The 144,179-nt window shown below is 43.4% G+C and overlaps 1 protein-coding gene across 1 annotated transcript; it reads left to right on the forward strand.

Moving 5' to 3' along the window:
- The first annotated feature begins 49,955 nt into the window (after positions 1–49,955).
- Positions 49,956–118,450, forward strand: LOC143767977 (uncharacterized). The gene is made up of 10 exons (XM_077256567.1): positions 49,956–50,059; positions 62,586–62,767; positions 64,137–64,288; positions 64,418–64,606; positions 64,689–64,812; positions 64,896–64,993; positions 65,192–65,282; positions 72,861–74,587; positions 113,162–113,166; positions 116,614–118,450. Exons 3-10 carry the CDS (start codon positions 64,211–64,213, stop codon positions 118,250–118,252), a joined length of 3,951 nt encoding a protein of 1,316 aa, XP_077112682.1. The 5' UTR covers positions 49,956–50,059; positions 62,586–62,767; positions 64,137–64,210; the 3' UTR covers positions 118,253–118,450.
- The last annotated feature ends 25,729 nt before the right edge of the window (positions 118,451–144,179 follow it).

Raw genomic sequence — 144,179 nt, forward strand, 5'->3', positions numbered from 1 at the left:
TGGTGTTGTCCTCAACTGAATAAAGCTGAGCTTCTACCTTCTGCCTCTTACTAACTGCTGTTTTTTTAAAAAATTGGCTGTTCCGGCCTACTAAAGGTGTCTGTCTGCCCCTGCCTGGTGTTGTCCTCAACTGAATAAAGCTGAGCTTCAACCTTCAGTTCCAAATTACCATTTTTAAAAATGCCATTGGCTGTTCCGGCCTACTAAAGGTGTCTGTCTGCCCCTGCCTGGTGTTGTCCTCAACTGAATAAAGCTGAGCTTCAACCTTCAGTTCCAAATTACCATTTTTAAAAATGCAATTGGCTGTTCCGGCCTACTAAAGGTGTCTGTCTGCCCCTGCCTGGTGTTGTCCTCAACTGAATAAAGCTGAGCTTCAACCTTCTGTTCCAAATTACCATTTTTAAAAATGCAATTGGCTGTTCCGGCCTACTAAAGGTGTCTGTCTGCCCCTGCCTGGTGTTGTCCTCAACTGAATAAAGCTGAGCTTCTACCTTCTGCCTCTTACTAACTGCTGTTTTTTTAAAAAATTGGCTGTTCCGGCCTACTAAAGGTGTCTGTCTGCCCCTGCCTGGTGTTGTCCTCAACTGAATAAAGCTGAGCTTCAACCTTCAGTTCCAAATTACCATTTTTAAAAATGCCATTGGCTGTTCCGGCCTACTAAAGGTGTCTGTCTGCCCCTGCCTGGTGTTGTCCTCAACTGAATAAAGCTGAGCTTCAACCTTCAGTTCCAAATTACCATTTTTAAAAATGCCATTGGCTGTTCCGGCCTACTAAAGGTGTCTGTCTGCCCCTGCCTGGTGTTGTCCTCAACTGAATAAAGCTGAGCTTCAACCTTCAGTTCCAAATTACCATTTTTAAAAATGCCATTGGCTGTTCCGGCCTACTAAAGGTGTCTGTCTGCCCCTGCCTGGTGTTGTCCTCAACTGAATAAAGCTGAGCTTCTACCTTCTGCCTCTTACTAACTGCTGTTTTTTTAAAAAATTGGCTGTTCCGGCCTACTAAAGGTGTCTGTCTGCCCCTGCCTGGTGTTGTCCTCAACTGAATAAAGCTGAGCTTCAACCTTCTGTTCCAAATTACCATTTTTAAAAATGCAATTGGCTGTTCCGGCCTACTAAAGGTGAATGTCTGCCCCTGCCTGGTGTTGTCCTCAACTGAATAAAGCTGAGCTTCAACCTTCAGTTCCAAATTACCTTTTTTAAAAATGCAATTGGCTGTTCCGGCCTACTAAAGGTGTCTGTCTGCCCCTGCCTGGTGTTGTCCTCAACTGAATAAAGCTGAGCTTCAACCTTCTGTTCCAAATTACCATTTTTAAAAATGCAATTGGCTGTTCCGGCCTACTAAAGGTGTCTGTCTGCCCCTGCCTGGTGTTGTCCTCAACTGAATAAAGCTGAGCTTCAACCTTCTGTTCCAAATTACCATTTTTAAAAATGCAATTGGCTGTTCCGGCCTACTAAAGGTGAATGTCTGCCCCTGCCTGGTGTTGTCCTCAACTGAATAAAGCTGAGCTTCAACCTTCTGTTCCAAATTACCATTTTTAAAAATGCAATTGGCTGTTCCGGCCTACTAAAGGTGAATGTCTGCCCCTGCCTGGTGTTGTCCTCAACTGAATAAAGCTGAGCTTCTACCTTCTGCCTCTTACTAACTGCTGTTTTTTTAAAAAATTGGCTGTTCCGGCCTACTAAAGGTGTCTGTCTGCCCCTGCCTGGTGTTGTCCTCAACTGAATAAAGCTGAGCTTCAACCTTCAGTTCCAAATTACCATTTTTAAAAATGCCATTGGCTGTTCCGGCCTACTAAAGGTGTCTGTCTGCCCCTGCCTGGTGTTGTCCTCAACTGAATAAAGCTGAGCTTCAACCTTCAGTTCCAAATTACCATTTTTAAAAATGCCATTGGCTGTTCCGGCCTACTAAAGGTGTCTGTCTGCCCCTGCCTGGTGTTGTCCTCAACTGAATAAAGCTGAGCTTCAACCTTCTGTTCCAAATTACCATTTTTAAAAATGCAATTGGCTGTTCCGGCCTACTAAAGGTGAATGTCTGCCCCTGCCTGGTGTTGTCCTCAACTGAATAAAGCTGAGCTTCAACCTTCAGTTCCAAATTACCATTTTTAAAAATGCAATTGGCTGTTCCGGCCTACTAAAGGTGTCTGTCTGCCCCTGCCTGGTGTTGTCCTCAACTGAATAAAGCTGAGCTTCAACCTTCTGTTCCAAATTACCATTTTTAAAAATGCAATTGGCTGTTCCGGCCTACTAAAGGTGTCTGTCTGCCCCTGCCTGGTGTTGTCCTCAACTGAATAAAGCTGAGCTTCTACCTTCTGCCTCTTACTAACTGCTGTTTTTTTTAAAAATTGGCTGTTCCGGCCTGCTAAAGGTGTCTGTCTGCCCCTGCCTGGTGTTGTCCTCAACTGAATAAAGCTGAGCTTCAACCTTCAGTTCCAAATTACCATTTTTAAAAATGCAATTGGCTGTTCCGGCCTACTAAAGGTGTCTGTCTGCCCCTGCCTGGTGTTGTCCTCAACTGAATAAAGCTGAGCTTCAACCTTCTGTTCCAAATTACCATTTTTAAAAATGCAATTGGCTGTTCCGGCCTACTAAAGGTGTCTGTCTGCCCCTGCCTGGTGTTGTCCTCAACTGAATAAAGCTGAGCTTCTACCTTCTGCCTCTTACTAACTGCTGTTTTTTAAAAAAATTGGCTGTTCCGGCCTACTAAAGGTGTCTGTCTGCCCCTGCCTGGTGTTGTCCTCAACTGAATAAAGCTGAGCTTCAACCTTCAGTTCCAAATTACCATTTTTAAAAATGCCATTGGCTGTTCCGGCCTACTAAAGGTGTCTGTCTGCCCCTGCCTGGTGTTGTCCTCAACTGAATAAAGCTGAGCTTCAACCTTCTGTTCCAAATTACCATTTTTAAAAATGCAATTGGCTGTTCCGGCCTACTAAAGGTGTCTGTCTGCCCCTGCCTGGTGTTGTCCTCAACTGAATAAAGCTGAGCTTCTACCTTCTGCCTCTTACTAACTGCTGTTTTTTTAAAAAATTGGCTGTTCCGGCCTACTAAAGGTGTCTGTCTGCCCCTGCCTGGTGTTGTCCTCAACTGAATAAAGCTGAGCTTCAACCTTCTGTTCCAAATTACCATTTCTAAAAATGCCATTGGCTGTTCCGGCCTACTAACGGTGTCTGTCTGCCCCTGCCTGGTGTTGTCCTCAACTGAATAAAGCTGAGCTTCAACCTTCTGTTCCAAATTACCATTTTTAAAAATGCAATTGGCTGTTCCGGCCTACTAAAGGTGTCTGTCTGCCCCTGCCTGGTGTTGTCCTCAACTGAATAAAGCTGAGCTTCTACCTTCTGCCTCTTACTAACTGCTGTTTTTTTAAAAAATTGGCTGTTCCGGCCTACTAAAGGTGTCTGTCTGCCCCTGCCTGGTGTTGTCCTCAACTGAATAAAGCTGAGCTTCAACCTTCAGTTCCAAATTACCATTTTTAAAAATGCAATTGGCTGTTCCGGCCTACTAAAGGTGTCTGTCTGCCCCTGCCTGGTGTTGTCCTCAACTGAATAAAGCTGAGCTTCAACCTTCTGTTCCAAATTACCATTTCTAAAAATGCCATTGGCTGTTCCGGCCTACTAACGGTGTCTGTCTGCCCCTGCCTGGTGTTGTCCTCAACTGAATAAAGCTGAGCTTCAACCTTCAGTTCCAAATTACCATTTTTAAAAATGCAATTGGCTGTTCCGGCCTACTAAAGGTGTCTGTCTGCCCCTGCCTGGTGTTGTCCTCAACTGAACAAAGCTGAGCTTCCACATTCTGGCTTTCGCCCTATACTATCAGATATTAAACTGCATTTTGGCCTACTAGTGTGGTTATGCCCTTGAAACAGTGTCTGCTGCTCTTGGGTTTGCTACTCCACTGAACAAAGCAATGCCGCCTGTTTAGTCCTGTTACCAATTTTGAACTGCATTTAGCCTACTTTATTCTTTGGCCCTATATCTGTTTCCTCCTCATCCTGCCCATTGCCCAGCCACTGCTAGATGAGTCTGCTGGTACATTGACCTAGACCACTACATTCCCCTTATACTCTACACAGCCAGAATCTGACCCTGCTGAAAGTAAGGTTCCCCTTCCCGCATGTTATACCACCTTACACAGGGACAGAGAGGAAGGTGCAGATGAAAGTGCAGGTTCCTTCATCAGGTGGGGGGGCATACTCGTTGGCGACGTCACTGGCACAGGGCCCCTCAGAGTACGCAAAAGTGTCGCTGCTGGTGGGAGGCGCCCCCGCCATGCAAACACACATCGCTGTACTTTGAGGGGCCCTGTGCCAGTGCCAATGCGAACGAGTGGGCCCCCCCTGCTTGCTCAGGATCACAGCACTTGCAACGTTGAAATACTTACCTTTCCCTGCAACACCGCCGTGACGTAGTCCGCATTTCCTGGGCCCACGAAAAACTTGAAGCGGCCCTACTCCCCCCACAACTTTTGCCAAATGACCCCCAATTCCCTATGCCCAACTATTATTATAAAGTTAATTAAGATTGACAAGCTTCAGAAACAAGAATGGATGTTTTTGGCATTAAAATGGGCACTGTAGGTGTTTTCCTGGCCTCCACTCACTGCCGACTATGCTTCCCCATTGACTTGCATTGGGTTTCGTGTTTCGGTCGATCCCCGACTTTTAGCGATAATCGGCCGACTGCACTCGACTCGACTCTGGACAAAATCGGGTTTCACAAAACCCGACTCGATCTTAAAAAAATGAAAGTCGCTCAACTCTAGTTATTAGTGGTTCAAATAGATAGAAAATAATATACACATTTTCTTATGCCTATACTTAAGTTTTGGAAAGTTTCTAGGCATCCCCAGTTGTATTTCTATGGCCAATATTGGTCAATGGTTCGGGACTTAATTGTAATTTCAGATGACTGTAAGCATTGTACGATATGCATTATACTTCATCGTCCAAGGGTGGCCTGCAAATAAAAATATAAACACTCTGGAAGGGAATAGTATCCTATATCAAAATTTAACATGGAGTCTTTATGGCATCACTTAAATTCCTTTCATGGAACATTAGGTGGCTGGAAATGCCAGAAAATGGAATATGGTATTTCCCAGGTACGTAAATCGCAGGCAGAGATAATATGCCTTCAGAAAACCCACTTAACACCAGACTCTATATCCAAAATGAATAAACCTTGGATACAATGGCAAAAACATGCCACACACACTTCCTGTTCTAGAGGGGTAGTCAATTTGTGCGTAAGTCACTGATATGATTGGTTCAATTGGTAAATAAAGACCTGGAGGGTAGATTTATTTTTATATACTGTAAGGAGCAAATTGCCGTGTAATCAATGGGAGGTATGTGTCACAGGGATGGCTGCTCCCTGTGATCTAACACGGAGTATTTTTCTTTAGTGCACATGAGCACTAAGATGTCGTTTAGTGCTCCTTGGACCGGGTGGCGGATATGAGAGATAGGCGGGTCTGGATACCCACATACCTGACCTGTGGGTATGGTTACAGGCTACATAATGAAGGCTGTTTGCACATGGTCTGTGTCTTGGGAGATAGAAGGCCTCCTGTGTGTGTGGCTCCAGACCGAGTCTGCCTGCTGGACATTACACCAGCCTGTGTGCCCACAGGCCTGAGGGATCAGAGAGCCTGGCTAAGGACATTTTGTGTTGTTTTGCCTGCTCTGAAGGCAGTTTACCTTTTGTTGTGCTTAGGGGTTCATGGAGCAAATAAACCCGAATGGATTTTCTTTTAAAGAAACGCACCTCCTGTCTTCCTCCTGCTGCATCTGAGTAGCTACGATCCCTACAATTGCTGCTACACTGCGGGCATCGGTCCAGGAGGTACCTGGGAGGATTTCAGCAGGTGCTTGCTTTGGATCGGTGGGTCCATGAACTCCAGGCAGCTTGTTGTGGATTGGCGGGTCCATGAACTCCGGGCGGCTTGCTGTGGATTGGCGGGTCCATGAAATCTGCAGAGCAGAACCTGGCAGAGCTGTGCAGAGAGGTGCAGAGCCTTGTGGAACCATGCAGAGAGGTGCAGAGCCTTGCAGAGCAGTGCAGAGAGGTGCAGAGCTTTACAGAGCAGTGCAGAACCTCGCTTTACGGAGCCGTGCAGAGCCTTGCGGAGCAGTGCAGAGCCTTGTGGAGCCGGATTGTGTGGAACTGTTGGGGCAGATAGACTGCCGTGCACAGGGGTGGGGGGCCTGAGAGGTCCATGGAGATTCCACGGCGGAAGGATGGTTGCCCGAATAGTGGTGGAGTCCCAAAAGCGGTGGTAACCCCAAAAGGGTGGAGTCCCAAAAGGGTGTGGTGACTAAAAGGGGGTGGTGGAGTACCAAAAGGGGGTGGTGGCCCAAAAGGGCAACGGCGTATACACCGAGGGACTGTTGGTGGGATCAGTGTTCGAACATGGATTATGTACTGACTTTCCATCTGAAAAGATGTTGCAGAGCTGTACTGTGGAAGTGAATGTAGAGTGTGTGACTGGAATTCTGGACCCAAGGAGCCCGCTGACCCTGGTGAGCACCACACTCCCTATCTATCTGGTCCCCGGAGGGAAGATGGATGTCTACTGCATCCAAAGGGTCCCTATGGATTATTCGGTGTCCAGGGTAATCATTGAGACACTCACGATTCTTACTCCCATAGTCCTGTATTTAGCCATGGCTAAATTCACTTCAACATAAGATATGAACGCATTTTCAAATGGTGGGTGCCACAAGAAAAAAAGAAGTGAGAGAGAATGTACCAATAAAATCAATAAATTTATTCAGAACTTATTCTAAAAGTGTGTAACACATAGTATAAATAAAACAAAGACAAAGGAGAACGGAAACCTCCAATGACCAGGGGAGGCAAACCACAGCACTATAGCACAATCAGAGAAAGCTAGATGAATGTATCACAAGGCTATATTTGTATCCAAGGTGCATAAAGCTTATGAGATTTAGGCACTGAAAAAGTGCACAGCACACAGAGCAATGTATAGGGTGATAGTATGTTGTGGAGAGTGCATATAATAAGCCAGCCAGATATGCCCAGTGTATTGGCATCAACGTGCTATAAAACACTTGGGGAGTGAAGATATCACTATATATAGTGGTTGGACGTATAATTGCAGCAGATCCTAATTTGTAAGCAGGGTAATTTACCTGGGGTTGTAGATGACAGAGGTCTGTGTGCCCAGATCGTGGTGGTGTGGGGGCCTCCCGTGCCCAACAAGCGCCGTTTCACAGTTAGCTTCTTCCAAATGGGGCGTGGATAGTTTGGGGGATATCAGCGGTGTTTTTATAGTATGGCTCGGGAAAGGGGGAGGTCCGGGAGGTCATTGGTGGCGCACGTCAGCAGTGCCGTCCCCCCTTGCTGCCAAGGGGACTTCCGGATCGGCGCACCATGACACGCAGTGGAACGCACTGCAGTCATGTGTGTCGGCGCCTCCAGAAGTCAGAGGGGGCGTTCCGGACCTGCGCGTGCGCAATAGACCTACGGACCTGGGACGAAAATAGGCAGTGTGTAGGCAGTGATAGACGGGCTGCCGCATATGAGGGAGGAGACTGGTGTTGTGAATTTTGATTCTGGGCTCCCCCGGTGGCTACTGGTGGAATTGAACTGGTGTCTTCATCTTCTCTGTTCACCTGTTCCCATCAAGATGTGGGAGTCGCTATATAACCTTGCTGCTCTGTTAGTTGCTTGCCGGTCAACAATGTTATCAGAAGCCTCTCTGTGCTTGTTCCTGCTCCTAGACAACTACTAGATAAGTTGGACTCTTGTCCATGTTTGTTTTTGCATTTTTGTTCCAGTTCACAGCTGTAGTTTCGTTACTGTGTCTGGAAAGCTCTTGTGAACAGGAATTGCCACTCTGGTGTTATGAGTTAATGCCAGAGTTTTAAAGTAATTTCTGGATGGTGTTTTGATAGGGTTTTCAGCTGACCATGAAAGTGTCCTTTCTGTCTTCTGCTATGTAGTAAGTGGACCTCAAATTTGCTAAACCTATTTTCTTACTACGTTTGTTATTTCATCTTAACTCACCGCCAATACATGTGGGGGGCCTCTGTCTCCTTTCGGGGTATTTCTCTAGAGGTGAGCTAGGACTAATATTTTCCTCTGCTAGCATTATTTAGTCCTCCGGCTGGTGCTGGGCATCTAGAATCAACGTAGGCATGCTACCCGGCCACTGCTAGTTGTGCGTTAGGTTTAGTTCATGGTCAGCTCAGTTCCCATCTTCCAAGAGCTAGTTCCTATATATGCTGATGCTATGTTCTCTTGCCATTGAGATCATGACAGTTTGACCGGCCACTAAAGGGTTAAAATCCTTGGCTGAGAAAGGAGAGAAATAAGTAGTCTGCTGAAATTTTTTTTTTTTTTTCTCTCCTTCTAATCTTTGAATGGCTCTGTGTCCACCTGTTTGTAATGGATCTTCAGAGTGTAACTGCAGGTTTGAATAATCTCGCCACGAAGGTACAAAATTTGCAAGATTTTGTTTGTCATGCACCTGTATCTGAGCCGAGAATTCCTTTGCCGGAATTTTTCTCGGGGAATAGATCTGGGTTTCAGAATTTTCGAAATAATTGCAAATTATTTTTGTCCCTGAAATCTCGCTCTGCCGGAGACCCTGCACAGCAGGTCAGGATTGTGATTTCCTTGCTCCGGGGCGACCCTCAAGACTGGGCTTTTTCATTGACACCAGGGGATCCTGCGTTGCTCAATGTGGATGCGTTTTTTCTGGCCTTGGGGTTCTGTTGTGAATTTGGATTCTGGGCTCCCCCGGTGGCTACTGGTGGAATCGAACTTGTGACATCATCTTCCCTGTTCACCTGTTCTGATTAGATCTGGGTGTCGCTATATAACCTGGCTTCTCTGTTAGATGCTTGCCGGTCAACAATGTTATCAGAAGCCTCTCTGTGCTTGTTCCTGCTCCCAGACATCTACTAGATAAGTTGGACATTCGTCCATGTTTTGTTTTTGTATTTTGGTTCCAGTTCACAGCTGCAGTTTCGTTACTGTGTCTGGAAAGCTCTTGTTGATCAGGAATTGCCACTCTGGTATTATGAGTTAATGCCAGAGTCCTAAAGTAATTTCTGGATGTGTTTTGTTAGGGTTTTCTACTGACCATGAAAGTATGCTTTCTGTCTTCTGCTATCTAGAAAGCGGACCTCAAATTTGCTAAAACTATTTTCCTGCTGCGTTTGTTGTTTCATCTCATATCACCGCCAATATATGTGGGGGGCCTCTGTCTCCTTTTTGGGCATTTCTCTAGAGGTGAGTCAGGTCTTATATTTCCCTCTGCTAGCATTATTTAGTTCTCCGGCCGGCGCTGGGCATATAGGGATAAAAAGTAGGACATGCTACCTGGCTACTTCTAGATGATGCGGTAGGTTTAGTTCATGGTCAGTATAGTTACATCTTCCAAGAGCTTGTTCCTATTGAGGCTTATGCTAGTTCTCTGGCCATGGAGATCATGACAGTTTGACCGGCCCACTAAAGGGTTAAAATCCTTGGCTGAGAAAGGAGAGAAATAAGAAGTCTGCTGAAAATTTTTTTTTTTTTTTTTTTTTTTTTTTTCTCTAGTAGTTAGTGTGCTCTTAATTGGATCACTTGCCAGTCTGTCTATGCTGCAGTCTTTCTTTTTTTTCTCTCTCCTTCTAATCTTTGAATGGCTCTATGTTCACCTGTCTATAATGGATCTACAGAGTGTAACTGCAGGTTTGAATAATCTCGCCACGAAAGTACAAAGTTTGCAAGATTTTGTTGTTCATGCTCCGGTATCAGAGCCGAGAATTCCTTTGCCGGAATTCTTCTCAGGGAATAGATCTAGCTTTCAGAATTTTAGAAATAATTGTAAGTTATTTTTGTCCCTGAAATCTCGTTCTGCTGGAGACCCTGCACAGCAGGTTGGGATTGTGATTTCCTTGCTCCGCGGCGACCCTCAAGATTGGGCTTTTGCATTGGCACCAGGGGATCCTGCGTTGCGCAATGTGGATGCGTTTTTTCTGGCCTTGGGCTTGCTGTATGAGGAACCTCATTTGGAACTTCAGGCAGAAAAAACTTTGATGTCCCTATCGCAGGGGCAAGATGAAGCTGAAATTTACTGCCAAAAATTCCGTAAATGGTCTGTGCTTACTCAGTGGAATGAGTGTGCCTTGGCGGCTACTTTCAGAGAGGGTCTTTCTGATGCCATTAAGGATGTTATGGTGGGGTTCTCTGTGCCTGCAAGTCTGAATGAGTCCATGACAATGGCCATTCAGATCGATAGGCGTCTGCGGGAGCGCAAACCAGTGCACCATCTGGCGGTGTCCACTGAGAAGACGCCAGAAAACATGCAGTGTGATAGAATTCTGTCCAGAAGCGAGCGGCAGAATTTTAGACGGAAAAATGGGTTGTGTTTCTATTGTGGGGATTCTACTCATGTTATATCAGCATGCTTTAAGCGTACTAAAAAGCTTGATAAATCCGTTCCCATTGGCACTTTACAGTCTAAATTTATTTTGTCTGTGACCCTGATTTGCTCTTTGTCATCTATTACTACGGACGCCTATATCGACTCTGGCGCCGCTTTGAGTCTTATGGATTGGTCCTTTGCCAATCGTTGTGGGTATGATTTAGAGCCTTTGGAGACTCTTATTCCTCTGAAGGGGATTGACTCCACCCCATTGGCTAATAATAAACCACAATACTGGACACAAGTGACTATGTGTATTAATCCGGATCACCAGGAGACTATTCGTTTTCTGGTGCTGTATAATCTACATGATGATTTGGTGCTGGGATTGCCATGGCTGCAGTCTCACAACCCAGTCCTTGACTGGAGAGCTATGTCTGTGTTGAGCTGGGGATGTAAGGGGACTCATGGGGACGTACCTTTGGTGTCCATTTCATCATCTATTCCCTCTGAAATCCCTGAGTTCCTGTCTGATTATCGTGACGTCTTTGAAGAACCCAAGCTGGGTTCACTACCTCCGCACCGTGAGTGCGATTGTGCTATAGATTTAATTCCGGGTAGTAAATACCCAAAGGGTCGTTTATTTAATCTGTCTGTGCCTGAACATACTGCTATGCGAGAATATATAAAGGAGTCCTTGGAAAAGGGACATATTCGTCCATCGTCATCTCCCTTAGGAGCCGGTTTTTTCTTTGTGTCAAAAAAAGACGGCTCTTTGAGACCATGTATTGATTATCGGCTTTTGAATAAAATCACGGTTAAATATCAATACCCATTGCCGTTGCTGACTGATTTGTTTGCTCGCATAAAGGGGGCCAAGTGGTTCTCTAAGATTGATCTCCGTGGGGCGTATAATTTGGTGCGGATCAGGCAGGGGGATGAGTGGAAAACCGCATTTAATACGCCCGAGGGCCACTTTGAGTATTTGGTGATGCCTTTTGGTCTTTCTAATGCCCCTTCAGTCTTCCAGTCCTTTATGCATGATATTTTCCGCGATTTTTTGGATAAATTTATGATAGTGTATCTGGATGATATTCTGATTTTTTCGGATGATTGGGACTCTCATGTCCGGCAAGTTAAGAGGGTTTTTCAGGTTTTGCGGTCTAATTCTCTGTGTGTCAAGGGTTCTAAGTGCGTTTTTGGGGTTCAGAGAATTTCCTTTTTGGGATATATTTTTTCTCCCTCTTCCATTGAGATGGATCCTGTCAAGGTTCAAGCTATTTGTGATTGGACGCAGCCCTCTTCTCTTAAAAGTCTTCAGAAATTTTTGGGCTTTGCCAACTTTTATCGTCGATTTATTTCTGGTTTTTCGGATGTCGTTAAGCCATTGACCGATTTGACTAGACAGGGTGCTGATGTTGCTAATTGGTCCCCTGATGCTGTGGAGGCCTTTCAGGAGCTTAAGCGCCGTTTTTCTTCTGCCCCTGTGTTGCGTCAGCCTGATGTGACTCTTCCTTTTCAGGTTGAGGTCGACGCTTCTGAGATCGGGGCTGGGGCAGTGTTGTCGCAGAAAAGTTCTGACTGCGCCGTGATGAGGCCTTGTGCCTTCTTTTCCCGTAAATTTTCGCCCGCTGAGCGGAATTACGATGTTGGGAATCGGGAGCTTTTGGCCATGAAGTGGGCGTTTGAGGAGTGGCGCCATTGGCTCGAGGGGGCCAGACATCAGGTGGTGGTATTGACTGACCACAAAAATTTGATCTATCTTGAGACCGCCAGGCGCCTGAATCCTAGACAGGCGCGCTGGTCATTATTTTTCTCTCGGTTTAATTTTGTGGTATCGTACCTACCGGGTTCTAAGAATGTTAAGGCGGATGCCCTTTCTAGGAGTTTTGAGCCTGATTCACCCGGCAACTCTGACCCCACAGGTATTCTTAAGGAGGGAGTTATCTTGTCAGCCGTTTCTCCAGACCTGCGGCGGGCCTTGCAGGAGTTTCAGGCGGATAGACCGGATCGTTGTCCGCCTGATAGGTTGTTTGTTCCTGATGATTGGACCAGTAGAGTCATCTCTGAGGTACATTCTTCTGCATTGGCAGGTCATCCTGGAATTTTTGGTACCAGGGATTTGGTGGCAAGATCCTTCTGGTGGCCTTCCCTGTCACGAGATGTGCGAGGCTTTGTGCAGTCTTGTGACGTTTGTGCTCGGGCCAAGCCTTGTTGTTCTCGGGCTAGTGGATTATTGTTGCCCTTGCCTATTCCTAAGAGGCCTTGGACACACATCTCGATGGATTTTATTTCGGATCTTCCTGTTTCTCAGAAGATGTCTGTCATCTGGGTGGTGTGTGACCGTTTTTCTAAGATGGTCCATTTGGTTCCCCTGCCCAAATTGCCTTCTTCTTCCGAGTTGGTGCCCCTGTTTTTTCAAAATGTTGTTCGTTTGCATGGTATTCCTGAGAATATCGTTTCTGACAGAGGAACCCAATTTGTGTCTAGATTTTGGCGGGCATTCTGTGCTAGGATGGGCATAGATTTGTCTTTTTCGTCTGCTTTTCACCCTCAGACTAATGGCCAGACCGAGCGGACTAATCAGACCCTGGAGACATATCTGAGGTGTTTTGTGTCTGCTGACCAGGATGATTGGGTTGCTTTTTTGCCATTGGCGGAGTTCGCCCTCAATAATCGGGCCAGCTCTGCCACTTTGGTGTCCCCGTTTTTCTGTAATTCGGGGTTCCACCCTCGATTTTCCTCCGGTCAGATGGAATCCTCGGATTGTCCTGGAGTGGATGCGGTGGTGGAGAGATTGCATCATATCTGGGGGCAGGTGATGGACAATTTAAAGTTGTCCCAGGAGAAGACTCAGCTTTTTGCCAACCGTCACCGTCGTGTTGGTCCTCGGCTTTGTGTTGGAGATTTGGTGTGGTTGTCTTCTCGTTTTGTCCCTATGAGGGTCTCATCTCCTAAGTTTAAGCCTCGGTTCATCGGTCCGTATAAAATATTGGAGATTCTTAACCCTGTTTCCTTCCGTTTGGACCTCCCTGCATCCTTTTCTATTCATAACGTTTTTCATCGGTCGTTATTGCGCAGGTATGAGGCACCGGTTGTGCCTTCCGTTGAGCCTCCTGCTCCGGTGTTGGTTGAGGGTGAGTTGGAGTACGTTGTGGAAAAAATCCTAGACTCCCGTGTTTCCAGACGGAGACTCCAGTATCTGGTCAAGTGGAAGGGATACGGCCAGGAGGACAATTCTTGGGTCACTGCATCTGATGTTCATGCCTCTGATCTGGTTCGTGCCTTTCATAGGGCCCATCCTGATCGCCCTGGTGGTTCTGGTGAGGGTTCGGTGCCCCCTCCTTGAGGGGGGGGTACTGTTGTGAATTTGGATTCTGGGCTCCCCCGGTGGCTACTGGTGGAATCGAACTTGTGACATCATCTTCCCTGTTCACCTGTTCTGATTAGATCTGGGTGTCGCTATATAACCTGGCTTCTCTGTTAGATGCTTGCCGGTCAACAATGTTATCAGAAGCCTCTCTGTGCTTGTTCCTGCTCCCAGACATCTACTAGATAAGTTGGACATTCGTCCATGTTTTGTTTTTGTATTTTGGTTCCAGTTCACAGCTGCAGTTTCGTTACTGTGTCTGGAAAGCTCTTGTTGATCAGGAATTGCCACTCTGGTATTATGAGTTAATGCCAGAGTCCTAAAGTAATTTCTGGATGTGTTTTGTTAGGGTTTTCTACTGACCATGAAAGTATGCTTTCTGTCTTCTGCTATCTAGAAAGCGGACCTCAAATTTGCTAAAACTATTTTCCTGCTGCGTTTGTTGTTTCATCTCATATCACCGCCAATATATGTGGGGGGCCTCTGTCTCCTTTTTGGGCATTTCTCTAGAGGTGAGTCAGGTCTTATATTTCCCTCTGCTAGCATTATTTAGTTCTCCGGCCGGCGCTGGGCATATAGGGATAAAAAGTAGGACATGCTACCTGGCTACTTCTAGATGATGCGGTAGGTTTAGTTCATGGTCAGTATAGTTACATCTTCCAAGAGCTTGTTCCTATTGAGGCTTATGCTAGTTCTCTGGCCATGGAGATCATGACAGGGTTGCTTTATGACGAACCTCATTTGGAGCTTCAGGCAGAAAAAACTTTGATGTCCCTATCTCAGGGGCAAGATGAAGCGGAAATTTACTGCCAAAGATTCCGTAAATGGTCTGTGCTTACTCAGTGGAATGAGTGCGCCCTGGCGGCGACTTTCAGAGAGGGTCTCTCTGATGCCATTAAGGATGTTATGGTGGGGTTCCCTGTGCCTGCGGGTCTGAATGAGTCCATGACAATGGCTATTCAGATCGATAGGCGTTTGCGGGAGCGCAAACCAGTGCACCATCTGGCGGTGTCCACTGAGAAGTCGCCAGAGAGTATGCAGTGTGATAGAATTCTGTCCCGAAGCGAGCGGCAGAATTTTAGGCGGAAAAATGGGTTGTGTTTCTATTGTGGTGATTCTACTCATGTTATATCAGCATGCTCTAAGCGCACTAAAAAGCTTGGTAAATCTGTTTCCATTTGCACCTTACCGTCTAAGTTTATTCTATCTGTGACCCTGATTTGCTCTTTGTCATCTATTACCACGGACGCCTATGTCGACTCTGGCGCCGCTTTGAGTCTTATGGATTGGTCCTTTGCCAAACGCTGTGGGTATGATTTAGAGCCTTTGGAGACTCCTATTCCTCTGAAGGGGATTGACTCCACCCCATTGGCTAATAATAAACCACAATACTGGACACAAGTAACTATGCGTATTAATCCGGATCACCAGGAGATTATTCGCTTTCTGGTGCTGTATAATCTACATGATGATTTGGTGCTAGGATTGCCTTGGCTGCAATCTCACAACCCAGTCCTCGACTGGAGAGCTATGTCTGTGTTGAGCTGGGGATGTAAGGGGGCTCATGGGGATGTACCTGTGGTTTCCATTTCATCATCTATTCCCTCTGAAATTCCTGAGTTCCTGTCTGACTATCGTGACGTCTTTGAAGAATCCAAGCTTGGTTCGTTACCTCCGCACCGAGAGTGCGATTGTGCCATAGATTTAATCCCGGGTAGTAAATACCCAAAGGGTCGTTTATTTAATTTGTCTGTGCCTGAACATGCTGCTATGCGAGAATATATAAAGGAGTCCTTGGAAAAGGGACATATTCGTCCATCGTCATCTCCCTTAGGAGCCGGGTTTTTCTTTGTGTCAAAAAAAGACGGCTCTTTGAGACCATGTATTGATTATCGGCTTTTGAATAAAATCACTGTTAAATATCAATACCCATTGCCGTTGCTGACTGATTTGTTTGCTCGCATAAAGGGGGCCAAGTGGTTCTCTAAGATTGACCTTCGTGGGGCGTATAATTTGGTGCGAATCAGGCAGGGGGATGAGTGGAAAACCGCATTTAATACGCCCGAGGGCCACTTTGAGTATTTAGTGATGCCTTTTGGTCTTTCTAATGCTCCGTCAGTTTTCCAGTCCTTTATGCATGATATTTTTCGTGATTATTTGGATAAATTTATGATTGTGTATCTGGATGATATTCTGATTTTTTCGGATGACTGGGACTCTCATGTCCAGCAAGTCAGGAGGGTTTTTCAGGTTTTGCGGTCTAATTCTTTGTGTGTGAAGGGTTCTAAGTGTGTTTTTGGGGTACAGAGGATTTCCTTTTTGGGATATATTTTTTCCCCCTCTTCCATTGAAATGGATCCTGTCAAGGTTCAAGCTATTTGTGATTGGACGCAGCCCTCTTCTCTTAAGAGTCTTCAGAAATTTTTGGGCTTTGCTAACTTTTATCGTCGATTTATTGCTGGTTTTTCGGATATTGCTAAGCCATTGACCGATTTGACTAAGAAGGGTGCTGATGTTGCTGATTGGTCCCCTGATGCTGTGGAGGCCTTTCGGGAGCTTAAGCGCCGTTTTTCCTCTGCCCCTGTGTTGCGTCAGCCTGATGTTGCTCTACCTTTTCAGGTTGAGGTCGACGCTTCTGAGATCGGAGCTGGGGCAGTGTTGTCGCAGAAAAGTTCTGACTGCTCCGTAATGAGGCCTTGTGCCTTCTTTTCCCGTAAATTTTCGCCCGCTGAGCGGAATTATGATGTTGGGAATCGGGAGCTTTTGGCCATGAAGTGGGCTTTTGAGGAGTGGCGCCATTGGCTTGAGGGGGCCAGACATCAGGTGGTGGTATTGACTGACCACAAAAATTTGATTTATCTTGAGACCGCCAGGCGCCTGAATCCTAGACAGGCGCGCTGGTCATTATTTTTCTCTCGGTTTAATTTTGTGGTGTCATACCTACCGGGTTCTAAGAATGTTAAGGCGGATGCCCTTTCTAGGAGTTTTGAGCCTGACTCGCCTGGTAACTCTGAGCCCACAGGTATCCTTAAGGATGGAGTGGTATTGTCAGCCGTTTCTCCAGACCTGCGGCGGGCCTTGCAGGAGTTTCAGGCGGATAGACCTGATCGTTGCCCACCTGATAAACTGTTTGTTCCTGATGATTGGACCAGTAGAGTCATCTCTGAGGTTCATTCTTCTGCGTTGGCAGGTCATCCTGGCATTTTTGGTACCAGGGATTTGGTGGCAAGGTCCTTCTGGTGGCCTTCCCTGTCACGAGATGTGCGAGGCTTTGTGCAGTCTTGTGACGTTTGTGCTCGGGCCAAGCCTTGTTGTTCTCGGGCTAGTGGATTATTGTTGCCCTTGCCTATTCCTAAGAGGCCTTGGACGCACATCTCGATGGATGTTATTTCAGATCTGCCTGTTTCTCAGAAGATGTCTGTCATCTGGGTGGTGTGTGACCGTTTCTCTAAGATGGTCCATTTGGTTCCTCTGCCCAAGTTGCCTTCTTCTTCCGAGTTGGTTCCTCTGTTTTTTCAAAATGTTGTTCGTTTGCATGGTATTCCTGAGAATATCGTTTCTGACAGAGGGACCCAATTCGTGTCTAGATTTTGGCGGGCATTCTGTGCTAGGATGGGCATAGATTTATCTTTTTCGTCCGCTTTCCATCCTCAGACGAATGGCCAGACCGAGCGGATTAATCAGACCCTGGAGACATATCTGAGGTGTTTTGTGTCTGCTGACCAGGATGATTGGGTTGCTTTTTTGCCATTGGCGGAGTTCGCTCTCAATAATCGGGCCAGCTCTGCCACTTTGGTGTCCCCGTTTTTCTGTAATTCGGGGTTTCATCCTCGATTTTCCTCTGGTCAGGTGGAATCTTCGGATTGTCCTGGAGTGGATGCTGTGGTGGAGAGATTGCATCAGATCTGGGGGCAGGTGGTGGACAATTTGAGGTTGTCCCAGGAGAAGACTCAGCTTTTTGCCAACCGCCACCGTCGTGTTGGTCCTCGGCTTTGTGTTGGGGATTTGGTGTGGTTGTCTTCTCGTTTTGTCCCTATGAGGGTCTCTTCTCCTAAGTTTAAGCCTCGGTTCATCGGCCCGTATAAGATATTGGAGATTCTTAACCCTGTTTCCTTCCGTTTGGACCTCCCTGCATCCTTTTCTATTCATAACGTTTTTCATCGGTCATTATTGCGCAGGTATGAGGTACCGGTTGTGCCTTCCGTTGAGCCTCCTGCTCCGGTGTTGGTTGAGGGTGAGTGGGAGTACGTTGTGGAGAAAATCTTAGACTCTCGTGTTTCCAGACGGAGACTCCAGTATCTGGTCAAGTGGAAGGGATACGGCCAGGAGGATAATTCTTGGGTGAATGCATCTGATGTTCATGCCTCTGATCTGGTTCGTGCCTTTCATAGGGCCCATCCTGATCGCCCTGGTGGTTCTGGTGAGGGTTCGGTGCCACCTCCTTGAGGGGGGGGGTACTGTTGTGAATTTTGATTCTGGGCTCCCCCGGTGGCTACTGGTGGAATTGAACTGGTGTCTTCATCTTCTCTGTTCACCTGTTCCCATCAAGATGTGGGAGTCGCTATATAACCTTGCTGCTCTGTTAGTTGCTTGCCGGTCAACAATGTTATCAGAAGCCTCTCTGTGCTTGTTCCTGCTCCTAGACAACTACTAGATAAGTTGGACTCTTGTCCATGTTTGTTTTTGCATTTTTGTTCCAGTTCACAGCTGTAGTTTCGTTACTGTGTCTGGAAAGCTCTTGTGAACAGGAATTGCCACTCTGGTGTTATGAGTTAATGCCAGAGTTTTAAAGTAATTTCTGGATGGTGTTTTGATAGGGTTTTCAGCTGACCATGAAAGTGTCCTTTCTGTCTTCTGCTATGTAGTAAGTGGACCTCAAATTTGCTAAACCTATTTTCTTACTACGTTTGTTATTTCATCTTAACTCACCGCCAATACATGTGGGGGGCCTCTGTCTCCTTTCGGGGTATTTCTCTAGAGGTGAGCTAGGACTAATATTTTCCTCTGCTAGCATTATTTAGTCCTCCGGCTGGTGCTGGGCATCTAGAATCAACGTAGGCATGCTACCCGGCCACTGCTAGTTGTGCGTTAGGTTTAGTTCATGGTCAGCTCAGTTCCCATCTTCCAAGAGCTAGTTCCTATATATGCTGATGCTATGTTCTCTTGCCATTGAGATCATGACAGACTGGGCTGGGCTAAGGCAGAATGGAACTTATTTTATACTGCACCATTGTTGTAAGGATGGAACCTCCGGATCGTAGTAACATAGTATATAGATATATAATAACGGAGGGTTTTTACCATGGGGATAAAAAGCGATGTAAGCTGATTTTATAATGTCTAGTTTGATGGACGTGGAGGAAGTGAAAGTTGAAAAGTGTGTCATGAGTGGACCTAGCAATATGTCTGTGTGTGCACCCAGAAAACTATATGTGTGAATGCTGAAATGGGGAGGGTGGAAGTGTTGGTGAGTTGCCACGGGAAATGGCCACACCATAGCCCATGGAAAGGAAAATTAAAGGTGGGCAAGTGTGTGCCTATTATAAACGTGTGCTCAAAGTGTCAGGAGTGAAGTGGACAAAGTGACAGCACAACGGGGTGATGCTGGTAAAACTACAATTACAGGAATAAATAATTACATTACAAAAATAAAAAATCAGAAAAAAGATGGTGTAGAAAAAACCACCTGTAGGTGTAAAACCACCTGTAGGTTGTAAAGAAGGTGTTTTAACAAAATAAAAATTCATATGTATATATATCAGTATATCACCACTCAGGTCTCAAGGTCCCCATTCCTGTCATATAAAGTCCAGGAGTTATTCATCAAGAAGTCCATAAAAATAGAAAAATGTTCTTATTCATGCAAGACCCAGATTGATGAAGTCCCCATCATAGCCAGGGTCCATTCCAAAAAAGGGGAGGAACTATGAAGATATCCAGCATGTTATGAAGTACGTTGTACGGGTCATCTTCCAGACTCAGGGGCAGCGCCGTCATGGAGCATATGTAAGCCAATGGGGAACGTCAGTGTATATAAATCTATAATAGATGAAAACAGTTAAGTAAAACCATATATAACAATTAAAAAGCAAGGAAAGACATGAAGAATAAAAACACCTTAAAAACAATCCATAAAGGAGAGCAGTTACAAAAAAGAAATGAAACCTAAGTTTTCATTAACGCCGAGAGGGGTGACCATATCCAGGCGGTATATCCACTTACTTTCTAATTGCGCCAAGGATTTGGCCAGATCCCCCCCACGTGTACCTAGGTTGATTTGATCGATGGCTTTGAAAAGGAAGCTTTTAGGATTACAATTATGGTGAATTTTGAAATGCCGAGGTATTGTTTTTAAAAGAGACAAATCTGTGATTGTTTTGGCTTTTTCGATATCGCGGATGTGTTCCCGAACACGGATTTTCATTTCTCGTGTAGTTAGTCCGATGTATGTAAGTTTGCACGAACATGTGGCATGGTAGATTACTCCCTGAGAAGAGCAGGTGAGATGTTTTCTTATTTCAAAATGTTTTGAGCCATCAAAATTACTGAAAGTGAAAGCTTTTCTCATGTTAAGACATGCTTTGCATCCTCCACAAGGGAAGAAACCATTTTTAAGAGGCCAGGTTGTGGATGTGCTGGTTGGGTCATAATGGCTATGTACAAGTAAATCCCTTAGATTACGACTTCTCTTAGCTACCATGGAGGGAGAAGGGGGAAGAATTTTTCGTAGTATTGGATCCGTCATAAGAATATTCCAATGTTTATGGAAGGCTGATTTTATTTCCTTCCAACAATTGTTGTAAGTCGAGATGTATCTCACCTGATTGCTATTATCCCAAGGTTTTTTGAAAGAGTGCAGAAGTTGATCCCTAGGGGTGTTTTTTGCTTTTCTATATCCATTTTTTATGCTCCGTTTGCTGTATCCATGATTTAGGAATCTCTTGGTAAGATCAGCAGCCTGATCCTCAAAATTTGAGGTTTCGGAGCATATTCTTTTAGCTCTAAGAAATTGGCCCACTGGTATGCCTTTTATGGTGGCAGGTGAATGTGACGAGGTGGCATGTAGTAAAGAGTTTGTGGCTGTAGGTTTTCTATATAAGTTGGTATTAATTATGCCATCCACGGAGACCTTTATATTGATGTCTAAAAATTCTAGCTCTCTTCCATATTTATATGTTAACAGAATGTTTGATTTATTGTTGTTGAGTTTGGCCATTAATGTGTGAATATCTTCCGTGGTTCCCTCCCATACAAACCATACTTCATCGATGTATCTCATCCAGTCCTGTACACCCCGTATTTCGGGGATGGTGTCACCCTGGAAGATTTCCCTTTCCCATGCTCCTAAAAAAAGGTTTGCATATGAGGGGGCACATGAGGCCCCCATGGCTGTACCCTGTGTCTGGAAATAAATATTTTTGTTAAAAATGAAAATGTTGTGCGTAAGGACAAATTCCAAAAGGGTCAAAATTAATTGGCTTAATTCTGGATCCAGATTACTGGTTTTCAAATACCATGCTACCGCTTTGAGGCCATCCTCGTGTCTAATAGAGGTATACAAGGCCTCTACGTCGGCCGTCACCATAAGCATATGAGTTTCCAGACAAAGATTGTTTAGTTTTTGGAGGGCCGAAAACACCGCTGATATCCCCCAAACTATCCACTCCCCATTTGGAAGAAGCTAACTGTGAAACGGCGCTTGTTGGGCGCGGGAGGCCCCCACACCACCACAATCTGGGCACACAGACCTCTGTCATCTACAACCCCAGGTAAATTACCCTGCTTACAAATTAGGATCTGCTGCAATTATACGTCCAACCACTATATATAGTGATATCTTCACTCCCCAAGTGTTTTATAGCACGTTGATGCCAATACACTGGGCATATCTGGCTGGCTTATTATATGCACTCTCCACAACATACTATCACCCTATACATTGCTCTGGGTGCTGTGCACTTTTTCAGTGCCTAAATCTCATAAGCTTTATGCACCTTGGATACAAATATAGCCTTGTGATACATTCATCTAGCTTTCTCTGATTGTGCTATAGTGCTGTGGTTTGCCTCCCCTGGTCATTGGAGGTTTCCGTTCCCCTTTGTCTTTGTTTAATTTATACTATGTGTTACACACTTTTAGAATAAGTTCTGAATAAATGTATTGATTTTATTGGTACATTCTCTCTCACTTCTTTTTTTCTTGTGGCACCCACCATTTGAAAATGCGTTCATAACTCACGATTCTTAACAGCCATGACGTCCCTGTAGTCCTGGGCTTGCCGTACCCTATTGTAATCGGACAGGACTTTGAATTGTTTTGAATTGTTTTGAATTGTTGGGAGGAAAGGGGAGCGTCTGATTGCTTAGAGGGGAGCCGGAATGACTTTAAAGGAGCTCCACCACAGCAGGCGACTAAAAGGGTTCCTGTTAATGTGATGCATAAAAAGGAGGAGGTAGCACCCCCTAAGGTCTATGTCCCAGAGTTAGGGGAGACCAGGGAAAAGTGTGGGTCTGACCAATTTGGGGACTTAGTACACAAACCAAAAGACAACATATAATAAATAGAGTGCATCCACCAAATACTATACGACCTATAAATATGATGCACGACTCAATATATATAGAAAATAATGATTTTATTAGAGAAAAATAATATCAAAAAAATTTTTTTGCAGGGGATAACAAACAAGGTAGATAAAATACAGGGTATCACAGGATATCTGTAGAGTACCACAATATAAAAAAATAACAATTGTATAGATAATTATATTACAAGATTTATTGTTATGTGGACAATACAGCCAATATAATTTCTCATGTTAGAAAACCACATTGAATAATCTCAGACCTCTGATAGGGTAATGGCATATAGGGTGAAATAGATAAATAAATATATAAATAATATCACCCTTGAATAAAATGTCTATCATAAGTATAGGAAAAAACTCCTAAAAAGTGTCATAATGCCATAATCATGTGAGATAAAGTGGAATAACAACCAGTATGAGAGCCTGTGAGAGCCTGGACCTGCCCGACGCGCGTTTCGCCTGAGCTTTGATGAGGGAATGAATGACCGGAGGTAAAGAGCAGCGTTTTAACTGAGAGGGAACCAATAGTGAAGCGGACGTGATCAGTACAGCTGTGGCTTGAACATGTGACGTACCATGCATGGTAACGCTGGAGACTGCATCCTCCCACCAGACGCGTCTCCATAGAGTGCATCACATGGGTGAAGCCGACGCCGGCGTGCGCTCCAGCTTGAACCTCAAGGAAAAATCGGAAGTGACATGTGATATGTAAATGACAGTGATGTGATGTATACAAGTAATGCAAACGGAGCGCACAGAATAAGAGTGGCACAAAGAGGAGGGAGGGTTCTATTCAAGGTGTAAGTATTATATAAACCGTGTCCTGTGATAGGAATCTTACAGATACATCAAAAATAATACCAGAATAAAATTGACAATACAAAGGTAATGATTACAAATAAATCCATTACTATAAAATGATAATATACACACAACAAAAGGGTCAAAGTGACAGTGCATAGGGATTTACAAAATAGCAAGAAAGGTGCCATCTAAGGTATAAATAAGTAATGAAACAAAATAAAACTAATAAATATCAAGGTACAAATACAATATTAAAGTAGATAACACAGGTCAACAAAAAAATTTTTTTTTCTGGTGTCCAAAATATTTTAATGAATTTGGGGTATTTTTGGGGTGCTGATTCTGAATATGCTATCAGTTTTGCCAGATTGGCTCAAGTTTTTGACATTTTTGGTATCTTATTTATAGCACTTGTTGGTAAATGCGACGCATCATCTCATTAATTTCTTTGGATTAGTACTTGAACTGAGCAGTTCTCAATATAGTTTTGTGTTAATTAGTGTTCTAAAAGTTTGTTCATAGCTTGATTTTTGCACTAACTTTATGTTGTTGTCTGTTTTCCAGTGAAAAGCATGAACTCATCAAGAAGAAGTTGTCTTAACGATCCAGACTCATTCTGTTACATTTGTGGTGAATACACACTGCCAAAACATAGAAGAAACATAACAGACTTCGTAAAAAAAGTGTATTTTGCCTATTTTGGGGTTATGCTTGGGGACCAAGACAAGTTTTGGGCACCACACATAGTGTGCAAAGCATGTATCGAATTATTACGAAAATGGAGCAAAGGACAAAGAAAAAGCTTCAAATTTGGTGTTCCAATGGTGTGGAGAGAGCCAAAAAATCATCATGATGACTGTTATTTCTGTGCAGTGCAAGTGCAAGGATTCAATAAGCATAAGAAACGAAAATGGGAGTAACATGGAATCTGCAAGAAGGCCTGTCCCTCATTGTGAAGATGTGCCTGTACCTGTGTTTACCATAAATAACAGTCATCATGATGATTTTTTGGCTCTCTCCACACCATTGGAACACCAAATTTGAAGCTTTTTCTTTGTCCTTTGCTCCATTTTCGTAATAATTCGATACATGCTTTGCACACTATGTGTGGTGCCCAAAACTTGTCTTGGTCCCCAAGCATAACCCCAAAATAGGCAAAATACACTTTTTTTACGAAGTCTGTTATGTTTCTTCTATGTTTTGGCAGTGTGTATTCACCACAAATGTAACAGAATGAGTCTGGATCGTTAAGACAACTTCTTCTTGATGAATTCATGCTTTTCACTGGAAAACAGACAACAACATAAAGTTAGTGCAAAAATCAAGCTATGAACAAACTTTTAGAACACTAATTAACACAAAACTATATTGAGAACTGCTCAGTTCAAGTACTAATCCAAAGAAATTAATGAGATGATGCGTCGCATTTACCAACAAGTGCTATAAATAAGATACCAAAAATCTCAAAAACTTGAGCCAATCTGGCAAAACTGATGACATATTCAGAATCAGCACCCCAAAAATACCCCAAATTCGATGAAATATCTTTGGCACCAAAAATGCTGTTGACCAGTGTAATATTATAAAAATACAGAATAACAAGGTGATAATGGCTAAAAAGTGACAGTGCCTAAAGACAACGTATACAGATCCAAAGTGTCAGTCAATTAGCTGCTAGAGATAATTATTTCAATATGGCGAAAGATCTAGAAAGATAAAAACACAAAAATTTGATCAGGATAAAACATACACATATACGGACATATATACACGGATGAACACAATTGTGTGCATCCATGCATATACTGTACAAGTGCGCACACACTAAAAAACACATAAAAAATAATAAAATTAAAAATGAATATAAAATACTAAGCAAAAAGGACAATTTAGAGAAATGGAGCAAAACTAATGGTCTCGTTGAGACCCCTTGGTGTCATTGTATCTAAGATGGTGATCCATCTTAGTTCTTTCTGTGCTAGAATTTTCTTCCAATCACCGCCCCGGTTATCAATTATAACTCTATCTATGCCACTCACTTTTAGAGATGACGGAACACAATTATGATATAGTTTATAGTGCCGGGGAATTGTTTTTAATTCGGCAATGTTGGTGATTTCTGCTGTGGCTATAATGTCAAGAACATGTTCACGAGTTCTTCTACGCAATTCGCGTGAGGTCAAACCAATATACAATTTATTGCAGGGGCATTTTGCACAATATATGACACCAATAGTTTTGCAAGAGATATTATGCGTGATTTTATATGTTTTTGAATTGGAGGAATTCGTAAAATATTTAGTTGTTTCAATATTGGGGCATGCAACACATGACCCACAAGGTTTACAGCCCCAAAGGGGTCCCTTGGAGTCAAAGATGTTCTTTGTTTTAGGTTCATAATTACTTTTTACCAGCATGTCTCTAATGTTCTGTGACCTACGATAGGTAATTGTGGGATGTGAAGCAATACACCTAGAAAGAGATTCATCAATTTTCAATATATTCCAATATTTATTCATGGCTTCCCACATTTCACCATTCCTAGCGTTGAATGTAGAGATGAATCTGACCACTTCATTGTCCTTAGGTAATTTACGTTGGTAGAGAAGATCAGATCTTTTTGAGAATTTGGCTTGTCAGTAACCTCTTTGAATGGCTGTCTCTGAGTAACCTCTATCAAGAAATCTTTTCCTGAGGTCACTAGCCTGCGCTTCAAATTTCATATCGTCGGAACATATTCTGCGCATTCTGAGAAATTGTCCCACTGGAATGCTATTAATCAGATTTCTAGGGTGTGAGGATTCCGCATGAAGTAAGGTGTTAACCGAAGTGGGTTTTCGATGTACATCAGTCTTTATCCATCCCTGATCATCAATATTTAATAGAATATCCAAAAATTCCATATTTCGCCTTCCTGATTTGTACGTCAGTTTAACATTCAGGTCATTTTCATTTAGCGACCCCATGAATTTACAAAGGTCATCCTCTATGCCCTGCCATAGAAAAAATATGTCGTCTATGAATCTGCTCCAAGACAACATCTTATCACACTAGGGTGTATAGTCAGATAAAAAGAGGTCCCTCTCCCACAGCCCCAGGAACAGGTTGGCATATGAGGGCACGCAGGATGCCCCCATAGCTGTTCCCTGGAGCTGCAGGAAAAAGGACCCCTTAAATAAAATGAAATTGTGAGTAAGTGCGAATCAGAGCAGTTCTAGGACAAAATGGATCATGTCACCCCTCATGCTGGACATTTCCAGAAAGAATTTTGCTGCTCTGATGCCATCCTCATGTTTAATGGAGGTGTACAGGGATTCAACGTCACACACCACTAAGAGTGTGTCCGATTGAACCTGTACACCATCCATTTTACGTAATACATCTGATGTATCCTTCAAATATGAGGGTAATTACTCCACTAGTGGCCTCAGAATGTGATCAACAAATTTACATATCGGTTCACACATGTTGTTAATACCTGATATTATTGGTCTTCCAGGTGGGCATTCCAAGCATTTATGGATTTTCATGACATAGGAGAAACAAGAGTCAAAAAATAGCTGAACAAAAGAAATACCATAAAAATAGTTTATTGGAAATATAGAATCCACTAAAAAATCATCATATATATATTGGTACAATAGTTGTAATTGGTGACTAAATACAAGGTGCGACTAATGTTCCAGGTTCACTGGGCGGAACATTCAATAACATATAATTGCGGTACTTTGTAACCTATAACCTCTATACATGTGCATATCAGTACTTGGTTCCGATGTGCATTAGGTATATATATCCCAGTGATGCACCATCACCTACTCTACAACACATCGTGCCCTAACTTCCCGCAATATTAGGCATGTATATAATGTTATAAGGGAATTATTTACCCATAGAAGTTTGTGATAGTCCGTCCAGGTCCTGGATATGTGGGCACATATCCAGGACCTGGACGGACTATCACGGACTTCTATGGGTAAATAATTCCCTTATAACATTATATACATGCCTAATATTGCGGGAAGTTAGGGCACGATGTGTTGTAGAGTAGGTGATGGTGCATCACTGGGATATATATACCTAATGCACATCGGAACCAAGTACTGATATGCACATGTATAGAGGTTATAGGTTACAAAGTACCGCAATTATATGTTATTGAATGTTCCGCCCAGTGAACCTGGAACATTAGTCGCACCTTGTATTTAGTCACTAATTACAACTATTGTACCAATATATATGATGATTTTTTTAGTGGATTCTATATTTCCAATAAACTATTTTTATGGTATTTCTTTTGTTCAGCTATTTTTTGACTCTTGTTTCTCCTATGTCAAGTATATGCTACTGAGTCGCTGCATATGATTATTTACTGACGTTCTCTGTTTATATTTATGGATTTTCAGTAGGAGGTAAAATGATGCAATTCTTGGGTTTTTCTTAAATAGACATCCCATTTCATATTTAGTGATTATTCCCTTTGATTCTGCAGCAGTTAGGACAGACGATAATTGAGCCTGATAGTTGGATAAAGGATTGAATGTCAATTTTTTATATGTTACTCCATCATCAAGATGTCTCCTCGCCTCTTTTTCATATTGCATTACTGGCCACAACACCACATTACCACCTTTATCAGATGGCTTTATTATGACGTCATCCATCTTTTTCAACTGTCTCAAGGCTAATCGTTCATCTTTAGTTAGATTACACAGGTCAACAAAAAAAATTTTTTTTTCTGGTGTCCAAAATATTTTAATGAATTTGGGGTATTTTTGGGGTGCTGATTCTGAATATGCTATCAGTTTTGCCAGATTGGCTCAAGTTTTTGACATTTTTGGTATCTTATTTATAGCACTTGTTGGTAAATGCGACGCATCATCTCATTAATTTCTTTGGATTAGTACTTGAACTGAGCAGTTCTCAATATAGTTTTGTTAATTAGTGTTCTAAAAGTTTGTTCATAGCTTGATTTTTGCACTAACTTTATGTTGTTGTCTGTTTTCCAGTGAAAAGCATGAACTCATCAAGAAGAAGTTGTCTTAACGATCCAGACTCATTCTGTTACATTTGTGGTGAATACACACTGCCAAAACATAGAAGAAACATAACAGACTTCGTAAAAAAAGTGTATTTTGCCTATTTTGGGGTTATGCTTGGGGACCAAGACAAGTTTTGGGCACCACACATAGTGTGCAAAGCATGTATCGAATTATTACGAAAATGGAGCAAAGGACAAAGAAAAAGCTTCAAATTTGGTGTTCCAATGGTGTGGAGAGAGCCAAAAAATCATCATGATGACTGTTATTTCTGTGCAGTGCAAGTGCAAGGATTCAATAAGCATAAGAAACGAAAATGGGAGTAACATGGAATCTGCAAGAAGGCCTGTCCCTCATCGTGAAGATGTGCCTGTACCTGTGTTTACCATAAATAACAGTCATCATGATGATTTTTTGGCTCTCTCCACACCATTGGAACACCAAATTTGAAGCTTTTTCTTTGTCCTTTGCTCCATTTTCGTAATAATTCGATACATGCTTTGCACACTATGTGTGGTGCCCAAAACTTGTCTTGGTCCCCAAGCATAACCCCAAAATAGGCAAAATACACTTTTTTTTACGAAGTCTGTTATGTTTCTTCTATGTTTTGGCAGTGTGTATTCACCACAAATGTAACAGAATGAGTCTGGATCGTTAAGACAACTTCTTCTTGATGAATTCATGCTTTTCACTGGAAAACAGACAACAACATAAAGTTAGTGCAAAAATCAAGCTATGAACAAACTTTTAGAACACTAATTAACACAAAACTATATTGAGAACTGCTCAGTTCAAGTACTAATCCAAAGAAATTAATGAGATGATGCGTCGCATTTACCAACAAGTGCTATAAATAAGATACCAAAAATCTCAAAAACTTGAGCCAATCTGGCAAAACTGATGACATATTCAGAATCAGCACCCCAAAAATACCCTAAATTCGATGAAATATCTTTGGCACCAAAAATGCTGTTGACCAGTGTTATCATAGGGTAAAGATGAAGATATTTGTTTGAATTCTTCACTGACCATTTTCACAAATAGTTCAATGCTAGAAAACATTGAAATAGACGGAAAACGTGTGGATGTTGGAATAATGGACTTAGGTAACTTACCAGTTGTTGTAGGTCTTTGTTCATCCAGAAGACTTTGTAGTATATTCAACGTCTCCCGTTCTTCTGGGGTTAAAGACATATTATCATCAAAATTCTTGTTACAGATCTTTTTAAATATTAGCTTACGAGCAAAGAGATGTAAGTCTTTGAGAGCAGTAAAATAATCAAATTTGTGAGTTGGTGAAAAAGTCAAACCCCTATCCAATACATTGATCTGTGCCCGAGTAAGTAGTCTACTAGATAGATTGATTACCTTTGACATGGTGTTGCCACCCTCCTCAGTAGATTTGTCTTTATGGGTATTCCTTCTGAAATTGTATCGTCTCGGACCACTCTTGTTTTGATATCTCCCATAGGAAGTAGAAGAATCCACTGATTCATTTTCTTTGGATGCGGCCGATGATACAGAAGCTTTCCGATCATTGTTGCTTGTATTATATTTCCATTTATATATCCGATTGTTCAGAAGATCTTGTTGGTCACGTTGATATTTGTTGACTTTAGTATTTTTAATATGTTTTTCCCATGTAAGAAAACATTCCTCCAATTCTTCATTAGATATGTCAATCTCATTGTGAGTTGTAATTAGTGTTGAGCGATACCGTCCGATACTTGAAAGTATCGGTATCGGAAAGTATCGGCCGATACCGGCAAAGTATCGGATCTAATCCGATACCGATACCCGATACCAATACAAGTCAATGGGACTCAAGTATCGGACGGTATTCCTGATGGTTCCCAGGGTCTGAAGGAGAGGAAACTCTCCTTCAGGCCCTGGGAACCATATTAATGTGTAAAATAAAGAATTAAAATAAAAAATATTGCTATACTCACCCTCCGACGCAGCCTGGACCTCACCGAGGGAACCGGCAGCGTTGTTTGCTTAAAATGCGCGCTTTTCCTTCCTTCCGTGACGTCACGGCTTCTGATTGGTCGCGTGCCGCCCATGTTGCCGCGACGCGACCAATCACAGCAAGCCGTGACATAATTTTCAGGTCCTTCTAGGCATTCAGTATTTTAAAATTACGTTCCGGCTTTGTGATTGGTCGCGTCGCCCATGTGACCGCGACGCAACCAATCACAAGCCAGAACGTAATTTTAAAATCCTGAAGGACCTGAAATTACGTCACGGCTTGCTGTGATTGGTTGCGTCGCGGCCACATGGGCGACGCGACCAATCACAAGCCGTGACGTCACGGGAGGCTGGACACGCGCGCATTTTAAAATGCGCGCGTCTCCTGCCTCCCGTGACGTCACGGCTTGTGATTGGTCGCGTCGCCCATGTGACCGCGATGCGACCAATCACAAAGCCGGAACGTAATTTTAAAATACTGAATGCCTAGAAGGACCTGAAAATTATGTCACGGCTTGCTGTGATTGGTCGCGTCGTGGCCACATGGGCGGCACGCGACCAATCAGAAGCCGTGACGTCACGGAAGGAAGGAAAAGCGTGCATTTTAAGCAAACAACGCTGCCGGTTCCCTCGGTGAGGTCCAGGCTGCGTCAGAGAGGTGAGTATAGCAATATTTTTTATTTTAATTCTTTCTTTTACACATTAATGTTGTTTCGATACCGATACCCGATACCACAAAAGTATCGGATCTCGGTATCAGAATTCCGATACAGCAAATATCGGCCGATACCCGATACTTGCGGTATCGGAATGCTCAACACTAGTTGTAATAGATTTTAATTGTTCCTGGAGTTTATCAATGTCCCCATCAATTTCTTTCAATGTAGTGCCATTTTTCTGAATAATTAATTGTAGGAATTGAGTGGAACACTGATTACATGCCTCCTCCCATTGCTTAGTAAAATTCACATCGTATTTCCCATAAGATGGGAAAACCTGGACACGTAAACCATGTGGAATTAATTTTTCTTCTAAATAGTTTTCCAGGGTAAATCTGTTCCACCACACCTTAATTCTCCGATGGAACAGTTGTTTTAAATTATTTTTAGTGTCACAGATTTTTTTCTGAACAATATTATCCACCTGTGATGTTTTCCCCTTAAAGACAGTAAGTGCCTGTGATTGCCAGACCGCTTCTTTAGAGCGAAAATCCATAATAGACCAAAGAAAGAAAAGAGCTAACTCTGTGAAAACACAGGAAATAATTAGTACACAAACCAAAAGACAACATATAATAAATAGAGTGCATCCACCAAATACTATACCACCTATAACTATGATGCACGAATCAATATATATATAGAAAATAATGATTTTATTAGAGAAAAATAATATCCAAAAATTTTTTTTGCAGGGGATAACAAACAAGGTAGATAAAATACAGGGTATCACAGGATATCTGTAGAGTACCGCAATATAAAAAAATAACAATGGTATAGATAATTATATTACAAGATTTATTGTTATGTGGACAATACAGCCAATATAATTTCTCATGTTAGAAAACCACATTCAATAATCTCAGACCTCTGATAGGGTAATGGCATATAGGGTGAAATAGATAAATAAATATATAAATAATATATAAAAGGTGCTATGCGTGCCAGAATAAATATATAAATAATATCACCCTTGAATAAAATGTCTATCATAAGTATAGGAAAAAACTCCTAAACAGTGTCATAATGCCATAGTCATGTGAGATAAAGTGGAATACCAACCAGTATGAGAGCTTGTGAGAGCCTGGACCTGCCCGACGCGCGTTTCGCCTGAGCTTTGACGAGGGAATGAATGACCGGAGGTAAAGAGCAGCGTTTTAACTGAGAGGGAACCAATAGTGAAGCGGCCGTGATCAGATCAGCTGTGGCTTGAACATGTGACGTACCTTGCATGGTAACGCTGGAGACTGCATCCTCCCACCAGATGCGTCTCCATAGAGTGCGTCACATGGGTGAAGCCGACGCCGGCGTGCGCTCCAGCTTGAACCTCAAGGAAAAACCGGAAGTGACGTGTGATATGTAAAGGACAGTGATGTGATGTATACAAGTAATGCAAACGGAGCGCACAGAATAAGAGTGGCACAAAGAGGAGGGAGGGTTCTATTCAAGGTGTAAGTATTATATAAACAGTGTCCTGTGATAGGAATCTTACAGATACATCAACAATAATAATACCAGAATAAAATTGACAATACAAAGGTAATGATTACAAATAAATCCATTACTATAAAATGATTATATACACACAACAAAAGGGTCAAAGTGACAGTGCATAGGGATTTACAAAATAGCAAGAAAGGTGCCATCTAAGGTATAAATAAGTAATGAAACAAAATAAAACTAATACATATCAAGGTACAAATACAATATTAAAGTAGATAATATTATAAAAATACAGAATAACAAGGTGATAATGGCTAAAAAGTGACAGTGCCTAAAGACAACGTATACAGATCCAAAGAGTCAGTCAATTAGCTGCTAGAGATAATTATTTCAATATGGCGAAAGATCTAGAAAGATAAAAACACAAAAATTTGATCAGGATAAAACATACACATATATGGACATATATACACGGATGAACACAATTGTGTGCATCCATGCATATACTGTACAAGTGCGCACACACTAAAAAACACATAAAAAATAATAAAATTAAAAATGAATATAAAATACTAAGCAAAAAGAAGGACAATTTAGAGAAATGGAGCAAAACTAATGGTCTCGTTGAGACCCCTTGGTGTCATCGTATCTAAGATGGTGATCCATCTTAGTTCTTTCTGTGCTAGAATTTTCTTCCAATCACCGCCCCGGTTATCAATTATAACTCTATCTATGCCACTCACTTTTAGAGATGACGGAACACAATTATGATATAGTTTATAGTGCCGGGGAATTGTTTTTAATTCGGCAATGTTGGTGATTTCTGCTGTGGCTATAATGTCAAGAACATGTTCACGAGTTCTTCTACGCAATTCGCGTGAGGTCAAACCAATATACAATTTATTGCAGGGGCATTTTGCACAATATATGACACCAATAGTTTTGCAAGAGATATTATGCGTGATTTTATATGTTTTTGAATTGGAGGAATTCGTAAAATATTTAGTTGTTTCAATATTGGGGCATGCAACACATGACCCACAAGGTTTACAGCCCCAAAGGGATCCCTTGGAGTCAAAGATGTTCTTTGTTTTAGGTTTATAATTACTTTTACCAGCATGTCTCTAATGTTCTGTGACCTACGATAGGTAATTGTGGGATGTGAAGCAATACACCTAGAAAGAGATTCATCAATTTTCAATATATTCCAATATTTATTCATGGCTTCCCATTCCTAGCATTGAATGTAGAGATGAATCTGACCACTTAATTGTCCTTAGGTAATTTAAGTTGGTAGAGAAAATCAGATCTTTTGGAGAATTTGGCTCTTCTGTAACCCCTTTGAATGGCTGTCTCTGAGTAACCTCTATCAAGAAATCTTTTCCTGAGGTCACTAGCCTGCGCTTCAAATTTCATATCGTCAGAACATATTCTGCGCATTCTGAGAAATTGTCCCACTGGAATGCTATTAATCAGATTTCTAGGGTGTGAGGATTCCGCATGAAGTAAGGTGTTAACCGAAGTGGGTTTTTGATGTACATCAGTCTTTATCCATCCCTGATCATCAATATTAAATAGAATATCCAAAAATTCCATATTTCGTCTTCCTGATTTGTACGTCAGTTTAACGTTCAGGTCATTTTCATTAAGCGACCCCATGAATTTACAAAGGTCCTCCTCCGTGCCCTGCCATAGAAAAAATATGTCGTCTGTGAATCTGCTCCAAGACAACACTTTATCACACAAGGGTGTATAGTCAGATAAAAAGAGGTCCCTCTCCCACAGCCCCAGGAACAGGTTGGCATATGAGGGCGCGCAGGATGCCCCCATAGCTGTTCCCTGGAGCTGCAGGAAAAAGGACCCCTTAAATAAAATGAAATTGTGAGTAAGTGCGAATCGGAGCAGTTCAAGGACAAAATGGATCATGTCACCCCTCATGTTGGACATTTCCAGAAAGAATTTTGCTGCTCTGATGCCATCCTCATGTTTAATGGAGGTGTACAGGGATTCAACATCACACACCACTAAGAGTGTGTCCGATTGAACCTGTACACCATCCATTTTACGTAATACATCTGATGTATCCTTTAAATATGAGGGTAATTCCTCCACTAGTGGCCTCAGAATGTGATCAACAAATTTACATATCGTTTCACACATGTTGTTAATATCTGATATTATTGGTCTTCCAGGTGGGCATTCCAAGCATTTATGGATTTTCGGTAGGAGGTAAAATGATGCAATTCTTGGGTTTTTCTTAAATAGACATCCCATTTCATATTTATTGATTATTCCCTTTGATTCTGCAGCAGATAGGACAGACGATAATTGAGCCTGATAGTTGGATAAAGGATTGAATGTCAATTTTTTATATGTTACTCCATCATCAAGATGTCTCCTCGCCTCTTTTTCATATTGCATTACTGGCCACAACACCACATTACCACCTTTATCAGATGGCTTTATTATGACGTCATCCATCTTTTTCAACTGTCTCAATTCTAATCGTTCATCTTTAGTTAGATTATCATAGGGTAAAGATGAAGATATTTGTTTGAATTCTTCACTGACCATTTTCACAAATAATTCAATGTTAGAAAACATTGAAATAGACGGAAAACGTGTGGATGTTGGAATAATGGACTTAGGTAACTTACCAGTTGTTGTAGGTCTTTGTTCATCCAGAAGACTTTGTAGTATATTCAACGTCTCCCGTTCTTCTGGGGTTAAAGACATATTATCATCAAAATTCTTGTTATAGATCTTTTTAAATATTAGCTTACGAGCAAAGAGATGTAAGTCTTTGAGAGCAGTAAAATAATCAAATTTGTGAGTTGGTGAAAAAGTCAAACCCCTATCCAATACATTGATCTGTGCCCGAGTAAGTAGTCTACTAGATAGATTGATTACCTTTGACATGGTGTTGCCACCCTCCTCAGTATATTTGTCTTTATGGGTATTCCTTCTGAAATTGTATCGTCGACCACTCTTGTTTTGATATCTCCCAAAGAAAGTAGAAGAATCCACTGATTAATTTTCTGTGAATGTAGCCGATGATACAGAAGCTTTCCGATCATTGTTGGTTGTATTATATTTCCATTTATATATCCGATTGTTCAGAAGATCTTGTTGGTCACGTTGATATTTGTTGACTTTAGTATTTTTAATATGTTTTTCCCATGTAAGAAAACATTCCTCCATTTCTTCATTAAATTTGTCAATCTCAATTTGAGTTGTAATAGATTTTAATTGTTCCTGGAGTTTATCAATGTCCACATCAATTTCTTTCAATGTAGTGCCATTTTTCTGAATAATTAATTGTAGGAATTGAGTGGAACACTGATTACATGCCTCCTCCCATTGCTTAGTAAAATTCACATCGTCTTTCCCATAAGATGGGAAAACCTGGACACGTAAACCACGTGGAATTAATTTTTCTTCTAAATAGTTTTCCAGGGTAATTCTGTTCCACCACACCTTAATTCTCCGATGGAACAGTTGTTTTAAATTATATTTAGTGTCACGGATTTTTTTCTGATCAATATTATCCACCTGTGATGTTTTCCCCTTAAAGACAGTAAGTGCCTGTGATTGCCAGACCGCTTCTTTAGAGCGAAAATCCATAATAGACCAAAGAAAGAAAAGAGCTAACTAACGATCCCTACAATTGCTGCTACACTGCGGGCATCGGTCCAGGAGGTCCCTGTGAGGATTTCAGCAGGTGCTTGCTTTGGATCGGTGGGTCCATGAACTCCAGGCAGCTTGTTGTGGATCGGCGGGTCCATGAACTCCGGGCGGCTTGCTGTGGATTGGCGGGTCCATGAAATCTGCAGAGCAGAACCTGGCTGAGCTGTGCAGAGAGGTGCAGAGCCTTGTGGAACCATGCAGAGAGGTGCAGAGCCTTGCTGAGCAGTGCAGAGAGGTGCAGAGCTTTACAGAGCAGTGCAGAACCTCGCTTTACGGAGCCATGCAGAGCCTTGTGGAGCAGTGCAGAGCCTTGTGGAGCCGGATTGTGTGGAACTGTTGGGGCAGATAGACTGCCGTGCACAGGGGTGGGGGGCCTGAGAGGTCCATGGAGATTCCACGGCATACACCCCAAGGAAGGATGGTTGCCCGAATAGTGGTGGAGTCCCAAAAGCGGTGGTAACCCCAAAAGGGTGGAGTCCCAAAAGGGTGTGGTGACTAAAAGGGGGTGGTGGAGTACCAAAAGGGGGTGGTGGCCCAAAAGGGCAACGACGTATACACCGAGGGACTGTTGGTGGGATCAGTGTTCGAACATGGATTATGTACTGACTTTCTATCTGACAAGATGTCGCAGAGCTGTACTGTGGAAGTGAATGTAGAGTGTGTGACTGGAATTCTGGACCCAAGGAGCCCGCTGACCCTGGTGAGCACCACACTCCCTATCTATCTGGTCCCCGGAAGGAAGATGGATGTCTACTGCATCCAAAGGGTCCCTATGGATTATTTGTTGTCCAGGGTAATCATTGAGACACTCACGATTCTTAACAGCCATGACGTCCCTGTAGTCCTGGGCTTGCCGTACCCTATTGTAATCGGACAGGACTTTGAATTGTTTTTGGGAGGAAAGGGGAGCGTCTGATTGCTTAGAGGGGAGCCGGAATGACTTTAAAGGAGCTCCACCACAGCAGGCAGCTAAAGGGGTTCCTGTTAATGTGATGCATAAAAAGGAGGAGGTAGCACCCCCTAAGGTCTATGTCCCAGAGTTAGGGGAGACCAGGGAAAAGTGTGGGTCTGACCAATTTGGGGACTTAGTACACAAACCAAAAGACAACATATAATAAATAGAGTGCATCCACCAAATACTATATTACCTATAAATATGATGCACGACTCAATATATATAGAAAATAATGATTTTATGAGAGAAAAATAATATCAAAAAATTTTTTTTGCAGGGGATAACAAACAAGGTAGATAAAATACAGGGTATCACAGGATATCTGTAGAGTACCACAATATAAAAAAATAACAATTGTATAGATAATTATATTACAAGATTTATTGTTATGTGGACAATACAGCCAATATAATTTCTCATGTTAGTTTAAAACCACATTGAATAATCTCAGACCTCTGATAGGGTAATGGCATATAGGGTGAAATAGATAAATAAATATATAAATAATATATAAAAGGTGCTATGCGTGCCAGAATAAATATATAAATAATATCACCCTTGAATAAAATGTCTATCATAAGTATAGGAAAAAACTCCTAAAAAGTGTCAAAATGCCATAATCATGTGAGATAAAGTGGAATACCAACCAGTATGAGAGCCTGTGAGAGCCTGGACCTGCCCGATGCGCGTTTCGCCTGAGCTTTGACGAGGGAATGAATGACCGGAGGTAAAGAGCAGCGTTTTAACTGAGAGGGAACCAATAGTGAAGCGGCCGTGATCAGAACAGCTGTGGCTTGAACATGTGACGTAGCATGCATGGTAACACTGGAGACTCCATCCTCCCACCAGACGCGTCTCCATAGACCGCGTCACATGGGTGAAGCCGATGCCGGTGTGCGCTCCAGCTTGAACCGCAAGGAAAAACCGGAAGTGACGTGTGATATGTAAAGGACAGTGATGTGATGTATACAAGTAATGCAAACGGAGCGCACAGAATAAGAGTGGCACAAAGAGGAGGGAGGGTTCTATTCAAGGTGTAAGTATTATATAAACAGTGTCCTGTGATAGGAATCTTACAGATACATCAACAATAATAATACCAGAATAAAATTGACAATACAAAGGTAATGATTACAAATAAATCCATTACTATACAATGATTATATACACACAACAAAAGGGTCAAAGTGACAGTGCATAGGGATTTACAAAATAGCAAGAAAGGTGCCATCTAAGGTATAAATAAGTAATGAAACAAAATAAAACTAATAAATATCAAGGTACAAATACAATATTAAAGTAGATAATATTATAAAAATACAGAATAACAAGGTGATAATGGCTAAAAAGTGACAGTGCCTAAAGACAACGTATACAGATCCAAAGTGTCAGTCAATTAGCTGCTAGAGATATGTTGTGAATTCCGCTCTTGGGCTCCCTCTGGTGGTTGTAAGTGGCACTTTTGTGAGTTCTGCTCTTGGGCTCCCTCCGGTGGTTTTAAGTGGAACAGCTGCTCCTTGGATTTAGCAGTCAGCAGCTGCTTCCACTGATTGTCTCTTCTGGCTCGGCTATTTAGTCTGGCTCTATACTTCAGCCAGTTCCAGTTGTCAATGGTTCCTGGTTGGATTCACATCTCTACTTGGATTTCCCTGATATTCTGACCAGTTCAGCAAAGATAAGTCCTTGCTTTGTTCTTTGCAGTCCATTTGTTGTGGACTTAATCGTTCAGTACATTCTATGTTTTTTCTAGTCCAGCTTGTCAGTATGGATTTATTCAGTTAAGCTGGAAGCTCTGGGAAGCAGATTTTCCCTCCACACCTTTAGTCAGGTGTTGAGATTTTTGTAAACTCTGTGGTGAATTTTTCTAGTTTTTTAATACTGACCGCACAGTATTATAATAATAATAATAATTTTTATTTATATAGCGCCAACATATTCCGCAGCGCTTTACAACTTACAGAGGGGACTTGTACAGACAATAGACATTACAGCATAACAGAAATCACAGTTCAAAATAGATACCAGGAGGAATGAGGGCCCTGCTCGCAAGCTTACAATCTATGAGGAAAAGGGGGGACATGAGAGGTGGATGTTAAAAATTGCTTTAGTTATTTGGACCAGCCATAGTGTAAGGCTCGGGTGTTCATGTAAAGCTGCATGAACCAGTTAACAGCCTAAGTATGTAGCAGTACAGACACAGAGGGCTATTAACTGCATAAAGTGTATGAGAACATGATGCGAGGAACCTGATTATGTTTTTTTTTTTTTTTTTATAGGCCCCACAGGGATAGTTAGGTTAATGCGTTGAGGCGGTAGGCCAGTCTGAACAAATGTGTTTTTAGGGCACGCTTAAAACTGTGGGGATTGGGGATTAATCGTGTTAACCTAGGTAGTGCATTCCAAAGAATCGGCGCAGCACGTGTAAAGTCTTGGAGACGGGAGTGGGAGGTTCTGATTATTGAGGATGCTAACCTGAGGTCATTAGTGGAGCGGAGGGCACGGGTAGGGTGGTAGACTGAGACCAGAGAGGAGATGTAGGGTGGTGCTGAGCCATGGAGTGCTTTGTGGATGAGGGTAGTAGTTTTATACTGGATTCTGGAGTGGATGGGTAGCCATTGTAATGACTGGCACAAGGTAGAGGCATCGGTGTAACGGTTGGTGAGGAATATGATCCTGGCAGCAGCATTCAGGACAGATTGGAGCGGGGAGAGTTTGGTAAGAGGGAGGCCGATTAGTAGAGAGTTACAGTAGTCCAGACGGGAATGAATAAGAGAAACAGTAAGAGTTTTTGCAGAGTCGAAAGTAAGAAAAGGGCGAATTCTAGAAATGTTTTTGAGATGCAGATAAGAAGAGCGAGCCAGTGATTGGATGTGGGGGGTGAATGAAAGCTCAGAATCAAGGATGACCCCAAGGCAGCGGGCATGTTGCTTGGGAGTAATGATTGAACCTCACACGGAGATGGCAATGTCAGGCAAAGGTAGGTTAGTAGAGGGAGAGAACACGAGGAGTTCAGTTTTTGACAGGTTCAGTTTCAGATAGAGGGAGGACATGATGTTAGAGACAGCGGTAAGACAATCACTGGTGTTTTCTAAGAAAGTCGGAGTGAAAGCAGGAGAAGAGGTGTATAATTGGGTGTCATCAGCATAGAGATGGTACTGGAAACCAAATCTACTAATTGTTTGTCCAATAGGGGCAGTATACAAAGAGAAGAGGAGGGGGCCTAGGACTGATCCTTGAGGAACCCCAACAGTAAGGGGAAGGTGAGAGGAGGAGGAACCAGTAAAACATAGAGTGAAGGATCAGTCAGAGAGATAGGAGGAGAACCAGGAGAGAACGGTGTCCTTGATGCCGATGGAGCGGAGCATAGTGAGGAGGAGCTGATGATCCACAGTATTCTGTCCTGTCCTATCTATCTAGCTAGAGTGGCCTCCTTTGCTACCTGGTTTCATTCTGCGTATGTCATTTCCCTCTCCACTCAGTCAATATTTGTGGGGGGCTGTCCATCCTTTGGGGATTTTCTCTGAGGCAAGATAGCTTTCCTGTTTCTATCGGGGGTGGGTCTGGAGTGGATGCGCTCTCCCCAGAACAGCAGCTGGTAGGACTCCTTGAGTTTACATTGTATACTTACATTATGTGATACGTACTGGTTGGTTCACATTTCTGTGTTTCATTTATGGCACATTAAGTGAGTCCTAAAAATGTAGCAGTAAGCAAATTATGTTATGCTCTGCCTGTCTGCTGACTTGTGGTGAGGTGCCATTTATCTCCAGGCATACGGTACATGTTACCTGCATCTTTTATCCACCATTTCTGCATTCCTTGTTGTTATATCTTTTATATTTATTTAATAAAGATTTTTGTACATTTTGGACATTTTCTTGCACCATTTTTTTGGTAGTCTGTTGCTTTAGGGGTAGTTAGTCCTCAGGCTGTGATGAGGTGTCTAGGGAGTGACAGGAACATCCCACGGCTACTTCTAGTGTTGTGTTAAGCTCAGGAACTGCGGTCAGTACAGGTACCACCTCCTCCAGAGCTCATCCCATGTTGCTCCTAAACCACCAGTTCATAACGGGGGGAATGTGGTGATCTGGACGATCGAGAAATATGAAAAATAGGCACTCCGGCAGTTGAGAAATAGAGATACATATCAGGTTCTGCCAAAAAACCCTACTCAGGTTTTTCGGAGCGAGTTAGAGCAGTTGGTAGTGGCGGCCAAAGAGTCAGGTCTCATCCCCAAGAAAGTCAGGGACGGTCTTTTGCCAGGTTTTCCCAGGGTTGCCACGTTCTATGTCCTGCCCAAGGTGCATAAGGATGCTGTGAACCCACCAGGTCGGCCTATTGTCTCTGGCATGGGATGGTTTTGTGAAAATGTATGTAAATTCATTGATTTCTATCTTAAAACCTTGGTGGAGACATTGCCCTCCTATGTCAGAGACACAACCGATGTACTGAGGAGGATGGATGGGCTGTCTCTCGAGGCGGGAATGCTCTTGGTAACTATTGACATTGAGTCTTTATATACATCAATTAGACATACCGATGGATTAAGGGCAGCCCGCTTTTTCCTCGATTGTACCAACTGGGATGGTCACTTTTCAGAATTTATTTTGGAGTTATTAGAGTTTATTCTGACTCACAATTATTTTGTATTTAAAGATAGATTTTATTTACAGTTGCAGGGTACTGCAATGGGTGCGGCATGTGCCCCGTCATATGCAAATTTATTTTTGGATTATTGGGAAAGACACATTTTTCAGGGGGACGGGGCACATGCCGCAGACCCAGTGGTGGGCTGGTTTCGTTACATTGATGATGTGCTTATGATTTGGAACGGTGACGAAACCAGCCTAGCCAGATTTATGCAGGAACTCAATAATAATAGTTTCAATTTGAAATTCACCTACACTTGGCACAGGAGTCAGATTGACTTTTTAGATATCACATTACACGTTGGTAAAGATGGGTTTATTGAAACTGACTTATTTAGGAAAGAAACATCGGTTAATTCTTTGCTACATGCATCATCGGCACATAATTATTCAGTAATTAAGGCCATCCCAGTTGGACAATTTTTGAGGAATAGGCGGGTTTGCTCGAAGGAGGCCCGCTTCGAGAGACAGTCTGCCATCCTCACTAGACGTTTTGAAGATCGAGGATACAGTCGTCGGTGCATCAGGGCAGGATATAGACGGGCTAAAGTGGCACGTAGGGGTGACTTATTGTTACAATCTAAGAAAACCGAGTCACCTAGTGATTCTGGGGTTAGGTTTATTTCCACCTCTAACTGTCACTGGGGTCGGATCCGTGAGAGTCTTAACAAACATTGGTCTGTGCTATTGACCGACAGAGTTTTGGCATCGCAGCTTCCCAAATCTCCTCTAATGACACAACGGAGAGGTAGGAATCTTAGAGATGATTTGGTGAGAAGCCACTATGTGGCCAAAACAAAGAATCTTTTTGGTACAAACAAACCACGACAGGGTTGTTACCCTTGTGGAGGGTGTGTCGCGTGTCCTAACATCTTGAGATGTGAAACCTTTAAAACATCAGATGGGAGCAGGGAGTTTAAGATCCGAGAGTATATCTCGTGCAGCTCTACATTTGTGGTATACTATGCCACATGTCCCTGCTCCCTTATATATATTGGTCTCACGTCAAGAGAGCTTAAAGTTAGGACACGCGAACACGTACGTGATATTGCGGCTGCCAAAGAAGTGATGGATTTGTCCAGTTTAAAAACCCCGCTGAGACATTTTCGGACACATCATGGCTCCGACCCTAGTGGTCTAAAGGTGAGGGGCATAGACAGGGTCCATGGAGGTATCGGGATGGCAATCTGACTAAGATCCTGGCACAATGTGAGTGCAGATGGATTGTCACCCTTGATACCCTCGCCCCCATAGGACTCAATGAACAATTGAGCTTTGGCCCTTTTTTGTGACTGATTTCTGTCACAATATATAGCGTATATTTGATAGATTCTGTCTTTTCGTCCGTCTGTGAGGCATTCCGTATTTGGCTACGTATTTTCGGATACTCCTCCTCTCTCTGTTATTATCCCCCTATCTCCACTCAATTTTAATTGTTTATTTTATTCATGCTGTCTTTTTGTGTTTTTTCAGTTCTTTTATTCAATTTTTCATGTCCATGGCGCTCAGAGGTTGCAAGCTATATGGAAGGTTTCTCAAGTCTACACACATGGATCACAGAGAATAATGAAGACTGTTTGTCTATTTGTCGTCATATTGCACATGCAATGCACTTCCAGCACTTTATTAGTATTGGACACACTTAGTTGTATTTTCTTTTTTTATTGCTGAATGGATACATAGGTTCCTTTGTCGTATTGTACACACTATGCACTATTAGCACCTGAGTAGTATCTTATATATTTAATTTCATTTTATATTGTTGAACGAGTATATAGGCTGCCTTATACTACTCGTATTTGGTCACTTTGGTTTATCTCTGGCACGGTTATCACTTTACCTTGCTACAAATATAGCTGTTGCAAACATGGCTGCGCCCTTGGTCTCCGGAAAAATGGTGGCTGGTGGAGCGCATGCACGGCTGTCGACCCTGGCGCCCGTACCCCCCCTGGTGGCTATCAATATGAGCTGTGCGCCCATGTCAAGTGACATCATCTGGTGGATTTCCGCCCACATGGACGCCCTGCTATGACGGCCACTGATGGGGAGGAGGAATATGTGCGGGCCGCAACTGTGCATGCGCCACTTCTTCCGGCCTCATTTCCGGTACTATTTACATATAAGCACTATAGACAGACACTACGTTGATCCCTGTTGAAAAAGCTCACCGCGAAACGCGCGTCCAGGCTATTCAGGTGGTGTGTGGCCGGGTGTCCGTCCGACACATGGGTAAGTGTGCACTTTTTACAGCACATTTCTACGCCTTATGGTCATTTTTGCGGGACAGCTTGATGTGGTTTTTATGCTCTGCTGAGCTATTTTTGCTGTCCCTTTGACCTGGCAATTAGATATTTATCTCAGTGCACACCATAGGGATGTTTCCCTGCAATATCACATCCACCTGTTGTACTGTCATGTTCTCCATATTTCACCCTTCTGTTTGATATATGCTGCATACAGCAGATATACACTCACTGGCCACTTTATTAGGTACACCTGTCCAACTTCTTGTTAACACTTAATTTCTAATCAGCCAATCACATGGCGGCAACTCAGTGCATTTAGGCATGTAGACATGGTCAAGACAATCTCCTGCAGTTCAAACCGAGCATCAGTATGGGGAAGAAAGGTGATTTGAGTGCCTTTGAACGTGGCATGGTTGTTGGTGCCAGAAGGGCTGGTCTGAGTATTTCAGAAACTGCTGATCTACTGGGATTTTCACGCACAACCATCTCTAGGGTTTACAGAGAATGGTCCGAAAAAGAAAAAAAATCCAGTGAGCGGCAGTTCTGTGGGCGGAAATGCCTTGTTGATGCCAGAGGTCAGAGGAGAATGGGCAGACTGGTTCGAGCTGATAGAAAGGCAACAGTGACTCAAATCGCCACCCGTTACAACCAAGGTAGGCCTAAGAGCATCTCTGAACGCACAGTGCGTCGAACTTTGAGGCAGATGGGCTACAGCAGCAGAAGACCACATCGGGTACCACTCCTTTCAGCTAAGAACAGGAAACTGAGGCTACAATTTGTACAAGCTCATCGAAATTGGACAGTAGAAGATTGGAAAAACGTTGCTTGGTCTGATGAGTCTCGATTTCTGCTGCGACATTCGGATGGTAGGGTCAGAATTTGGCGTAAACAACATGAAAGCATGGATCCATCCTGCCTTGTATGGAGCATCTTTGGGATGTGCAGCCGACAAATCTGCGGCAACTGTGTGATGCCATCATGTCAATATGGACCAAAATCTCTGAGGAATGCTTCCAGCACCTTGTTGAATCTATGCCACAAAGAATTGAGGCAGTTCTGAAGGCAAAAGGGGGTCCAACCCGTTACTAGCATGGTGTACCTAATAAAGTGGCCGGTGAGTGTATATATATATATATATATATATACACTCACTGGCCACTTTATTAGGTACACCTGTCCAACTTCTTGTTAACACTTAATTTCTAATCAGCCAATCACATGGCGGCAACTCAGTGCATTTAGGCATGTAGACATGGTCAAGACAATCTCCTGCAGTTCAAACCAAGCATCAGTATGGGGAAGAAAGGTGATTTGAGTGCCTTTGAACGTGGCATGGTTGTTGGTGCCAGAAGGGCTGGTCTGAGTATTTCAGAAACTGCTGATCTACTGGGATTTTCACGCACAACCATCTCTAGGGTTTACTGAGAATGGTCCGAAAAAGAAAAAAAATCCAGTGAGCGGCAGTTCTGTGGGCGGAAATGCCTTGTTGATGCCAGAGGTCAGAGGAGAATGGGCAGACTGGTTCGAGCTGATAGAAAGGCAACAGTGACTCAAATCGCCACCCGTTACAACCAAGGTAGGCCTAAGAGCATCTCTGAACGCACAGTGCGTCGAACTTTGAGTCAGATGGGCTACAGCAGCAGAAGACCACATCGGGTACCACTCCTTTCAGCTAAGAACAGGAAACTGAGGCTACAATGTGTACAAGCTCATCGAAATTGGACAGTAGAAGATTGGAAAAACGTTGCTTGGTCTGATGAGTCTCGATTTCTGCTGCGACATTCGGATGGTAGGGTCAGAATTTGGCGTAAACAACATGAAAGCATGGATCCATCCTGCCTTGTATGGAGCATCTTTGGGATGTGCAGCCGACAAATCTGCGGCAACTGTGTGATGCCATCATGTCAATATGGACCAAAATCTCTGAGGAATGCTTCCAGCACCTTGTTGAATCTATGCCACAAAGAATTGAGGCAGTTCTGAAGGCAAAAGGGGGTCCAACCCGTTACTAGCATGGTGTACCTAATAAAGTGGCCGGTGAGTGTATATATATATATATATATATATATACACTCACTGGCCACTTTATTAGGTACACCTGTCCAACTTCTTGTTAACACTTAATTTCTAATCAGCCAATCACATGGCGGCAACTCAGTGCATTTAGGCATGTAGACATGGTCAAGACAATCTCCTGCAGTTCAAACCAAGCATCAGTATGGGGAAGAAAGGTGATTTGAGTGCCTTTGAACGTGGCATGGTTGTTGGTGCCAGAAGGGCTGGTCTGAGTATTTCAGAAACTGCTGATCTACTGGGATTTTCACGCACAACCATCTCTAGGGTTTACTGAGAATGGTCCGAAAAAGAAAAAAAATCCAGTGAGCGGCAGTTCTGTGGGCGGAAATGCCTTGTTGATGCCAGAGGTCAGAGGAGAATGGGCAGACTGGTTCGAGCTGATAGAAAGGCAACAGTGACTCAAATCGCCACCCGTTACAACCAAGGTAGGCCTAAGAGCATCTCTGAACGCACAGTGCGTCGAACTTTGAGTCAGATGGGCTACAGCAGCAGAAGACCACATCGGGTACCACTCCTTTCAGCTAAGAACAGGAAACTGAGGCTACAATGTGTACAAGCTCATCGAAATTGGACAGTAGAAGATTGGAAAAACGTTGCTTGGTCTGATGAGTCTCGATTTCTGCTGCGACATTCGGATGGTAGGGTCAGAATTTGGCGTAAACAACATGAAAGCATGGATCCATCCTACCTTGTATGGAGCATCTTTGGGATGTGCAGCCGACAAATCTGCGGCAACTGTGTGATGCCATCATGTCAATATGGACCAAAATCTCTGAGGAATGCTTCCAGCACCTTGTTGAATCTATGCCACGAAGAATTGAGGCAGTTCTGAAGGCAAAAGGGGGTCCAACCCGTTACTAGCATGGTGTACCTAATAAAGTGGCCGGTGAGTGTGTATATATATATATATATATATATATATATATATATATATATATATATATATATACACTCACCGGCCACTTTATTAGGTACCCCATGCTAGTAACGGGTTGGACCCCCTTTTGCCTTCAGAACTGCCTCAATTCTTCGTGGCATAGATTCAACAAGGTGCTGGAAGCATTCCTCAGAGATTTTGGTCCATATTGACATGATGGCATCACACAGTTGCCGCAGATTTGTCGGCTGCACATCCCAAAGATGCTCCATACAAGGCAGGATGGATCCATGCTTTCATGTTGTTTACGCCAAATTCTGACCCTACCATCCGAATGTCGCAGCAGAAATCGAGACTCATCAGACCAAGCAACGTTTTTCCAATCTTCTACTGTCCAATTTCGATGAGCTTGTACAAATTGTAGCCTCAGTTTCCTGTTCTTAGCTGAAAGGAGTGGTACCCGGTGTGGTCTTCTGCTGCTGTAGCCCATCTGCCTCAAAGTTCGACGCACTGTGCGTTCAGAGATGCTCTTAGGCCTACCTTGGTTGTAACGGGTGGCGATTTGAGTCACTGTTGCCTTTCTATCAGCTCGAACCAGTCTGCCCATTCTCCTCTGACCTCTGGCATCAACAAGGCATTTCCGCCCACAGAACTGCCGCTCACTGGATTTTTTTTCTTTTTCGGACCATTCTCTGTAAACCCTAGAGATGGTTGTGCGTGAAAATCCCAGTAGATCAGCAGTTTCTGAAATACTCAGACCAGCCCTTCTGGCACCAACAACCATGCCACGTTCAAAGGCACTCAAATCACCTTTCTTCCCCATACTGATGCTCGGTTTGAACTGCAGGAGATTGTCTTGACCATGTCTACATGCCTAAATGCACTGAGTTGCCCGCCATGTGATTGGCTGATTAGAAATTAAGTGTTAACAAGAAGTTGGACAGGTGTACCTAATAAAGTGGCCAGTGAGTGTATATATATATTATTATTATTATTATTATTATTTATTGTTATAGCGCCATTTATTCCATGGCGCTTTACAAGTGAGGAGGGGTATACATAATAAAAACAAGTACAATAATCTTGAACAATACAAGTCATAACTGGTACAGTAGGAGAGAGGACCCTGACCGCGAAGGCTCACAATCTACAAGGGATGGGTGAGGATACAGTATATATATATATATATCTGTTTGTATGACTTAATGGTTATTTATTAATAAATTGTGTATTTTACTATGTTGCTTGGGACTGTTTTACTCCGTTTTCTTTTGTTATACAGAATATATATATATCTAGAGAAGCTCCAGTGAAACCGGGTTCAGAGCTCCCCCTTTTGGCATGGAGTCACAACAGTGTTGTATGTGCTGGTTACCTGTTAAAGGGATCCTTCCTCGCTTCCAAGCATGGCTTCACTCTCCCTGTGAGAAAAGCAATGCCACTGTAACAACCAGTTACCTGGGGTGTCACAGGGATACATGGAAGGAATTATTGATCCTAGAGGCAATATGAAGTAGCAAATTAACGTCACAGGATTCAAAATGTTAATTATTTTATAAGAACCTATGAATTTAGGAGCAAGCATCCTAGATGTGACCTTTAAGAGTAGATTATTTTGAGGGCAACCACCCAAAAGACAGGAGCCTTCCTATGTTTGTGGTTAGAACATCTCTTGGCCCGATCAACAGCTGCCAAAAGACCCCTTTTGACGTTCTTCCAGACCTTAATTAATCTGGAAGATAATCCCTCTTCCTCTGGCATAGAGGATTGCACCCCAGAAAAGTTCCCAAACAGTGGATGAAAACCCCTGCAGCAAAAAACGTGAGGTCCCAGTAGCTGTAAAGGAACGGTTTCTAAGAACAAACTGCAACGTGCAGAAATTTCACCCAATCTTCCTATTTAGCAGAAACAAAACCTGTTAAACTCTGCTGTACCTCCTGGTTCGTCCATTCTGTTTTTACATTAATCTCTGGATGGTAGCCTGAGGAAAAAGACAGCTTGATACTCAATCTGGAACAAAAAGTAAGCCAAACGCTAAGAAATTTAACCCCTTTATCAGAAATAATGTTTTGGGAACACATTGCTAAGGTTATATGCCCCTCTCAAGTCAAGTTTGGAAAACCATTTAGCTTCAGATAATGGGATAAGCAGGTCAGGTATAAGGGGTAAAGGACAGGGATTGTGAACCGTGATTTTATAAATCTCTGGCATGTACGCAACCCTCCATCCTTTTTTTAACAAAAAAAAACCACGGCGACTGGAGAGGTGGATGGCCGTATATGACCCTTAGCCGGACTCTTTATGAATGAATATAGTCTATTAAGGCCGTCCTCCCTGGAAGGGGTTAAATAAACAAGATTTCAACATTATATCTTCTAGTATGGAGTCAATAGCACAATCATATGCCGCCACATACAGCTCTGGAAAAAATTAAGAGACCACTGCAAAATGTTCAGTTTGGCAGATTTTTCTCTTTATAGGTATATTTTTTAGTAAAATGTAAATTGTTCTTTTACTCTATAAACGTATGACAATATGTCTCCGAAGTTCCAAGCAAGACATTTTGTATTTTTTTCTGACAAGCAAAGATGGTCAAAATTACAAAAAAACCCACTGCTTTCATACCTCAAATAATGCAAAGAAAACAAGTTCATAATCATTTAGAAACAACAACACTAATGTTTTAACTCAGGAAGAGTTCAGAAATCAATATTTTGTGGAATAACCATGATTTCTAATCACAGCTTTCATGCGTCTTGGCAGCTTTCCACCAGTTTTTCACACTGCTTCTGGTGCAAACATTTAAGCAGTTCTTCTTTGTTTGATGGCTTGGGACTATCCATCATCCTCTTAATTACATTCTAGAGGTTTTCAATAGGGTTCAGGTCTGCCCATGACAGGGTTTTGATGTGGTGGTCTCTCAATTTTTGCCAGAGCTGTAGTAGACGTCCGGTAACTTGTAATAATCCCCTCATGTGTGGGGTCTATTTGTCTCCAAGCAGAGAAATCACACGTTACATTCCACACATAACACTGTGTAGAAAAGGCGGCGTGAGGTAATTGTGCCAGTAGTGAGGGGGAATAATGGCGGGAATGTCACTGACTGAGGAGAAGTTTCCATATAGCGTCTACCCTCCGGATATCATTCACTGACACTGAGGCCCCTGATCATGTGACCCCTGACTCCTCCCATCCTGTGACCTCATCACAGGTCCTGTGTGCGCACAGAGCAGCCATATATGTGGAGTGCGGCTCTGAAGGTGGAGGTAAGTGGTGGAGATTCCCCTTTACTGAACGAGGGGGACATTAACCCCTTCAGCACGAAGACTCTTTTGGGGTCTCTGTGTGGTGTGAACAGTGACGTAACAGCTGTGGACAGAATTCGCTGGTTCCCAAGTCCACATTAGATCCGTTCAGAAAACTGCAGGATGAGAGGACAGAAGCCCAAAGAAGTTCTTCTCTCTCCTAGTTCGGCTCCAGCACAGTAATGTAGATACTAGTGATGAGCGAGCGTGCTCGGCTGTTGATCGAGTATTATGTGTGCTTTGGCGCTATGCTCAAGAACCCGCCCCATATGTTAGACAGCCAATAAACATAGTTACATGGGTCCATCAAGTGAAACCTTTCTCCCCCAATTGTTCATTTTGTCACTAATTTAACTATAACCCACAGTGTTACTTGTACTGAGGAAATCATCCAGCCATTTTTTAAAAGCTGTTAGGGTATGTGTCCACGTTCAGGATTGCATCAGGATTTTTCATCAGTATTTGTAAGCCAAAACCAGGAGTGGAACAATTAGCGGAAAAGTATAATAGAAACATATGCACCACTTCTGCATTTATCACCCACTCCTGGTTTTGGCTTACAAATACTGAGGTAAAATACTGACCAAATCCTGAACGTGGACACATACCCTTATAGTGTCTGGGTGCATTACTCTACACTTATCAGTATTAAACCTCATTTGATCTTATCCAGATCATTTTTTATTATTGTAATTTCAAGGTCAGATTTTAATATCCTACACAGTTTGGTGCCATCAGCAAAGACTGACACTTTACTCTCAGTCCCATCAGCAAGGTCATTAATGAAGAGGTTAGAAAGAATTGGTCCTAGCACAGATCCACTGCTGACTATATCCCATTTAGAGAAAGTACCATTTATGATAATAACTCTTTGTTTCCTGTCATTTAGCCAATTCCTTACCCATCTGCATATAGTGCCCCCAGTCCTTGCTTCTGTAGCATCAGTGTAAGGCCGGGGACACACACAACGTGTAAAAAACGGTCCGTTTTTCACGGCCGAGAATCGCACAAATGTTTCCAAAACAGTGATCCGTGTGCAGTGCAAGGATGCGATTTCCTCGCCTCAAATGATCCTTATGACATCCGTGTGACATCCGTATGGCATCCGTATGCCGAGATTTTCTCGCAGGCTTGCAAAACCGACATCTAATGGATTTATGTGCTCAAATGTTCATTAAAACATATCTACAGTATGTGTATATATATATGTCATTGAGACACATATTTATATATTCTGTATTTATATTTAGTTCAGCGCGATCTATGTGAAAAGCCGGTAATTCAATTGCCGGCTTTTCATTTCTCCTTCCTAAACCCGACAGGATATGAGACATGGTTTACATACAGTAAACCATCTCATATCCCTTTTTTTTGCATATTCCACACTACTAATGTTAGTAGTGTGTATGTGCAAAATGTGGGCGCTGTAGCTATTAAATTTAAGGGTTAAATCGCGGAAAAAATTGGCCTGGGCTCCCGTGCAATTTTCCCCGCCAGAGTAGTAAAGCCAGTGACTGAGGGCAGATATTAATAGCCTAGAGAGGGTCCATGGTTATTGCCCCCCCCCCCCCCCCGTGGCTAAAAACATCTGCCCCCAGCCACCCCAGAAAAGGTACATCTGGAAGATGCGCCTATTCTGGCACTTGGCCACTCTCTTCCCACTCCCTGTAGCAGTGGGATATGGGGTAATGAAGGGTTAATGCCACCTTGCTATTGTAAGGTGACATTAAGCCAGATTAATAATGGAGAGGCGTTAATTATGACACCTATCCATTATTAATCCAATTGTCTGAAAGGGTTAAAAAACACACACATATGATTAAAAAGTATTTTAATGAAATAAACACACAGGTTGTTTTATTATTTTATTGTTCTCTCAATCCATCATAAGACCCTCGCTTTGCAAAATAATAAACCCACAAGATACATACCCTCAGATGAACCGTCACGTCCCACGAGGTAATCCATCTGAAGGGGTTAATTATTTTACAGGCAGGAGCTGCGCTAAAGCACTCGCTCGTGTCTGTAATCCCCGGGGAATGAAGGAAATCTGAGTGATCTGTATTTACATTGAGTTGCGGTGAGGCGCCCTCTGGTGGATGAACTCATATGAACTCGAGCGTGGGAACTTTTCCAAGGCTGCAGTTCATGAGAACATCCACCAGAGGGCGCATCACCGCAACTCAATGTAAGTACAGATCACTCAGATTTCCTTCATTCCCCGGGGCTTACAACCACGAGCGAGTGCATTAGCGCAGCTCATGGCTGTAAAATAATTAACCCCTTCAGATGGATTACCTCGTTGGACGTGACAGATCATTGGAAGGTATGTATCTTGTGGGTTTATTATTTTGCAAAGCGAGGGTCTTATGATGGATTGAGCGAGCAATAAAATACTAAAACAACCTGTGTGTTTATTTCATTAAAATACTTTTTAATCATGTGTGTGTGTGTTTTTTAACCCTTTCAGACAATTGGATTAATAATGGATAGGTGTCATAATTGACGCCTCTCCATTATTAATCTGGCTTAATGTCACCTTACAATAGCAAGGTGGCATTAACCCTTCATTACCCCATATCCCACCGCTACAGGGAGTGGGAAGAGAGTGACCAAGTGCCAGAATTGGTGCATCTTCCAGATGTGCCTTTTCTGGGGTGGCTGGGGGCAGATGTTTTTAGCCACGGGGGGGCCAATAACCATGGACCCTCTCCTGGCTATTAATATCTGCCCTCAGTCACTGGCTTTACCACTCTGGCGGAGAAAATTGCGCGGGAGCCCACGCCAATTTTTTCCGCGATTTAACCCTTAAATTTAATAGCTACAGCGCCCACATTTTGCACGTACACACTACTAACATTAGTAGTGTGGAATATGCAAAAAAAAGGGGGATATGAGATGGTTTACTGTATGTAAACCATGTCTCATATCCTGTCGGGTTTAGGCAGGAGAAATGAAAAGCCAGCAATTGAATTACCGGCTTTTCTATAGAACACCGCTGCGTATTTCTCGCCATGCATGGTCCGTGTGTAATCCGATTTATTCTCGCCCCCATAGACTTTCATTGGCGATTCTCGGCCGAGATACGCTGACAATCGCAACATGCTGCGATTTCACTCGGATCCTGAATACGGTGGAGAAAATATCGGATGATGGGAGCTGCACCATAGGTTAACATTGGGCCGAGTGCTATGCGATTTTTTATCGCATAGCACTCGTCCGTATTACGGTCTAGTGTGACCCCGGCCTAAGGCCGTTATGTGGTACAGAATCAAACGTCTTTGCAAAGTCCAGATAAATCCCATCATTACCAACATCCAGATTTGCACTTACCTCCTCATAGAAATACAACATGTTAGTTAGACACGACTTATCCTTCATGAGTCCATGCTGGTTGTCAGATATATTATTCTCTGCAATATATCTCTGCAGGTCATCTCTTATGATGTCCTCAAAATTTTTGCACACTATTGATATCAGACTTACCAGACGGTAGTTACCTGGATCCACCTTCTTACCTTTCTTAAATATCGGTACCACATCAGCCATCTTCCAATGTTCAAATTGCTCAGACACATGAGTACTTCTTTTTGTGTTTAACTATTATTTCAGATGGTGAACTTGAATTTTTGCCTTGTTAAATGATAACTGAAACAGACGGTTCGTTGGTGAACATGGATGAAAAGTGCCTGTTTAATATTTCAGCCTTTTCTTTGTCTTCTATAACAATTATCTTGTTAGCGTTTTTAAGGGGCCGAAATTATCTTTTTTTTTCTCCTTGGCATTGATTAATGTAGAGAAACGGGGGGACAGCGGTGCTCTGGTTTGCGAGACGAAACTACACGGACTAGGGATCATCCTAACAAACGCACACTCTCTTTTTACCATGGGCGTAATACTACTCAGACAGCACAGAGTGAGGGTAAAACAGTGTGGCAATAATTTATTTAACCACAAAACAGGCAAATAATACATAGAATAGTCCCAGCAAAATACTCAATATAGTGCACATTACAGAGTCTCATCTTTATGCTGACTCGCCATGACAAGAGCAGCTGCTACTTCGGAGCTTCCAGGGCCAACGACCCCACCTGTGGCACGCACACAGAGAGCAGGTAATGACAAGCTTAGGAAGATGAATGAGCGTGTTAATGTGGATATAATCTGTACTGCTGAATAGATGTAGGTCCAGATGTATTTCACATAAAGAAAGGTGGTTTATTCAACGTGTTTCGAAGTCTACGCGACTAAGATACTGTCTTATATATACAAAATTTCAAATAACGGCGCCATTGGCATCACCTGACAAACAGACAATGTCAGAGTGTGCTGCAGTGCTGCACAAAGCGCCTATAGTACCCTGCAGTGCCCAGGAAGGACATCACCTGTTTCTTGGTCCCAGGAGTGGGCCAGTTCACGATCACACCCACTTTGTCAGGCTCCGGTTTCAGGGTGCCTCCGCCTACCCGGTGCCCCAGGTAGTGGACCTCCCTCATGACCATCTGGCACTTTCACAGCTTGATAGTCAGTCCTGCTCGGTGAATTCGCCCGAGCACCTCCTCGAGATGCTGCAGGTGTTCATCCCAGGAGGGACTGAAGATGGCAATGTCATCTAAGTACGCCACAGCGTACTTCTCCAGTCCCTGAAGCAGGAGATTGACCATCCGCTGGAAAGTGGCAGGGGCATTCTTCATGCCGAAGGGCATGACCGTGGACTCGTACAGTCCAAAGGGTGTGATAAAGGCGGACTTCTCCTGCGCCTCGGGGCTCAGGGGAATCTGCCAGTATCCACGACTCGGATCCATTATTGTCAGGTATTTTGCGCCAGCTAACTTCTCAAGCAGCTCCTCAATGCGCGGCATTGGGTGCGCGTCAGAGGCTGTAATGGCGTTGAGCCCCCTGTAGTCCACGCAGAACCGGGTGGTCTGGTCCTTCTTTGGCACGAGAACTACAGGTGAGGCCCACGCGCTCTTTGACTGTCGAATCACCCCCAGCTATAACATCTCATCGATCTCCTGGCGCATAATCTGCTGCACCTGGTCAGAGATTCGATAGGGTGTTCGCCGTAGTGGGGCGTGATTCCCGGTGTCCACCTCGTGGATGGCTAACTCAGTCCTTCCAGGCCGGTTGGAGAACACGACCCGGAAGGGTTCCAGTGTGGTTTGCAACTGCAACCGCTGTGGTTCATCTAGCGAAGCGCTTACCTCCACGTCCTCAATGAACCCACAGGCCTTGGCTTGGGCCAGCATGTCCAGGAGGGCGTCTTCCTCCCCGTCTTCGGGTGCGCTGCAGACCGGTAGGACGAAAGGTTCACGTTTGTGATGAGCCTTCATCATGTTGACGTGAAAGGCCTTTCGCCTACCCCGAGTGTGGTCAAGCGTGACCACATAGGTGACCGGGTTGAGCTGTTGGTGGACGACGTACGGGCCCTCCCAGGCTGCCTGAAGCTTATCCGTTGGTACGGGAGCCAGCACCCACACCTTTTGACCCACGTGGTAGGTCCGCTCCCGGGCGTTCTGGTCGTACAAGTCCTTCTGATCAGCCTGAGCCTGCATCATGTTGTCATGCACCAACTGCGTCAAGGTCTGCATCTTGTCATGGAAGTGCATGACATACTCCACTATGGACACTTCAGAAGGGTTCGGCTCCTCTTCCCAGGATTCTCTTACCAACCCAAGGGGTCCCCGGACTCGCCTGCCGTACAGGAGCTCGAAGGGGGAGAACCCCGTCGAGGCCTGCGGAACCTCTCTGTAAGCGAATAGCAGATGTGGGAGGTACAACTCCCAGTCGCGCCCTTGTGTCTCAACCAGCATGCGAAGCATCTGTTTGAGGGTACCATTGAAGCGTTCACACAAGCCATTGGTCTGTAGGTGATACGCACTCGATACCAGGTGCTTCACCTGCATTTTCCTACAGAGAGCCTCCATTAGGTGAGACATAAATTGGGTCCCTTGATCAGTAAGCATTTCCTTGGGAAATCCTACACGTGAAAAGATGGCCAACAGGGCATCCGCCACCTTATCTGCCCTAGTTGACGACAGAGCTACTGCCTCTGGGTACCGGGTAGCGTAGTCTACCACAGTAAGAATATATCACTTTCCAGAGCTGCTGGGGACGGCCAGCGGGCCCACAATGTCCACCGCAATCCTCTGGAAAGGCTCCTCTATCACTGGCAAAGGGATCAGGGGAGCCTTAAGAGCAGGCCCCGCCTTCCCCACTCTTTGACAGGTGACACAGGAGCGGCAGTAGTTTGACACATCTGTCCCCATCTTAGGCCAATAGAAGTGTTGAGACAGCCGGGCCTTAGTTTTGCTGATCCCCAAGTGTCCAGCTAGCGGGATCTCATGGGCAATCCGCAACAACTCACCCCGGAATTGCTGCGGGACAACCAGCTGTCTTTCCCTCAACCACTCCTTTTGTGATTCTCCGGGTACTGTCTCCCGGTACAACCTTCCTCCTTCCCAGAACACCTTCTCCTTATCAGTCTCGGAGAATGACGTCCCGGCGAGTTGTCTCAAACTCTCTAGGCTCGCATCTGTGTGCAGAGCGGCCTGAAACTCCTGGCTAGGGGAAGCCAAAAGCGATGTCAGGGTCCCTTCCCCACGGGAACCCTCTTGGACCTGCTCTGGGTCCACCTCTGGTTCAGTCACACTGATGACTGAGGAGGGTCCGGGAGGCAGACAGTTATCTGCGTTCCGGGCACTCTGACTGCGGGTGACAGCAGCTACGTAGGCTGTCTCCCCGGGGTTTCTACAGACCCATCAGCCGACGCTGCTATGGGCTCTACCTCCCCATCCACCCCCATTACCTCAGGAGCATTGCTACTTATGGGCCAGTTACCTTCCTCGGTGGCACTGGTCAATTGCATGGCATCACCTTCCTCACGGTTCCCATGTATCTCCCCATTTCTTGTAGCACCGACACTTGCCCCTGCTAGGGGTTCCTCAGCCGTCTCACTCCGCAGAGCGACGTGGCTGAGTACTCCTGTACCTATGGACACATCAACTTTCACAGAAACATCATTATCAGATACAGTTGGCACAGGTACAACATTTCCACCATCAATCCTAGGGAAAAAATGGTTATCAGATGCAACATTACAAGATAAAGCATGGTCAGGTAACACATGCGATTTCCCATCGTCATCATCATCATCATCAGGGTTAACTTTACTTTCATTAGTAGATTGGGGAGGGGTGTCAATGACGAAGTGTGCCACCAACCTCCCCAAATCAGTCCCCAACAACACATCAGTGGGCAAATTATCAGACAGCCCCACTTCCTTCACCCCACTCCCGGCACCCCAATCAATGTAAACCCGGGCCATCGGTAAGGGACAGCTGATGCCCCCAATCCCAGTGACAGTTAGGGTTTTCCCCGGAATGATTTCTTCAGGGGCCGCCAGTTCGGGTCGGATGAGGGTTCGTTCAGCCCCGGTGTCCTTGAGGCCTGTAGCAACATGACCTCCCACAATGACATGCTGTACGTTATCACACCCCCTCCCAGCCACACCACCCACCAAAAGAACTGCTGCATTAGGCCCTGGGGCCTTGGATGAGGGGTTCTTCTGCTTGGCTGGACATTGGGGACTGAGGTGACCAGTCTGCCTGCAGTGGTAACACTGGCGAAGTTCGGTGGTAGGTCTGGTGCTGTTGGCCACGGGGACAGGACCTCTGGTGTGTTGGCTGGCAGGGGTACTGGCGTTGGCTGCAGGCTTACCCCCTCTCCAGCTGGTGGTGACTGGCTTCCGCACTTCCGATCTACCTTTTGGCCTCATAGGCATCGGCAATCTGCGCTGCTTTCATCACGTCTTTGGGTTCTCTGTCCATCACGAACTGTCGCACCTCAGTTGGGCAAAGATGGAAGAACTGGTCTTTGATCATCAGGTCTCGCAGCTGTGCAAAGGTGGTCACTGACAGTCCTTGGGTCCACTGGTCAAAGTGGGTCCCCAGTCCATGCACCACATCACTGTAACTGTCGTGTGGGCCACGTTGGAGGGTCCGGAACTTTTTACGGTACACCTCGGGCGTAAGCTGGTACTTGGCTATGAGGGCCTGCTTGATAGCCTCATAGTCACCATCTTGTTCTTGAGGGAGGGCAGCAAACGCCTCCAGAGCTTTTCCTCTCAGCCCTGGTGTCAGGTATCGTGCCCATTCTTGTGTAGGCAGCTGGTACTGTCTGCAGGCTTTCTCAAAGGCCCGCAGAAAAGTGTCCAAGTCCCCATCCTTTTCCATAACAGGAAAGTGGTTGGGCCGGGGCTTTGGTGTCTGAGCGCTGCTGGGCTCACGACTGGACTGGGACGACCCCTGCATTTGCAGTCGGGCCATCTGCAGCTGGTACTCCCGCTGCGCTTGGGCCTCTCGCTCGGCTCGCTGGGCCTCTCGCTCGGCTCGGGACTCGGCCTTCTGCCGGTAATGCTGAATCAGCTGCCGACGTCCCTCATGGTCGTCAGTGTGGAATTCTTTCAAGGCCGCCTGCAGGTGGGGGTCCAATTCGCCCGGATTGCTAACAGGGCCAGCATTCAGTGGTTGGACCTCTGCTGCAGCACCATGTTCGCTGGTGCCGGCTTCTGCGGCCTCTGGGCTCTGTGGCCTGGCTTGGTCTGCTTCAAATTGCACCAGTTCAGCGACCATTTGAGCCTTGGTTTTGTTTGTACAGTCAATCTGCTGTGACATGCACAAGGCCATAAGAGTGTCCTTGGACTGCTTCTTATAAAAGGTTTCTCCCAGCACAACCATGGTTGCCAAATAAAAGATAGGATAAAAAAACGAAGAGAAAGGGGGGGATAATTACCAGTACACAATTGTCTCACAACTAATAAGCACTGAGTTCGTTCTCCCAAACTTATTTGCGCAGAGTTCTCGCAAGAACTTTCTGCAAGTTTTTAGTGAGAGGAATGATTGCTCAAACCAAATCACTAATGCTCTAAGATCCCACCGCCTTGCCACCAATTGTCACGATTCACACCGGGACTGTCAAGATCCCTTAGCCGCTGCCCACAATATGTCACGGATTGGGGTGACTTTAGACCAGCAGACGGCTATCATATGTGCAGGGGGCTTATCTTAGTTATCCCTCCACTGCCACAATGTGATAAAAACACACACAATGCTATTGACCTCTTAGGTTACAGCAGGGGCTTATTTTAGGTATCCCACTGCTATTCAATATCCCAAGAACTGCAGGGATTTGTGTATCCCGCTTATAGTTCCACTTAAACCTTGCAGCTCTCTGGCGCCCCCCTTTCTGTCAGGTCAGATTAGGTACTGCACCTAGGGTGATTAGTCGCCAGAAACGCTGCCTGCTATGTACTGGCTATTGGGCGCCCTGCAGTGACGCGATAACTACTCCCACTCAGGCAGGAACAATAATTATCAAGCCGCAGTCGCTGAAACAACCCCCAAAAGCCTGCACACGGTAAGCCGCCACCAGCTCCGATTAAACGGGTCCGGAGCTAACCCAAAACAGTAGCGTAATTTACCTTCAAGAGACTTAGGGTACGTTTTTAGAGCAGGGAGGAAGAACTGGCATGAAATAATATACCCCACAAAATGTAGGCAGTGCTTTTTATAAAAATATTTTACAAAGATGTTACAAATGAGACAATTGCAAATATGTACAAGGTAATTATAAAAAAACAGGGAATAACATGAGAAATACACTTACAGTTGTTCAGAGCATTGCAGGCAACCAGGCTAGGGGGGTTTCCATCTATCCCAGTGCATTAGCACTCGCAGTCAGGTCGCTTCAGGAAAAAAACTCACATCTGCCTCCTGAAAGTCTCCCAGCAACTTAAAACCTGCAGTCTGTGACCTCACAGAAAGGGCTGGCTTTTCCAACCCCTCCTACTTCTTCAGTATTACTCACTGGGCATTAAATATATCTGATGCCCGTAACTTCGCTACAGAACATATCATAATCGTACCATACCCAGCATTCATCTCGTATTATCGCTGGCATTCTAGTGAGATCAAATATGTCCTATTATTTACAGAGCAATCCCTACTTCTTCACCCGATGGAGTTAGACGCCCGTGTTTAGAGTGATGTGTAGATCCTCCGAGTGTGATTATGATGATATATTTTGGTGTTCGTATTTTAAATCGTTTGCCTAATATCTTACAAAAACAGAACAAAGGACTTTCATGATTCTAGAAGTTTCTAGTCCAGTGATAGCTGGACAAGAGCTTACATGGCAGGAAATGCCGGTCGTAAATACCTTTCTTCAATAAAACTCCCCTCTCACATACATTGGCAAGGCAAGCTCAACTCTGAAGTAAAAGAGAAGGGGGGTTTCTTAGCCCACATCCTGGGCTGACAAGAGAAACTCAACTTATATGATATTTCCTACCATATCGTGACAGTTACGCTCCAGGAAGACATCCAGGGCTCTTCTGAACCCCTCGACTGAGTTCGCAATCACCACCTCCTCAGGCATGAAATTCCAGATTCTTGCTGCCCTAATAGTAAAGAATCCTCTTCTATGTTGGTGAAAAAACCTTCTCTCCTCCAGACGCAGAGAATGCCCCCTTGCGACTGTCACCTTCCTTGGTATAATCAGATCCTTGGAGAAATGTTTGTATTGTCCCCTTATATACTTATACATGGTTATTAGATCGCACCTCAGTCATCTTTTTTCTAGCCTAAATAATCCTAATTTTGCTAATCTCTCTGGGTATTGTAGTTCCCCATCCACTTTATTAATTTTGTTGCCCTCCTTTGTACTCGCTCTAGTTCTATCATATTCTTCCTGAGCACCAGTGCCCAAAACTGTACATAGTACTCCATGAGAGGTCTATCCAGGGATTTGTTCAGAGGCAGTATAATGCTTTCTTAATTTTAAATACATCTGGACCTACATCTATTCAGCAGCGCAGATAATATCCACATTAACCGTTTATTCATCTACAGCATGGTCACTTGCTGACCCGTGGATCTGCTGCAGCGGATAACTTTATATGCTTTATCAAAAGCTCCATCTGATGAGTAGAATTTTATTATATCAATTCGCTTTGCATTGGATAAGACCCTATTTGCGCTGATTTCTCCAACAGCATTCCTAAGCTTAGGAAGATGACAGTCCATTTAGGTACAAGGCCAGTTAACCCGAGATTCAAAACCTGGCTTCTCAGAAAATCTCCATGGAGCCAGATGACCAGTGAGTTCCATTCCTGGCTTTCACAAATGTATCCATGAGGCTCAAGTGACCGGAGGGTCCAAATCCTGACTTCCCAAAATGTATCCATGGTTCAGTGATGGTCAATGGAGCAAACCTGCATTCTTTCAACAGGGGCCATGTTCACCTAAGCTGGCATCCTGTAGAATGACAATTCTGTATCCCTTGTGATGAAGCTATGATGTCTTCGTTGCTCTCCTGTAGAGAGTCTTTGGATGTTTGGATGTCTTGGCTGAATATCTGTCACATGTTACAGAGACACCAAACCTCTTTTTATTGTTAACAAGTATCATTCAAGCCAGCATTCACAGGTAAAGGGGAAGAATAGTGATGAAATCAACTTGCATAATTTGATTATTTAATCCATTTGCATAGTTTTTCCTTCTCTGTTTTGTAAGCCAACAAGCTATCTGGCCTGAACAATGTGTAATCAACATATCAGCAAACAACATTAGTCAATTATCCTGTGTCTTTAGTCATCCAGGATAACAGAACAATTTGTTACATCAAATGTCAACTTACAAGTCAATATTACAGGCTTATACAAACAAAAGACTGTGTTTTTGACCAACAAGAAAGAAACACAAAAATTTAAAAGTCAACAAATAGATAACAGTCTATTCTTCCCAGCTTGCTGAAAATAGATGATTGGTTAATTAAGAAAAAAAGCTGTTTCATCACAATAGATTTATAACATTTTTTGAGATTTAGTTTAATGTAGCTGGCAATTTGCTTCTCTTTGGATAACTTTGCTAGCTTGATTTCTTTTTTACATTTCTTATTTAGATCTTTATACTCCTGAAATGTTATTTCTGTATTATTGCCTGCCATATACGGTAATGCCGTAGCCATGTTGGCTTTACTGTGACTGACTGGCCGCATCGTGTCACTGGGTTAATATAAGATAACCTTTAGAGTAACGAGAACTTAAGCATTTTACTAGATACAATTGATGACATTTCAGGAAATTTGCATGAATATATGGCAAATACTTGCTGGATATTGTGCTTTCAGGACTGGTTCCACCTGTAAGTCCTATAAAAAAAATTCAGAAGAAGATCCTGTCAAATCCGTGACATAAGATCCATCAGATGTCAAATGTCAGAACAAATGTACATACGTTACATAAAAATAATACATGACACAAGAAAACAAGAGAAAAGGGACATAAACAAACAACCATCTCATGTCCTATGAATTACTGTATTATAAACCAATAATACTAGAAATATATTGCACAGGGGATATGGCAGCCAATTGCCACAAGAAGAATCCTGGAAACACAGAATTAGAAATGATTCTTTCTCCACAGTTTCTATAGGACTTAATACTTTCCTGATTTCGGAGAGTAATAGAAATACGGGAGAAAACAGAGGAAGAAAGTCCTGAGAAGAAGCTTCATAGAAAGACATTGAAGTTACAGACGCCATTTAACCCTTTGTGGGAAAGTCATTCCAGCACTTCACCAAGTAAATCCCACAAGAAATATAGCAGGTAAAGACCCCAATATCCACAGGTGTCCCTTCTAATTGGGGGGGAACTATTACCTCTAATAATCCTCGGACAGTTCTGACAAACACGGAAAAGTGCCCCACTATGGATGTGACAGAAAGTCTGTTTAGTCACTTTAGCTTTATAGTATCAGCTCTAATCCAATGGTGAGATAGTGTTTACCCTGAAGAGTCACAGATTGTGGGGTTGTTATAAAATGTTATATTTAGGGGTGTTTTGTGTTGTCTCCTTATAAGAATCACAATGGTTTTGTTCCTTTTCCGCTGATAGATACAAACGACCCAACTATGAAAGACGGGAACCAAGGAAACCTGTATTACTCTCATAGTACCGTGCCCCTTTCTTGGCCCCCAGACACAGTATAATGTTCCCACAGTATTCCCCACAGATTATGATAGTACAAGATGTCCCACACAATATTCTTCCACCCAAACCTCTAGATAATAAATCCTCACTTATCCCATTCTTGATACCGTACAGTGCCAGTTTCTTGGCCCCACACACAGTATAATTTTTCCACAGTACCTGCATCCCCAATTTTTTTAGGGTATTTTTCATGTAATATAAAGAAGCCTACAAAAAAAGCTAAAAAACTAATATAAAGAGAAAATAAAACACTGTACATGGAGATATTGACGTCAAACAAGCTTTTATAAAAGCCTCAAACTTCTGTGTGTGAATCAGACATGAGAAGTAACATGATAGAAGATTACAGTGGGGGGAAGACGGGAAACATTCATATAGACGGCCTGTGGAGATGGAGTCAGTGACGGATTTTGGCCAAATATGTTTCTAGAGCCGTAGTAGAAGAAGAAGATGTTGTCCTCATCATGAAGTAGTTATTTCTCCTGTCACGTGTAATGAATATCTCCTGCAGTATTGCTAATGCCAATTCCAGTGTCGGTAAATGAGTCGAGAATTAGCGTTATGGAAGATGAGTCTATGAGGAACGTATTCAGCTGCCGACTCCGAGGAAGAAGCTGCTTGTTGTCTGTGGCCTAAATATATAGGTTTTATTAGTAGATGTCAGGGAAGAACGCGGTATGTTGTAAAATAATAAAAAATACGATTGCTGCTTGGGTCCCCCGCCAGTCTCTGAATTTCCTAGTCATTCCCAACGAACTTGTGATTCCTACAGCCAATCAGTTGCTGAAGCAGTAAGAAACATAGCCAGTCATTGGGAGCATGGAGACGTCTTAGCCAGCAATTCAACTTATGTTCCAGTCCATGAAAGACTAGAGAATACAACATCTACACGTTCTATCTCCTCATGTGTTTCCCTTATTATCTCCAATAATTGTATTATTACACAGGATTTAATGATGTTACAACGGCTCATCTTCTCATTCAGGTCTCTGAAAAATATCAGATCCTCTCAGTGAAGATCATCTATATAAGACAATTTTCCTGAATTACCCATCAAGAATGGATATGGACAGAGACAAGATGGTGGAGAGGATATTACACCTCACCCTAGAGATCCTCTTCCGGCTTACTGGAGAGGTGAGAGATTCTGATGACGTCACATTACATCATTCTTATCTATGAGAATAACAGATGGACAGAACTGGAGAGGTGAGGACTCTGGAAATGTCTGTAGTGAGATTTATTAATGTGTCTCTTCACAACCAGAATTACACAGTAGTGAAGAAGACCTCTAGGACCTCTAGTGAGCGCTGTCAGGACCCTGTGTCTGAGGGATGGGGAAGACCCATGAGTCCAGTCCTAAGGCCTCCATGTAACCCACTGGTTTATGAGGATATCAATGACCAGAAGATCCTAGAACTCGCCTGCAAGATGATTGAGCTGCTGACTGAAGAGGTGACACTGCTGGGAATGTTGGGACATTATACAGTAACGCTATAAAGGGATCAGGGGATGACGGTATCATTGTATGTGTCAGGTTCCTGTAAGGTGTCAGGATGTCGCTGTCTATTTCTCCATGGAGGAGTGGGAGTATTTAGAGGGACACAAAGATGTGTACAAGGAAATCATGATGGAGATTCCTCAACCCCTAACATCACCAGGTAATAGACAGGACTAAATGCACACAGCCTATAATTATCTGTATGTAAGTAATGAAGTCAGCCCTTGTATGTGTTTCCTTCAGATCTATCCAGTAAGAGGACAACACAAGAGAGATGTCCCCATCCTCTTCTTCCAGATAACTGTAAACAAGAAGATCCCAATGTTCCTCAGAATCATCAGGTAGATGGAGAGAAGGTGTCATGAGATCTCCCTTATGATGTGTAGATGGCTGTAAAGGTCTTGTGCTCAGCTTTGTTTTATCCACCAGTATTATATGTTTTATACTTGTATAATGAGAGCGGTGGAGATGGCAGGATTAGAGCTGATCATAGATGTGACTTCTCCATCTGTGTGTGACTTTTACAATATTTGTTTCAGGGTGAAGATCTGACCCATATTAATACTGCAGAGATCTATGAGATGGGTGATGAGTGGTGTAAAGAGGAGATTCCCACATATGACTACCCAGGTGAGTAGAAATAATATAATAATAATAATTTTTATTTATATAGCGCCAACATATTCCGCAGCGCTTTACAAATTATAGAGGGGACTTGTACAGACAATAGACATTACAGCATAACAGAAATCACAGTTCAAAATAGATACCAGAAGGAATGAGGGCCCTGCTCGCAAGCTTACAAACTATGAGGAAAGGGGGAGACAGGAGAGGTGGATGGTAACAATTGCTTAAGTTATTTGGACCAGCCATAGTGTAAGGCTTGGGTGTTCATGTAAAGCTGCATGAACCAGTTAACTGCCTAAGTATGTAGCAGTACAGACACAGAGTGCTATTAACACTGCATAACGTGTATGAGAACATGACGCGAGGAGCCTAATTATGTTTTATTATATATATATATATATATATATATATATATATATATATACATATCTCTTTTTTTTTTTTTAAATAGGCCACACAAGGATAGTTAGGTTAATGCGTTGAGGCGGTAGGCCAATCTGAACAAATGAGTTTATAGGGCACGCTTAAAACTGTGGGGATTGGGGATTAATCGTATTAACCTGGGTTGTGCATTCCAAAGAATCGGCGCAGCACATGTAAAGTCTTGGAGACGGGAGTGGGAGGTTCGGATTATTGAGGATGCTAACCTGAGGTCATTGGCAGAGCGGAGGGCACGGGTAGGGTGGTAGACTGAGACCAGAGAGGAGATGTAGGGTGGTGCAGAGCCATGGAGTGCTTTGTGGATGAGGGTAGTAGTTTTGTACTGAATTCTGGAGTGGATGGGTAGCCAGTGTACTGACTGGCACAAGGTAGAGGCATCGGTGTAACGGTTGGTGAGGAATATGATCCTGGCTGCAGCATTCAGGACAGATTGGAGCGGGGAGAGTTTGGTAAGAGGGAGGCCAATTAGTAAAGAGTTACAGTAGTCCAGACGAGAATGAATAAGTGAAACAGTAAGAGTTTTTGCAGAGTCGAAAGTAAGAAAAGGGCGAATTCTAGAAATGTTTTTGACATGCAGATAAGAAGAGCGAGCCAGTGATCGGATGTGGGGGGTGAATGAAAGCTCGGAATCAAGGATGACCCCGAGGCAGCGGGCATGTTGCTTTGGAGTAATGGTGGAGCCGCACACGGAGATGGCAATGTCAGGCAAAGGTAGGTTAGTAGAGGGAGAGAACACGAGGAGTTCAGTTTTTGACAGGTTCAGTTTCTGATAGAGGGAGGACATGATGTTAGAGACAGCGGGAAGACAATCACTGGTGTTTTCTAAAAAAGGTCGGCGTGATAACAGGAGAAGAGGTGTATAATTAGGTGTCGTCAGCATAGAGATGGTACTGGAAACCAAATCTACTGATTGTTTGTCCAATAGGGGCAGTATACAAAGAGAAGAGGAGGGGGCCTAGGACTGATCCTTGAGGAACCCCAACAGTAAGGAGAAGGTGAGAGGAAGAGGAACCAGCAAAACATACAGTGAAGGATCGGTCAGAGAGATAGGAGGAGAACCAGGAGAGAACGGTGTCCTTGAGGCCGATGGAGCAGAGCATAGTGAGGAGGAGCTGATGATCCACAGTATTGAATGCTGCGGAGAGATCTAAGAGAATTAGCATGGAGTAGTGACCATTAGATTTAGCTGTTAGTAGGTCATAAGAGACTTTAGTGAGGGCAGTTTCAGTAGAGTGTAAAGAGCGGAAGCCAGATTGAAGAGGGTCGAGAAGAGAGTTATCTGAGAGATAGCGGGTAAGACGGGAGTGGACCAGGCGTTCGAGGAGATTGGAGATGAAGGGAAGGTTAGAGACAGGTCTATAATTAGCAGCACAGTTTTGGTCGAGGGAGGGTTTTTTAAGTAATGGATGTATGATGGCATGCTTAAATGAGGAGGGAAAATTACCGGAAGTGAGAGAAAGGTTGAATATTTTTGTTAGGTGAGAGGTGACAGCTGAGGAAAGGGACTGGAGGAGGTGTGACGGAATGGGGTCACTGGTGCAAGTGGTCAGGCGAGAAGATGCAAGGAGCCTGATTACTTCTTCTTCTGTAACTGGTTCAATGTCAGAGAGTGAACTAGATGCAGTGGGGGAGGGAGGACAGTGCATGGTATGAACAGATTGGGAGATGATTTCCTGTCGAATGTAGTCAATTTTTTCTTTGAAATAATTGGCCAGATCGTCAGTGCGGAGATCCGTGGTTGGGGCCTGCTCTCTTGGGTTGAGTAGGGACTGGAAAGTGTCAAAGAGACGTTTAGGGTTATTGGACAGCGAGGTGATGAGGGTGTTGAAATAGGTTTGTTTGGAGAGGTGAAGGGCAGAGTTGTATGTTTTTAGCATGAACTTATAATGGATGAAATCTTCGGGTAGATTAGATTTTCACCACAGACGTTCGGCGCACCTGGAGCACCGCTGCAGGAAACGTGTTTGCAGCGTGTGCCACGGTTGTCGCCATCTGTGCCGAGTTGTTCTATGTATAGGAGGTGCAGCTTCATCCAGGGAACTTTGCAGGGTTTCATTGTAATGCTTCAGAGCAGAATCAGGACATGAGATGGAGGAGATTGGGGCCAATGAGGACTGCAAGTTCTTCATAAGTTTCTGGGTGCTAATGGCCTGTATGATTCTATAAGTGTGGAAAGTGGGGGTGACCTGAGCGGGATGGCAGTTCTTGATACAGAATGAAAGAAGGTTGTGGTCAGAGAGCGGGAGAGGGGAGTTTGTGAAATCGTCCACTGAGCAAAGCCAGGAGAAGACCAAGTCAAGGGAGTTTCCATCTTCATGCGTTGGAGAGTTAGTATTCTATGAGAGGTCGAAAGAGGAGGTTAGAGATAAAAGGTGAGAAGCAGATGGGGAGAGGGGAGAAGCAATGGGGATGTTGAAATCACCCATTATAAGGGTGGGGGTGTCACAGGAAAGAAAGTGATCCAGGAACTGATGAGAGGGGCTGGGAGGACGATACACCACCGCCACTCGCATGGAGAAGGGGACGTAGAGTCTGACTTCATGGACCTCAAAGGAAGGGAAGACAAGTGAGGGTATTTGGGGGATAACTTGGAAGGTACATTTGGGTGAAAGGAGCAGACCAACGCCTCCACCTGCTCTGTTGTCTGATCTTGGGGTATGAGAAAAGTGTAGTCCACCATATGAAAGAGCAGCAGCAGTGGTGGTGTCTGACTGCTGGATCCAGGTTTCAGTAAGAGCCAGGAGATTAAGAGAGTTAGAAATGAAAGAGTCATGAATGAAGGAGAGTTTATTACACACAGAGCGAGAATTCCAAAGGGCACAATTGAAAGAGACGAAGGCATGCATGGAATATTAATAAGGTTAGAGGGGTTTCTGGGTGTAGCAGTTGGGAGGTTTGACTGGCTATAACATGGGGGGCCGGGGTTTGGAGAGATGTCTCCAGCAACTAGGAGAAGGAGGATAGAAAGAGTGAGCAGATGATTAAGTGATTTGTGAGAGCGTCTCTTGTGTTGAATGGTGGGACTGAATGGATCTGCGCTGTTAAGCAATGTGAACAGAGCATGAGTGCTATACATAGGAGAGGCAAGAACAGAGGGGCCGATATGGATGGTGTGTAAAGAGTTTATGCAAGGGCGGTGAATGTGAGTGAATGCAGCAGCCAGGATATAGATTATACAAATACATATGGTGAATATTATGGTGTAGAACCAATTAAATGCAGAGACGTCACAGATTCTTCTCAGTCACCAGCTGTGGCTGATTTATTGATAGTCTGTTCTGGTCGTATCACAATCGTGTGATCACCATTTTGCCTATAGACCACAACATTCTGCTCTATTTGGAAATGTTGAAATTACTTTGTGAAATTAAATCCTTTTCTATAGAAATTATAACCTGGAGTATCCACCTACCCCCCTGGGATTAGTAGTCACTGACCATTACCTGCTCAGATCTGTAAACTACAAAGCCAAATGACGTAGAATGTGCTAACAAGTAAGAAAATCACTTGAAGAATAATATTATAATGGGCCTGTAAGAGAAAACGGAGGGTAATGATGCTGTTGGATTCCTAGAATCCTGATATCTTATTGGATGAATTTACCTTCTTCCTCTTCTGTGCTGCTGAATGTTCTCTTATTGGTCCCTACAAGACCAGGTCCAGTCTTTCTGGCCAAACTTTGCTTTTATGAATAACAACATTAAATGTGCAGTCAGGGCCAAGTGTGAATTTCTGTACAATAACATCAGAGTTTCCCTTCATCATGACTTTTCAATTTCAAACTGCAAAGCCTCCAATCACAAATCTATATTATCAGCAAGGAAGGACTGTAGTTAAATAATATAATAAAATAAAATATAACTTTTAATAAATATTGCTAAAAAGAGTCGCTCGGACTCATAAAAAACATGAATCACAACATTCTAATCAATGCTGGCAATTAACACTAATGAGCCCAACGTAATGCTCCAAAAAACCAGCACGGTGGAAATATCCCACCACCTTATTATACAAACAGACACTGTATAAGAGGCAACATCTGTCATAGAGCCCCTAACAAGTGTACATCATAGAGATACAAGAACAGGGATATTATGATTGCTGTATACGTTTCAGAACAATCTCACCCAGAATGTAAATCGCTTCATAGAGACGCAGTGGTCCAAGAAATCCATATACATGAGGTGGCTCCTTAGGTGCCCTTTCCAAACCTCACTCGCATGAATTCAGCCACTTGCTACTTCTGTCCCTCATTCATATTTTCTCCCAACGCGTTTCCTTGTGGCAATGTCATCAGGGGAGAAGCCACTTTACAGAAAAATCATTAAGGTGTGTGTCGTCCACCCGACACAACACAGACAACACCCTCTGTGTTGTGTCGGGTGGACGACACACACCTTAATGATTTTTCTGTAAAGTGGCTTCTCCCCTGATGACATTGCCACAAGGAAACGCGTTGGGAGAAAATATGAATGAGGGACAGAAGTAGCAAGTGGCTGAATTCATGCGAGTGAGGTTTGGAAAGGGCACCTAAGGAGCCACCTCATGTATATGGATTTCTTGGACCACTGCGTCTCTATGAAGCGATTTACATTCTGGGTGAGATTGTTCTGAAACGTATACAGCAATCATAATATCCCTGTTCTTGTATCTCTATGATGTACACTTGTTAGGGGCTCTATGACAGATGTTGCCTCTTATACAGTGTCTGTTTGTATAATAAGGTGGTGGGATATTTCCACCGTGCTGGTTTTTTGGAGCATTACGTTGGGCTCATTAGTGTTAATTGCCAGCATTGATTAGAATGTTGTGATTCATGTTTTTTATGAGTCCGAGCGACTCTTTTTAGCAATATTTATTAAAAGTTATATTTTATTTTATTATATTATTTAACTACAGTCCTTCCTTGCTGATAATATGACTTTTCAATTTCTTTAAAAATAACTAACTTCAAGGAGGATTATGATAAACTACACACAAAATATTACACCAGTCCCATGATATATCTCTAAGCTGTGCGTGGCTGATGGTTGTAATATACTGTACATTTATTCACGTCTGCAGAAGATGTTGACATGGCTCGAGCCTTGGTTTCATGGATTCACTCCACGTCATAAATTTCAATTTGTTTTCAATCCCAAAGAATTCAGATTACTGCACAATCTCTCCTGAAATGGGGAGCACTAATACTTTCTCTTCTCTTATCTTTGACTATCTAATATTTCTTCTTGAAACTCATCTGACAGAAAATTAAGATAATTTAGATTGCCAAGAACCACCAATCCCCATAATGTAACTGCTCCAGAGAGGTTTCACCTCTGATCACTCATTTTTTACTAATGAAGATTGTTGAGTTTGATCATTTCAGTAGATGTGTTATTGTCTATAGTCACAGATTTTGACTACAGTAGTTAGTTCCCAAAATACTCTGATAACCAGTTCCTGTAGACAGTTTTATGTTCCTAATCAGGGTCCATTTTTCAAATCTGAAGTGTGTCACTTCATGTGGTGATAATTTTAGAATTCTTCACAAAATATAAGCCCACATTTTTTCACTTTCACAAAGGGTATTAGCAAACGGATAGACCTCACACATTATTTTGCAACTTCTCTTTTATCCGACAATTCCCTATATATGGTTGTACATTGCTGTCTGGGCATATTTAAGGGTTGAGAAGGGAAAGAGTGCCATTTAGCTATTTGAATCCAGATCTTACTGGAATAGCTTGCAGACACAAAGTATTAGGAGCAGTGTTTGTGGCCACCTATCAGCTCAAAAGATGGCCACCACAAACAGGCTTGGCACTATCTACTCCATCTCCTGATCCCAGGGATTGTCTTGCTCATTACCCTTTAACACCTCTACATGGATCTGGACTTAAATAGAGACCCACTTGGCTTGGCCCACACTGTTGCCTGCTGTTTGGTGGTGTGAAATGGAAAGAACAATAGTCAGGTAGCCGGGTCAGAATCAGTAAGGCAGAGAAAACACAAAATCAGAAGACATAAGAGTAGTCAGCAAACAGGCCGGGATCACAACAGGAAACAAATACACAAGCCGTGAACTGAACATAGAGGACCGAACCAGAGAAGAACAAGGCTGTATCTGGCAGCTTCCTTCAATATGCTTCGAGCTTTCGTAGAATATGGTGCTATCCAATTGGCTGTATAAGGGAGCAGATTACTTCAGCTGGACAACACATACACCCATACTGCCAGGTACTACTTGTCCCAAGCACCCTAATCTTAGTGGCTGAATCGAGCCTATGTCACCAGAACATCTGGTACCAACATCTACTCCGTTTCTAGCCCGGCCAGTCATATGAACAAGGACACGTCTGCTGACATCATAGGGGCAGATCCTAGAAGAGATGTGACACACCATCTGCAGAAGCCCTAATATGACAAAATGTCAGAAAATCAGAGCTGTAGGAATCCCCATAAAATGACTCCATTTTGGAAATGATAACCCTCAGAGAACTAATCTATTGGAATAGTGGCAATTTTTGATTCCATAGGCAATTTCCAGAAATTAGCACACAGTGGATGTAGGAGAAAAAAATGTAAATTTGCCATTTTATTACCCAACACATAGTGCCCTGATTATGCTCCAGGAGACACACACACACCGTAAATTAAGTGGGCTCTTCTCACTAGAGTAATGCCAAATACATGTGGTTTGGGCATACTGGAAGGCTCAGAGGTGAGGGGGAAATTTGTCTTTGGGAGAGTGGTTATTGTTGGATTTATTTAATGGAAGCCATGTTAATTTTCAAGAGCCTTTGAGCCACTAATAATGTGGAAACCTCCTGTTTTTCCAGTGACAGATGATGGACCTGAGTGGGGACTTCTTTTTTGTTAGATGAATAGAAGTTTTTATTGGTATTAGGTTCGTCAACATAATGTTTCTGTGTGGCTTTTTGTTCCATATTTGGGAGGCAGAATAAACAAACAGTTGAACACCACGCTCCACTGGTTCATCCTATAAGATTTTCTATTAGATTGTGAGCTGTCATTGTCTTGGTGAAAAATTCAATGTTTTTACATAACTTGACATTTTTACAGACAGTTGAACTAGAAATGGTAAATGACATTTAAGATATTTTATTCAAAAATAATAACTAGTTTATATCTTGGCAGATGACTGTACCGGGAGATCAGAGGAACAGCTGACGTCTTTAATTTTTAGATCGGATGATTTTCAGATCCCACTGGATACAATTGAAGTTAATGCCATTACTCCAGCTATACCATCATCCCTTCACAGCAAAGACCTATCATCTGATCCTTTGAAACAGGTCCTGTCTTCTGATTCATGGGTGACAACTAAGGAAAATCAGAGTCACAAAATAAGCATTAAAAACGGAAATACTCCTAATTCAAAAAAGCCATTCTCATGTCCAGAATATGGAAACAGTTTTCCCATCGAAAAGTCATTTCTTAAACATCTAAAAATTCACACAGTGGAGAAAAGATTTTCTTGTTCCAAGTGTGGAAAATGTTTTAAACATAAATCTTATCTTGTTAGACACCAAAGAAGACACACAGGGGAGAAGGCTTTTTCCTGTTCAGAATATGGAAAATGTTTTAAACAGAAATCGGCTTTGGTTATGCACCACAGAACCCACACGGGGGTGAAACCTTTTTCATGTTTAGAATGTGGCAAATGTTTTAATGAGAAATCAGTTTTGGTTAAGCACCAGAGAACCCACACAGGGGAGAAGCCCTTTTCCTGTTCAGAATGTGGGAAATGTTTTAACGAAAAATACAAGCTTGTTATACACCAAATAACCCACACAGGAGTGAAACCTTTTTCATGTTCAGAATGTGGCAAATATTTTAATGAGAAATCAGTTTTGGTTAAGCACCAGAGAACCCACACAGGGGAGAAGCCTTTTTCCTGTTCAGAATGTGGGAAATGTTTTAAACAGATATCGGCTTTGGTTATACACAAGAGAACCCACACTGGGTTCAAACCTTTTTCATGTTCAGAATGTGGCAAATGTTTTAAAGAGAAATCAGCTTTGGTTAAGCACCAAAGAACCCACACAGGGGAGAAGCCTTTTTCCTGTTCAGAATGTGGGAAATGTTTTAAAGAGAAATCAGCTTTGGTTACGCACCAGAGAACTCACACAGGGGTGAAACCTTTTTCATGTTCAGAATGTGGCAACTGTTTTACAGCGAAATCAGCTTTGGTTACGCACCAAAGAACCCACACAGGGGAGAAGCCTTTTTCCTGTTCAAAATGTGGCAAATGTTTTAAAGAGAAATCAGCTTTGGTTAAGCACCAAAGAACCCACACAGGGGAGAAGCCTTTTTCCTGTTCAGAATGTGGGAAATGTTTTAAAGAGAAATCAGCTTTGGTTACGCACCAGAGAACTCACACAGGGGTGAAACCTTTTTCATGTTCAGAATGTGGCACATGTTTTATAGCGAAATCAAATTTGGTTACGCACCAGAGAACCCACACAGGGGAGAAGCCTTTTTCTTGTGCAGAATGTGAGAAATGTTTTAAACAGAAATCGGCTTTGGTTACGCACCAGAGAACCCACACAGGGGTGAAACCTTTTTCATGTTCAGAATGTGGAAAATGTTTTAATGAGAAATCAGGTTTGGTTACGCACCAGAGAACCCACACAGGGGAAAAGCCTTTTTCCTGTTCAGAATGTGGCAAATGTTTTATTCTGAAATCAGTTTTGGTTGCGCACCAGAGAACCCACACAGGGGAGAAGCCTTTTTCCTGTTCAGAATGTGGCAAATCTTTTAATCAGAAAGCAACTTTGTTTAACCACCAGAGAAGTCACACAGGAGAGAAGCCTTTTTCCTGTCCAGATTGTGGGAAATGTTATAAAAAGAAATGCAGTTTTGTTATACACCAAAGAACCCACACAGGGGAGAAGTCTTTTTCATGTTCATAATGTAGGAAATGTTTTACACTAAAATCAACTCTTTAACGTCAGAGAAGTCACAAAGCGGAGAAGCGTTTTTTATGTTAAGAATGTTGGAAATGTTTTAACCGAAAATTGTATTTCTTAAAGGGGTTGTCCATTATTAGAACAATACCTTGTCATTCTTCATGTTTGTCCTCTTTCAAGTAAAAACACTCATACTCATTTTACATGCCTGTGCTGTTCAAGGGTCTTAGCAGTCACGTTCCCGGGGCTCTTGTGAGGTTGTTACATAACACAAGCCCAGCGCAGAATCAGCACTGGCTTCACTGTTCCTGCAGGCAACATCAGATAGTAAAAAATATTCAGTCTAGAAATAGCCGTATTTGTCCCATGTCCATCATGGACATAAAATAATTGCAAACCATAGTCCAATAGGGACCAACACAAACAACCAGAATATTATAATGGATAATGATGAAAGATAACTTAGCGTGTGCTGGTATCGCCCCGACGCGTTTCCCCGTTAACACGGTTCATCAGGAGGAAATAAAGTGGTCATCGATACTGTCGGATGCCATATAGATGAGTAGCATAAGCCGGCGGTGGAAATGTGCGAGCATAAATAACTCACATTGAATCCGCGCGCCTGAATAGGTCCCGCCCCCACACGGATGCAGCGGGATTCCGTCCGGGTCATCACAGCGTTATGTCCCCCAATTTTGGATAAAATCAAGATACCACTAGTCCTCTACTCCGGGACATAACGCTGTGATGACCCGGACGGAATGCCGCTGCATCCGTGTGGGGAAACGCATCGGGGCGATACCAGCACACGCTAAGTTATCTTTCATCATTATCCATTATAATATTCTGGTTGTTTGTGTTGGTCCCTATTGGACTATGGTTTGCAATTATTTTATGTCCATGATGGACATGGGACAAATACGGCTATTTCTAGACTGAATATTTTTTACTATCTGATCTGCTATTTGGCGATGTGTTGGATTATCACAATGGTACGTGGGGGTGCCTGTTGAGGTTTTTTTGGGTACTTTATGTATCTATATATTTTGTGTACCTTTTTTTCACCACTGCTCTTTACTATATTGTTTTCCCACCTACACTGAGAGGGATATCGTAGGGAAGAGAGGGACAGCCTGCGTTGAGTGGGGGCGCCAATAAATTGTCTCTTAGGGTGCCAACCTCCACAGCAAGGCAGGCGTGAGCAGTAGGTTGTATTGTAGTACCTTAACAGGTGACCTATTTGGTGGTATTTTTATCATATATGGTATTTAACCAAGGTTTGTTTTAGGTCAGGGTTTTATATTTGTAATATTAAAAGCTAAGTTTTAAAGAGATTACATGTACATAACGAGTCTGATTAGTCCCTATTCCATTTAATTTTTGATTTATAACATCAACAGGAAGCCAAGGCTGCGGCTGCTCTCTGGCTTACTCTTATTGTTTAATGTGTCCAAGAAGTGAAGATGGTGAACCAAGTTTAAGAATGCACTTGCTTTCAAAAAGCATTTGGAATTCTACTAGTCTTTTCCCTATCTTTTCTATGATCTTTAAATACATTTTCCCTGCATGTTTCAACCAAGAAAGAAAAAAAGAATATATATTTTAACTTTGAAAAAATAAAGAATTCATAACATTAAACATGTCTTGGAATTGTAGAGTAGAAGCTGGATAAAACTTTTCCATTCCAGTGAGAAGGGGTTGTCCAAGTAGTGGATATCCCCTTTAAACATCAAAAATCTCACACAGAGAGAAACCATTATCATACCTACAGTAGAGTGTGAAAAATAAATTACTAGAAAATCATATTTTGTTGACCATCAAAAATAACTCATATAGGGCATGGCTAACACACTGAAGAGAGCAGACGTGCAGCACTGAGCTCTCCCCATCATTTTCACAAACATCGGGTTCCTGCCTAGTAAACTGCAGGTTTCTGTCTCGGTACGGCTGGAGGAGACACCAGGGAGCCAACAGGAAGGATTTGAGTCAGCACTTGTCCCGGAAAACGGCACACGTGCAGAGCTGAGGCAGCGGCATGCTGAATGCGCTCGGAGTCGACAGGAATCTGCTATGCATGGTCAGTGACTCACCTGCAGGTCGATTCGCGGGTGAGTTGAAGACATCGAAGGGGCTGATGTGAGCGCCTATGGGCTGGGTGCTGAGGCCTGGGTCCCCTGGAGACGCGGGACCGCTGGTGGCAGGAACTGACCTGAGGTGCGGCGGCCATCTTGGATTTCCCTGGTACATGGAGAAGACATTGGAGTTCGAGGAGAGACACGACGAGGCAGGCAGGACATCCTGAGACAGCTGTGGAAGATAGCTGGGTAGCTGCAGCAGAAGTACGGGGGTTTACAGACTAAGGTAAACAACTTCCCCTCTTCCCCCCTTCCCTCATTGTTTGGAGTGATTTCCTGGGACAAGCTGGAGACACTTGGCCAGTTTGATAAAATGCTATGCACTTGCAGGCTGCAGGGCGCTGATGCCATATTGTGCTCTTTTTGAGAATTGTGCCTGTTGCACATAATTATTCAGCAAAATTGAGTAGGGACATGAGTTTGTAACCCTCTTACTATTAATATCCGAACCTCTAACGCTATCCTATCAATCCATACTGAATAACCAGTCATAAGACTTACTCTGATATTGCATAGATAATTTGGGGAAAGTATTATGAGTAGGGTTGAGCGACCTTTACTTTTATAGGATCGGGTCGGGTTTCACGAAACCCGACTTTTTCAAAAGTCGGGTCGAGTGAAATCAGCCGATCCTATAAAAAAGTCGGGGTCGGGGTCGGCCGAAACTCGAAACCCAATGCAGTGCATTGGGTTTCCAATGGTTCCCAGGGTCTGAAGGAGCGGAAACTCTCCTTCAGGCCCTGGGATCCATATTTAAGTGTAAAATAAAGAATTAAAATAAAAAATATCGCCATACTTACCATCTGACGGGCCATGGTACTAACCGGGAACCTTCCTTCCTTAGAATCAGCCTTCCAGGACCTCGCGGTGACGTCACGATGACGTCGCGGCTTGTGATTGGTCGCGCGGCCGCCCATGTGACCGCTCGCGCGACCAATCACAAGCCGCGACGTCACCGTGACGTCACCGTGATGTCACCGAGGGTCCTGGAAGGGCTGATTCTTAGGAAGGAAGGCTGCCGGAACGAAGCCGAGGGTGAGTATATTCCTATTAGGTATATACTCACCCTCGGACACGCCCTGCTTCGTTCCGGCAGCCTTCCTTCCTAAGAATCAGCCCTTCCAGGACCCTCGGTAACGTCGCGGCTTGTGATTGGTCGCGCGAGCGGTCACATGGGCGGCCGCGCGACCAATCACAAGCCGCGACGTCACCGTGACGTCACCGCGAGGTCCTGGAAGGCTGATTCTAAGGAAGGAAGGTTCCCGGTTAGTACCAGGGCCCGTCAGATGGTAAGTATAGCGATATTTTTTATTTTAATTCTTTATTTTACACTTAAATCTGAATTCTGATACCAATTCCCGATATCTTAAACATATCGGGAATCGGTATCGGAATTCCGATTCCAGATTCAGAAGATCGCCGACTTCATGGCCGACCCCACACGGGTCGGGTCGGGTTTCATGAAACCCGACTTTGCCAAAAGTCGGCGACTTCTGAAAATTGCCGACCCGTTTTGCTCAACCCTAATTATGAGTCCTAATAAATCACAAGTCAAGCTAAGGAGCTACGCCAGGGGAAAGAATTTAACGACAATTCAGAAACCCTTAAAGGGACACTGTCACCTGAATTTGGAGGGAACAATCTTTAGTCCTAGGGGCGGGGTTTTCGGGTGTTTGATGAACCCTTTCCTTACCTGCCGGCTGCATGCTGGCTGCAGTATTGGATTGAAGTTCATTCTCTATCCTCCATAGTACACGCCTGCGTAAGGCAATATTACCTTGTGCAGGCATGTACTACGGAGGACAGAAAATGAACTTCAATCCAATATTGCAGCCAGCATGCAGCCGGCGGGTAAGGAAAGGGTGCATCAAACACCCGAAAACCCCGCCCCTAGGTCTAAAGATTGTTCCCTCCAAATTCAGGTGACAGTGTCCCTTTAAACAAATTGTCTCAAAGAGAGACATCAATGTCACAAGAACCAGAGGATATGGATTCAGAACCCACTCTGAAACAGGTATCCGCACAACTGCTAACTGCCATTCAGAGCCGCACAGCTTCCCTGACTGGGAAAATTGAAGAGGTTAAAGCTAATTTGGGACTCCTCCGCAATGACGTGTCAAATCTGGGAAAGTTCAACAGGTGGAGGACAGAATCTCGAGTCTGGAGGACTAAATGGTGCTCTGGCCAGAACGTATCCGAGTGACAGAACATAAAATGGAAATGTGCTTACAAAAAATTATGACTTTGTGGAAAAATGGATTCATGATCTATTTCTGGGAGCCACCTTCTCTGCTGCATAGGGGGTGGAGAGGACACACTGTGTGGTTTCCGGATTTTTCAGCTGATTTGCAGAAACAGAGAGCTTCATTTATATCAACTAAGAGACGCCTGAAAAGTTCCAATATTATTTATTCAATGTGCAAAGTCCAACAAAGAAAAAGAAAATCCACATCCGCACTGCTGTTTTCAGTAAACCCAAGGTGGTGAATTTTTACCAGCTTAGCACCCGGTGGTTGCAATGGCTGTGCGTCTCCTCCACAACGTTAGTATGGGGGTGCCGCATCCAGAAAAATAGTACAGAATCCCAAAGAAAAAAGAACAAAAAAATGGAAGCGCACTTACCCCAGGGGAGTTCAACATCACTTTATTAGGACATTTAAAAGCGAGAAGCAGGGAGGGATAGTGTCAGCTGCGGACCAACCATCCGCAGCTGACACTATCCCTCCCTGCTTCTCGCTTTTAAATGTCCTAATAAAGTGATGTTGAACTCCACTGGGGTAAGTGCGCTTCCATTTTTTTGTTCTTTTTTATTTATTCAATGGCGTACCAAGCCAGGCTAATGGTGGTAGATGGTGAGAGAGTCATTTTATTTTCTTTCTGAATCCAGCGGAAGGAGAGGAGTGGATTTCCGGGAGAGAAAGGAGCCAGAGACAGTAATGAAAATCCATATTAATCTGAAGAGTTTATTGTATTAACACTGAATTTTATGCTTCAGATGGAGACTTTTAATATGATCCCAGCACGTTACTGTTTAAATATTATTTGATGATAGTTATATCTACATCTGTGTGCGGTTATTAGAGAGACCAATTGAAATATCTCTGACTATTGGAACAGAGTCTATTCTTACATCGACTTGTTGAAATGTTAATAAACTGGTTAAAGGAAACCTGTCACCCCCAAAATGGAAGTTGAGCTAAGCCCACCGGCATCAGGGGCTTATCTACAGCATTCTGTAATGCTGTAGATAAGTCCCCGATGTATCCTGAAAGATGAGAAAAAGAGGTTATATTATACTCACCCAGGGGCAGTCCCGCTGCGATGGGCGCCGCGGTCCGGTCCAAGGCCTCCCATCTTCATAGGATTACGTCCTCTTCTTGTCTTCACGTTGCGGCTCCGGCGCAGGTGTACTTTGTCCTGTTGAGGGCAGAGCAAAGTACTGCAGTGCGCAGGCACCGGGCCTCTCTGACCTTTTCCGGCACCTGTGCACTGCAATACTTTGCTCTGCCCTCAACAGGACAAAGTACACCTGCGCCGGAGCTGTGGCATGAAGACAAGAAGAGGACGTGATCGTAAGAAGATGGGAGGCCTCGGACCGGACCGCGACGCCCACTGCAGCGGGACCGACCCTGGGTGAGTATAATATAACCTCTTTTTCTCATCTTTCAGGTTACATCGGGGGCTTATTTACAACATTACAGAATGCTGTAGATAAGCCCTGATGCCGGTGGGCTTAGCTCAACTTCCATTTTGGGGGTGACAGGTTCCATTTAACTAAAAGATGTTTTACCTAATCTGAATATATTAGCCAGCAGTGTATAGTGAAGAGGTAGGATTCATGTTCTGATTTGATACCTCCCCATGTTAATACTTTTAGGAAAGGTGGATGGAGATTATTAAGAATCCGAAATGGGATGGCAGCAAGATACCCATTTCTCCCGGTGCTAGCTTGCTAGCTTCTTGATCCCTGGCCCGAAAACTCGGTTGCCCTCTAAGTTCACCAAAAAGTGTGGGGGGGGGGGGGTCAACCAACAATTCTGTGGAAGCCTTTTATGATTTTTTTTTTTAAAGGGTATGCATTGAATATAATTGTTATTAGTGGTTCAAATAGATAGAAAATAATATACACATTTTCTTAAGCCTATACTTAAGTTTTGGAAAGTTTCTAGGCATCCCCAGTTGTATTTCTATGGCCAAAATTGGTCAATGGTTCGGGGCTTAATTGTAATTTCAGATGACTATAAGCATTGTACTATATGCATTATACTTCATCGTCCAAGGGTGGTTTGCAAATAAAAATATAAACACTCTGGAAGGGAATAGTATCCTATATCAAAATTTAATATGGAGTCTTTATGGCATCACTTAAATTCCTTTCATGGAACATTAGGTGGCTGGGAAATGCCAGAAAATGGAACTCTATATCCAAAATGAATAAATCTTGGATACAATGGCAAAAACACGCCACACACTTCCTATTCTAGAGGGGTAGTCAATATTGTGCGTAAGTCACTGATATGATTGGTTCAATTGGTAAATAAAGACCTGGAGGGTAGATTTATTTTTATATACTGTAAGGAGCAAATGGCCGTGTAATCAATGGGAGGTATGTGTCACAGGGATGGCTGCTCCCTTTGATCTAACCCAGAGTATTTTCCTTTAGTGCACATGAGCACTAAGATGTCGTTTAGTGCACCTGGGACCGGGTGGCGGATATGAGAGATAGGCAGGTCTGGATACCCACATACCTCACCTGTGGGTATGGTTACAGGCTACATAATGAAGGCTGTTTGCACATGGTCTGTGTTTTGGGAGCTAGAAGGCCTCCTGAGTGTGTGGCTCCAGACCGAGTCTGCCTGCTGGACATTACACCAGCCTGTGTGCCCACAGGCCTGAGGGATCAGAGAGCCCGGCTAAGGACATTTTGTGTTGTTTTGCCTGCTCTGAAGGCAGTTTACCTTTTGTTGTGCTTAGGGGTTCATGGAGCAAATAAACCCAAACGGATTTTCTTTTAAAGAAACGCACCTCCTGTCTTCCTCCTGCTGCATCTGAGTAGCTACGATCCCTACAATTGCTGCTACACTGCGGGCATCGGTCCAGGAGGTACCTGGGAGGATTTCAGCAGGTGCTTGCTGTGGATCGGTGGGTCCATGAACTCCAGGCAGCTTGTTGTGGATCGGCGGGTCCATGAACTCCGGGTGGCTTGTGTCCAGGGTAATCATTGAGACACTCACGATTCTTAACAGCCATGACGTCCCTGTAGTCCTGGGCTTGCCGTACCCTATTGTAATCGGACAGGACTTTGAATTGTTTTTGGGAGGAAAGGGGAGCGTCTGATTGCTTAGAGGGGAGCCGGAATGACTTTAAAGGAGCTCCACCACAGCAGGCGGCTAAAGGGGTTCCTGTTGATGTGATGCATAAAAAGGAGGAGGTAGCACCCCCTAAGGCCTATGTCCCAGAGTTAGGGGAGACCGGGGAAAAGTGTGGGTCTGACCAATTTGGGGACTTAGTACACAAACCAAAAGACAACATATAATAAATAGAGTGCATCCACCAAATACTATATTACCTATAAATATGATGCACGACTCAATATATATAGAAAATTATGATTTTATTAGAGAAAAATAATATCAAAAATTTTTTTTTGCAGGGGATAACAAACAAGGTAGATAAAATACAGGGTATCACAGGATATCTGTAGAGTACCACAATATAAAAAAATAACAATTGTATAGATAATTATATTACAAGATTTATTGTTATGTGGACAATACAGCCAATATAATTTCTCATGTTAGAAAACCACATTGAATAATCTCAGACCTCTGATAGGGTAATGGTATATAGGGTGAAATAGATATATAAATAATATATAAAAGGTACTATGCGTGCCAGAATAAATATATAAATAATATCACCCTTGAATAAAATGTCTATCATAAGTATAGGAAAAAACTCCTAAAAAGTGTCATAATGCCATAGTCATGTGAAATAAAGTGGAATACCAACCAGTATGAGAGCCTGTGAGAGCCTGGACCTGCCCGACGCGCGTTTCGCCTGAGCTTTGACGAGGGAATGAATGACCGGAGCTAAAGAGCAGCATTTTAACTGAGAGGGAACCAATAGGGAAGCGGCCGTGATCAGAACAGCTGTGGCTTGAACATGTGAGGTACCATGCATGGTAACGCTGGAGACTGCATCCTCCCACCAGACGCGTCTCCATAGAGCGCGTCACATGGGTGAAGCCGACGCCGGCGTGCGCTCCAGCTTGAACCGCAAGGAAAAACCGGAAGTGACGTGTGATATGTAAATGACACTGATGTGATGTATACAAGTAATGCAAACGGAGCGCACAGAATAAGAGTGGCACAAAGAGGAGGGAGGGTTCTATTCAAGGTGTAAGTATTATATAAACAGTGTCCTGTGATACGAATCTTACAGATACATCAACAATAATAATATCAGAATAAAATTGACAATACAAAGGTAATGATTACAAATAAATCCATTACTATAAAATGATTATATACACACAACAAAAGGGTCAAAGTGACAGTGCATAGGGATTTACAAAATAGCAAGAAAGGTGCCATCTAAGGTATAAATAAGTAATGAAACAAAATAAAACTAATACATATCAAGGTACAAATACAATATTAAAGTAGATAACATTATAAAAATACAGAACAACAAGGTGATAATGGCTAAAAAGGGACAGTGCCTGAAGACAACGTATACAGAGCCAAAGAGTCAGTCAATTAGCTGCTAGAGATAATTATTTCAATATGGCGAAAGATCTAGAAAGATAAAAACACAAAAATTTGATCAGGATAAAACATACACATATATGGACATATATACACGGATGAACACAATTGTGTGCATCCATGCATATACTGTACAAGTGCGCACACACTAAAAAACACATAAAAAATAATAAAATTAAAAATGAATATAAAATACTAAGCAAAAAGAAGGACAATTTAGAGAACTGGAGCAAAACTAATGGTCTCGTTGAGACCCCTTGGTGTCATCGTATCTAAGATGGTGATCCATCTTAGTTCTTTCTGTGCTAGAATTTTCTTCCAATCACCGCCCCGGTTATCAATTATAACTCTATCTATGCCACTCACTTTTAGAGATGACGGATCACAATTATGATATAGTTTATAGTGCCAGGGAATTGTTTTTAATTCGGCAATGTTGGTGATTTCTGCTGCGGCTATAATGTCAAGAACATGTTCACGAGTTCTTCTACGCAATTCGCGTGAGGTCAAACCAATATACAATTTATTGCAGGGGCATTTTGCACAATATATGACACCAATAGTTTTGCAAGAGATATTATGCGTGATTTTATATGTTTTTGAATTGGAGGAATTCGTAAAATATTTAGTTGTTTCAATATTGGGGCATGCAACACATGACCCACAAGGTTTACAGCCCCAAAGGGATCCCTTGGAGTCAAAGATGTTCTTTGTTTTAGGTTTATAATTACTTTTACCAGCATGTCTCTAATGTTCTGTGACCTACGATAGGTAATTGTGGGATGTGAAGCAATACACCTAGAAAGAGATTCATCAATTTTCAATATATTCCAATATTTATTCATGGCTTCCCATTCCTGTCTCTGAGTAACCTCTATCAAGAAATCTTTTCCTGAGGTCACTAGCCTGCGCTTCAAATTTCATATCGTCAGAACATATTCTGCGCATTCTGAGAAATTGTCCCACTGGAATGCTATTAATCAGATTTCTAGGGTGTGAGGATTCTGCATGAAGTAAGGTGTTAACCGAAGTGGGTTTTCGATGTACATCAGTCTTTATCCATCCCTGATCATCAATATTAAATAGAATATCCAAAAATTCCATATTTCGTCTTCCTGATTTGTACGTCAGTTTAACGTTCAGGTCATTTTCATTAAGCGACCCCATGAAATTACAAAGGTCCTCCTCCGTGCCCTGCCATAGAAAAAATATGTCGTCTGTGAATCTGCTCCAAGACAACACTTTATCACACAAGAGTGTATAGTCAGATAAAAAGAGGTCCCTCTCCCACAGCCCCAGGAACAGGTTGGCATATGAGGGCGCGCAGGATGCCCCCATAGCTGTTCCCTGGAGCTGCAGGAAAAAGGACCCCTTAAATAAAATGAAATTGTGAGTAAGTGCGAATCGGAGCAGTTCAAGGACAAAATGGATCATGTCACCCCTCATGTTGGACATTTCCAGAAAGAATTTTGCTGCTCTGATGCCATCCTCATGTTTAATGGAGGTGTACAGGGATTCAACATCACACACCACTAAGAGTGTGTCCGATTGAACCTGTACACCATCCATTTTACGTAATACATCTGATGTATCCTTCAAATATGAGGGTAATTCCTCCACTAGTGGCCTCAGAATGTGATCAACAAATTTACATATCGTTTCACACATGTTGTTAATATCTGATATTATTGGTCTTCCAGGTGGGCATTCCAAGCATTTATGGATTTTCGGTAGGAGGTAAAATTATGCAATTCTTGGGTTTTTCTTAAATAGACATCCCATTTCATATTTAGTGATTATTCCCTTTGATTCTGCAGCAGATAGGACAGACGATAATTGAGCCTGATAGTTGGATAAAGGATTGAATGTCAATTTTTTATATGTTACTCCATCATCAAGATGTCTCCTCGCCTCTTTTTCATATTGCATTACTGGCCACAACACCACATTACCACCTTTATCAGATGACTTTACTATGACGTCATCCATCTTTTTCAACTGTCTCAAGGCTAATCGTTCATCTTTAGTTAGATTATCATAGGGTAAAGTTGAAGATATTTGTTTGAATTCTTCACTGACCATTTTCACAAATAATTCAATGTTAGAAAACATTGAAATAGACGGAAAACGTGTGGATGTTGGAATAATGGACTTAGGTAACTTACCAGTTGTTGTAGGTCTTTGTTCATCCAGAAGACTTTGTAGTATATTCAACGTCTCCCGTTCTTCTGGGGTTAAAGACATATTATCATCAAAATTCTTGTTATAGATCTTTTTAAATATTAGCTTACGAGCAAAGAGATGTAAGTCTTTGAGAGCAGTAAAATAATCAAATTTGTGAGTTGGTGAAAAAGTCAAACCCCTATCCAATACATTGATCTGTGCCCGAGTAAGTAGTCTACTAGATAGATTGATTACCTTTGACATGGTGTTGCCACCCTCCTCAGTATATTTGTCTTTATGGGTATTCCTTCTGAAATTGTATCGTCGACCACTCTTGTTTTGATATCTCCCATAGAAAGTAGAAGAATCCACTGATTAATTTTCTGTGAATGTAGCCGATGATACAGAAGCTTTCCGATCATTGTTGGTTGTATTATATTTCCATTTATATATCCGATTGTTCAGAAGATCTTGTTGGTCACGTTGATATTTGTTGACTTTAGTATTTTTAATATGTTTTTCCCATGTAAGAAAACATTCCTCCATTTCTTCATTAAATTTGTCAATCTCAATTTGAGTTGTAATAGATTTTAATTGTTCCTGGAGTTTATCAATGTCCACATCAATTTCTTTCAATGTAGTGCCATTTTTCTGAATAATTAATTGTAGGAACTGAGTGGAACACTGATTACATGCCTCCTCCCATTGCTTAGTAAAATTCACATCGTCTTTCCCATAAGATGGGAAAACCTGGACACGTAAACCACGTGGAATTAATTTTTCTTCTAAATAGTTTTCCAGGGTAATTCTGTTCCACCACACCTTAATTCTCCGATGGAACAGTTGTTTTAAATTATATTTAGTGTCACGGATTTTTTTCTGATCAATATTATCCACCTGTGATGTTTTCCCCTTAAAGACAGTAAGTGCCTGTGATTGCCAGACCGCTTCTTTAGAGCGAAAATCCATAATAGACCAAAGAAAGAAAAGAGCTAACTAACGATCCCTACAATTGCTGCTACACTGCGGGCATCGGTCCAGGAGGTACCTGGGAGGATTTCAGCAGGTGCTTGCTTTGGATCGGTGGGTCCATGAACTCCAGGCAGCTTGTTGTGGATCGGCGGGTCCATGAACTCCGGGCGGCTTGCTGTGGATTGGCGGGTCCATGAAATCTGCAGAGCAGAACCTGGCTGAGCTGTGCAGAGAGGTGCAGAGCCTTGTGGAACCATGCAGAGAGGTGCAGAGCCTTGCTGAGCAGTGCAGAGAGATGCAGAGCTTTACAGAGCAGTGCAGAACCTCGCTTTACGGAGCCATGCAGAGCCTTGTGGAGCAGTGCAGAGCCTTGTGGAGCCGGATTGTGTGGAACTGTTGGGGCAGATAGACTGCCGTGCACAGGGGTGGGGGGCCTGAGAGGTCCATGGAGATTCCACGGCATACACCCCAAGGAAGGATGGTTGCCCGAATAGTGGTGGAGTCCCAAAAGCGGTGGTAACCCCAAAAGGGTGGAGTCCCAAAAGGGTGTGGTGACTAAAAGGGGGTGGTGGAGTACCAAAAGGGGGTGGTGGCCCAAAAGGGCAACGGCGTATACACCGAGGGACTGTTGGTGGGATCAGTGTTCGAACATGGATTATGTACTGACTTTCTATCTGACAAGATGTCGCAGAGCTGTACTGTGGAAGTGAATGTAGAGTGTGTGACTGGAATTCTGGACCCAAGGAGCCCGCTGACCCTGGTGAGCACCACACTCCCTATCTATCTGGTCCCCGGAAGGAAGATGGATGTCTACTGCATCCAAAGGGTCCCTATGGATTATTCGGTGTCCAGGGTAATCATTGAGACAATCACGATTCTTAACAGCCATGACGTCCCTGTAGTCCTGGGCTTGCCGTACCCTATTGTAATCGGACAGGACTTTGAATTGTTTTTGGGAGGAAAGGGGAGCGTCTGATTGCTTAGAGGGGAGCCGGAATGACTTTAAAGGAGCTCCACCACAGCAGGCAGCTAAAGGGGTTCCTGTTAATGTGATGCATAAAAAGGAGGAGGTGGCACCCCCTAAGGTCTATGTCCCAGAGTTAGGGGAGACCAGGGAAAAGTGTGGGTCTGACCAATTTGGGGACTTAGTACACAAACCAAAAGACAACATATAATAAATAGAGTGCATCCACCAAATACTATATTACCTATAAATATGATGCACGACTCAATATATATAGAAAATAATGATTTTATTAGAGAAAAATAATATCAAAAATTTTTTTTTGCAGGGGATAACAAACAAGGTAGATAAAATACAGGGTATCACAGGATATCTGTAGAGTACCACAATATAAAAAAATAACAATTGTATAGATAATTATATTACAAGATTTATTGTTATGTGGACAATACAGCCAATATAATTTCTCATGTTAGTTTAAAACCACATTGAATAATCTCAGACCTCTGATAGGGTAATGGCATATAGGGTGAAATAGATAAATAAATATATAAATAATATATAAAAGGTGCTATGCGTGCCAGAATAAATATATAAATAATATCACCCTTGAATAAAATGTCTATCATAAGTATAGGAAAAAACTCCTAAAAAGTGTCAAAATGCCATAATCATGTGAGATAAAGTGGAATACCAACCAGTATGAGAGCCTGTGAGAGCCTGGACCTGCCCGATGCGCGTTTCGCCTGAGCTTTGACGAGGGAATGAATGACCGGAGGTAAAGAGCAGCGTTTTAACTGAGAGGGAACCAATAGTGAAGCGGCCGTGATCAGAACAGCTGTGGCTTGAACATGTGACGTACCATGCATGGTAACACTGGAGACTCCATCCTCCCACCAGACGCGTCTCCATAGACCGCGTCACATGGGTGAAGCCGATGCCGGCGTGCGCTCCAGCTTGAACCGCAAGGAAAAATCGGAAGTGACGTGTGATATGTAAAGGACAGTGATGTGATGTATACAAGTAATGCAAACGGAGCGCACAGAATAAGAGTGGCACAAAGAGGAGGGAGGGTTCTATTCAAGGTGTAAGTATTATATAAACAGTGTCCTGTGATATGAATCTTACAGATACATCAACAATAATAATACCAGAATAAAATTGACAATACAAAGGTAATGATTACAAATAAATCCATTACTATACAATGATTATATACACACAACAAAAGGGTCAAAGTGACAGTGCATAGGGATTTACAAAATAGCAAGAAAGGTGCCATCTAAGGTATAAATAAGTAATGAAACAAAATAAAACTAATAAATATCAAGGTACAAATACAATATTAAAGTAGATAATATTATAAAAATACAGAATAACAAGGTGATAATGGCTAAAAAGTGACAGTGCCTAAAGACACCGTATACAGAGCCAAAGTGTCAGTCAATTAGCTGCTAGAGATATGTTGTGAATTCCGCTCTTGGGCTCCCTCTGGTGGTTGTAAGTGGCACTTTTGTGAGTTCTGCTCTTGGGCTCCCTCCGGTGGTTTTAAGTGGAACAGCTGCTCCTTGGATTTAGCAGTCAGCAGCTGCTTCCACTGATTGTCTCTTCTGGCTCGGCTATTTAGTCTGGCTCTATACTTCAGCCAGTTCCAGTTGTCAATGGTTCCTGGTTGGATTCACATCTCTACTTGGATTTCCCTGATATTCTGACCAGTTCAGCAAAGATAAGTCCTTGCTTTGTTCTTTGCAGTCCATTTGTTGTGGACTTAATCGTTCAGTACATTCTATGTTTTTTCTAGTCCAGCTTGTCAGTATGGATTTATTCAGTTAAGCTGGAAGCTCTGGGAAGCAGATTTTCCCTCCACACCTTTAGTCAGGTGTGGAGATTTTTGTAAACTCTGTGGTGGATTTTTCTAGTTTTTTAATACTGACCGCACAGTATTATAATAATAATAATAATTTTTATTTATATAGCGCCAACATATTCCGCAGCGCTTTACAACTTATAGAGGGGACTTGTACAGACAATAGACATTACAGCATAACAGAAATCACAGATCAAAATAGATACCAGGAGGAATGAGGGCCCTGCTCGCAAGCTTACAATCTATGAGGAAAAGGGGGGACATGAGAGGTGGATGTTAAAAATTGCTTTAGTTATTTGGACCAGCCATAGTGTAAGGCTCGGGTGTTCATGTAAAGCTGCATGAACCAGTTAACAGCCTAAGTATGTAGCAGTACAGACACAGAGGGCTATTAACTGCATAAAGTGTATGAGAACATGATGCGAGGAACCTGATTATGTTTTTTTTTTTTTTTTATAGGCCCCACAGGGATAGTTAGGTTAATGCGTTGAGGCGGTAGGCCAGTCTGAACAAATGTGTTTTTAGGGCATGCTTAAAACTGTGGGGATTGGGGATTAATCGTGTTAACCTAGGTAGTGCATTCCAAAGAATCGGCGCAGCACGTGTAAAGTCTTGGAGACGGGAGTGGGAGGTTCTGATTATTGAGGATGCTAACCTGAGGTCATTAGTGGAGCGGAGGGCACGGGTAGGGTGGTAGACTGAGACCAGAGAGGAGATGTAGGGTGGTGCTGAGCCATGGAGTGCTTTGTGGATGAGGGTAGTAGTTTTATACTGGATTCTGGAGTGGATGGGTAGCCAGTGTAATGACTGGCACAAGGTAGAGGCATCGGTGTAACGGTTGGTGAGGAATATGATCCTGGCAGCAGCATTCAGGATAGATTGGAGCGGGGAGAGTTTGGTAAGAGGGAGGCCGATTAGTAGAGAGTTACAGTAGTCCAGACGGGAATGAATAAGAGAAACAGTAAGAGTTTTTGCAGAGTCGAAAGTAAGAAAAGGGCGAATTCTAGAAATGTTTTTGAGATGCAGATAAGAAGAGCGAGCCAGTGATTGGATGTGGGGGGTGAATGAAAGCTCAGAATCAAGGATGACCCCAAGGCAGCGGGCATGTTGCTTGGGAGTAATGATTGAACCTCACACGGAGATGGCAATGTCAGGCAAAGGTAGGTTAGTAGAGGGAGAGAACCCAAGGAGTTCAGTTTTTGACAGGTTCAGTTTCAGATAGAGGGAGGACATGATGTTAGAGACAGCGGTAAGACAATCACTGGTGTTTTCTAAGAAGGTCGGAGTGAAAGCAGGAGAAGAGGTGTATAATTGGGTGTCATCAGCATAGAGATGGTACTGGAAACCAAATCTACTAATTGTTTGTCCAATAGGGGCAGTATACAAAGAGAAGAGGAGGGGGCCTAGGACTGATCCTTGAGGAACCCCAACAGTAAGGGGAAGGTGAGAGGAGGAGGAACCAGTAAAACATAGAGTGAAGGATCAGTCAGAGAGATAGGAGGAGAACCAGGAGAGAACGGTGTCCTTGATGCCGATGGAGCGGAGCATAGTGAGGAGGAGCTGATGATCCACAGTATTCTGTCCTGTCCTATCTATCTAGCTAGAGTGGCCTCCTTTGCTACCTGGTTTCATTCTGCGTATGTCATTTCCCTCTCCACTCACAGTCAATATTTGTGGGGGGCTGTCCATCCTTTGGGGATTTTCTCTGAGGCAAGATAGCTTTCCTGTTTCTATCTTTAGGGGTAGTTAGTCCTCAGGCTGTGATGAGGTGTCTAGGGAGTGACAGGAACATCCCACGGCTACTTCTAGTGTTGTGTTAAGCTCAGGAACTGCGGTCAGTACAGGTACCACCTCCTCCAGAGCTCATCCCATGTTGCTCCTAAACCACCAGTTCATAACGGGGGGAATGTGGTGATCTGGACGATCGAGAAATATGAAAAATAGGCACTCCGGCAGTTGAGAAATAGAGATACATATCAGGTTCTGCCAAAAAACCCTACTCAGGTTTTTCGGAGCGAGTTAGAGCAGTTGGTAGTGGCGGCCAATGAGTCAGGTCTCATCCCCAAGAAAGTCAGGGACGGTCTTTTGCCAGGTTTTCCCAGGGTTGCCACGTTCTATGTCCTGCCCAAGGTGCATAAGGATGCTGTGAACCCACCAGGTCGGCCTATTGTCTCTGGCATGGGGGGGTTTTGTGAAAATGTATGTAAATTCATTGATTTCTATCTTAAAACCTTGGTGGAGACATTGCCCTCCTATGTCAGAGACACAACCGATGTACTGAGGAGGATGGATGGGTTGTCTCTCGAGGCGGGAATGCTCTTGATAACTATTGACATTGAGTCTTTATATACATCAATTAGACATACCGATGGATTAAGGGCAGCCCGCTTTTTCCTCGATTGTACCAACTGGGATGGTCACTTTTCAGAATTTATTTTGGAGTTATTAGAGTTTATTCTGACTCACAATTATTTTGTATTTAAAGATAGATTTTATTTACAGTTGCAGGGTACTGCAATGGGTGCGGCATGTGCCCCGTCATATGCAAATTTATTTTTGGATTATTGGGAAAGACACATTTTTCAGGGGGACGGGGCACATGCCGCAGACCCAGTGGTGGGCTGGTTTCGTTACATTGATGATGTGCTTGTGATTTGGAACGGTGACGAAACCAGCCTAGCCAGATTTATGCAGGAACTCAATAATAATAGTTTCAATTTGAAATTCACCTACACTTGGCACAGGAGTCAGATTGACTTTTTAGATATCACATTACACGTTGGTAAAGATGGGTTTATTGAAACTGACTTATTTAGGAAAGAAACATCGGTTAATTCTTTGCTACATGCATCATCGGCACATAATTATTCAGTAATTAAGGCCATCCCAGTTGGACAATTTTTGAGGAATAGGCGGGTTTGCTCGAAGGAGGCCCGCTTCGAGAGACAGTCTGCCATCCTCACTAGACGTTTTGAAGATCGAGGATACAGTCGTCGGTGCATCAGGGCAGGATATAGACGGGCTAAAGTGGCACGTAGGGGTGACTTATTGTTACAATCTAAGAAAACCGAGTCACCTAGTGATTCTGGGGTTAGGTTTATTTCCACCTCTAACTGTCACTGGGGTCGGATCCGTGAGAGTCTTAACAAACATTGGTCTGTGCTATTGACCGACAGAGTTTTGGCATCGCAGCTTCCCAAATCTCCTCTAATGACACAACGGAGAGGTAGGAATCTTAGAGATGATTTGGTGAGAAGCCACTATGTGGCCAAAACAAAGAATCTTTTTGGTACAAACAAACCACGACAGGGTTGTTACCCTTGTGGAGGGTGTGTCGCGTGTCCTAACATCTTGAGATGTGAAACCTTTAAAACATCAGATGGGAGCAGGGAGTTTAAGATCCGAGAGTATATCTCGTGCAGCTCTACATTTGTGGTATACTATGCCACATGTCCCTGCTCCCTTATATATATTGGTCTCACGTCAAGAGAGCTTAAAGTTAGGACACGCGAACACGTACGTGATATTGCGGCTGCCAAAGAAGTGATGGATTTGTCCAGTTTAAAAACCCCGCTGAGACATTTTCGGACACATCATGGCTCCGACCCTAGTGGTCTAAAGGTGAGGGGCATAGACAGGGTCCATGGAGGTATCGGGATGGCAATCTGACTAAGATCCTGGCACAATGTGAGTGCAGATGGATTGTCACCCTTGATACCCTCGCCCCCATAGGACTCAATGAACAATTGAGCTTTGGCCCTTTTTTGTGACTGATTTCTGTCACAATATATAGCGTATATTTGATAGATTCTGTCTTTTCGTCCGTCTGTGAGGCATTCCGTATTTGGCTACGTATTTTCGGATACTCCTCCTCTCTCTGTTATTATCCCCCTATCTCCACTCAATTTTAATTGTTTATTTTATTCATGCTGTCTTTTTGTGTTTTTGTGTTTTTTCAGTTCTTTTATTCAATTTTTCATGTCCATGGCGCTCAGAGGTTGCAAGCTATATGGAAGGTTTCTCAAGTCTACACACATGGATCACAGAGAATAATGAAGACTGTTTGTCTATTTGTCGTCATATTGCACATGCAATGCACTTCCAGCACTTTATTAGTATTGGACACACTTAGTTGTATTTTCTTTTTTTATTGCTGAATGGATACATAGGTTCCTTTGTCGTATTGTACACACTATGCACTATTAGCACCTGAGTAGTATCTTATATATTTAATTTCATTTTATATTGTTGAACGAGTATATAGGCTGCCTTATACTACTCGTATTTGGTCACTTTGGTTTATCTCTGGCACGGTTATCACTTTACCTTGCTACAAATATAGCTGTTGCAAACATGGCTGCGCCCTTGGTCTCCGGAAAAATGGTGGCTGGTGGAGCGCATGCACGGCTGTCGACCCTGGCGCCCGTACCCCCCCTGGTGGCTATCAATATGAGCTGTGCGCCCATGTCAAGTGACATCATCTGGTGGATTTCCGCCCACATGGACGCCCTGCTATGACGGCCACTGATGGGGAGGAGGAATATGTGCGGGCCGCAACTGTGCATGCGCCACTTCTTCCGGCCTCATTTCCGGTACTATTTACATATAAGCACTATAGACAGACACTACGTTGATCCCTGTTGAAAAAGCTCACCGCGAAACGCGCGTCCAGGCTATTCAGGTGGTGTGTGGCCGGGTGTCCGTCCGATACATGGGTAAGTGTGCACTTTTTACAGCACATTTCTACGCCTTATGGTCATTTTTGTGGGACAGCTTGATGTGGTTTTTATGCTCTGCTGAGCTATTTTTGCTGTCCCTTTGACCTGGCAATTAGATATTTATCTCAGTGCACACCATAGGGATGTTTCCCTGCAATATCACATCCACCTGTTGTACTGTCATGTTCTCCATATTTCACACTTCTGTTTGATATATGCTGCATACAGCAGATATACACTCACTGGCCACTTTATTAGGTACACCTGTCTAACTTCTTGTTAACACTTAATTTCTAATCAGCCAATCACATGGCGGCAACTCAGTGCATTTAGGCATGTAGACATGGTCAAGACAATCTCCTGCAGTTCAAACCGAGCATCAGTATGGGGAAGAAACGTGATTTGAGTGCCTTTGAACGTGGCATGGTTGTTGGTGCCAGAAGGGCTGGTCTGAGTATTTCAGAAACTGCTGATCTACTGGGATTTTCACGCACAACCATCTCTAGGGTTTACAGAGAATGGTCCGAAAAAGAAAAAAAATCCAGTGAGCGGCAGTTCTGTGGGCGGAAATGCCTTGTTGATGCCAGAGGTCAGAGGAGAATGGGCAGACTGGTTCGAGCTGATAGAAAGGCAACAGTGACTCAAATCGCCACCCGTTACAACCAAGGTAGGCCTAAGAGCATCTCTGAACGCACAGTGCATCGAACTTTGAGGCAGATGGGCTACAGCAGCAGAAGACCACACCGGGTACCACTCCTTTCAGCTAAGAACAGGAAACTGAGGCTACAATTTGTACAAGCTCATCGAAATTGGACAGTAGAAGATTGGAAAAACGTTGCTTGGTCTGATGAGTCTCGATTTCTGCTGCGACATTCGGATGGTAGGGTCAGAATTTGGCGTAAACAACATGAAAGCATGGATCCATCCTGCCTTGTATGGAGCATCTTTGGGATGTGCAGCCGACAAATCTGCGGCAACTGTGTGATGCCATCATGTCAATATGGACCAAAATCTCTGAGGAATGCTTCCAGCACCTTGTTGAATCTATGTCACGAAGAATTGAGGCAGTTCTGAAGGCAAAAGGGGGTCCAACCCGTTACTAGCATGGTGTACCTAATAAAGTGGCCGGTGAGTGTATATATATATATACACTCACCGGCCACTTTATTAGGTACACCATGCTAGTAACGGGTTGGACCCCCTTTTGCCTTCAGAACTGCCTCAATTCTTCGTGGCATAGATTCAACAAGGTGCTGGAAGCATTCCTCAGAGATTTTGGTCCATATTGACATGATGGCATCACACAGTTGCCGCAGATTTGTCAGCTGCACATCCCAAAAATGCTCCATACAAGGCAGGATGGATCCATGCTTTCATGTTGTTTACGCCAAATTCTGACCCTACCATCCGAATGTCGCAGCAGAAATCGAGACTCATCAGACCAAGCAACGTTTTTCCAATCTTCTACTGTCCAATTTCGATGAGCTTGTACAAATTGTAGCCTCAGTTTCCTGTTCTTAGTTGAAAGGAGTGGTACCCGGTGTGGTCTTCTGCTGCTGTAGCCCATCTGCCTCAAAGTTCGATGCACTGTGCGTTCAGAGATGCTCTTAGGCCTACCTTGGTTGTAACGGGTGGCGATTTGAGTCACTGTTGCCTTTCTATCAGCTCGAACCAGTCTGCCCATTCTCCTCTGACCTCTGGCATCAACAAGGCATTTCCGCCCACAGAACTGCCGCTCACTAGATTTTTTTTCTTTTTCGGACCATTCTCTGTAAACCCTAGAGATGGTTGTGCGTGAAAATCCCAGTAGATCAGCAGTTTCTGAAATACTCAGACCAGCCCTTCTGGCACCAACAACCATGCCACGTTCAAAGGCACTCAAATCACCTTTCTTCCCCATACTGATGCTCGGTTTGAACTGCAGGAGATTGTCTTGACCATGTCTACATGCCTAAATGCACTGAGTTACCGCCATGTGATTGGCTGATTAGAAATTAAGTGTTAACAAGAAGTTGGACAGGTGTACCTAATAAAGTGGCCAGTGAGTGTATATATATATTATTATTATTATTATTTATTGTTATAGCGCCATTTATTCCATGGCGCTTTACAAGTGAGGAGGGGTATACATAATAAAAACAAGTACAATAATCTTGAACAATACAAGTCATAACTGGTACAGTAAGAGAGAGGACCCTGCCCGCGAAGGCTCACAATCTACAAGGGATGGGTGAGGATACAGTATATATATATATATATATCTGTTTGTATGACTTAATGGTTATTTATTAATAAATTGTGTATTTTACTATGTTGCTTGGGACTGTTTTACTCCGTTTTCTTTTGTTATACAGAATATATATATCTAGAGAAGCTCCAGAGAAGCTCCAGTGAAACCGGGTTCAGAGCTCCCCCTTTTGGCATGGAGTCACAACAGTGTTGTATGTGCTGGTTACCTGTTAAAGGGATCCTTCCCCGCTTCCAAGCATGGCTTCACTCTCCCTGTGAGAAAAGCAATGCCACTGTAACAACCAGTTACCTGGGGTGTCACAGGGATACATGGAAGGAATTATTGATCCTAGAGGCAATATGAAGTAGCAAATTAACGTCACAGGATTCAAAATGTTAATTATTTTATAAGAACCTATGAATTTAGGAGCAAGCATCCTAGATGTGACCTTTAAGAGTAGATTATTTTGATGGCAACCACCCAAAAGACAGGAGCCTTCCTATGTTTGTGGTTAGAACATCTCTTGGCCCGATCAACAGCTGCCAAAAGACCCCTTTTGACGTTCTTCCAGACCTTAATTAATCTGGAAGATAATCCCTCTTCCTCTGGCATAGACGATTGCACCCCAGAAAAGTTCCCAAACAGTGGATGAAAACCCCTGCAGCAAAAAACGTGAGGTCCCAGTAGCTGTAAAGGAACGGTTTCTAAGAACAAACTGCAACGTGCAGAAATTTCACCCAATCTTCCTATTTAGCAGAAACAAAACCTGTTAAACACTGCTATACCTCCTGGTTCGTCCATTCTGTTTTTACATTAATCTCTGGATGATAGCCTGAGGAAAAAGACAGCTTAATACTCAATCTGGAACAAAAAGTAAGCCAAACGCTAAGAAATTTTCACCCCTTTATCAGAAATAATGTTTTGGGAACACATTGCTAAGGTTATATGCCCCTCTCAAGTCAAGTTTGGAAAACCATTTAGCTTCAGATAATTGGTTAAACAGGTCAGGTATAAGGGGTAAAGGACAGGGATTGTGAACCGTGATTTTATAAATCTATGGCATGTACGCAACCCTCCATCCTTTTTTTAACAAAAAAAACCCACGGCGACTGGAGAGGTGGATGGCCGTATATGACCCTTAACCGGACTCTTTATGAATTAATATAGTCTATTAAGGCCGTCCTCCCTGGAAGGGGTTAAATAAACAAGATTTCAACATTATATCTCCTAGTATGGAGTCGATAGCACAATCATATGCAGCCACATACAGCTCTGGAAAAAATTAAGAGACCACTGCAAAATGCTCAGTTTGTCAGATTTTTCTCTTTATAGGTATATTTTTTAGTAAAATGTAAATTGTTCTTTTACTCTATAAACGTCTGACAACATGTCTCCGAAGTTCCAAGCAAGACATTTTGTATTTTTTTCTGACAAGCAAAAATGGTCAAAATTACAAAAAAAACCCCACTGCTTTCAAACCTCAAATAATGCAAAGAAAACAAGTTCATAATCATTTAGAAACAACAATACTAATGTTTTAACTCAGGAAGAGTTCAGAAATCAATATTTTGTGGAATAACCATGATTTTAATCACAGCTTTCATGCGTCTTGGCAGTTTTCCACCAGTTTTTCACACTGCTTCTGGTGCAAACATTTAAGCAGTTCTTCTTTGTTTGATGGCTTGCGACTATCCATCATCCTCTTAATTACATTCTAGAGGTTTTCAGTGGGGTTCACGTCTGCCCATGACAGGGTTTTGATGTGGTGGTCTCTCAATTTTTGCCAGAGCTGTAGTAGACGTCCGGTAACTGGTAATAATCCCCTCATGTGTGGGGTCTGTTTGTCTCAAAGCAGAGAAATCACACGTTACATTCCACACATAACACTGTGTAGAAAAGGCGGCGTGAGGTAATTGTGCCAGTAGTGAGGGGAAATAATGGCGGAAACATCACTGAGGAGAAGTTTCCATATAACGTCTACCCTCCGGATATCATTCACTGACACTGAGGCCCCTGATCATGTGACCCCTGACTCCTCCCATCCTGTGACCTCATCACAGGTCCTGTGTGCGCACAGAGCAGCCATATATGTGGAGTGCGGCTCTGAAGGTGGAGGTAAGTGGTGGAGATTCCTCATTACTGAACGAGGGGGACATTAACCCCTTCAGCACGAAGACTCTTTTGGGGGTCTCTGTGTGGTGTAAACAGTGACGTAACAGCTGTGGACAGAATGCGGCTTCGCTGGTTCCCAAATCCACATTAGATCCGTTCAGAAAACTGCAGGATGAGAGGACAGAAGCCCAAAGAAGTTCTCAGAAAATGTGATGATTTCTCTCCTAGTTCCGCTCCAGCACAATAATGTAGATATTAGTGATGAGCGAGCGTGCTCGGCACTTGAGCGAGTATCATGTGTGCTTTGGCGCTATGCTCAAGAACCCGCCCCGTATGTTTCACGGCTGTTAGACAGACAATAAACATAGCTACATGGGTTGAATTACGACCTAGGTCCATCAAGTTCAACCTTTCTCCACCAATTGTTCATTTTGTCACTAATTTAACTATAACCCACAGTGTTACTTGTACTGAGGAAATCATCCAGCCATTTTTTAAAAGCTGTTACAGTGTCTGCCGTCCTAGGTGCGTTACTCTACACTTATCAATATTAAACCTCATTTGATCTTATCCAGATCATTTTTTATTATTGTAATTTCAAGGTCAGATTTTAATATCCTACACAGTTTGGTGTCGTCAGCAAAGACTGACACTTTACTCTCAGTCCCATCAGCAAGGTCATTAATGAAGAGGTTAAAAAGAATTGGTCCTAGCACAGATCCCACTGCTGACTATATCCCATTTAGAGATTGTACCATTTATGATAACTCTTTGTTTCCTGTCATTTAGCCAATTCCTTACCCATCTGCATATAGTTCCCCCAGTCCTTGCTTCTGTAGCATCAGTGTAAGGCCGTTATGTGGTACAGAATCAAATGTCTTTACAAAGTCCAGATAAATCACATCATTACCAACATCCAGATTTGCACTCACCTCCTCATAGAAATACAGCATGTTAGTTAGACACGACTTATCCTTCATGAGTCCATGCTGGTTGTCAGATATATTATTCTCTGCAATATATCTCTGCAGGTCATCTCATATGATGTCCTCAAAATTTTTGCACACTATTGATGTCAGACTTACCAGACGGTAGTTACCTGGATCCACCTTCTTACCTTTCTTAAATATCGGTACCACATCAGCCATCTTCCAATGTTCAAATTGCTCAGACACACGAGTACTTCTTTTTGTGTTTAACTATTATTTCAGATGGTGAACTTAAATTTTTGCCTTGTTGAATGATAACTGAAACAGACGGTTCGTTGGTGAACATGGATGAAAAGTGCCTATTTAATATTTCAGCCTTTTCTTTGTCTTCTATAACAATTATCTTGTTAGCGTTTTTAAGGGGCCAAAACTATCTTTTTTTTTCTCCTTGGCATTGATTAATGTAGAGAAACGGGGGGTCAGCGGTGCTCTGGTTCCCGAGACGAAACTACACGGACTAGGGATCATCCTAACGAACACCCACTCTCCGTTTACCATGGGCGTAATACTACTCAGACAGCACAGAGTGAGGGTAAAACAGTGTGGCAATAATTTATTTAACCACAAAACAGGCAAATAATACATAGAATAGTCCCAGCAAAATACTGAAAATGGTGCACATTACAGAGTCTCATCTTTATGCTGACTCGCCAGGATAAGAGCAGCTGCTACTTCAGAGCTTCCAGGGCCAACGACCCCACCTGTGGCACGCACACAGAGAGCAGGTAATGACAAGCTTAGGAAGATGAATGAGCGTGTTAATGTGGATATAATCTGTGCTGCTGAATAGATGTAGGTCCAGATGTATTTCACATAAAGAGAGGTGGTTTATTCAACGTGTTTCGAAGTCTACGTGACTAGGATCCTGTCTTATATATACAAAATTTCAAATAACGGCACCATTGGCATCACCTGACAAACAGACAATGTCAGAGTTCACAGATACAGCACATGACATGTTCAAGAATTGATGTATATTTGAGTAAAATATTTAAGCATTGAAATTTCATGGTATTAACCAAATTTTCCTATTCCATAGTGCAAAGATGAAAAATTTGGAAAATTTGGTTAATACCATGAAATTTCAATGTTTAAATATTTGTCAGGTGATTCCATTGGCGCCATTATTTGAAATTTTGTATATACAGTCTAAGGCTGGGTTCACATTTCTTTTCAGCAGTCCATTGTATACATAAGGCTGGGTTCACATTTCTTTTCAGCAGTCCGTTAGACGGACTGCGTTACACCGCGGCATAACGCGGTGTAACGCAGTCTGTTAAAGCTGCCATTCAGCTCTATTTCGGGCGCATCGCTAGGGCACGCCCAAAATGGGCATGCGCTAGCGATGTGCCGTCATTGAGTGACGGACCCTGGGACACGGGCTGCAGTGTTTACGGGTCCATCACCGCTAGTGCAGATAGAGCATCTGCTAGTTCTATCTGCGCTAGCTTTATATCATGTAGGCACTTGCGTTCAACGGGCTGCGTTAACGCAATGTGAACCTAGCTTTAGACAGTATCCTACTTCTGACTCTGTATTCGTGTTGTATTTCCTGATGAAGAAGTCGCTTAGACTTCGAAACGTGTTGAATAAACCAGCTTTACATAGTAACATAGTTAGCAAGGCAAAAGAAAGACATTTCTTCAGAATAAATCCCCAGATCTACGTCCTTCTAAATAACCTACTAACTGTAAGATACAATATTGTTACGCTCCAGGAAGACATCCAGGGCTCTTCTAAACCCCTCGACTGAGTTCCCCATCACCACCTCCTCAGGCATGAAATTCCAGATTCTCACTGCCCTAATAGTAAAGAATCCTCTTCTATGTTGGTGAAAAAACCTTCTCTCCTCCAGACGCAGAGAATGCCCCCTTGCGACCATCACCTTCCTTGGTATAATCAGATCCTTGGAGAAATGTTTGTATTGTCCCCTTATATACTTATACATGGTTATTAGATCGCACCTCAGTCATCTTTTTTCTAGCCTAAATAATCCTAATTTTGCTAATCTCTCTGGGTATTGTAGTTCCCCATCCGCTTTATTAATTTTGTTGCCCTCCTTTGTACTCGCTCTAGTTCTATCATATTCTTTCTGAGCACCAGTGCCCAAAACTGTACATAGTACTCCATGTGCGGTCTATCCAGGGACTTGCACAGAGGCAGTATAATGCTTTCTTAATTTTAAATACATCTGGACCTACAGCAGCACAGATTATATCCACATTAACCGTTTATTCTTTTACAGCATGGTCACTTGCTGACCCGTGGATCTGCTGCAGCGGATAACTTTATATGCTTTATCAAAAGCTCCATCTGATGAGTAGAATTTTATTATATCAATTCGCTTTGCATTGGATAAGACCCTATTTGTACTGATTTCTCCAACAGCATTCCTAAGCTTAGGAAGATGACAGTCCATTTAGGTACAAGGCCAGTTAACCCAAGATTCAAAACCTGGCTTCTCAGAAAATCTCCATGGAGCCAGATGACCAGTGAGTTCCATTCCTGGCTTTCACAAATGTATCCATGAGGCTCAAGTGACCGGAGGGTCCAAATCCTGACTTCCCAAAATGTATCCATGGTTCAGTGATGGTCAATGGAGCAAACCTGCATTCTTTAAACAGGGGCCATGTTCACCTAAGCTGGCATCCTGTAGAATGACAATTCTGTATCCCTTGTGATGAAGCTATGATGTCTTCGTTGCTCTCCTGTAGAGAGTCTTTGGTTCTTTGGATGTTTGGATGTCTTGGCTGAATATCTGTCTCATGTTACAGAGACACCTAACTGTTATGAACTGGTGGTTTAGGAGCGACATGCGACGAGCTCTGAGCAGGTGGTAACTATACTGACCGCAGTTCCTGAGCTTAGCACAACACTAGAAGTAGCTGTGGGATGTTCCTGTCACTCCCTAGACACCTCGTCACAGCCGGAGAACTAACTACCCCTAAAGGTAGAAACAGGAAAGCTATCTTGCCTCAGAGAAAATCCCCAAAGGATAGACAGCCACCACAAATATTGACTGTGAGTGGAGAGGGAAATGACATACGTAGAATGAAACCAAGATGTAGCAAAGGAGGCCACTTCTAGCTAGATAGATAGTACAGGACAGAATACTGTGCGGTCAGTAATAAAAAACTAGAAAAATCCTTCCACAGAGAATACGAAAAATCTCCACACCTGACTAAAGGTGTGGAGGGCAACTCTGCTGCCCAGAGCTTCCAGCTTAACTGAATAAATCCATACTGATAAGCTGGACAAGAAAGAAAAACATAGAATGTGCTGAACAATTAAGTCCACAACAAGTGGACTGCAAAAGAACAAAGCAAGGACTTATCTTTGCTGAACTGGTCAGAATATCAGGGAAATCCAAAAAGAGATGTGACTCCAAACAGGAACCATTGACAACTGGCACTGGCGGAAGGATAAGGCCAGACTAAAATAGCCGAGCCAGAAAGACAATCAGTGGAAGCAGCTGCTGATGCTAAATCCAAGGAGCAGCCATACCACTTAAAACCACCAGAGGGAGCCCAAGAGCAGAACTCACAAAAGTGCAACTTACAACCACCGGAGGGAGCCCAAGAGCGGAATTCACAACACCTAACCTCTTTTTATTGTTAACAAGTATCGTTCAAGCCAGCATTCACAGGTGGAAGGGGAAGAATAGTGATGAAATCAACTTGCATAATTGATTATTTAATCCATTTGCATAGTTTTTCCTTAGCTTGTTGGCTTACAAAACAGAGATCTGCCCTGAACAATGTGTAATCAACATATCAGCAAACATCATTATTCAATTATCATGTGTATTTTAGTCATCCAGGATAACAGCACAATATGTTACATCAAATGTCAACTTACAAGTCAATATTACAGGCTTATACAAACAAAAGACTGTGTTTTTTGACCAACAAGAAAGAAACACAAAAATTTAAAAGTCAACAAATAGATAACAGTCTGTTCTTCCCAGCTTGCTGAAAATAGATGTTTGGTTAATTAAGAAAAAAAGCTGTTTCATCACAATAGATTTATAACATTTTTTGAGATTTAGTTTAAAGTAGCTGGCAATTTGCTTCTCTTTGGAGAACTTTGCTAGCTTGATTTCTTTTTAACATTTCTTATTTAGATCTTTATACTCCTGAAATGTTATTTCTGTATTATTGCCTGCCATATACGGTAATGCCGTAGCCATGTTGGCTTTACTGTGACTGACTGGCCGCATCGTGTCACTGGGTTAATATAAGATAACCTTTTGAGTAACGAGAACTTAAGCATTTTACTAGATACAATTGATGACACTTCAGGGAATTTGCATGAATATATGGCAAATACTTGCTGGATATTGTGCTTTCAGGACTGGTTCCACCTGTAAGTCCTATAAAAAAATTCAGAAGAAGATCCTGTCAAATCCGTGACATAAGATCCATCAGATGTCAAATGTCAGAACAAATGTACATACGTTACATAAAAATAATACATGACACAAGAAAACAAGAGAAAAGGGACATAAACAAACAACCATCTCATGTCCTATGAATTACTGTATTATAAACCAATAATACTAGAAATATATTGCACAGGGGATATGGCAGCCAATTGCCACAAGAAGAATCCTGGAAACACAGAATTAGAAATGATTCTTTCTCCACAGTTTCTATAGAACTTAATACATTCCTGATTTCGGAGAGTAATAGAAATACGGGAGAAAACAGAGGAAGAAAGTCCTGAGAAGAAGCTTCATAGAAAGACATTGAAGTTACAGACGCCATTTAACCCTTTGTGGGAAAGTCATTCCAGCACTTCACCAAGTAAATCCCACAAGAAATATAGCAGGTAAAGACCCCAATATCCACAGGTGTCCCTTCTAATTGGGGGGGAACTATTACCTCTAATAATCCTCGGACAGTTCTGACAAACACGGAAAAGTGCCCCACTATGGATGTGACAGAAAGTCTGTTTAGTCACTTTAGCTTTATAGTATCAGCTCTAATCCAATGGTGAGATAGCGTTTACCCTGAAGAGTCACAGATTGTGGGGTTGTTATAAAATGTTATATTTAGGGGTGTTTTGTGTTGTCTCCTTATAAGAATCACAATGGTTTTGTTCCTTTTCCGCTGATAGATACAAACGACCCAACTATGAAAGACGGGAACCAAGGAAACCTGTATTACTCTCATAGTACCGTGCCCCTTTCTTGGCCCCCAGACACAGTATAATGTTCCCACAGTATTCCCCACAGATTATGATAGTACAAGATGTCCCACACAATATTCTTCCACCCAAACCTCTAGATAATAAATCCTCACTTATCCCATTCTTGATACCGTACAGTGCCAGTTTCTTGACCCCCACACACACAGTATAATTTTTCCACAGTACCTGCATTCCCAATTTTTTTAGGGTATTTTTCATGTAATATAAAGAAGCCTGCAAAAAAAAGCTAAAAAACTAATATAAAGAGAAAATAAAACACTGTACATGGAGATATTGACGTCAAACAAGCTTTTATAAAAGCCTCAAACTTCTGTGTGTGAATCAGACATGAGATCTAACATGATAGAAGATTACAGTGGGGGGAAGACGGGAAACAGTCATATAGACGGCTGGTGGTGATGGAGTCAGTGACGGATTTTGGCCAAATATTTTCCTAGAGCCGCAGTAGGAGATGAAGATGTCGTCCTCATCATGAAGTAGTTATTTCTCCTGTCACGTGTAATGAATATCTCCTGCAGTATTGCTAATGCCGATTCCAGTGTCGGTAAATGAGACGAGAATTAGCGTTCTGGAAGATGAGTCTATAAAAAACGTATTCAGCTGCCGACTCCGAGGAAGAAGCTGCTTGTTGTCTGTGGCCTAAATATATAGGTTTTATTAGTAGATGTCAGGGAAGAAAGCGGTATGTTGTAAAATAATAAAAAATACCATTGCTGCTTGGGTCCCCCGCCAGTCTCTGAATTTCCTAGTCATTCCCAACGAACTTGTGATTCCTACAGCCAATCAGTTGCTGAAGCAGTAAGAAACATAGCCAGTCATTGGGAGGATGGAGATGTCTTAGCCAGCAATTCAACTTATGTTCCAGTCCATGAAAGACTAGAGAATACAACATCTACACGTTCTATCTCCTCATGTGTTTCCCTTATTATCTCCAATAATTGTATTATTACACAGGATTTAATGATGTTACAACGGCTCATCTTCTCATTCAGGTATCTGCAAAATATCAGATCCTCTCAGTGAAGATCATCTATATAAGACAATTTTCCTGAATTACCCATCAAGAATGGATATGGACAGAGACAAGATGGCGGAGAGGATATTATACCTCACCCTAGAGATCCTCTTCCGGCTTACTGGAGAGGTGAGAGATTCTGATGACGTCACATTACCTCATTCTTATCTATGAGAATAACAGATGGACAGAACTGGAGAGGTGAGGACTCTGGAAATGTCTGTAGTGAGATTTATTAATGTGTCTCTCCATAACCAGAATTACACAGTAGTGAAGAAGACCTCTAGTGAGCGCTGTCAGGATCCTGTGTCTGAGGGATGGGGAAGACCCATGAGTCCAGTCCTAAGGCCTCCATGTAACCCCCTGGTTTATGAGGATATCAATGACCAGAAGATCCTAGAACTCGCCTGCAAGATGATTGAGCTGCTGACTGGAGAGGTGACACTTCTGGGAATGTTGGGACATTATACAGTAACGCTATGAAGGGATCAGGGGATGACGGTATCATTGTATGTGTCAGGTTCCTGTAAGGTGTCAGGATGTCACTGTCTATTTCTCCATGGAGGAGTGGGAGTATTTAGAGGGACACAAAGATCTGTACAAGGACGTCATGATGGAGGTTCCCCAGCCCCTCACGTCACCAGGTAATAGACAGGACTAAATGCACACAGCCTATAATTATCTGTATGTAAATAATGAATTCAGCCTTTGTATGTGTTTCCTTCAGATCTATCCAGTAAGAGGACAACACCAGAGAGATGTCCCCATCCTCTTCTTCCAGAGGACTGTAAACAAGAAGATCCCAATGTTCCTCAGTATCATCAGGTAGATGGAGAGAAGGTGTCATGAGACCTCCCCTATGATATGTAGATGGCTGTAAATGTCTTGTGCTCAGCTTAGTTTTATCCACCAGTATTATAGGTTTTATACTTGTGTAATGAGAACGGTGGAGATGGCAGGATTAGAGCTGACCACTAGTGTTGAGCATTCCGATACCGCAAGTATCGGGTATCGGCCGATACTTGCGGTATCGGAATTCCGATACCGAGATCCGATACTTTTGTGGTATCTGGAATCGGTATCAGATCCATATTACTGTGTAAAATAAAGAATTAAAATAAAAAATATTGATATACTCACCTCTCCGGAGGCCCCTGGACATCACCGCTGGTAACCGGCAGCCTTCTTTGCTTAAAATGAGCACGTTTAGGGCCTTCCATGACGTCACGGCTTCTGATTGGTCGCGTGCCGCTCATGTGACCGCCACGCGACCAATCACAAGCCGTGACGTCATTCTCAGGTCCTAAATTCCGAATTCTAGGAATTTAGGACCTGAGAATGACGTCACGGCTTGTGTTTGGTCGCGTGGCGGTCACATGAGCGGCACGCGACCAATCAGAAGCCGTGACGTCATGGAAGGCCCTAAACGCGCTCATTTTAAGCAAAGAAGGCTGCCGGTTACCAGCGGTGATGTCCAGGGGCCTCCGGAGAGGTGAGTATATCAATATTTTTTATTTGAATTCTTTATTTTACACAGTAATATGGATCCCAGGGCCTGAAGGAGAGTTTCCTCTCCTTCAGACCCTGGGAACCATCAGGATACCGTCCGATACTTTGTGTCCCATTGACTTGCATGGGTATTGGAATCGGCGAGATCCGATACTTTGCCGGTATCGGCCGATACTTTCAAGTATCGGATGGTATCGCTCAACACTACTGACCACAGATGTGACTTCTCCATCTGTGTGTGACTTTTACAATATTTATTTCAGGGTGAAGATCTGACCCATATTAATACTGCAGAGATCTATGTGATGGGTGATGAGCGGTGTAAAGAGGAGATTCCTACATATGACTACCCAGGTGAGTAGAAATAATAATATAATAATAATAATAATTATTATAATAATATATTATAAGTAGAAACCACTAAATGCAGAGAAGTCACAGATTCTTCTCAGTCACCAGCTGTGGCTGATTTATCGATAGTCTGTTCCGGTCGTATCACAATCGTGTGATCACCATTTTGCCTATAGACCACAACATTCTGCTCTATTTGGAAATGTTGAAATTACTTTGTGAAATTAACCCCTTCATGACCCAGCCTATTTTGACCTTAATGACCTGGCCATTTTTTGCAATTCTGACCAGTGTCCCTTTATGAGGTAATAACTCAGGAACGCTTCAATGGATCCTAGCAATTCTGAGATTGTTTTTTCGTGACATATTGGGCTTCATGATAGTGGTAAATTTAGGTCGATAATTTCTGAGTTTATTTGTGAAAAAAACGGAAATTTGGCGAAAATTTTGAAAATTTCGCAATTTTCACATGTTTAATTTTTATTCTGTTAAACCAGAGAGTTATGTGACACAAAATAGTTAATAAATAACATTTCCCACATGTCTACTTTACATCAGCACAATTTTGGAAACAAATTTTTTTTTTTGCTAGGAAGTTATAAGGGTTAAAATTTGACCAGTGATTTCTCATTTTTACAACAACATTTACAAAACCATTTTTTTTAGGGACCACCTCACATTTGAAGTCAGTTTAAGGGTTCTATATGGCTGAAAATACCCAAAAGTGACACCATTCTAAAAACTGCACCCCGCAATGTGCTCAAAACCACATTCAAGAAGTTTATTAACCCTTCAGGTGTTTCACAGCAGCAGAAGCAACATGGAAGGAAAAAATTAACATTTAACTTTTTAGTCACAAAAATGATCTTTTAGCAACAATTTTTTTATTTTCCCAAGGGTAAAAGGAGAAACTGGACCACGAACGTTGTTGTACAATTTGTCCTGAGTACACTGATACCTCATATGGGGGGGTAAACCACTGTTTGGGCGCACGGAAGGGCTCGGAAGGGAAGGAGCGCATTTGACTTTTTGAATGAAAAATTGGCTCCAATCTTTAGTGGACACCATGTCGTGTTTGGAGAGCCCCCGTGTGCCTAAACATTGGAGCTCCCCCACAAGTGATCCCATTTTGGAAACTAGACCCTCCAATGAACTTATCTAGAAGCATAGTGAGCACTTTAAACCCTCAGGTGCTTCACAAATTGATCCGTAAAAATGAAAAAGTACTTTTTTTCACAAAATTTCTTTTAGCCTCAGTTTTTTAATTTTCACATGGGCAACAGGATAAAATGGATCCTAAAATTTGTTGGGCAATTTCTCCTGAGTACGCCGATACCTCATATGTGGGGGTAAACCACTGTTTGGGTGCACGGCAAGGCTCGGAAGGAAAGGCGCGCCATTTGACTTTTTGAATGGAAAATTAGCTCCAATCGTTAGCGAACACCATGTCGCGTTTGGAGAGCCCCTGTGTGCCTAAACATTGGAGATCCCCTACAAGTGACCCCATTTTGGAAACTAGACCCCCCAAGGAACTTATCTAGATCCATAGTGAGCACTTAAAACCCCCAGGTGCTTCACAGAAGTTTATAACACAGAGCCATGAAAATAAAAAATTATTTTTCTTTCCTCAAAAATGATTTTTAGCCCGGAATTTTTTATTTTCCCAAGGGTAATAGGAGAAATTGGACCCCAAAAGTTGTTGTCCAGTTTGTTCTGAGTACGATGATACCCCATATGTGGGGGTAAACCACTGTTTGGGCGCACGGCAGGGCTCGGAAGGGAAGGCACGCCATTTGGCTTTCTGAATGGAAAATTAGCTTCAATCATTAGCGGACACCATGTCGCGTTTGGAGAGCCCCTGTGTGCCTAAACATTGAAGCTCCCCCACAAGTGACCCCATTTTGGAAACTAGACCTGCCAAGGAACTAATCTAGATGTGTGGTGAGCACTTTGAACCCCCAAGTGCTTCACAGAAGTTTATAACGCAGAGCCATGAAAATAAAAAATAATTTTTCTTTTCTCAAAAATGATATTTTAGCCCACAATTTTTTTTTTCCCAAGGGTAGCAGGAGAAATTGGACCCCAATCGTTGTTGTCCAGTTTCTTGTGAGTACGCTGATACCCCATACGTGGGGGTAAACCACTGTTTTGGCACACGTCGGGGTTCGGAAGGGAAGTAGTGACGTTTTGAAATGCAGACTTTGATGGAATGCTCTGCGGACGTCACGTTGCGTTTGCAGAGCCCCTGATGTGCCTAAACAGTAGGAACTCCCCACAAGTGACCCCACTTTGGAAACTAGACCCCCAAGGGAACTTATCTAGATGTGTGGTGAGCACTTTGAACCCCCAAGTGCTTCACAGAAGTTTATAACGCAGAGCCGTGAAAATAATAAATGTGTTTTCTTTCCTCAAAAATATTTTTTTAGCCCAGAATTTTTTAATTTTCCCAAGGGTAACAGGAGAAATTTGACCCCAAAAGTTGTTGTCCAGTTTCTCCTGAGTGTGCTGATACCCCATATGTGGGGGTAAACCACTGTTTGGGCGCACGTCAGGGCTCGGAAGGGAAGTAGTGACATTTGAAATGCAGACTTTGATGGAATGGTCTGTTGGCGTCACTTTGCATTTGCAGAGCCCCTGATGTGCCTATAGAGTAGAAACCCCCCACAAGTGACCCCATTTTGGAAACCAGACCCCCCAAGGAACTTATCTAGATGTGTAGTGAGCACGTTCAACCCCCAAGTGCTTCACAGAAGTTTACAACGCAGAGCCGTGAAAATAAAAAATAATTTTTCTTTCCTCAAAAAATATGTTTTAGCAAGCAATTTTTTATTTTCACAAGGATAACAGGAGAAATTGGACCTTAATAGTTGTTGCACAGTTTGTCCTGAGTACGCTGGTACCCCATATGTGGGGGTAAACCACTGTTTGGGCGCACGTCGGGGCTTTGAAGGGAGGGAGCACCATTTGACTTTTTGAACGCAAGATTGGCTGGAATCAATGGTGGCGCCATGTTGCGCTTGGAGACCCCTGATGTGCCTAAACAGTGGAAACCCCTCAATTCTAACTTCAACACTAATCCCAACTGTAGCCATAACCCTAATCACAACCCTAACCCAAACACACCCCTAACCACAACCCTAACCCCAACACACCCGTAACCCTATTGTTGTGAACTCTGTTCTCGGACTCCCTCCTGTGGTCGTGAGTGGTACTGCGTGAGTTCTATGTTTGGGCTCCCTCTGGTGGCTCTTTTGTCTTTCTGCGGGTCTGTGGCTGGGATCAGCTGTCTCGTCACCTGCTAGTCTGGTTTCCTATTTAACTCACCTTGACCTTCATTTGTTGCCTGCTGTCGATGTATTCAGTGCTGGTTTTGAGTTCTCCTGACTTCATTCGTTATCAGTCTCTCCAAGAGAAGCTAAGTTTTTACTTGTTCATTTTTACTCATCTTTGTACAATGTGTTTCTCAGTATATGATGAGTTCTGTCCAGCTTGCTAATATGTGATCTTCTCGCTGCTGGTAGCTCTGGGGTGCTGACTTGCTCCCCTCACATTATTAGTTGGTGTGGGGGTTCTTGCATTCTCTGCGTGGATATTTTTGGATAGGGTTTTTTACTGACCGCACAGTTTCTTTGCTGTCCTCTTTCTATCTAGTGATTAGCGGGCCTCCTTTGCTGAACCTGTTTTCATTCCTTCGTTTGTGCCTTCTCCTTAATTCACCATTATTATTTGTGGGGGGCTTTCTATATCTTTGGGGTTATTTCTCTGAGGCAAGTGAGGCTTTTATTTCTCTCTAGGGGTAGCCAGTTTCTCAGGCTGTGAAGAGACGTCTAGGATTTTAGGTAACGTTCCACGGCTGCCTATAGTGTGTGCGGTAAGGATCAGGTTTGCGGTCAGTCCAGTTCCCACATCCCCAGAGCTCGTCCGTGTATCTTCTACTTAGCTGGTCAGATTTGTGATCCTAAGCCACTAAGGATCATAACACCTATTCCCAAACCTAATCCTAACCCTAATCCCAACCCTAACCCTAATCCCAACCCTAACCACAACTGTAACCCCAACACACCCCTAACCCTATCCGTAACCCTAACCACAAGCCTAATCTTAACCCTATTTCCAACCCTAGCCCTAATTCCAACCCAAACTCTAATTCCAACCCTAACACTAAGGCTATGTGCCTATGTTGCGGATTCGTGTGAGATTTTTCCTCACCATTTTTGAAAAATCCGCAGATAAAAGGCACTGCGTTTTACCTGCGGATTTACAGCGGATTTCCAGTGTTTTTTTTTGTGTGGATTTCACCTGTGGATTCCTATTGAGGAACAGGTGTAAAACGCTGCAGAATCCGCACAAAATTGACATGCTGCGGAAAATACAACACAGCATTTCCGCATGGTATTTTCCGCACCATGGGCACAGCGGATTTGGTTTTCCATAGGTGTACATGGTACTGTAAACCTGATGGAAAACTGCTACGAATTCGCAGCGGCCAATCTGCTGCGGATCCGCGGCCAATCCGCTGCGGATCCGCAGCCAAATCCCCACTGTGTGCACATGCCCTAACCCTACCCCTAACCCTAGTTCTAACCCTAACCCTAGTGGAAAAAGAAAAAAAAATATTTTCTTTTTTTTATTATTGTCCCTACCTATGGGGGTGATAAAGAGGGGGGGGGGGTCATTTTGGAAGATGGCGGCGCCCATGGAGAAGACGGACGGACGCCAGGAGGCTCGGTAAGTATGAGGGGGGGGTGATCTGAGCACGGGGGGGATCTGAGCACAGGGGGTGGCATCGGAGCACGGGGGAGCGGACAGGAGGATGGGGGGAGCGGGCAGGACGACCTAGGGGGGCGGACCACATAACGGAGGACTGGGGAGGAGATCAGTGGGTGTGGGGGGGGACAGATTAGGTTTTCCAGCCATGGCCGATGATATTGCAGCATCGGCCATGGCTGGATTGTAATATTTTACCAGTTTTCATAGTGAAATATTACAAATCGCTCTGATTGGCTGTTTCACTTTCAACAGCCAATCAGACCGATCGTAGCCACGACGGGGTGAAGCCACCCCCACTGGGCTGAAGCACCACTCCCCCTGTCCCTGCAGATGGGGTGAAATTGGAGTTAACCCTTTCACCCGATCTGCAGGGACGCGATCATTCCATGACGCCACATAGGCGTCATGGGTCGGATTGGCACCGACTTTCATGACGCCTACGTGGCGTCAAAGGTCGGGAAGGGGTTAAATCCTTTTCTATAGAAATTATAACCTGGAGTATCCACCTACCCCCCTGGGATTAGTAGTCACTGACCATTACCTACCCAGATCTGTAAACTACAAAGCCAAATGACGTAGAATGTGCTAACAAGTAAGAAAATCACTTGAAGATAAATATTATAATGGGCCTGGAAGAGAAAGCAGAGGGTAATGATGCTGTTGGCTTCCTAGAATCCTGATATCTTATTGGATGAATCTACCTTCTTCCTCTTCTGTGCTGCAGAATGTTCTCATATTGGTCCCTACAAGACCAGGTCCAGTCTTTCTGGTCAAACTTTGCTTTTATGATCACCAACATTAAATGTGCAATCAGGGCCAAGTGTGAATTTCTGTACAATAACAACAGAGTTTCCCTTTATCATGACTTTTCAATTTCTTTAAAACCAACTAACTTCAAGGAGGATTATGATAAACTACACACAAAATATTACACCTGTCCCATGATATATCTCTAAGCTGTGCATGGCTGATGGCTGTAAAATACATTTATTTACACCTGCAAAAGATGTTGGCATGGCTCAAGCCTTGGTTTCATGGATTCACTCCACGTCATAAATTTCAATTTGTTTTCAATCCTAAAGAATTCAGATTACTGCACAATCTCTCCTGAAATGGGGAGCACTAATACTTTCTCTTATCTTATCTTTGACTATCTAATATTTCTTCTTGAAACTCATCTGACAGAAAATTAAGATAATTTAGATTGCCAAGAACCACCAAGCCCCATACTGTAACTGCTCCAGAGAGGTTTCACCTCTGATCACTCATTTTTTACTAATGAAGATTGTTGAGTTTGATCATTTCAGTAGATGTGTTATTGTCTATAGTCACAGATTTTGACTACAGTAGTTAGTTCCCAAAATACTCTGATAACCAGTTCCTGTAGCCAGTTTTATGTTCCTAATCAGGGTCCATTTTTCAAATCTGAAGTGTGTCACTTCAATGTGGTGATAATTTTAGAATTCTTCACAAAATATAAGCCCACATTTTTTCACTTTCACAAAGGGTTTAGCAAACAGATAGACCTCACACATTATTTTACAACTTCTCTTGTATCCGACAATTCCCTATATATGGTTGTACATTACTGTCTGGGCACATTTAAGGGTTGAGAAGGGAAAGAGCGCCATTTAGCTATTTGAATCCAGATCTTACTGGAATAGCTTGCAGACACAAAGTATTAGGAGCAGTGTTTGTGGCCACCTATCAGCTCAAAAGATGGCCACCACAAACAGGCTTGGCTGTTGTGAATTCCGCTCTTGGGCTCCCTCCGGTGGTTGTAAGTGGCACTTTTGTGAGTTCTGCTCTTGGGCTCCCTCCGGTGGTTTTAAGTGGAACGGCTGCTCCTTGGATTTAGCAGTCAGCAGCTGCTTCCACTGATTGTCTATTTTGCTCGGCTATTTAGCCTGGTTCTTTCCTTCAGCCAGTGCCAGTTGTCTATGGTTCCTGGTTGGATTCACATCCCTGCTTGGATTTCCCTGATATCCTGACCAGTTCAGCAAAGATAAGTCCTTGCTTTTCTCTTTGCAGTCCACAAGTTGTGGACTTAATTGTTCAGTACATTCTATGTTTTCTCTAGTCCAGCTTGTCAGTATGGATTTATTCAGTTAAGCTGGAAGCTCTGGGAAGCAGATTTACCCTCCACACCTTTAGTCATGTGTTGAGATTTTTGTAAATTCTGTGGTGGATTTTTCTAGTTTTTAATACTGACCGCACAGTATTCTGTCCTGTTCTATCTAGCTAGAGTGGCCTCCTTTGCTACATCCTGGTTTCATTCTGCGTATGTCATTTCCCTCTCCACTCACAGTCAATATTTGTGGGGAGCTGTCTATCCTTTGGGGATTTTCTCTGAGGCTAGATAGCTTTCCTGTTTCTATCTTTAGGGGTAGTTAGTCCTCCGGCTGTGATGAGGTGTCTAGGGAGTGACAGGAACATCCCACGGCTACTTCTAGTGTTGTGTTAAGCTCAGGAACTGTGGTCAGTACAGGTACCACCTCCTCCAGAGCACGTCCCATGTTGCTCCTAAACCACCAGCTTATAACACTTGGCACTATATACTCCATCTCCTAATCCCAGGGATTGTCTTGCTCATTACCCTTTAACACCTCTACATGGATCTGGACTTACATAGAGACCCACCTGGCTTGGCCCACAGTGTTGCCTGCTGTTCGGTGGTGTGAAATGGAAAGAAAAATAGTCAGGTAGCTGGGTCAGAATCAGTAAGGCAGAGAAAATACAAAATCAGAAGACATAAGAGTAGTCAGCAAACAGGCCGGGATCACAACAGGAAACAAATACACAAGTCGTGAACTGAATATAGAGGACCGAACCAGAGAAGAACAAGGCTGTATCTGGCAGCTTCCTTCAATATGCTTCAAGCTTTCATAGAATATGGTGCTATCCAATTGGCTGTATAAGGGAGCAGATTACTTCAGCTGGACAACACATACACCCATACTGCCAGGTACTACTTGTCCCATGCACCCTAATCTTAGTGGCTGAATCGAGCCTATGTCACCAGAGCTTCTGGTACCATTTCTAGCCCAGCCAGTCATATGAACAAGGACATGTCTGCTGACATCATAGGGGCAGATCCTAGAAGAGATGTGACACACCATCTGCAGAAGCCCTAATATGACAAAATGTCAGAAAATCAGAGCTGTAGGAATCCCCATAAAATGACTCCATTTTGGAAATTATAACCCTCAGAGAACTAATCTATTGGAATAGTGGCAATTTTTGATTCCATAGGCAATTTCCAGAAATTAGCACACAGTGGATGTAGGAGAAAAAATGTAAATATGCCATTTTATTACCCAACACATAGTGCCCTGATTGTGCTCCAGGAGACACACACACTGTAAATTAAGTGGGTTATTCTCACTAGAGTAATGCCAAATACATGTGGTTTGGGCATATTGAAAGGCTCAGAGGTGAGGGGGAAATTTGACTTTGGGAGAGTGGTTATTGTTGGATTTATTTAATGGAAGCCATGTTAATTTTCAAGAGCCTTTGAGCCACTAATAATGTGGAAACCTCCTGTTTTTCCAGTGACAGATGATGGACCTGAGTGGGGACTTGTTTTTTGTTAGATGAATAGAAGTTTTTATTGGTATTAGGTTCGTCAACATAATGTTTCTGTGTGGCTTTTTGTTCCATATTTGGGAGGCAGAATGAACAAACAGTTGAAAACCACGCTCCACTGGTTCATCCTATAAGATTTTCTATTAGACTGTGAGCTGTTGAAGTAAAAATGGTAAATGACATTTAAGATATTTTATTCAAAAATAATAACTAGTTTATATCTTGGCAGATGACTGTACCGGGAGATCAGAGGAACAGCTGACGTTTTTAATTTTTAGATCGGATGATTTTCAGATCCCACTGGATACAATTGAAGTTAATGCCATTACTCCAGCTATACCATCATCCCTTCACAGCAAAGACCTATCATCTGATCCTTTGAAACAGGTCCTGTCTTCTGATTCATTGGCGACAACTAAGGAAAATCAGAGTCACAAAATAAGCATTAAAAACGGAAATACTCCTAAATCAAAGAAGCCATTCTCATGTCCAGAATATGGAAACAGTTTTCCCATCGAAAAGTCTTTTCTTAAACATCCAAAAATTCACACAGTGGAGAAAAGGTTTTCTTGTTCCAAGTGTGGAAAATGTTTTAAACATAAATCTTATCTTGTTAGACACCAAAGAAGACACACAGGGGAGAAGCCTTTTTCCTGTTCAGAATGTGGGAAATGTTTTAATGAGAAATCAGATTTGATTAAGCACCAGAGAACCCACACAGGGGAGAAGCCTTTTTCCTGTTCAGAATGTGGAAAATGTTTTAAACAGAAATCTGCTTTGGTTACGCACCACAGAACCCACACAGGGGTGAAACCTTTTTCATGTTTAGAATGTGGCAAATGTTTTAATGAGAAATCAGTTTTGGTTAAGCACCAGAGAACCCACACAGGGGAGAAGCCTTTTTCCTGTTCAGCATGTGGGAAATGTTTTAACCAGAAATGGAATCTTGTTAAACACCAAAGAACCCACACAGGGGAGGCTTTTTCCTGTTCAGAATGTGGGAAATGTTTTAATCAGAAATCGGCTTTGGTTACGCACCACAGAACCCACACAGGGGTGAAACCTTTTTCATGTTCAGAATGTGGCAAATGTTTTAACGAGAAATCTGTTTTGGTTAAGCACCAGAGAACCCACTCAGGGCAGAAGCCCTTTTCCTGTTCAGAATGTGGGAAATGTTTTAACGAGAAATACAAGCTTGTTATACACCAAATAACCCACACAGGAGTGAAACCTTTTTCATGTTCAGAATGTGGCAAATATTTTAATGAGAAATCAGCTTTGGTTAAGCACCAGAGAACCCACACAGGGGAGAAGCCTTTTTCCTGTTCAGAATGTGGGAAATGTTTTAAACAGATATCGGCTTTGGTTATACACAAGAGAACCCACACAGGGTTCAAACCTTTTTCATGTTCAGAATGTGGCAAATGTTTTAAAGAGAAATCAGTTTTGGTTAAGCACCAAAGAACCCACACAGGGGAGAAGCCTTTTTCCTGTTCAGAATGTGGGAAATGTTTTAAACAGAAATCAGCTTTGGTTACGCACCAGAGAACTCACACAGGGGTGAAACCTTTTTCATGTTCAGAATGTGGCAAATGTTTTAAAGAGAAATCAGCTTTGGTTACGCACCAGAGAACCCACACAGGGGAGAAGCCTTTTTCTTGTGCAGAATGTGAGAAATGTTTTAAACAGAAATCGGCTTTGGTTGCGCACCAGAGAACCCACACAGGGGTGAAACCTTTTTCATGTTCAGAATGTGGCAAATGTTTTAAAGAGAAATCAGCTTTGGTTACGCACAAGAGAACCCACACAGGGGAGAAGCCTTTTTCCTGTTCAGAATGTGGCAAATGTTTTAATCAGAAATCAACTTTGTTTAACCACCAGATAAGCCACACAGGAGAGAAGCCTTTTCCCTGTCCAGAATGTGGGAAATGTTTTAAAAAGAAATCGGCTTTGGTTAGGCACCAGAGAACCCACACAGGGGTGAAACCTTTTTCCTGTTCAGAATGTGGCAAATGTTTTAATGAGAAATCAGTTTTGGTTACGCACCAGACAACCCACACAGGGGAGAAGCCTTTTTCATGTTCAGAATGTGGCAAATGTTTTAATCAGAAATCAACTTTGTTTAACCACCAGAGAAGTCACATAGGAGAGAAGCCTTTTTCCTGTCCAGAATGTGGGAAATGTTTTAAAAAGAAATGCAGTTTTGTTATACACCAAAGAACCCACACAGGGGAGAAGTCTTTTTCATGTTCATAATGTAGGAAATGTTTTACACTAAAATCAACTCTTTAACATCAGAGAAGTCACAAAGGGGAGAAGCGTTTTTTATGTTAAGAATGTTGGAAATGTTTTAACCAAAAATTGTATTTCTTAAAGGGGTTGTCCATTACTAGAACAACACCTTGTCATTCCTCATGTTTGTCCTCTTTCAAATAAAAACACTCATACTCATTTTACATGCCTGTGCTGTTCAAGGGTCTTAGCAGTCACTTTCCCGGGGCTCTTGTGAGGTTGTTACATAACACAAGCCCAGCGCAGAATCAGCACTGGCTTCACTGTTCCTGCAGGCAACATGTATGTTTTTAACTTTTTACAAACAATGGATTAAATAAGACAAAATTTGAATTTTTATGGAAATCACCTGGTGCTCTTTTTTTTCTTTTTTGCCTGCATTTACAAGTGGACCCCAGCGACATTGAACCTGGCACCCGTGGTCCTGTGATACTCTGGTGAGCACTGTGAAAATCCTTTTTCCCGTTTTCCCATGCTGATTGATTCACTGCTCCTGCCTTCGGATGTATTGAACATCAACAGGAAGCCAAGGCTGCGGCTGCTCTCTGGCTTACTCTTATTGTTTAATGTGTCCAAAAAGTGAAGATGGTGAACCAAGTTTAAGAATGCACTTGCTTTCAAAAAGCATTTGGAATTCTACTAGTCTTTTCCCTATCTTTTCTATGATCTTTAAATACATTTTCCCTGCATGTTTCAACCAAGAAAGAAAAAAAGAATATATATTTTAACTTTGAAAAAATAAAGAATTCATAACTTTAAACATGTCTTGGAATTGTAGAGTAGAAGCTGGATAAATGTTTTCCATTCCAGTGAGAAGGGGTTGTCCAAGTAGTGGATATCCCCTTTAAACATCAAAAATCTCATACAGAGAGAAACCATTATCATACCTACAGTAGAGTGTGAAAAATAAATTTCTAGAAAATCATATTTTGTTGACCATCAAAAATAACTCAGATGGGGCGTGGCTAACACACTGAAGAGAGCAGACGTTATAACACAACCAGAAAACATGTTACCGAAAAGACCGGCAGGGGGAGGGGCTGATTAACACATAATGGTGCAAAACGGCCCCAGGCCTGAACACAAGGCCACCCACTCCATACAAACATTAAAAATGAGGAGAATAAAAGGAGTATATCGGGTATCAAAATTTATTAAATATACAATGTATAAATACGAAAATCAATTACATATATTCAACACAAGAAATGGAAACAACATATAAAGTGCATACAGGATGGGGACAGTATATCCCACTGGTGAGCGGGGCCCAGGTGGTAAATCAGTCTGCACTGAACCGCAGACTAGTGGTAGACATAGCCGCAAGACGCCATGTAGCTAAATAAGTACAATACAGTGACAACGGTCACAATTGATAAGTACCGCAAGGCATGCTTACCGCAAAGTAAGAGGGGCTGACCAGGACACCAGGCTGGGACCAAGAGGAAGACCCCCGACGTGCGTTTCGCCTACACGGTGAACTGCTTTCTCAAGGGGAGAGCAGACGTGCAGCACTGAGCTCTCCCCATCATTTTCACAAACATCGGGTTCCTGCCTAGTAAACGGCAGGTTGCTGTCTCAGTTTGGCTGGAGGAGACACCAGGAAGCCGACAGGAATGATTTGAGTCAGCACATGTCCCGGAAAACGGCACATGTGCAGAGCTGAGGCAGCGGCACGCTGAATGCTCTCAGAGTCGACAGGCATGTGCTATGCATGGTCAGTGACTCACCTGCAGGTCGATTCCCGGGTGAGTTGAAGACATCGAGGGGGCTGATGAGAGCGCCTGTGGGCTGGGTGCTGAGGCCTGGGTCCCCTGGAGACGTGGGACTGCTGGTGGCAGGAACTGACTTGAGGTGCGGTGGCCATCTTGGGATTTCTCTGGTATGTGGAGAAGACATTGGAGTTGGAGGAGAGACACACGAGGCAGGCAGGAGATCCTGAGACAGCTGTGGAAGATAGCTGGCTAGCTGCAGCAGAAGTTCGGGGGTTTACAGACTAAGGTAAACAACTTCCCCTCTTCCCCCTTCCCTCATTGTTTGGAGTGATTTCCTGGGGCAAGCTGGAGACACTTGGCCAGTGTGATAAAACTCTATACACTTGCTGGCTGCAGGGCACTGATTCCATATAGTGCTCTTTTTGAGAATTGTGCCTGTTACACATAATTATTCAGCAAAATTGAGTAGGGACATGACTTTGTAACCCTCTTACTATTAATATCCAAACCTTTAATGCTATCCTATCAATTCATACTGAATAACCAGTCATAAGACTTACTCTCATATTGCATAGATAATTTGGGGAAAGCATTATGAGTCCTAATAAATCACAATCTGCAGCTGTCAAGCTGAGGAGCTACGCCAGGGGAAAGAATTTGACAACAATTCAGAAACCCTTAAACAAATTGTCTCAAAGAGAGACATCAATGTCACAAGAACCAGAGGATATGGATTCAGAACCCACTCTGAAACAGGTATCCGCACAACTGCTAACTGCCATTCAGAGCAGCACAGCTTCCCTGACTGGGAAAATTGAAGAAGTTAAAACTGATTTGGGACTCCTCCGCAATGACATGTCAAATCTGTGAAAGAAAGTTCAATAGGTGGAGGACAGAATCTCGAGTCTGGAGGACCAAATGGTGCTCTGGGCAGGACGTATTTGAGTGACAGAATATAAAATGGAAATGTGCTTACAAAAAAATTATGACTTTGTGGAAAAATGGATACGTGATCTATTTCTGGGAGCCACCTTCTCTGCTGCATATGGGGTGGAGAGGACACACTGTGTGGTTTCCGGATTATTCAGCTGATTTGCAGAAATGGAAAGCTTCATTTATATCAACTAAGAGACGCCTGAAAAGTTCCAATGTGATTTATTCAATGGCATACCCAACCAGGCTAATGGTGGTAGATGGTGAGAGGGTCTGTTGTGGATTCTGTTTTTGGGCTCCCTCTGGTGGTTACAGCTGGTACTGGGTGACTTTGGTTGGTTGCGGTCTCTGGTTTCCACCTGTCCATCAGAGGCTGGGTGTTTCCTATTTAACCTGGCTTTCCTGTCATTCCCTTGCCGGCTATCAATGTATCAGTGTGTCTCTGTTACCTTTGCTACTTGCTCCTAGGCCTTCAAGACAAGCTAAGTCTGGATTTCCCTGTTTCATGTTTGCTTTCATGTTTTTAGTCCAGCTTGCAGATATGTAATTCTCTGCTGCTGGTTGCTCTAGTGGGCTGAAATTACCACTCATGTACCATGAGTTGGCACATGAGTTCAAGTAATTTCAGGATGGTATTTTGAAGGGTTTTAAGCTGACCGCGATCCTGAACCTCAACACTCAACTAACAGCAGCCGGGGAACGTTCCTGGGGGGACTCTAGACGTCTCACGCCAGCCGGAGATCTAGCTACCCCTATCAGAAGAATCACAGACCTATCTTGCCTCCAGAGAAATATTCCCACAGAAATAGCAGCCCCCCACATATAATGACGATGAAATGAGAGGAAGGCACAAACGTAGTTATGAAAACAGATTCAGCAAAATGAGGCCCGCTTAAGCTAGATAGCAGAGGATACAAAAGGTGAACTGCGCGGTCAGCTTAAAACCCTTCAAAATACCATCCTGAAATTACTTGAACTCATGTGCCAACTCATGGTACATGAGTGGTAATTTCAGCCCACTAGAGCAACCCGCAGCAGAGAATTACATATCTGCAAGCTGGACTAAAAACATGAAAGCAAACATGAAACAGGGAAATCCAGACTTAGCTTGTCTTGAAGGCCTAGGAGCAGGTAGCAAAGGTAACAGAGACACACTGATACATTGATAGCCGGCAAGGGAATGACAGGAAAGCCAGGTTAAATAGGAAACACCCAGCCTCTGATGGACAGGTGGAAACCAGAGACCGCAACCCACCAAAGTCACCCAGTACCAGCTGTAACCACCAGAGGGAGCCCAAAAACAGAATCCACAACAAGGGTCATTTTCTTTCTGAATCCAGCGGAAGCGGAGGAGTGGATTTCCGGGAGAGAATCCATATTAATCTGAAGAGTTTATTGCATTAACACTGAATTTTAGTTTCAGATGGAGACTTTTAACCTGATCCCAGCAAGTTACTGTTTAAAAATTATTTGAGGATAGTTATATCTACATCTGTGTGCGGTTATTAGAGAGACCAATTGAAATATCTCTCTGACTTTTGGAACAGAGTCTATTCTTACATCGACTTGTTTAAATGTTAATAAACTGGTTAAAGGGAACCGGTCACCCCAAAATGGAACTTGAGCTAAGCCCACCGGCATCAGGGGCTTATCTGTAGCATTCTGTTATGCTGTAGATAAGCCCCCGATGTATCCTGAAAGATGAGAAAAAAAGGTTATATTACACTGACCCAGGGGCGGTTCCGCTGCGATGGACATCGCGGTCCGGGGCCTCCCATCTTCATAGGATGATCTCCTCTTCTTGTCTTCAAACTGCGGCTCTGGCACATGCATACTTTGTCTGCCCTGTTGAGGGCAGAGGAAAGTACTGCAGTGCACAGGCGCCGGGCCTCTCTGACCTTTCCCAGCACTTGCGCACTACAGTACTTTGCTCTGCCCTCAACAGGGCAGACAAAGTACGCCTGCGCCGGAGCTGCGGTGTGAAGACAAGAAGAGGACGTGATCGTAAGAAGATGGGAGGCCCCGGACCGGACCGCAATGCCCACCGCAGCGGGACTTCCCCTGGGTGAGTATAATCTAACCTCTTTTTCTCATCTTTTAGGTTACATCGGGGACTTATCTACAGCATTCCAAAATGCTGGAGATAAGCCCCTGATGCCGGTGGGCTTAGCTCAACTTCCATTTTGGGGTGACATGTTCCCTTTAACTAAAAGATGTTTTACCTCCCCTGAATATACACTGTGTTCCAAATTATTATGCAAATAATATTTCCTCATATTTTCTCTAAATTAACTATCTGATTTGCAGTCATTGTTATTTTCCAGTCATCTACTATTCTAGTATAATTGCAATGTTTTGGAACTAACTGCCTATGAAAACAGTATCTTTTTTTTAAAAAAAAATAAACACTCAAAATGCATGTTCCAAATTATTATGCACAGCAAAGTTTTCAACCTTTTTTTTTTTAATTTTGAACAAAAAAATGGTCAATTGTGAAGTTATAAATATTATCAGCTTATTACAAAATGAAATCAAACAGTTTTCAAGTGAAAACTTTATTCTAGGTGATGTTACATTTGCACATAGGACCCCTTGTTCGAAAGAAGCTTCTGAACTCTCTCGTCCATTGAATTTGTCAGTTTTTGGATGGTTTCTGCTTCAATTGCTTTGCATGTGGACAGAATCCCCTCCCAGAGCTGTTGCTTAGATGTGAACTGCCTCCCGCCATCACAGATTCTCCTTTTGATGATGCTCCAGAGGTTCTCAATGGGGTTGAGGTCAGGGGAAGATGGTGGCCACACCATAAGTTTGTCCTCTTTTATGCCCATAGCAGCCAGAGATGCAGATGTGTTTTTTGCAGCATTAGACGGTGCATTATCATGCATGAAAATGATCTTGGTGCGGAAAGCACGGTTCTTCCTCTTGAACCATGGCAGGAAGTGTTGTTTTAGAAACTCCACATAGATTATGGAGTTCATCTTTACCCCTTCAGGGATCATAAAAGGGCCGACAATCTCTCTCCCCATGATTACAGCCCAAAACATTACTCCACCTCCTCCTTGTTGGCACCTTAGCCGTGTTTTCATGGGGTGTCCATCAGCCAGCCATCCTCCACTCCATCCATCTGGACGATTGAGCGTTGCACGGCACTTATCGGTGAACAAAACAGTTTGGAAGTCAGTCTTCATGTATCGTTTGGCCCACTAGAGCCGTTTCTGCTTGTGTGCAGTGGATAGAAGTGGTCGACAGGATGGCTTACGCACCTCTGAAGGACCCTGCATCTTGTTGTTCTGGGGACGTTGGAGGCACCAGCAGCTTCAAAAACTTGTCTGCAGCTATGACAAGGCTGCAGCTGCTCTTTTAACCTTACGCAATTGCCTGTTGGAAAGAGTGCTCAATTTTTCCTTATCGACCGAAAATATACTTGGCACTCAGGAGAAATTTGTTGCAAAATTCAGAAATAGATTTTTATTTTGGTGCATCCAGCTCAACATATAAACGTTTTCGGTCTCTACAAATGAGACCTTCATCAGATACAGTAGTGAATGCTGGAGACCATAGGTGGTGTGTGTGAGTCACACACTGGGTGTAATGCTAGCCAGGGAACGGGAGCGCAAGGCGCCTGGGAGCATGCGGAACAATATGAAGCGCTCTGGTAAGGCGAGGTACTCGCAGGGTGAGAAGAGCTGAAGGTCACCGATGCCAGGGATGATGTGGGCGCTGCGCTGTAAAGCAAGGAGACGCTCCCGGGACTCGACTCCTAACAGTATGCATTGAATATAATTGTTATTAGTGGTTCAGATAGATAGAAAATAATATACGCATTTTCTTATGCCTATACGTAAGTTTTGGAAAGTTTCTAGGCATCCTCAGTTGTATTTCTATGGCCAATATTGGTCAATGGTTCGGGGCTTAATTGTAATTTCAGATGACTGTAAGCATTGTACTATATGCATTATACTTCATCGTCCAAGGGTGGTCTGCAAATAAAAATGTAAACACTCTGGCAGGGAATAGTATCCTATATCAAAATTCAATATGGCGTCTTTATGGAATCACTTAAATTCCTTTCATGGAACATTAGGTGACTGGGAAATGCCAGAAAATTGAATATGGTATTCCCCGGGTACGTAAATTGCAGGAACAGATAATATGCCTTCAGAAAACCGACTTAACACCAGACTCTATATCCAAAATGAATAAACCTTGGATACAATGGCAAAAACACGCCACACACACTTCCTATTCTACAGGGGTAGTCACTATTGTGCATAAGTCACTGACATGGTTGGTTCAATTGGTAAAAAAAGACCTGGAGGGTAGATTTATTTTTATATACTGTAAGGAGCAAATGGCCGTGTAATCAATGGGAGGTATGTGTCACAGGGATGGCTGCTCCCTGTGATCTAACCCGGAGTGTTTTTCTTTAGTGCACATGAGCACTAAGATGTCGTTTAGTGCACCTGGGATCGGGTGGCGGGTAGCTGTGAGAGATAGGAGGGTCTAGCTACCCACATACCTCACCTGTGGGTATGGTTACAGGCTACATAATGAAGGCTGTTTGCACATGGTCTGTGTCTTGGGAGATAGAAGGCCTCCTGTGTATGTGGCTCCAGACCGAGCCTGCCTGCTGGACATTACACCAGCCTGTGTGCCCACAGGCCGGAGGGATCAGAGAGCCCGGCTAAGGACATTTTGTGTTGTTTTGCCTGCTCTGAAGGCAGTTTACCTTTTGTTGTGCTTAGGGGTTCATGGAGCAAATAAACCCAAATGGATTTTCTTTTAAAGAAACGCACCTCCTGTCTTCCTCCTGCTGCATCTGAGTAAGTATGATCCCTACAATTGCTGCTGCACTGCGGGCATTGGTCCAGGAGGTACCAGGGACGATTTCAGCAGGTGCTTGCTGTGGATCGGTGGGTCCGTGAACTCCAGGCAGCTTGTTGTGGATCGGCGGATCCATGAAATCTGCAGAGCAGAACATGTCAGAGCTGTACAGAAAGGTGCAGAACCTTGTGGAACCATGCAGGTCCAAGTAGAGAGGTGCAGAACAGTGCAGAGAGTTGCAGAGCTTTACAGAGCAGTGCAGAGCCTTGCTTTGCGGAGCCGTGCAGAGCCTTGCAGAGCGGTACAGAGCCTTGCAGAGAAGTGCGGAGCCACACTGTGAGGAACTGTTGGGGCAGTTAGACTGCCATGCACAGGGGTGAGGGCCATGGAGATTCCACGACGTGCACCCCAAGGAAGGATGGTTGCCCGAATTGTAGTGGAGTCCAAAAAAGGGGTGGTAACCCAAAAGGGGTGGAGTCCCAAAAGGGGTGGAGTCCCGAAAGTGGTGGTGACACAAAAGGGGGTGGTGGAGTACCAAAAGAGGGTGGTGGCCCAAAAAGGGCAGCGACGTGTGCGCTGAGGGACGGTTAGCGGGATCAGTGTTCGAACATGGATTATGTACTGACTTTCCATCTAACAAGATGTCACAGAGCTGTACTGTGGAAGTGAATGTAGAGTGCATGACTGGAATTCTGGACTCAGGGAGTCCGCTAACCCTGATGAGCAGCACACTCCCTATCTATCTGGTCCCCGGAAGGAAGATGGATATCTACTGCATCCACAGGGTCCCTATGGATTATTCGGTGTCCAGGGTAATCATTGAGACACTCATGATTCTTAACAGCCATAACGTCCCTGTAGTCCTGGGCTTGCCGTACCCTATTGTAATCGGTCAGGACTTTGAATTGTTTTTGAGAAGAAAGGGGAGCGTCTGATTGCTTAGAGGGGAGCTGGAATGACCTTAAGGGAGCCCCACCACATCAGGCGGCTAAAGGGATTCCTGTTAATGTGATCATAATGAGGAGGAGGTAGCGCCCCTAAGGTCTATGTCCCAGAGTTAGGGGTGACCAGGGAAAAGTGTGACCAACTTGGGGACTTAGCAAAGGAGACCAAGAGCGTGACCGTTAAAAACAGGATAGCTCCAGGAAAGGGGTTCGACACATGTTTAAGTGGGGACTTGTTGTTCCAGGGTTACAGGGTGAGTAGTGGTGACTCCCATTCAGACTGTGACAAAAGGGAAAAAGAATGTGGTAACGTGGACAAATGGCAGGTCTTCCTCTTGTTGCTGAGGACATGGCGTTCACTGAAAGGCAGGAAAGGCTACACCCTGGGAGAAGAGGGATGGAGAAGAGACAGGGTTAGTGGCAAACCAGGTTAATGTCCTTGATAAGGAGAAAAATATTTAGAATTGAGAGTCCTCAGTGGTTGATACCTTTTAATGTCTAACTGAAAAGATGGTAACAAATTCCAAGCTTTCGAGACTTCACAGGTCTCTTCATCAGGCAAAGACTAAAAGAACTTCTGAAGAATCACATATTTATGCACAACATAGCACAGAGAAAACAAAACAAAAAAAAACATGGATAAGACAGGTGACATGAAGCAGAATTACGATGAGTGATAAACAGTTATGTCCATTAATATTGGACCAGTTCTTAGATAAGGAATGTTTTACTGTCCTCTGATTGGGGTCTGGTTCTGTTGTGATGACGCCTCATAGTCTGAGGGGCTAGTTCCTTATTATTATTAGTTCCTTGATAAGGAGGTCACTTTTCCACTGACAACCCCCAGCACAGAGGTAGTCGATGACGTGGAGAAAAGAAAACTGGGCCAGGGTGGTGGTAGGGATCCAAAAGCTAAAATTGCAGTTGAAGAAGAACTCTGAGAAAAAAACGGAGAGCCTGCAGGAGAAGCTGTCTGAATCGACTGCTGCCACCCAACAACGAGAGGATCAAATCGACAAACTGACAAAGGAAATGTGCAAGCCGACAGCTTCTGCCAGGTGGAAGCGCACGTCCAAAGCTTGGAGAAAGAGCATGATGAGGTCTGTCAACAGCTGGCAAAAGAGAGGTTGAAGGTGTCGAGTGTGAAGCCGCCAACTCCGTGCAGCTGGATCATGTGCATCATCTGGAGTCCGAGCTCTTGGCAGCCAAGGCTCAGCTTGGAGAAAACGAAGCACAGGATCAAAGCTGCTTCATACCATCTGATCCACAGGGGAGAAGCTGCGCTCTGCTTGGCAGGAGGATGCAGAACACGTGTCTCAGCTGGAAATGACCTGCTGCAACAAAGCGCAGGAGCTCGACAGAGTTTTCTCATGGGAAGCAAAAAGTGGCAGATTTACAGGCTGAACTAAAGCATCTGGAAGAACAGAAAATCACAGCCTTGTAGTCAAAAATAAGGTCCATCTAGAAACTGTCCTCAGACTTGGAGGAGAAGAACGCATGCATCAGAGAGGCCCATGAGAAGCATCAGCAGGAGCTTCTCTGGAGAGAGGACAAGCATTGCTGGCAGGCAGGGGAGCGGGATAAAATTCTCCAAGAGCTCAAGATCGAGAAGGAGGCTAATGCCCAGCTCCAGAAATACACGGATGACCAAAAAAATGAGCTCTTCGCTCTACCAAACAAACTGACATGCTCTCGATCTGAGAGTGGGCTGGGGAGCCTGACCAAAGAAGTAGTCTACAGGGAGGAAGAAATCCAGCAGGGGAAGTGCCACGTAGACGTCCTCACAAGGGAGGTCGAAGTCTTGAAAAACAGCTCTGACTCTCTGGATGAGAAGATCAAACAATATGTCCAAGATGATGAGACTTTGCTTCTCCAGTGTGTGGTAGAGGTAACCAAAGACATGCGAGAAGCTTGTGCCAGTGAGGCTGTGCATGAGGCATTTAGAAAGGCGTTGGAAGCGTGTAGTGCGATCTGGGCGCCAGACTCTTAAGCAGTTAGTTATACTGTCAAATAGTGAAGTCACAGTGAATTGGGTGGCTAACCTGAGTGACATGCACCTACACTGTCTTCGCACAAAACAGATGATCCTGTTGAGGAATAAGGTAGCCTGTTATGAACTGGTGGTTTAGGAGCAACATGGGACGAGCTCTGGAGGAGGTGGTACCTGTACAAACCGCAGTTCCTGAGCTTATCACAACACTAGAAGTAGCCGTGGGATGTTCCTATCACTCCCTAGACACCTCGTCACAGCCGGAGGACTAACTACCCCTAATGATGGAAACAGGAAAGCTACCTTGCCTCAGAGAAAATCCCCAAAGGAAAGGCAGCCCCCCACAAATATTGACTGAGTGGAGAGGGAAATGACATACGCAGAATGAAATAAGAATGTAGCAAAGGAGGCCAGTCTAGCTAGATAGATAGAACAGGACAGAATACTGTGCGGTCCGTATAAAAAAACACTAGAAAAATCCACCACAGAGTTTACAAAAATCTCCACACCTGACTAAAGGTGTGGAGGGTAAATCTGCTTCCCAGAGCTTCCAGCTTAACTGAATAAATCCATATTGACAAGTTGGACAAGAAAAAACATAAAAAGAGCTGAACGATTAAGTCCACAATATGTGGACAGCAAAAGAACAAGCAAGGACTTATCTTTGCTGAACTGGTCAGAATATCAGGGAAATCCAAGCAGAGATGTGAATCCAAGCAGGAACCATTGACAACTGGCTCAGGCTGAAGGATAGAGCTAGGATAAATAGCCGAGCCAGAAAGACGATCAGTGGAAGCAGCTGCTGACTGCTAAATCCAAGGAGCAGCAGTTCCACTCAAAACCACCGGAGGGAGCCCAAGAGCAGAACTCGCAAAAGTGCCACTTACAACCACCGGAGGGAGCCCAAGAGCGGAATTCCCAACAGTACCCCCCCCTTGAGGAGGGGTCACCGAACCCTCACCAGAGCCCCCAGGCCGATCAGGGCGAGCCAAGTGAAAGGCGCGAACCAAATCGGCGGCATGGACATCGGAGGCAACAACCCAAGAATTATCCTCCTGGCCATAACCCTTCCACTTGACAAGATACTGAAGCCTCCGCCTCGAAAAACGAGAATCCAAAATTTTCTCCACCACATATTCCAACTCCCCCTCAACCAACACCGGGGCAGGAGGATCAACCGAGGGAACAACGGGCACCACATATCTCCGCAACAAAGATCTATGGAAAACATTATGGATGGCAAAAGAGGCTGGAAGGGCCAAACGAAAAGACACCGGATTGATAATCTCAGAAATCTTATAAGGACCAATAAACCGAGGCTTGAACTTAGGGGAAGAAACCTTCATAGGAACATGACGAGAAGATAACCAGACTAAATCCCCCACCCGAAGACGGGGAACAACACATCGACGGCGGTTAGCAAAACGTTGAGCCTTTTCCTGAGACAACGTCAAATTGTCTACCACATGAGTCCAAATCTGCTGTAACCTGTCCACCACAGAATCCACACCAGGACAGTCAGAAGGCTCAACCTGCCCCGAAGAAAAACGAGGATGAAAACCAAAATTACAAAAGAAAGGCGAAACCAAAGTAGCCGAACTAGCCCGATTATTAAGGGCAAACTCGGCCAACGGCAAGAAAGCCACCCAATCATCCTGATCAGCAGACACAAAGCATCTCAAATAGGTTTCCAAGGTCTGATTAGTTCGCTCAGTTTGGCCATTTGTCTGAGGTTGGAACGCCGAAGAAAAAGACAAATCAATGCCCATCCTAGCACAAAAGGCCCGCCAAAACCTATAAACAAACTGGGAACCTCTGTCAGACACAATATTCTCTGGAATGCCATGCAAACGAACCACATGCTGAAAAAACAATGGAACCAAATCAGAGGAGGAAGGCAATTTAGGCAAAGGTACCAAATGGACCATTTTAGAGAACCGGTCACAAACCACCCAGATAACAGACATCTTCTGGGAAACAGGAAGATCTGAAATAAAATCCATGGAAATATGCGTCCAGGGCCTCTCAGGGACCGGCAAAGGCAAAAGCAACCCACTATCGCGGGAACAGCAAGGCTTGGCCCGGGCACAAGTCCCACAGGACTGCACAAAAGAACGCACATCCCGCGACAAGGCCACCAAAAGGACTTAGCAACCAAATCTCTGGTACCAAAAATCCCAGGATGACCAGCCAACACTGAAGAATGAACCTCAGAAATTACCTTACTAGTCCATCTATCAGGAACAAACAGCTTCCCCACTGGACAGTAGTCAGGTTTATCAGCCTGAAATTCCCGAAGCACCCTCCGCAAATCAGGGGAGACAGCAGAAAGAATCACCCCTTCCTTAAGAATGCCAACCGGCTCAAGGACTCCAGGAGAATCAGGCAAAAAACTCCTAGAGAGGGCATCAGCCTTAACATTCTTAGATCCCGCAAGATACGAGACCACAAAATCAAAACGGGAGAAAAACAGGGACCATCGAGCCTGTCTAGGGTTCAGCCGCTTGGCCGACTCGAGGTAAATCAGATTCTTATGATCGGTCAAGACCACAACGCGGTGCTTGGCTCCCTCAAGCCAATGTTGCCACTCCTCAAATGCCCACTTCATAGCCAACAACTCCCGATTGCCAACGTCATAATTGCGCTCCGCAGAGGAAAACTTTCTGGAAAAAAAGGCACACGGTTTCATCAAAGAACCATCAGAATTCCTCTGAGACAAAACGGCCCCTGCCCCAATCTCAGAAGCGTCAACCTCAACCTGAAAAGGAAGAGAAACATCCGGCTGATGCAACACAGGGGCAGAAGTAAATCGGCGTTTAAGCTTCTGAAAGGCCTCAACCGCCACAGAGGACCAATTCGTCACATCAGCACCTTTCTTCGTCAAATCGGTCAGGGGCTTAACCACACTGGAAAAGTTGGCAATGAAGCGGCGATAAAAATTAGCAAAGCCCAAAAATTTCTGAAGGCTCTTCACCGATGTGGGTTGAATCCAGTCATGAATGGCTTGGACCTTAACAGGATCCATTTCTATAGATGAGGGAGAAAAAAATAAAACCCAAAAAAGAGACCTCCTGAACTCCAAATAGGCACTTAGACCCCTTCACAAATAAAGCATTATCACGAAGGATCTGGAATACCATCCTGACCTGCTTCACATGAGACTCCCAATCATCGGAAAAAATCAAAATATCATCCAAATACACAATCATGAATTTATCAAGATAATTGCGGAAAATATCATGCATGAAGGACTGAAATACAGAAGGAGCATTAGAAAGCCCGAAAGACATCACAAGGTATTCAAAATGGCCTTCGGGCGTATTAAATGCAGTTTTCCATTCGTCACCCTGTTTAATACGAACAAGATTATATGCCCCTTGAAGGTCAATCTTAGTAAACCAACTAGCCCCCTTAATCCGAGCAAACAAATCAGAAAGCAAAGGTAAAGGGTATTGGAATTTGACCGTGATCTTATTAAGAAGGCGATAATCAATACAGGGTCTCAAGGAGCCATCCTTCTTGGCAACAAAAAAGAATCCCGCTCCCAATGGTGACGAACATGGCCGAATATGCCCCTTTTCCAAAGACTCCTTGACATAACTCCGCATGGCGGTATGCTCTGGCACAGACAGATTGAAAAGTCGGCCCTTAGGGAACTTACAGCCAGGAATCAAGTTAATAGCACAATCACAGTCCCTATGTGGAGGAAGGGAACTGGACTTGGGCTCATCAAATACATCCTGGAAATCTGACAAAAACTCAGGGACTTCAGAAGAGGGGGAAGAGGAAATTGACATCAAAGGAACGTCACAATGTACCCCTTGACAACCCCAACTAGTCACAGACATAGATTTCCAATCCAGCACCGGATTATGTTCCTGTAACCATGGAGAACCCAGTACAACAACATCGTGCAAGTTATGCAACACCAGAAAACGGCAATCTTCCTGATGTGCTGGAGCCATGCACATGGTCAGCTGAGTCCAATACTGAGGTTTATTCTTGGCCAATGGTGTAGCATCAATGCCCCTCAAAGGAATAGGGCTCTGCAAAGGCTGCAAGTAAAAACCACAGCGCCTGGCGAATTCCAAGTCCATTAAGTTCAGGGCAGCGCCTGAATCCACAAATGCCATGATAGAAAAGGACGATAATGAGCAAATCAGGGTCACAGATAAGAGAAATTTAGGCTGTACAGTACTGATGGTAACAGACCTAGCGACCCTCTTAGTACGCTTAGGGCAATCAGAAATAACATGAGCAGAATCACCACAGTAAAAACACAGCTTATTCTGACATCTGAATCCCTGCCGTTCTGCGCTAGTCAAAATCCTATCACATTGCATAGGCTCAGGACTCCGCTCAGAGGACACTGCCATATGGTGCACAACTTTGCGCTCGCGCATGCGCCGATCAATCTGAATGGCTAGAGACATAGATTCGCTCAAACCAGCGGGTGTGGGGAACCCAACCATAACATCTTTAAGGGCTTCAGAAAGACACTTTCTGAAAATTGCAGCCAGAGCATCCTCATTCCATTTAGTGAGCACAGACCATTTCCTAAATTTCTGGCAGTATAATTCTGCCGCTTCCTGACCCTGACATAGGGCCAACAAGGTTTTTTCTGCATGATCCACAGAATTAGGTTCGTCATACAGTAATCCGAGCGCTTGAAAAAATGTGTCTACATTAAGCAATGCCGGATTCTCTGATTCAAGGGAGAATGCCCAGTCCTGAGGGTCACCACGCAGCAGAGAGATGATAATCTTAACCTGCTGAATGGGATCACCAGAGGAACAGGGTTTCAAAGCAAAAAAAACAATTTGCAGTTATTTTTAAAATTCAAAAACTTAGATCTGTCCCCAAAACACAAATCAGGAGTAGGAATTTTAGGCTCTAAAGCCGGAGTCTGGACAACATAATCTTGGATACTCTGTACTCTTGCAGCAAGTTGATCCACACGAGAAAACAAACCCTGAACATCCATGCCAGTGCCAAAATCCTGAACCACCCAGAGATTAAGAGGAAAAAAAAGACAAAACAGACAGCAAAAAAAAAAAATGGCTCAGAACTTTTTTTCCTTCTTTTGAGATGCATTTAATTCATTTTTGGCCAGTTGTACTGTTATGAACTGGTGGTTTAGGAGCAACATGGGACGAGCTCTGGAGGAGGTGGTAACTGTACAAACCGCAGTTCCTGAGCTTATCACAACACTAGAAGTAGCCGTGGGATGTTCCTATCACTCCCTAGACACCTCGTCACAGCCGGAGGAGTAACTACCCCTAAAGATGGAAACAGGAAAGCTATCTTGCCTCATAGAAAATCCCCAAAGGAAAGGCAGCCCCCCACAAATATTGACTGTGAGTGGAGGGGGAAATGACATACGCAGAATGAAATCAGAAAGTAGCAAAGGAGGCCAGTCTAGCTAGATAGATAGAACAGGACAGAATACTGTGCGGTCAGTATTAAAAAAAACTAGAAAAATCCACCACAGAGTTTACAAAAATCTCCACACCTGACTAAAGGTGTGGAGGGTAAATCTGCTTCCCAGAGCTTCCAGCTTAACTGAATAAATCCATATTGACAAGCTGGACAAGAAAAAACATAGAAAGAGCTGAACGATTAAGTCCACAATATGTGGACAGCAAAAGAACAAGCAAGGACTTATCTTTGCTGAACTTGTCAGAATATCAGGGAAATCCAAGCAGAGATGTGAATCCAAGCAGGAACCATTGACAACTGGCCCAGGCTGAAGGATAGAGCCAGGATAAATAGCCGAGCCAGAAAGACGATCAGTGGAAGCAGCTGCTGACTGCTAAATCCAAGGAGCAGCAGTTCCACTCAAAACCACCGGAGGGTGCCCAAGAGCAGAACTCACAAAAGTGCCACTTACAACCACCAGAGGGAGCCCAAGAGCGGAATTCACAACAGTAGCCGCTGGAAGTCTGGAGCATGCAAGGAAAGCTCAAAGTCGGACGGAGTTTGTGGAAGACATCGCTCAAGTGTCTAGAAATCTGGTGAGTAAAGTCATTGGGAGACTTCGAAAAGTGATGCAGAAAATTGTGAATAAGTACAGTGTGGCAAGTGTGAGGTTCCCGGCTGATGCCGAAGCCAGGTAGCTGGTGAAGATGAAATGGTTCCATTCTTTGTGGTAGGATCAAGGGAGAGCCTTCAAAATATTCAAATACTCCTGGAATATTGTGTGGCGTAACCAAGAGAGGTAGAGCAGCTAATACTTGAGAGAGTGCAGATCAATAGACAGCTGCAGGAAATGCTAAGTAGATGGCGGCCACTTTCAACCCGAGGTCTGGAGAGACTAACGGTTCAGTAAAGGATAGAAGAGTTAGAAGTTGTGACTCCTCTGTTAGCTCAGTGCTGAGTGGCCTTGGCAGGAGACCCTGTAGCGGACGTGGTGACAGAGAGTCAGACCAGACAGAAGGTATGGGGCCAAGGGAATCGCAACATCATACTGACCGCCGGGCATGGGGGTGGTCTGACAAAGGGGAACCTATTACTATTAATATAATTTCCTCTGTTACAAAAGAAGTGTTTTCCATTAGTCAACATCTAAATTGTACTACAGATTTTTTAATTTATATGATTGAGTGTAAATTTAAAAAACAGGGGAGGAATATACAACCACTACACTTCAGATTAAACTCCCACAGACATAATATTATATACATAACATAAGGGGTTTCTTTTACATGAACTTTCCAGGCATTTTACTATTGTACATAATAAAAATTATAACGACTTAAAAATTAGTCTAACAGATCATATCCCAAAGGATGCTCCTAATAGAGTTCAAAAAAGGACATCTACTGGATCTATAGGCTCCATACTTTAAAACCCATGGATTAAATGAGGTTACAGAGGTTTTTTAATTATATACATTTATATATATATATATATATATATATATATATATACACTCACCGGCCACTTTATTAGGTACACCATGCTAGTAACGGGTTGGACCCCCTTTTGCCTTCAGAACTGCCTCAATTCTTCGTGGCATAGATTCAACAAGGTGCTGGAAGCATTCCTCAGAGATTTTGGTCCATATTGACATGATGGCATCACACAGTTGCCGCAGATTTGTCGGCTGCACATCCCAAAGATGCTCCATACAAGGCAGGATGGATCCATGCTTTCATGTTGTTTACGCCAAATTCTGACCCTACCATCCGAATGTCGCAGCAGAAATCGAGACTCATCAGACCAAGCAACGTTTTTCCAATCTTCTACTGTCCAATTTCGATGAGCTTGTACAAATTGTAGCCTCAGTTTCCTGTTCTTAGCTGAAAGGAGTGGTACCCGGTGTGGTCTTCTGCTGCTGTAGCCCATCTGTCTCAAAGTTCGACGCACTGTGCGTTCAGAGATGCTCTTAGGCCTACCTTGGTTGTAACGGGTGGCGATTTGAGTCACTGTTGCCTTTCTATCAGCTCGAACCAGTCTGCCCATTCTCCTCTGACCTCTGGCATCAACAAGGCATTTCCGCCCACAGAACTGCCGCTCACTGGATTTTTTTTCTTTTTCGGACCATTCTCTGTAAACCCTAGAGATGGTTGTGCGTGAAAATCCCAGTAGATCAGCAGTTTCTGAAATACTCAGACCAGCCCTTCTGGCACCAACAACCATGTCACGTTCAAAGGCACTCAAATCACCTTTCTTCCCCATACTAATGCTCGGTTTGAACTGCAGGAGATTGTCTTGACCATGTCTACATGCCTAAATGCACTGAGTTGCCGCCATGTGATTGGCTGATTAGAAATTAAGTGTTAACAAGAAGTTGGACAGGTGTACCTAATAAAGTGGTCGGTGAATGTATATATATATATTGGTAATATTTAAATGTTGCAATATTTAAAACTAATGTTTTTAATTTCATATTCCTCATCCCAATATAGTATTTCCTGTGAGAATATGAATACAATATATTGGCAACCTATAATTATTTATTATCGCATAAATAATTTCAAGCAATTAATTTATCTGAATATCTTGTATGTGTTTAATGAGTTATCTGGTCTCCGTATATTATTATAGTACCTGTAAATTGCAGTGTAAATTTTGCTATATATTTGTTCTACTTCAATTTAATTGCCTAGTATGGATGGCATTGATGTGAAATGTTGTAATATCGGAGAATCCTGTTTGCGATGACTTTGCGGTCCATGGTTGGTGTTTGATCGTGTCTGCTTTAGGTTAACTATTTGTTTCCCGGCGGATTGCGTTTCTCCGCTGTGCTATTCTGGGCTATCCCGCTTGGTGATGATTTGCTGTCACTGACAGGTATCTGATCGTGACTGCATTTGGTTTTTCTTTTTTCTGGGCGGTGGAAAATTGCCTTCCCCTGTGCTTACAGCGTGAACCTGCTACTGGATTGTTCAATGGAGGTAATTGACCCTGCTATTTGAATACCCCTCTTCCATTCCCCGTTTTTCTAAATGTAATAACTAATAGTAATATGTAGATTAACCTTATCATTATCATGCGAATTAATACATACTTTTTTTGCATATATTTTTTCTTGAAATGTTTTTTAAAACTTTTTTTAATAAATAGATATATTTACAATTTTTCTATATGCATGAAGTAACCATTTTTAAGCATACATGAAATCACAATTTTTATACATATACCTTTAACACATAATATTTATTTTAAACTAATATGTATTTTAATAGATGTTGGCAATATTATTTTTCCTTGTATAATTCTGATCATACATAGTTACATAGTTATTAAGGTTGAAGGAAGACTTTAAGTCCATCTAGTTCAACATCATTTTATTTCTTCCTCCTTGTCTTTGATTGAGTTTTCTCTGGCTGGAATAGTGGCATGAGAGGTTAATGAGTGGATCAAATCCTGGTTTATACTTGTGAAGCAAGTTCGTATCCCCAATTTGTTTTTCTTTGTTCATTATTTTTATAAAAACATTTTTTTTCTTTTTACTTTCCTGAACGAACCTATAAAAGAAAAAGAAAATATATGAGTATAATAATTACTAATATTTTCAATTGTAATCAAGTTCCTAATGATGATCCACAATTGAATACTCTGTACCTGGTTTTCTCCCATTCCGGCTCGCTGCATGACTTTACTAACTCCCCTCTCCCACTTTCGGACCACAACCTTCTTACCTTCTCTGTCAAGAATTGTCTCCTCACCCGGGACACCCCCACTTACCACACTTATCGGAATACACGTTCCATTAATACCCAGCAGCTTATGGACAATCTCCACACATCTTTAGCCCCCATCTACTCCCTCTCCTGTCCAGACTTAGCATTGTCACACTTCAATAATACACTGAAGAATGCCCTAGATGAAGCAGCACCTTCTACATGCAGAAAGACCTGACTCAGACAACGGCAGCCCTGGCACACAATGCAAACACGCTTTCTTCAGTGCTGCTCAAGGTGTGCAGAGCGGCAATGGAGAAAATCTCTCTTAGCAGAATACTTCATCCACTATAAGTTCATGCTCAAAACCTATAACTCAGCCCTTCATCTGGCCAAACAATCGTACTTCACCACCCTCATCACCTCACTATCCAACAACCCAAAATGAATTTTGAAACCTTAAACTCCCTCCTGAAACCTAAAGTACAGGCCCCCTTCACCAACCTCAGCGGTGAGGATCTGGCCACTTATTTCCTAGAAAAAATCAACCACATCCATCAGGATATCTCAGCACAATCTCCTCAGTGCCTGGATTCCCTTCCCTGCCGCACCTCAAGCTCACTAGACATCTTTGAGCCTGTTTCAGAAGAAGAAGTTTCCACGCTCCTCGCTTCTGCTCGGCCTACAATGTGCAACAGTGACCCCATTTCTTCACATTTCCTGCAGTCTCTCTCACCAGTGGTCACCACTCACCTGACTAAAATATTTAACCTCTCTCTTTCTTCAGGTATCTTTCCCTCCTCATTTAAACATGCCATTATAACCCCTTTACTTAAAAAGCCATCCCTGGAAAAAAACTGCACTGCTAACTACAGAACTGTCTCTAACCTTTCCTTCATCTCTAAACTCCTGGAATGCTTGGTCCACTCCCGTCTGTCTCTCGGATAACTCTCTTCTCAACCCCTTACAATCTGGTTTCCGCTCTTTACACTCCACTGAAACTGCCCTCACTAAAGTCTCTAATGATCTAATAACAGCTAAATCCAAAGGTCAATGCTCCCTGCTTTTTCTCCTGGATCTCTCTGCCACATTTGAGACACTGTGGATCACCAACTCCTCCTCACTATGGCCTCAAGGACACAGCCCTCTCCTGGTTCTCCTCCTACCTCTCTGACCGCTCCTTCACTGTATCTTTTGCCAGCTCCTCTTCCTCTCCTCGTCCCCTTACTATCGGGGTTCTGCAAGGCTCAGTCCTAGGTCCCCTCCTCTTCTCTCTTTACACTGCCCCTATTGGACAAACAATCAGCAGATTTGGGTTCCAGTATCACCTCTATGCTGATCACACCCAATTATACACTTCTTCCCCTGACATCACCCATACCCTAATTCAAAATCCAAGGATTGTCTGTCTGCTGTCTCTAACATCATGTCCTCCCTCTGTTGAGGGAGGATCTAAGGTGATCCTTCACGGTTAACTCAGTGATTTCCAAATTAATATACAAGGTGTTGCCGGCAACTGAAAATGACAAGACGGAGACGTGTGTCTCTGTTTGGGGGGGATCAAGCTGATCTCTCTGGCCCCTGTTTATTCTGTATGACTTATCATAGTCATAGAAATTATACTTCAACCAATCAGCATAAGAACACGCTCACAGTTCTTAGCCTATAAGAATGCAGGAACAATCTGTGCGTCAAAGCTTCATAGAACAATACACCCTCAGTCTCATATTCTGTTTAGATTGCAACAATCAAGGTCTCATCAAGGTCTCATAACAGCTGTAAACTTTAGCCTACTAACAAAATTTATATCAAAACAACAAAATGGAGTCGAAAAGCACAAAATGGAGATTCTTTCTTAATTTCTTCCTTCACACCTCTATATGAAACTAAATCTCTCCAAAACGGAACTTCTTGTGTTTCTCCCTTCTACTAACCTCACTCTACCGAACATCGAAATAACCCTGGAGGGTTCAACCATAACTCCCAAGCAGCATGCCCGCTGTCTTGGGGTCATATTCGACACCGAACTTTCTTTTACTCCCTATATCTGATCACTTACTCGCTCTTGTCACCTGCATCTTAAAAACATCTCCAGAATCCAACCTTTTCTCACCTTTGAAACTGCTAAGACTCTTACTGTCACTTTGTTTCATTCCCGTCTCTACTACTGCAACTCTCTTCTGATCGGCCTCCCTCTTACTAAACTTTCTCCTCTCCAATCCATCTTGAATGCGGCAGCCAGGGTCATTTTTCTGTCCAGCCGTTTCACCGATGTCGCCATCTTGTGCCAGTCATTACACTGGCTACCCATTCGCTACAGGGTCCAGTATAAACTCATCTCTCTCACCCACAAAGCCCTCCACAGTTCTGCACCGCCTTATATCTCCTCTCTTATTTCTGTCTATCGCCCTACATGTGCCCTCCCGTTCTACAAATGACCTAAGACTAACATCCCCCGTAATCCGAACTTCGCACCTCCATCTCCAAGAATTCTCTCATGCTGCGCCAGCTCTCTGGAATGCACTTCCCCAGACAATCAGACTGATACCTAGTCCCGACCGATTCAAGCGTGCTTTGAAAACCCATCTCTTCAAACAAGCCTACCACATCAACTACTCAGCAAACTATCTTTGCCCTGTTCCCTCCTTCCAAATATTATTCTGAATCTGCACCCTACTATTCATCTGTCTCCATACCCTCCATGCACACGATAACTGCACTTGATACTTGACTATTGCACTTAAACACACGGCTGATGACCGGGTCATGCAGCTTTATACGAAAATCCCTATTAATTATAATTGCCAGACCTGAAATAACAAGCACTTTTCACCTATTCTGTCCCCCCATTTCCTTGTAGATTGTAAGCTTGCGAGCAGGGACCTCACTCCTAATGTCACTGTTTAAATTTTCCTATCTTGTATTGAATTTATGGTCTGTACATGTCCCTGCTTAATTGTAAAGTGCTGCGGAATATGTTGGCGCTATATAAATAAAAATTATTATTATTATTAATTGTCATGTGCTATACCGTATGTCCATCATATGAACGTTGACATGAGATTTCTTTCTGGCACCAGATTTGAATGTATAATATATTTAAACAGCCTGTAACGACATTGTAAGTTCAAAGCATCTCCTGAGGAAGAAGTCCTAGTGACTTCAAAATGCGTTGAGAATAAACCAGACCTGGGCAAGATGTGGCCCGCCTGATGATTTTAAACGGCCCGCCAGCTAGCTGTCACTTCTGACAGCCGCCCCCGGCACCGCTTGGCCAGCCGCCAGCCCTGAGCTCATCCAGGATTCCACACGCTGCCGGAACTGTATGTGCTTGCAGCGCATACAGTTCCTCCAGCGTCCAGGGTCAGGATGTGATTGACACAGCATCAGGAGCCATTGGCTCCCGGCTGTGTCAATCATTCTTGTGACCGGAGGCAGCATTATGCCACCAGTCACAAGAGGCAGAGCCGGGTTGATTACCTGTGTATCATTGGCGGCGGCCATCTTCCCAAGGCCAATGGAGTGCTGTGTTTCCCGGGGCTTCAGGAAAATGGCCGCGGGAGGCCGCACGTGCGCAGATGGACATCGTGGCGGCCATTTTCCTGAAGCCGAATTTGCAGATTTAGAGCTCGGCTTCAGGAAAATGGCCGCCGCGATCTCCATCTGCTCCCGGGGCCATTTTCCTGAAGCCCCCCTCAAGAAGATGGCCGCCACCACCGATATTCAACCCGACTCTGCTGCTCACAGTGCATTCCGGGCTGCTGCGTCACCTCACCGGTGGAAGGGACCCTGCGCAGCCATACCGCACCTCTGCCTCACCACTGCTGCAACCCCCCCCATGGACACCAGGCCGTGGCGTCGCCCACCTAAGCAGGAAGGGACCCTGCTCAGGTGTATGCCACCCCGCATCACCCCACCTCTGCTGACACTTTGCCTCCTGTGACCCTGCTCTGCCACCGCCAGCCCTCAGGTAAGGCCTCTTTCACACTAGCGTCGTGCACTGCACGTCGCAATGCGTCGTTCTGTAGAAAAAACGCATCCTGCAAAATTGCTTGCAGGATGCGTTTTTTCTCCATAGACTTGAATTAGCAACACAGTGCGACTGTTGTGTCGGACCGTCGGCACAAAAAAAGTTACATGTAACTTTTTTTGTGCGTCGTGAGCGTCGTGAACTCCGCCTTCCCGCACCTCACAATAGGGCAGCGGATGCGATGTAAAACAGCATCCGCTGCCCCCGTTGTGCGGCGCTTCCACACTATGCGTCGGTGCACTGCAACGTCGCATAGCGACGTGCAGTGCACGACACTAGTGTGAAAGTAGCCTAAGATACTGTAAATTCGGACAATAAGACGGACCCCCATCTTATAAAAAATCTTTTTTTCTGCAATTTTCAGCCCAAATTTGGGGTGCACCTTATGGTCCGGTGCGTCTTATAGTCCGAAAAATACGGTAATTATATTAGTCCGGCCCTCTAAAGCCATCACAATTTCTCATGCGGCCCCATGGCAAAATTAATTGCCCACCCCTGGAATAAACCATCATCTTTATCTTCAATACGTCCGGACATTCATCTTTACAGCAGCGCAGATACTAACCACGTAACTTCCAGATTAATTACCCTGACTTGCTCACGAGCTGACCTAGTGGATCTGCGGCAGCTGTCAAAACTCTGAGTTTGTTATGCGGTTTTATACAATAATTAGGTGCGTGCAATCCTATTGTACTTTTGAAATTCTCCATCGGATAAGACCCTATTACGCTTTTATTTTTTCCTGTAGTTGTTGCTGTCTAATTTACATTACATGGCAAAAAAGGCTGAAACGTTTCCACATATTTCAGTGATTTTAAGATTGTTTTTTTCATGAAACATTGTATTTTGTTAGTGGTAAATTTAGGTTTATATGTTTTGCTTTTATTTATAAAAAATATCAGACGTTTTGAAAAATGTAACAAAAGTTAACAATGATCAAACTTTGAATAATTATACCTTTTAATCCAGGTAGTCATACAACACAAAATAGTTAAAAAACATTTACCTTAGGCATCCTTCCCATGTCCGTGTAAAACAAGTGCGTGAAAACCTGCTACGTTTGAACACGGTCTTACAGTCATTTTTTGTCAAAATGACCTTTAAAAAAACTACAGCTCGTCTCACACAAAAACAAGACGTCATATAGTGAGAAGTTGCAGAGCGAGTCACGGTTTTTGCTCTGGCTTTTCCACTCTCATATCTATTTCGCTGAGAGATATTTGTTTTCTTGACAAATTTCCCCATTTCTCTCGCGCTTTTTATGTTATAATTAGCTTTTCATGCTTGTTGTGCGTGGGTGGGGGTAGGGAAGAGGCGATGGAGCAGGTGTTGGTGCCCCTGAAATTAACCCCTCTTATGTACCTAGGAGGCTGAGGAGTATTTTGTTCAGAGGTGTTCTGCTTTCTGGACAAGAAGCCCAGGTGAAAAGGGAGCAGGACCACTGCAGAGACCTTCCTCAGATCGCTGCAGGCCCTCAGACCGCAATATCGTTGTGTCTGGGTGACAGCCAGACAAACCCTGCAAACAACGGGAAACCCCAACCACAGCACCCGCACTGCAAGCAGCGGTATAGGACGTGAGATGCGACCCAGCTGATCCAGTCATTCACCGGCAGCTGCGATGGCAGGAGAGACAGACCGGCAGAGTACAGTGCACACCACATCCCTCAGGGACCAGCCTTTGCCACAGGAGGACACACGGTGGGTAAATATGTTCTGTCAGGCTTGGCCGGCTCTGTGTCTCTCTGTCTCCATTCTTCTATTTCGTTCCTTCAGTCTGTATCTTGGAGCGATTTGGTCACTCCTATATATACTGCAAGTGCCGTGCATCGGGTGTACATGGCCCAAAAGAGAGGCCACAGCTTCAGGCATCCAGATAGGCCTCAGTCTGAGGGAGCGGTGCAGCGTGTCGGGAAAAGATTCAGGAGGGGCCAGCTCACTGAGAGACACATTTGTCAGTGTTGTCACGGGTTTACCATGATAGAAAGGAGCCAGAAGACCGCAGTGTCTGACTTCTCCTACTTCTGCACTGATTAGAAGCACTTCACCTTCATATTAAAATTTTTTTTTGGCAGTGCAGGAGTTAATCTGCTCAGTTGAGAGCTCCTGGAGTGTTAAGGTTGTCAGCTGTGCACTGTTAGCCACTCCCAGGGCCGGACTGGCCATCTGGCAATTCTGGCAAATGCCAGAAGGGCCTGTCTGGTTGTGGGCCACCTTGTCTGCTATGTTATTAACAGAATTGGTGTTCTCAAGACACCCATACTGTTAAGAGTTGTGAAGGAGCACAAAGTCACTGACTCCATCACTTACCCCAGTAGGCCACGGAAA

Source organism: Ranitomeya variabilis, chromosome 4 (genome assembly GCF_051348905.1).
Source record: "Ranitomeya variabilis isolate aRanVar5 chromosome 4, aRanVar5.hap1, whole genome shotgun sequence".
Taxonomy (NCBI): domain Eukaryota; kingdom Metazoa; phylum Chordata; class Amphibia; order Anura; family Dendrobatidae; genus Ranitomeya; species Ranitomeya variabilis.

Coding starts and splice junctions, on each gene's coding strand:
- LOC143767977 (XM_077256567.1), top strand. CDS start 64,211: ATGGATATGGACAGAGACAAGATGGTGGAGAGGATATTACACCTCACC. Junction 64,607..64,688: donor TTGAGCTGCTGACTGAAGAG/GTGACACTGCTG, acceptor TGTATGTGTCAG/GTTCCTGTAAGGTGTCAGGA. Junction 64,994..65,191: donor ATGTTCCTCAGAATCATCAG/GTAGATGGAGAG, acceptor TATTTGTTTCAG/GGTGAAGATCTGACCCATAT.